At 44.5% G+C, this 144,179-nt stretch overlaps 1 protein-coding gene and 1 non-coding gene across 4 annotated transcripts; both read left to right on the top strand.

Annotated features, from left to right (window-relative positions):
• The first annotated feature begins 29,748 nt into the window (after positions 1-29,748).
• Positions 29,749-29,820, top strand: TRNAQ-UUG (transfer RNA glutamine (anticodon UUG)). The gene has a single exon. It is a non-coding gene; the product is annotated as a tRNA-Gln (tRNA).
• Positions 29,821-34,309: 4,489 nt separating this feature from the next.
• On the top strand, positions 34,310-135,984 carry CFAP95 (cilia and flagella associated protein 95). Of its 3 annotated transcripts, XM_077249069.1 has the most exons (6): positions 34,314-34,652; positions 48,423-48,534; positions 53,541-53,662; positions 72,565-72,633; positions 80,248-80,308; positions 135,632-135,984. In XM_077249069.1, exons 1-6 carry the CDS (start codon positions 34,534-34,536, stop codon positions 135,809-135,811), a joined length of 663 nt encoding a protein of 220 aa, XP_077105184.1. In that variant the 5' UTR covers positions 34,314-34,533; the 3' UTR covers positions 135,812-135,984. The 3 variants fall into 3 exon arrangements, with proteins under 3 accessions (XP_077105186.1, XP_077105185.1, XP_077105184.1); XM_077249071.1 differs by lacking the exons at positions 80,248-80,308; positions 135,632-135,984 and adding an exon at positions 120,947-121,244 and having other exon boundaries at positions 34,310-34,652; XM_077249070.1 differs by lacking the exon at positions 80,248-80,308 and having other exon boundaries at positions 34,311-34,652.
• Positions 135,985-144,179: the final 8,195 nt, after the last annotated feature.

The following is a 144,179-nucleotide window of genomic DNA, read 5'->3' as shown; positions in this document are numbered from 1 at the left end:
GTTAAGCTGGTACCCTATGGTCATGTGATGACCCCAGGGTATGGTGGCCTGTGAGATTAAGCTATAAGCTGAGTCTCAGAGGTTGGGTCAGTGACTCACTGACAGTCTTATGCAGCACAGTACGCAAGTGAAAATGAAAAAGGTCAAAATGCTTATATGTATACATTATACATATAAAGCTGCCACATGAATCAAGATCTTATGAAAACTTACATCAGTGTCATTTCTAACAGCAGACACACCACAGCTACGGCCCTGACAGCGCCGTTTCGCCTATCTGCCTTCTTCCAATGGGGGCGTGCCAACAGCAGACACACCACTGCTACGGCCCCGACAGCGCCGTTTCACCTATCTGCCTTCTTCCAATGACATGCCCCCATTGGAAGAAGGCAGATAGGCAAAACGGCACTGTCGGGGCCATAGCAGTGGTGTGTCTGCTGTTGGAAAGTACACTGATATAAGTTTACATAAGATCTTGATTCATGTTGCAGCTTTGTACAGTATGTATAATGTACACATAAGCACTTTAACCTTTTTGATTTTCACATATATATGCTTTTATCCTGCTTTTGGAAGACCGTTTTTCTTGACATTTATGCACTTTGCACTTTATTATTTATAAGGAATACTTCCTCCATTTGTGCACTTTTTGTGAAGTTTTTCAAATTATAACTTGCTGCTTCATATATCCTTTCCTATTAACAGCCCCACACTCTGCTACCCATGAGAAAATCCCTTTGTTTTAAATTCTTTTAAAAACATGCGAACTCAGCTTCAGGAAAATGGCCGCCGCGATCCCCATCTGCGCACACGTGGCATCCCGTGGCCATTTTCCTGAAGCCCCGGGCAGCAGAGCGCTCCATCTGCGCACGCGCGGCCTCAGGAAGATGGCCGCAGCCAGCAAAAAAGCGGAGAATAGCGCAGATCGCGCTCTTTTTCTTCAGCTGCGCAGTGCAGTCCCCTGTTGGGCATGCGCAAACCACTACGCCACCAACGGAAAGATAAGCAAGATCTGGGGGAGAAGAAGCGATTTCACCACGCCCATTTGACCAGACCACCTTGATTGACAGGCGAAAACGGCGACTTTGGTAAGGTATTTCGGCAGCATAGGTGGGGAATCAGGGTACACAAAATACACTATTGTCCAGCACAGCTCAGGCCCTATTTAATGGTATTTTTATCACATACTGAAAAAACGGGGTGACAGGTTCCCTTTAATGTGAACTTGTTCTGGACTTACCCGTGTTTATGCCACAACTGAGATAAACTTGAGAACTTGTTTCTGGACTTACCCGTGTTCATGCCACACCTGGGATTAACCTGAGGGCTGGTTTCTGGACTTCCCTGTGTTTACTACATACCCGGATTTGACTCTTTCTGCACCAACTGTGTTTTGGATCTGCACGTCACCCGTCACACTCACCTTGCCAAGGACTTTGGCCTAAGAACTCTTCTGTTTTGCTGTATATGGTTAAGGGACTTGTTTCATTGCGGGTTATCAGTATATTGTTTTGTGTGTTATTGCTGTGTTACAAATACACTATTTGCACTAAAGAAACCCATCTGTCTGTTCATTGCCCCACGCTACCAGAATGCTAGAGTTCCTACAATAGTATTACAGAGTCTTGTTGTCCACATTGATCGCCGTTTGCGTCAGGGGGCGCTAGAGATGCCGCCTATGGGGGAGGTCGTAGGTGCACGTGAGGTTGCTACAGGTGAGCCCACAGAGCCTATGCAAATCGCAGGGGTGTCACGTCAGCAAGCCCCCTCGCTCAGGAAGCAGGGAGCCTGTTTTTGCTGTGGTAAAAAGGGGCATTATGTAAATGCTTGTCCTCTGTTATCTAAGAAAAGCGCAACGGCGGAAAACTACTAAGCTCAGAGGGTGTGGAGGAGGCCAATCTGAGCTTATGCATATCCTCCATGGTGGTCTCTCAATGTATTCTCCCTGCCAGAGTTATGGTCGCTGGCAGAGAGCTGCCAATCACTGTTTTTGTGGATAGTGGTTCGGCCACTAATCTCATTGATGAGGAATTTGCGCGCACGGCCGGGTTCACGGTCGAAAAATTGCCTCATCCTATCCGGGTGGTCACCATCAATGCTACCCCTCTCCCACAGGGGGAGATTACTGAGTTTGTGGCTGAGGTGAAACTCCACATTGGGGTCCTACATTCTGAGCAGGTTACATGTAGGGTGCTCAGTAATCTTCCTGCACAAATGATTCTGGGTTTTCCATGGTTATCTATGCACAACCCGGTTACTGACTGGAAAACTCAGGACATAATTCAGTGGAGCGGATTTTGCCAGGAGAATTGCCTGGCCACGTGTGTCCGCTGTGACTCCAAGCATTCCTGAGTCACTGCTGGATTTTGCGGTTGTGTTCTCAGAGAAGGGTTGCTCAGAATTGCCACCACATCGCCCCTATGACTGTACTATTAGGTTTAAACCAGGGGCCAAATTGCCGAAAGCTAGGATGTTTAACATCTCTGGTCCTGAGAGGCAAGCGTTAAAAGACTACATTGCTGAGAGTCTGAGCAAAGGGCACATCAGGCCTTCGTCCTCGCCGGTAGCAGCGGGGTTCTTCATTAAAAGGAAAGATGGCGGACTACGCCCGTGTCTGGATTTCAGGGAGTTAAACCAGATTACGGTTTGTCATCCATACCCTATGCCACTGATACCTGATTTGTTCAACCAGGTGGCTGGTGCTAAGTGGTTTTCCAAGCTTGACCTCAGGGGGGCGTACAACCTCATAAGAGTCCGTCAAGGTGATGAGTGGAAGACGGCTTTTAATACTCCTGAGGGTCATTTTGAAAATTTGGTGATGCCATTTGGGTTGACAAAAGCGCCTGCAGTTTTTCAACATTTCATAAATGATGTATTCTCGCATGTTCTGGGGAAATTCGTTATTGTGTACCTAGATGACATTCTCATTTATTCATGCGACCGTGATACTCATTTAGAACATGTGAGGCAGGTGTTACAGCTACTCAGGGAAAATAAGCTCTATGCTAAACTTGAGAAATATGTATTTTCGGTTCAGGAGTTGCCTTTCTTGGGTTATATTGTGTCTGCTTCTGGGTTTAAAATGGACGCCGCTAAGGTGCAAGCGGTGCTGCATTGGGAACGGCCTGATAACCTAAAAGCACTCCAGCGGTTCCTTGGGTTTTCCAACTATTATAGAAAGTTTATCAAGGATTTTTCTACCATTGCTAAACCGCTTACTGACATGACGAAAAAGGGTACCAATTTCTCCGCCTGGCCTCAGGCTGCTGTGCGCGCATTTGAATTTCTGAAGAACAGTTTTGCTTCGGCCCCCATTCTGGTGCAACCGGACGTATCAAAACCATTTACCGTGGAAGTCGATGCGTCTGAGGTTGGAGTGGGGGCGGTACTGTCACAAGGCTCATCCTTGGGCGAGTTGCGTCCTTGCGCCTTCTTTTCCAAGAAGCTGTCGCCCGCCGAATGTAACTAAGATATCGGCAACAGGGAGTTGTTGGCTTTTGAGGAATGGCGACACTTTTTGGAGGGGTCGGTCCACCAGGTTACAGTTATCACCGACCATAAAAATCTGCTGTATTTGGAGTCAGCCAAGCGTCTGTCCCCCAGGCAGGCTCGCTGGGCATTGTTTTTCACGCGGTTCAACTTTTTTCTTACGTACCGACCTGGGTCTCAGAACACTAAGGCGGATGCTTTGTCCAGGTGTTTTCCGGGGGGAGAACCTTGGGAAAATCAGGTACCCATCCTCCAAAAGGGTGTAGTGGTCTCAGCTCTCACGACCGAAGTTGAGGCTGAGATTGCCGAGGCTCAGGAGGAGGTACCACCAGAGCTTCCCATTAATAAATCGTTTGTACCGCTCCATCTTCGCCTAAAGGTTTTGGGTGAGCATCATGATGCTGTCCTGGCTGGCCATCCAGGGGTTAGGGGTACCTTGGAGTTGGTGTCGCGTCCGTTTTGGTGGCCCAAAATCCGACAGGACGTGGTCTCATACGTATCAGCATGTACCACGTGCGCTAGGGCTAAGACGTCCCGCTCTCGTCCTACTGGCACACTACATCCTCTCGGGGTACCCAATAGGCCATGGACGGAGATTTCCATGGATTTTATCACAGATTTGCCCTCCTCTGCTGGGAACACGGTCATTCTGGTGGTTGTTGATCGGTTCTCAAAGATTTCGCACTTTGTGTCTTTGCCTAACGCTAAGACTCTGGCTCAGGTTTTTGTGCAGGAGGTGGTCAGACTTCATGGGGTCCCGTCTGACATTGTGTCTGATAGGGGTACTCAGTTTGTGGCAAAATTTTGGAAAGCTTTTTGCTCACGGCTGGGGATCAAGTTGTCGCATTCTTCTGCGTTTCATCCTCAGTCAAATGGTCAGACCGAGCGTATGAACCAAAATTTGGAGCAGTACTCACGCTGTTTTGTTTCTGACAATCAGGAGGAGTGGTCGACGTTCCTTCCTTTGGCTGAGTTTTCTATAAATAATCACCGTCAGGAATCGTCTGGGGAGTCCCTGTTCTTTTGTGTTTACGGGCTCCATCCTCAGTTTTGTATTCTGCGTCAGGGGGGTTCTACTGGCGTCTCGGAGGAGGACCAGTTAGGAGCACAACTGGCATCCATGTGGAGGAGAGTGAAACAGCGCTTGCTAAGCATAGGTGCAAGGTACAAACGAGTGGCTGACAGTAAACGTGTGACAGGTCCGGACCTGAGTGTGGGTGACTGGGTGTGGTTGTCCACAAAAAACATAAAACTCAAGATTCCATCCTTGAAATTGGGTCCAAGGTTTATTGGTCCATTTAGGGTTGCCGCCATCATTAACCCGGTAGCCTACCATTTGGCACTCCCTACGGTATATAAAATACACAACGTGTTCCACAGATCTTTATTCAAAAAGGTGGTGGGTTCTGTGGACACGGCGCCTATGCCACCTACAGTCTTGGTGGATGGCAATTTGGAGTTTGAAGTCTCCAAGGTGGTTGACTCTCGAGTAGTGCGCCGCACATTACAGTACCTGGTACATTGGCGTGGTTATGGGCCGGAAGAGAGGTCCTGGGTACCAGCCTCTGACATACATGCGGACCGGCTGGTCAGTATGTTTCACCGCCGCCATCTGGACAAGTCGGGTCCTATAAGTCGTGAGGGCCCTGGGGTCCCTCGTAGAAGGCGGGGTACTGTCATGTCGGACGCTGTTCACACTAGGGCGTCCGACAGACAGCGGTAATTCCACATAGTCCACTACACGCTCAGTGGCGTCGGCTAGACTTTTGTTGTGGATTCTGTTTGCGGGCTCCCTCTGGTGGTTACTGCTGGTACTGGGTGACTTTGGTGGGTTGCGGCCTTTGGTTTCCATCTGTCCATCAGAGGCTGGGTGTTTCCTATTTTACCTGGCCTCTCTGTCATTTCCCTTGCCGGCTATCAATGTGTTCAGATGTGCTCTGTTTGGTTCCTGCCTACCTGCTCCCAGATCTTTCAAGATAAGCTAAGTGCTGATTTTCAGTTGTTTGGTTTTTTGTCCAGCTTGCTTAGAATGTCTCTTTGTTAGCTGGTTGCTCTAGTGGACTGAGGTTCTCCCCATGTGCCATGAGTTGGCACATGGGTTCTTGTAATCTCAGGATGGTTTTTTTGATTAGGGTTTTTTGCTGACCGCTCAGTCCCCTTTTGTGTCATTCTGCTTTCTAGTTTTCAGCGGGCCTCTATTTGCTAAAGCTATATACATCATCTCTATGTGTGTGCCTTCCTCTCATTTCACCGTCAATACATGTGGGGGGCAACTATATCTTTGGGGTTAATTCCTCTGGAGGCAAGTGAGGTCTTTGTTTTCTCTGCAGTACTAGTTAGCTCTTAGGCTGGTGCGTGGCGTCTAGAACCAACGTAGGCACGCTCCCTGGCTATCTCTAGTTGCGTTTGTCAGGCGTAGGGCAGCGGTCAGCCCAGGTTCCATCACCCTAGAGCTCGTCCGATATTTATTATACTTTGCTCATCCTGTGCTATCCCTAGCCATTGGGGATTCATGACAGTATAGCCGGCCCACAAAGTGTTAATTGTTTGGGCTGAAGCAGGAGAAAAAGAAGTGTTCAAGGAAAAATTTTATTTTTTTTTCCTTCAGAGTTTTGCTGCCTAGCCCTTAATTGCTGTCTAGCTGCTTCTTACCTCCTCTTAACCCTTGAATGGCTCTGATCTTAGCTGTTTATCATGGATGTCCAGAGTTTGGCTTCCAGCCTGAGTAATCTCGCGGCAAAGGTTCAAAACATACAGGATTTCGTTGTTCACACTCCCATGTCTGAACCTAGAATTCCTATTCCAGAGTTTTTTTCTGGAGATAGATCTACCTTCCTGAATTTCAGGAACAATTGTAAATTGTTTCTCTCTTTGAAATCTCGCTCCTCTGGAGACCCTGCTCAACAGGTCAAGATTGTTATATCGTTCCTACGGGGCGACCCTCAGAATTGGGCATTTGCATTGGCACCAGGGGATCCTGCATTGCTCAGTGTGGATGCGTTTTTTCTGGCATTGGGATTGCTCTATGAGGAACCTAACCTAGAGATTCAGGCTGAAAAGGCTTTATTAGCCCTCTCTCAGGGGCATGATGAAGCGGAAATATATTGTCAGAAATTTCGGAAATGGTCGGTGCTTACTCAGTGGAATGAGTGCGCCCTGGCTGCAAACTTCAGAAATGGTCTTTCTGAGGCCATTAAGGATATTATGGTGGGGTTCCCTGCGCCTACAGGTCTGAATGAGTCTATGGCTATGGCCATTCAGATTGATCGGCGTTTACGGGAGCGCAAACCCGTGCACCAGTTGGCGGTGTCTTCTGAACAGGCACCTGAGACTATGCAATGTGATAGAATTCAGTCCAGAAGTGAACGGCAAAATTATAGGCGGAAAAATGGTTTGTGTTTTTATTGTGGTGATTCAGCTCATGTTATATCAGCATGCTCTAAACGCACAAAAAGGGTTGATAAATCTTTTGCCATTGATACTCTGCAGTCTAAGTTCATTTTGTCTGTGACTCTGATTTTTTCACTGTCTTCCATTTCCGTCGATGCCTATGTGGATTCAGGCGCTGCCCTGAGTCTTATGGATTGGTCATTTGCTAAACGCTGCGGTTTTAGTCTAGAGCCTCTGGAAGTTCCTATTCCTCTGAAAGGAATTGATTCTACACCATTGGCTATGAATAAACCGCAGTATTGGACACAAGTGACCATGCGCATGACTCCCGTTCATCAGGAGGTGATTCGCTTCCTTGTACTGTATAATTTACATGATGTACTAGTGCTTGGTCTGCCATGGTAACAAACTCATAATCCTGTCCTGGACTGGAAAACAATGTCTGTGCTAAGCTGGGGATGTCACGGGGTTCATGATGATGCACCTCCGATTTCTATAGCTTCATCTACTCCTTCGGAGATCCCTGCGTTTTTGTCGGATTATAGGGATGTTTTTGAGGAGCCTAAGCTCAATTCGCTCCCTCCCCATAGAGAGTGTGACTGTGCTATAGAATTGATTCCTGGCAGTAAGTTCCCTAAGGGTCGTTTATTTAATCTGTCACTGCCAGAGCATACTGCTATGCGGAATTATATTAAGGAGTCCTTGGAAAAGGGACATATTCGTCCATCTTCGTCCCCTCTGGGAGCAGGTTTTTTTTTCGTGGCAAAAAAAGATGGTTCCCTGAGGCCTTGTATAGATTATCGCCTTCTGAATAAGATTACAGTCAAATACCAGTATCCATTGCCATTATTTACTGATTTGTTTGCTCGCATTAAGGGGGCTAGGTGGTTCACTAAAATAGATCTTGGTGGTGCGTATAATCTGGTGCGGATAAAACAGGGTGATGAGTGGAAAACCGCATTTAATACGCCTGAGGGCCATTTTGAGTATTTGGTAATGCCTTTTGGACTCTCCAATGCTCCGTCAGTCTTTCAGTCCTTTATGCACAATATTTTCCGTGAATATCTGGATAAGTTTATGATTGTGTATTTGGATGATATTTTGGTGTTTTCTGATGACTGGGAGTCTCATGTTCTACAGGTCAGGAAGGTGTTTCAAGTTTTGCGGGCCAATTCTCTGTTTGTGAAGGGCTCAAAGTGTCTCTTCGGAGTCCAGAAGATTTCTTTTTTGGGGTACATTTTTTCTCCTTCTACTATTGAGATGGATCCCGTTAAGGTTCAGGCTATTTGTGACTGGACACAGCCTACATCTGTTAAGAGCCTTCAGAAGTTCTTGGGGTTTGCTAATTTTTATCGTCGGTTCATTGCTAATTTTTCCAGTATTGTTAAACCTTTGACTGATTTGACTAAAAAGGGTGCTGATGTTGCTGATTGGTCTCCTGCGGCCGTGGAGGCCTTTCGGGAACTTAAGCGCCGGTTTTCTTCTGCTCCTGTGTTGTGTCAACCAGATGTTTCACTTCCTTTCCAGGTGGAGGTTGATGCTTCCGAGATTGGAGCGGGGGCGGTTTTGTCACAGAGAAGTTCTAATGGCTCGGTGATGAAGCCATGTGCTTTCTTCTCTAGAAAATTCTCGCCCGCCGTGCGCAATTATGATGTGGGTAATCGGGAGCTTTTGGCCATGAAGTGGGCATTTGAGGAGTGGCGTCATTGGCTTGAGGGTGCTAAACATCGCGTGGTGGTCTTGACTGATCACAAGAATCTCATTTACCTTGAGTCTGCCAGGCGTTTGAATCCTAGACAGGCCCGTTGGTCGTTATTTTTTTCTCGTTTCAATTTCGTGGTTTCATACCTGCCAGGTTCAAAGAATGTGAAGGCAGATGCTCTTTCCAGGAGTTTTGTGCCTGACTCTCCTGGAGACACTGGGCCTGCTGGTATCCTTAGGGATGGGGTAATATTGTCCGCCGTATCCCCAGACTTGCGACGCGCATTGCAGGAGTTTCAGGTGGATAAACCGGATCGATGTCCACCAGAAAGACTGTTTGTTCCGGATGATTGGACCAGTAGAGTCATCTCCGAGGTCCATTCTTCTGTGTTGGCTGGTCATCCTGGAATATTTGGTACAAGAGACTTGGTGGCCAGGTCTTTTTGGTGGCCTTCCTTGTCTAGGGATGTGCGTACCTTTGTGCAGTCTTGTGAAGTATGTGCTCGAGCTAAGCCTTGCTGTTCACGGGCTAGTGGGTTGTTGTTATCCTTGCCCATCCCGAAGAGGCCTTGGACGCACATTTCCATGGATTTTATTTCTGATCTCCCGGTTTCACAGAAAATGTCCGTTATATGGGTTGTGTGTGACCGCTTTTCTAAGATGGTTCATTTGGTGCCCTTGCCTAAGTTGCCCTCCTCCTCTGAGTTGGTTCCTTTGTTTTTTCAGAACGTGGTTCGTTTGCATGGGATTCCGGAGAATATCGTTTCTGACAGGGGATCCCAGTTTGTGTCTAGATTTTGGCGGACGTTTTGTGCCAAGATGGGCATTGATTTGTCTTTCTCGTCTGCATTCCATCCTCAGACGAATGGCCAGACGGAGCGAACTAATCAGACCTTGGAAACTTATTTGAGGTGTTTTGTTTCTGCTGATCAGGATGACTGGGTTGCTTTTTTGCCACTGGCCGAATTTGCTCTTAATAATCGGGCTAGTTCGGCCACGTTGGTCTCTCCTTTTTTTTGTAATTCGGGGTTTCATCCTCGTTTTTCCTCTGGTCAGGTGGAGTCTTCGGATTGTCCTGGAGTGGACGTGGTGGTGGACAGGCTACATCACATTTGGAATCAGGTGGTGGACAATTTGAAGTTATCTCAGGAGAAGACTCAGCAGTTTGCTAATCGCTGTCGCCGCGTGGGTCCCCGACTTCTTGTTGGGGACTTGGTGTGGTTGTCTTCTCGTTTTGTCCCTATGAAGGTCTCTTCTCCTAAGTTCAAGCCTCGGTTCATCGGTCCTTATAGGATCTCGGAGATTCTTAACCCTGTATCTTTCCGTTTGGATCTCCCAGCATCGTTCGCTATTCATAATGTGTTCCATCGGTCGTTGTTGCGGAGGTATGAGGTGCCTGTTGTTCCTTCGGTCGAGCCTCCTGCTCCGGTGCTGGTGGAGGGAGAATTGGAGTATGTTGTTGAAAAGATCTTGGATTCTCGTGTTTCCAGACGCAAACTCCAGTATTTGGTTAAGTGGAAGGGTTATGGTCAGGAGGACAATTCCTGGGTGGTCGCCTCCGATGTTCATGCGACTGATTTGGTCCGCGCCTTCCATAGAACTCGCCCTGATCGCCCTGGGGGTTCTCGTGAGGGTTCGGTGACCCCTCCTCAAGGGGGGGGTACTGTTGTGGATTCTGTTTGCGGGCTCCCTCTGGTGGTTACTGCTGGTACTGGGTGACTTTGGTGGGTTGCGGCCTTTGGTTTCCATCTGTCCATCAGAGGCTGGGTGTTTCCTATTTTACCTGGCCTCTCTGTCATTTCCCTTGCCGGCTATCAATGTGTTCAGATGTGCTCTGTTTGGTTCCTGCCTACCTGCTCCCAGATCTTTCAGGATAAGCTAAGTGCTGATTTTCAGTTGTTTGGTTTTTTGTCCAGCTTGCTTAGAATGTCTCTTTGTTAGCTGGTTGCTCTAGTGGACTGAGGTTCTCCCCATGTGCCATGAGTTGGCACATGGGTTCTTGTAATCTCAGGATGGTTTTTTTGATTAGGGTTTTTTGCTGACCGCTCAGTCCCCTTTTGTGTCATTCTGCTTTCTAGTTTTCAGCGGGCCTCTATTTGCTAAAGCTATATACATCATCTCTATGTGTGTGCCTTCCTCTCATTTCACCGTCAATACATGTGGGGGGCAACTATATCTTTGGGGTTAATTCCTCTGGAGGCAAGTGAGGTCTTTGTTTTCTCTGCAGTACTAGTTAGCTCTTAGGCTGGTGCGTGGCGTCTAGAACCAACGTAGGCACGCTCCCTGGCTATCTCTAGTTGCGTTTGTCAGGCGTAGGGCAGCGGTCAGCCCAGGTTCCATCACCCTAGAGCTCGTCCGATATTTATTATACTTTGCTCATCCTGTGCTATCCCTAGCCATTGGGGATTCATGACAGACTTTATCCAGCTTGCTCGGGGTTAATCTAGCTGGTAATTTGGTTGGAGGCTGGGTCACGCCCACGGCCTTTAAATAGTTGTGCTGGACTTTGGGCGTCGCCGATTATAGCTTGTGCTTTGTGCCTAGTGATTAAGGTCTGGAGTGGTGGTCTTGTTGTAGGAATATTGTATCTGGTTGTGTGTTATCCTTTGTCATATTCCTCCTTCATATATTTGTATTTGTTTTGCCCTGTGCACATTATAGTGTATTCCTGTGTGTCTGCGGCGTGGTGCATTTTTCAGTTTTCCCTGTCTGTGCTTTCTGTGGGGATTGGTGTGTGGTCTCTCCACTGGGTGGCGGTTTCAGCTTAGGGCTGAAACAGGAGACAGGGTCAGGCCTGGCGGCCCAGACATGCACACCTTCAGTGTAACTTCTGGGAAAGGGACAGACACGGTTTCCCTAGCCTGAGGGATATCGCAGGGGCCCGGGTAACCAGCCTTTGTCTACCCAGTACTCCCGTGACACCTCCATTATGTAGGCTGTAACCACACTCACAGGTGAGGTATGTGGGTAGCCAGACCTGCCCATCTCTCATAGCTACCCGCAACCCGGACCCAGGTGCACTAAGCAAAATTTTAGTGCTCACGTGCACTAAAGCAAAATACTTTGGGTTGCATAGCAGGGAACAGCCTAATATGGCTTATTTGGCAGAAAAATAAAAAAGTTACATCTCTTAGAACATCACGATTCAATAACAGATTTTTGTAAAATATTGTTTTTAGTCGGTAAAAATAGCAAAGTATAAAAAAATCTAAGTCTGGTATCGCTGTAATCGTACTGACCTGACAAACATATCTGTTTTATCACTTTTATAGCACGTTGAACGACACAAAAAATAAAAAATAAAAACAATAACTGAATTCATGGTATTTGTTCATTCTGTGTTAGAAAAAGCTGAATAAAAGGCAAATCAAAAATTATTAGGTGCCCCAAAATGGTCTAACAAAAATTCTGCAACTCGTCCCCCCAAACATAAGCCCTCATTCAGCTCTATTTGTCAAAAAACAAAAAAGTTACAGCTCTCAGAATGTGGCCACGAAAAAAACTTACTTTTTTGAAAAAAGCTTTTTTACTGTGCGATAGCAGCAAAACCTAAAAAAAATATAAATCTGATATCGCTGTAGTTGCACCAACCTGAAGAATAAATCCGCCTTATCGCCTATACCGCAGAGAACTATGCAAGGAAAAAAAAACTATTCTTGTACTGCTGTCTATTTGTTCATTCTATCTCCCAAAAATCAGAATAAGGCTTGGCTCACATTTATCCTGCGCTCTCCGCTGAGCGCTTACGTCAGGGTTTCTGTGTAAATTTCCCAGAAAAAAACCCAAAGGAACCACTAACTTATGAGACAGTCACTTTGGACTCGTCGATGTCCAATGATTTTAGGCTTCTTTTTAGCGCACAAACGTGCACAATCACATATCTGTGCACGCCTAAAAAGATGGATACCACTGGAGCAGACTCCAAATGGATTCCCAAATGTCTCCATCTGCATCATTATGGCGGGTGGTTCTGTTGGGAGTTTCGTCTGAATTATATTTTTGAGGGATTTACTTGGAAACCCTGACGTAAGTGCTCAGTGTAGAACACAAGAATGTGATCCCAGTCTTATTCTGGAAGCAATCAAAAAATATTATGCACCCCAAAATGTTACCAATAAAAACCCTAATTTTTCCTGCACAAAACAAGCCCCCACTCAGGTCCGACATCTGTCACTGGAACTATAGCTGGTTCCGAGTATAGTGGTAGAACAAAGACTCAGGAAAAGCGACATGGCTCCCACCCCCTCAAATAAAATCCAGTGAATTCTGCGCTTCCAAATCCAAATTCCCCTCCTGTGCCCAAACCACAGTAAGTGGCCACATGTTTAGCATTATTGTAGTAGAGAGAAAGCACTTAATTTATGGGGTGCTTATTGCCAGAAGCACAAGCTGGGCACAATGTATGAGGGAGCTACAAAATATGATGGTTCTACACTGAATGGTGGTCCAATGTATGTGTCACGATTGGACTGGCAAGTAAACTGGCATCTTTCCTGGCCCTAGCACTAGGGGGCTGTTCTGGATTCTGTTTTTGGGCTCCCTCTGGTGGTTACAACTGGTACTGGGTGACTTTGGTGGGTTGCGGTCTCTGGTTTCCACCTGTCCATCAGAGGCTGGGTGTTTCCTATTTAACCTGGCTTTCCTGTCATTCCCTTGCCGGCTATCAATGTATCAGTGTGTCTCTGTTACCTTTGCTACCTGCTCCTAAAGCCTTCAGGACAAGCTAAGTCTGCATTTCCCTGTTTCATGTTTGCTTTCATGTTTTTAGTACAGCTTGCAGATATGTAATTCTCTGCGGCTGGTTGCTCTAGTGGGCTGAAATTACCACTCATGTACCATGAGTTGGCACATGAGTTCAAGTAATTTCAGGATGGTATTTTGAAGGGTTTTTAAGCTGACCGCGCAGTGCACCTTTTGTATCCTCTGCTATCTGGCTTAAAGCGGGCCTCATTTTGCTGAATCTGTTTTCATAACTACGTTTGTGCCTTCCTCTCATTTCACCGTCATTATATGTGGGGGGCTGCTATTTCTGTGGGAATATTTCTCTGGAGGCAAGATAGGTCTGTGATTCTTCTGATAGGGGAAGCTAGATCTCCGGCTGGCGCGAGGCGTCTAGAGTCCCCTCAGGAACGCTCCCCGGCTGCTGTTAGTTGAGTGTTGAGGTTCAGGATCGCGGTCAGCACAGGTTCCATCACCCTAGAGCTCGTCCTGTTTTTGCCCATGTTATGTGTTAAATTCCCTGCCATTGGGAACATGACAGAATAGCCGGCCTACAAAGTGTTAATTGTTTGGGCTGAAGCAGGAGGAAAAGAAGTGTTGAAGGGTAATTTTTTTTTTTTTTTCCCCTCAGAGTTTTGCTGCCTAGCCCTTAATTGCTGTCTAGCTGCTTCTTACCTCCTCTTAACCCTTGAATGGCTCTGACCTTAGCTGTTTAACATGGATGTCCAGAGTTTGGCTTCCAGCCTGAATAATCTTGCTGCAAGAGTTCAAAACATACAGGATTTTGTTGTTCACACTCCTATGTCTGAACCTAGAATTCCTATTCCAGAGTTTTTTTCTGGAGATAGATCTACCTTCCTGAATTTCAGGAACAATTGCAAATTGTTTCTTTCTTTGAAATCTCGCTCCTCTGGAGACCCTGCTCAGCAGGTCAAGATTGTAATATCTTTCCTGCGGGGCGACCCTCAGAATTGGGCATTTGCATTGGCACCAGGGGATCCTGCATTGCTCAGTGTGGATGCGTTTTTTCTGGCACTGGGATTGCTCTATGAGGAACCTAATCTGGAGATTCAGGCTGAAAAGGCTTTATTAGCCCTCTCTCAGGGGCAAGATGAAGCGGAAGTATATTGTCAAAAATTTCGGAAATGGTCGGTGCTTACTCAGTGGAATGAGTGCGCCCTGGCTGCAAACTTCAGAGATGGTCTTTCTGAGGCCATTAAGGATATTATGGTGGGGTTCCCTGCGCCTACAGGTCTGAATGAGTCTATGGCTATGGCCATTCAGATTGATCGGCGTTTACGGGAGCGCAAACCTGTGCACCAGTTGGCGGTGTCTTCTGAACAGGCACCTGAGACTATGCAATGTGATAGAATTCAGTCCAGAAGTGAACGGCAAAACTATAGGCGGAAAAATGGATTGTGTTTTTATTGTGGTGATTCAGCTCATGTTATATCAGCATGCTCTAAACGCACAAAAAAGGTTGATAAATCTTTTGCCATTAGTACTCTGCAGTCTAAGTTCATTTTGTCTGTAACTCTGATTTGTTCACTGTCATCCATTTCCGTCGATGCCTATGTGGATTCGGGCGCTGCCCTGAGTCTTATGGATTGGTCATTTGCCAAACGCTGCGGTTTTAGTCTGGAGCCTCTGGAAGTTCCTATTCCTTTGAAGGGAATTGACTCTACACCATTGGCTATGAATAAACCGCAGTACTGGACACAAGTGACCATGCGCATGACTCCCGTTCATCAGGAGGTGATTCGCTTCCTTGTACTGTATAATTTACATGATGTACTAGTGCTTGGTCTGCCATGGTTACAAACTCATAATCCAGTCCTGGATTGGAAAACAATGTCTGTGTTTAGCTGGGGATGTCAGGGGGTTCATGATGATGCTTCTCTGATTTCAATCGCTTTATCTACTCCTTCTGAGGTCCCTGCGTTTTTGTCTGACTATCGGGATGTTTTTGAGGAGCCTAAGCTCAATTCGCTCCCTCCTCATAGGGATTGTGACTGTGCTATAGAATTAATTCCTGGCAGTAAGTTCCCTAAGGGTCGTTTATTTATTCTGTCAGTGCCAGAGCATATTGCTATGCGGAATTATATTAAGGAGTCCTTGGAAAAGGGACATATTCGTCCATCTTCGTCCCCTCTGGGAGCAGGTTTTTTTTTCGTGGCTAAAAAAGATGGTTCCCTGAGGCCTTGTATAGATTATCGCCTTCTGAATAAGATTACAGTCAAATATCAGTATCCATTGCCATTATTGACTGATTTGTTTGCTCGCATTAAGGGGGCTAGGTGGTTCACTAAGATAGATCTTCGCGGTGCGTATAATCTTGTGCGGATGAAGCAGGGTGATGAGTGGAAAACCGCATTTAATACGCCTGAGGGCCATTTTGAGTTATTTGGTAATGCCTTTTGGACTTTCTAATGCTCCTTCAGTCTTTCAGTCCTTTATGCACAATATTTTCCGTGAATATCTGGATAAGTTTATGATTGTGTATTTGGATGATATTTTGGTGTTTTCTGATGACTGGGAGTCTCATGTTCTACAGGTCAGGAAGGTGTTTCAAGTCCTGCGGGCCAATTCTCTGTTTGTGAAGGGCTCAAAATGTCTCTTCGGAGTCCAGAAGATTTCTTTTTTGGGGTACATTTTTTCTCCTTCTACTATTGAGATGGATCCCGTCAAGGTGCAGGCGATTTGTGACTGGACACAACCTACATCTGTTAAGAGTCTTCAGAAGTTTTTGGGTTTTGCTAATTTTTATCGTCGGTTCATTACTAATTTTTCCAGTGTTGTTAAACCTTTGACTGATTTGACTAAAAAGGGTGCTGATGTTGCTAATTGGTCTCCTACGGCTGTGGAGGCCTTTCAGGAACTTAAGCGCCGGTTTTCTTCTGCTCCTGTGTTATGTCAACCAGATGTTTCACTTCCCTTTAAGGTTGAGGTTGATGCTTCCGAGATTGGAGCGGGGGCGGTTTTGTCACAGAGAAGTTCCGATGGCTCGGTGATGAAGCCATGTGCGTTCTTTTCTAGAAAATTCTCGCCCGCCGAGCGCAATTATGATGTGGGTAATCGGGAGCTTTTGGCCATGAAGTGGGCATTTGAGGAGTGGCGTCATTGGCTTGAGGGTGCTAGACATCGTGTGGTGGTCTTGACTGACCACAAAAATCTGATTTACCTTGAGTCTGCCAGGCGTCTGAATCCTAGACAGGCTCGTTGGTCGTTATTCTTTTCTCGTTTCAATTTTGTGGTTTCATACCTGCCAGGTTCAAAGAATTTGAAGGCGGATGCTCTTTCCAGGAGTTTTGTGCCTGACTCTCCTGGAGACTCTGGGCCTACTGGTATCCTTAGGGATGGGGTAATATTGTCCGCCGTCTCCCCAGACTTGCGACGTGCATTGCAGGAGTTTCAGGTGGATAAACCTGATCGTTGTCCACCAGAAAGACTGTTTGTTCCGGATGATTGGACCAGTAGAGTCATCTCCGAGGTCCATTCTTCTGTGTTGGCTGGTCATCCTGGAATATTTGGTACTAGAGATTTGGTGGCCAGGTCTTTTTGGTGGCCTTCCTTGTCAAGGGATGTGCGCACCTTTGTGCAGTCTTGTGAAGTGTGTGCTCGGGCTAAGCCTTGCTGTTCTTGGGCCAGTGGGTTGTTGTTACCCTTGCCTATCCCGAAGAGGCCTTGGACGCACATTTCCATGGATTTTATTTCAGATCTCCCTGTCTCACAGAAAATGTCCGTTATCTGGGTTGTGTGTGACCGCTTTTCTAAGATGGTTCATTTGGTACCCTTGCCTAAGTTGCCTTCCTCCTCTGAGTTGGTTCCTTTGTTTTTTCAGAACGTGGTTCGTTTGCATGGGATTCCGGAGAATATCGTTTCTGACAGGGGATCCCAGTTTGTGTCTAGATTTTGGCGGACGTTTTGTGCTAAGATGGGCATTAATTTGTCTTTCTCGTCTGCATTCCATCCTCAGACGAATGGCCAGACGGAGCGAACTAATCAGACCTTGGAAACTTATTTAAGGTGTTTTGTTTCTGCTGATCAAGATGACTGGGTTGCCTTTTTGCCACTGGCCGAATTTGCCCTTAATAATCGGGCTAGTTCTGCTACTTTGGTTTCTCCTTTCTTTTGTAATTCGGGGTTTCATCCTCGTTTTTCCTCTGGTCAGGTGGAGCCTTCAGATTGTCCTGGAGTGGACGTGGTGGTGGACAGGCTACATCAGATTTGGAATCAGGTGGTGGACAATTTGAAGTTGTCTCAGGAGAAGGCTCAGCAGTTTGCTAATCGCCGTCGCCGCGTGGGTCCCCGACTTCGTGTTGGGGACTTGGTGTGGTTGTCTTCTCGTTTTGTCCCTATGAAGGTCTCTTCTCCTAAGTTCAAGCCTCGGTTCATCGGTCCTTATAAGATCTTGGAGATTCTTAACCCTGTATCTTTTCGTTTGGATCTCCCAGCATCGTTTGCTATTCATAATGTGTTCCATCGGTCGTTATTGCGGAGGTATGAGGTGCCCGTTGTTCCTTCGGTTGAGCCTCCTGCTCCGGTGCTGGTGGAGGGAGAATTGGAGTATGTTGTTGAGAAGATCTTGGATTCTCGTGTTTCCAGACGTAAACTCCAGTATTTGGTTAAGTGGAAGGGTTATGGTCAGGAGGATAATTCCTGGGTGGTCGCCTCTGATGTTCATGCGACTGATTTGGTCCGTGCCTTCCATAGAGCTCATCCTGATTGCCCTGGGGGTTCTCGTGAGGGTTCGGTGACCCCTCCTCAAGGGGGGGTACTGTTGTGGATTCTGTTTTTGGGCTCCCTCTGGTGGTTACAACTGGTACTGGGTGACTTTGGTGGGTTGCGGTCTCTGGTTTCCACCTGTCCATCAGAGGCTGGGTGTTTCCTATTTAACCTGGCTTTCCTGTCATTCCCTTGCCGGCTATCAATGTATCAGTGTGTCTCTGTTACCTTTGCTACCTGCTCCTAAAGCCTTCAGGACAAGCTAAGTCTGCATTTCCCTGTTTCATGTTTGCTTTCATGTTTTTAGTCCAGCTTGCAGATATGTAATTCTCTGCGGCTGGTTGCTCTAGTGGGCTGAAATTACCACTCATGTACCATGAGTTGGCACATGAGTTCAAGTAATTTCAGGATGGTATTTTGAAGGGTTTTTAAGCTGACCGCGCAGTGCACCTTTTGTATCCTCTGCTATCTGGCTTAAAGCGGGCCTCATTTTGCTGAATCTGTTTTCATAACTACGTTTGTGCCTTCCTCTCATTTCACCGTCATTATATGTGGGGGGCTGCTATTTCTGTGGGAATATTTCTCTGGAGGCAAGATAGGTCTGTGATTCTTCTGATAGGGGAAGCTAGATCTCCGGCTGGCGCGAGGCGTCTAGAGTCCCCCCAGGAACGCTCCCCGGCTGCTGTTAGTTGAGTGTTGAGGTTCAGGATCGCAGCCAGCTCAGGTTCCATCACCCTAGAGCTCGTCCTGTTTTTGCCCGTGTTATGTGTTAAATTCCCTGCCATTGGGAACATGACAGGGGGCGCCCTAGCTCGCCCTGTTTCACGGGATAGCTCAGATGGTGAGGATGCCGGGGCCTCCCTGTCTCCTAGCTGCAGACCTTCATTTGTCCCCCTCCCCCACCCGGGGAAGAGAGGCGCTACCGTATACCGCAGTACACCAACCCAACAGACAGGGGAACAAAGACAAGGGTAAAAGAAAATTCCACTCACACAAAATATACTCTCACAAATAACAGAGGTATCCACCAGGGTGTGAAGGATGGGGGAAGAAAATAAGACAGGTAAGGATGGGGAATTTCCAAGCGTACAAACCAAGCAAGCAACTGTCGCACAATAAACTCCTCCAGCTCTCCAAACACCAGCTCCTCACTCTCCAGGTCTATATAGCAAGTGCTAACTCAGACAAGGATCTGGCCAGAAGGCCTAGCTTTTAGAGGAGAGAGGAGTGGCAAACCGAGCACAGCTGAATGCAGGGATTTACACATGGCCGCTTAACCCCTGTCCCGCTGAAAGAAAAACAAACACATTTAATACGCCGGAGAAGTGCTTCTTCTCAGCTGCGAAGCAAGAGCCATCAGACCCTGCGGTCTTCTGGCACTGCTCTCTCGCAGTAACTCTGTGACAGTATGGGCACTAAACTTGCAAATTTGCAATTCTCCAGAAAAAAAGCATGGCATGGATGTCACAAAATAGTCACTGCAGCCATAGATAAATTCATTATGATGCATGCAGCAAAAAGATCCATAAGAAGGGGGCATGATAGTAAGGAACAGGGATAGGAAACCTTAAGGATGGAAGTAAAAATAATAAGTACTGTACCTTTAAATGCACACTCCCTTGGAAAAAGCTTAAACGCGAAACGCGCGTCAGGGGTGCCACAGTCATTTAAAGGTACAGTACTTATTATTTTTACTTCCATCCTTAAGGTTTCCTATCCCTGTTCCTTACTATCATGCCCCCTTCTTATGGATCTTTTTGCTGCATACATCATAATTAGGCACTAATTGAAAACTTTTTCATAGTTTTTTGTGGCTAAATAACTTGAAGGCAGTTACTATTATATGGATTGACAATGGAATATATATAAGGATATTGCAAACACTGTTATGGGGCTTGTTATATTTTGACTACTTTACTATGTATGATATATAAAAAAGATTTTTGGAAGCTTCATTGCTCCACAAATTTATAAATAGTTAATCTTCACTTTAAAGGGAACCTGTCACCCCCCTCAGGCGTTTGTAACTAAAAGAGCCACTTGTGCAGCACTAATGCTGCATTCTGACAAGGTGGCTTTTTAGTTACAAACACCTGCACACGCTGAAATAAACACTTATAAAATGTGCCCCCATATACCCTGAAATCGTCCCGGGGCGGGACTTTCCTTCCTAATTAGATGCAGCACAGCCATCACTCTGGAGCTGTGTGCGCCGCCTCCTCTTGCTGTATTATCGTCCCGGCGCCTGAGCTGTAAGTATGAAGGGCAGCGCAACTGCGCATGCCCGGAAAAAAAAACTTACAGCGCAGGCGCCGGGGACGATTATGCAGCAAGAGGAGGCGGCGCCCGGCATGCACAGGCCCGGAGTGACGACTGTGCTGTGTCTAATTAGGAAGGAAAGTCCCCGGGACGATTTCAGGGTATTTGGGGGCCCATTTTATAAGTGTTTATTTCAGCGTGTGCAGGTGTTTGTAACTAAAAAGCCACCTTGTCAGAATGCAGCATTAGTGCTGCACAAGATGGCTCTTTTAGTTACAAACACCTGAGGGGGGTGACAGGTTCCCTTTAATTCTAATAACAGCTCCATTCTTAAAGGTGATGATTCACCTGTAATTTGTGTACCTTTTTTTGGCTGTTTTTTTTTGCATATTGCTGTCCCAATACTATCTGGTTTTATGTTTAATCTTTTAATATTGTTTCAATAAAAAGTTTTGTGTAATTTTATGGCATATAGCTTCTCATCTATTTTTTTTTATTTATGTAATGTTTGGAAGTGCCATGGATCTAGGCATGGTATATACTCTTTGAGGTCCCTTAGGGAACTTATCTAGATGTGTATTGTGCACCTTGAACCCACAGGTGCTTCACAGAAGTTTATAACGTAGAGCCGTGGAAATAAAAAAAATAACATTTTTCCCAAATAAATCTTTTTAGCTCCATATTTTGCATTTTCATAAGTGTAACAGGAGAAAATACTTGATACAATTTATTGTACAATTTCTCCTGAGCATGCCGATACCACTACTGTTTGGGCGCACGGCCGGGCTTGGAAGGGAAGGAGCGCCATTTGACTTTTGGAATGCAAAATTGTCTGGAATCAATAGCGAATGCCATGTTGTGTTTGGAGAGTCCGTGACATGCCTAAACAGTAGAAACCCCCAAGAAGTGACCCCATTTTGGAAACTAGACCCCTCAAGGAATTTGTCTAGATGTCTGGTGAGCACCTTGATCTTCCAGGGGCTTCACAGAATTTTATAATATTGAGCCATCAAAATAAAGAAAAACATTTTTATCACAAAAATATTATTTTAGCCCCCACTTTTTTTACTTTCAAAAGGGTAACAAGAAAAAATGGACCCCAAAGTTTGTTGTGCAATTTCTCCTGAGTATGCTAATATCTAATATGTGGTGGAAAACTACTGTCTGGGAGCACGGCACGGCATGAAAGGGAAGGAGCGCCATATTACAGTGCAGGGTTTGCTGCATTGGTTTGAGGGTGGCCATGTCACATTGGCAGAGCCCTGGAGGTGCCAGAGCAGCAGAACCCCCCGTAAGTGACCCCATTTTAAAATCTACACCTCTCATTGAGTTCATCTAGGGGTGCAGTGATCATATTGACACCACAAGTGTGTCACAGAATTTCATACCATTGAGCAGTGAAGAAAAGATAATTACATTTTAAAGCTAAAAAATTGTTTTAGCCCCAGATTTTACATTTTCACACTGGGAAATGGGTAAAAATGGTGCCAAAATGTGTTACACAATTTCTCTGAACTTGGTAATACCCTATATGTGGCTGTACAGTACTGCTTAGCCACACAGCAAGACTCTGGAGGGACAGAGCGCTATTTGACTCTTGGAGAACAAATTATTATAAAATAGTTTCCAGACTCTATGTAAAGACCCCCTAAATACCAGAAAAGCATAGTCCCCCCTCAAGTGACCCCAGTTTGGAAATTACACCCCTATATTTCCATTAACAGATGACAGACCTGAGTGAGGACTTGCTTTTTTTGTAGATTGAGTTGAAGGTTTTATTGGGAACATTATACATAACGTTTGGGATAACATTTATCTGGCGATCTACGCTGAGCACTTACTTTGGGGTGGCTATCTAAATCTCTGAATGACGTGACAGATGAAACCCTTGATCCATTCACTATAATGAGGCAGCAGAGTTCCTCTGTACTCCATCTGGCCTCTGTTCAGTGGTGTCCTTCTTTTTAGAGGTGCACAAAACTGGCTGACTGCGCTTTTATGTATGACTGAAAAGACGGGCACCGCCGGATCACAGGTCTTATGGCTTCCAGTGTCTCCATCTGCCTCATTATAGAGAATCGTCCGCCGGGGGTTCTGTCTGAATCACCTATTTCAGAGATTTAGACGGTGTAAGCGCTCAGCGCAGTGCAAGGGATAAATGTGTGCCGAGCCTTACTGTGATCATTGTGAGGCAGAATGAAAAAATCAACAGCATGTGAAGAATTGGTTTTATTTATTTTTTACACCGTTCCTCATGCGGTATAAGCGATTAGGTGACTTTATTCTTCGGGTTGGTGCAATTACAGCGATACCAGGTTTATATCAGGTTTTTATGTTTGGCAGCTGTCACACACTAAAAGATTCTTTTTATTGCAAAAACAAGTTTTTGCATCACTATATTTTGAGAGCTATAATTTTTCCATATTTCAGCTGACAGTCATTTGACGGCTTGTTTTTTGCAGGTCGAGCTGGCGTTTTTATTGGTACCATTTTTGGGCACATAACATTTTTTGATTGCTTTCTATTCTGATTTTTGGAAGACAGAATGATCAAACACCAGGAATTCAGGAATTTTTTTTTTTTTTTAATGACTTTTCGTGTGTAATAAAATTAATAAGCCAGCTTTATTCCTTGGGTCAGTACGATTACAGTGATGCCACATTTATGGGTTTTTTTTACGTTTTGCCGCTTTTTCACAATAAAACGATTTTATAGAAAAAATATTCTATACGCTAGTGTGACCCTGGCCTTAGGGCTCATTCTCACATGTGAAAAACTTGGATGAGTCTCGCACATCAATACCCGGCACTGCACCAGCCACTCGGATTGGAGCATGCGGCCGTGTAGCAATACATGCAGCCGCACGCTCTGCTCCTGAGTGCCAGGTGCAGTGCCGGGTATTGACGTGCGAGACTCATTCGAGTTTCTCGCATGTGAGAATGAGCCCTTACCCTTGTGAAAATTAAAAATTTGATGCTAAGGTAACATTTTTGTGGGAAAAAGTTAAATGTTGATTTTTTTTTCCTTCAACGTTCTATTAATTCTTGTGAAGCACCTTGTCAGTATTCCGGGTTTTCTAAGTCACCTTGTGAATGATTTTGCCCTTTGTTAAGATGGAGTTTGCTGTTTTTGTCTGCCCTACTTTCTGTTCGTTTGTTTAAGACCCGGATCAGGTGTCAGCCTCTTTGCTGGAGTATTCTGATTCTGTTCTTCTTCAGCTCAGCTGCTGGTTCTGAATGTGTCTCTACCTCTACCTCTACCTCTACCTCTGCCTCTACCTCTGGACATTTCCTGCATATGTAAGCTACACTCTCTATGTTATCATTAGTCTGCTGACTTGGAACTTAACCCTCGGTTCACTCCTTCTGGTAAGAACTGTGTTTTGGAACTTTGTTTCTGGACTGTGTGTTGCTACTTAATCCTTCATTTACTCCCCCCGGTGGGAGCTATTGGAAACAACACCAGTATAATACTTTAAGGCTACGTTCACACGATCCGGATTTTGATCCGGATCCGTAGCGGATTTTCAGCTGCGGATCCGGATCAGTTTTCCATGTTGGTTACAGTACAATGTAACCCAATGGAAAACCAAAACCGCTGTGCTAACGATCCGTTTTTCCGCTGGAAAATCCACGCGGATTTTCCAGCGGAAAAAAGAAGTAGCATGTCAATTCTTTCAGCGGATTCCGCACTGGTTTTCCAGCAGCTCCAATAGGAAACTGCTATTGGAAACCCGCAGTGGAAAACGCTGAAGAAAAAGGATCAGAAAACGCAGCTCAAATTCACTGCGGAATTTAGCTGCCGTTTTCCAAAAACGGGCAGGAAAAAAAAAGGATGTAAATCCTGATCGTGTGAACGTAGCCTAAGGTGAACCTGTTTCTGAACTTACCTGTGTTTATGCCACATCTGGGATCAACTTGTGAACTAGTTTCTGGACTTACCCGTGTTCATGTCACACCTGGGATGAACTTGTGGACTTGTTCTGGACTTCCCTGTGTTTACTTCATACCTGGATTTGACTCTTTCTGTGCCAAGAGTGTTTGGATCTGCACCACGTCACCTATCACACTCACCTTGCTGAGGACTCTGCCTTAAAGGTACCTTCACACTAAACGATATCGCTAGCGATCCGTGATGTTGCAGCGTCCTGGCTAGCGATATCGTTGTGTTTGACATGCAGCAGCGATCAGGATCCCGCTGTGAGATCGCTGGTCGTTGCTGAAAGTCCAGAACTTTATTTAGTTGCTGGATCTCCCGCTGACATCGCTGAATCGGTGTGTGTGACACCGATCCAGCAATGTCTTCACTGGTAACCAGGGTAAGCATCGGGTTACTATTGTAAAAGTTAAAAAAAAACCCCACATACTCACATTCCGGTGCCCGGCATCCGCTTCCCTGCACTCCTCCTGCATCCTGTGTAAGTGCCGGCCGTAAAGCAGAGCGGTGACGTCACCGCTGTGCTCTGTGGGAGATGCCGGAGATGTTCGGCGCTGACACAGGATGCAGGAGGAGTGCAGGGAAGCGGACGCCGGGCACCGGAATGTGAGTATGTGTTTTTTTTTTTTACTTTTACAATGGTAACCAGGGTAAACATCGGGTTACTAAGCGCGGCCCTGCGCTTAGTAACCCGATGTTTACCCTGGTTACCAGGGGACTTCAGCATCGTTGGTCGCTGGAGAGCCGTCTGTGTGACAGCTCTCCAGCGACCACACAACGACTAAACAGCGACGCTGCAGCGATTGGCATCGTTGTCTGTATCGCTGCAGCGTCGCTTAGTGTGAAGGTACCTTAAGAACTCCGCCAATTTGCTGTATATATTTCAAGGACTCGTTTCATTTCAGGACACTGTGGGTTATCAGTATATTGTTTTGGGTGTTATTGCTGTTGTACAAATACACTATTTGCACTTAAGAAACCCGTCTCTGTCTGTTCATTGCCCCATGCTATCAGAATCCTTGAGTTCCTACAATAGTATTGCACACCTGAAGGGTGAATAAACTTCTTGAATGTGGTTTTGAGCACCTCGAGGGGAGCAGTTTTTAGAATGGTGTCACTATTGGGTATTTTCTGTCATATAGGCCCCCAAAATCCCTTCAAATGTCAGGCGGTCCCTAAAAAAAAAAAAAAAAAAAGGTTTTGTAAATTATGTTGGAAAAATGAGAGATCGCTGGTCAAATTTAACACTTATAACTTCCTAGAAGAAAAAATTATGTTTCCAAAATTGTGCTGATGTAAAGTAGACACGTGGGAAATGTTATTTATTAACTATTTTATCTGACATAACATAAAAATTAACAACTATGTAGTATTTTAGCAAAAAAGGGTGCACTCCGGTTAATTAGAAATCATTGAAGGGTGCAGAGCCAAGTCCATATCTATACAAAACCACAGAAGAAAGACTGGACTAGAAAAGCCTGCACAACCACATAAGTAATATACAAAAACCTTTATTATAATCACCTTAAACATTTAAAAACATGCAATATACAGAAACCGCACCCCCACTTCTGAAAATACATGTGCCATATCAACTTATATGTATTCCCAAGGGGAACGTCACCATATATAATAACAACACTAAATAGTGATACAAATCACAACAGCACTTTCCTCCCCTTGTATTTACATGACCAGCCTATATCAGGATAATTTAGATAAACCTCTTGTGTAATAAGTAGTTTGGGATCCCATAGAGTTGGTCCCATACAAATATACAACCTGATAGTCGATTCCAAGGTGATGCACTATACTATAGTCCTAAGTAGTCAAGGCAGCTAAATGAGTCACAGAGCCCCAAAGGCATGCATAGTATCACCATATGGCCGGTTCACGGAGGAAGGAGACCAAAAAGGGCTTCTGGAGAAAAATGATGTAATTGGCATAATCGCTATGAGTAACCAGAGGAAGCCAGAGTGGGGGGGTGGGAAAAGAGCCCCACGCGTATCGCTGCCGCAGCAGCTTCGTCAGGGGGAAGTGTGCTTTAGGGCTGTCCCACACGTCCAGATAATTCCGGTACCGGAATAAATCGGTACCGGAGTTATCCGTGTCCGTGTGCCTGGGAACTCACGTAGGCCATACGTGCGGCACACGTGTGCCGCCCGTATGGCGAGTGGGTACCACACGGAGCGTGTGGTACCCACGCGTGTGGTACCCTGCATCGTGCTGAATCCGCGATTCATATGTTCCCTGCAGCAGCAGAGAAAATATGAATAATAGTGTTTAAAATAAAGATCTATGTGCCCCCCGCCCTCCCACCCCCTGTGCGCCCCCCCCCCCCCCCCCCCGCTGTTCTGAAAATACTCACCCGCTCCCACGTTGGCTGTCGCGGCTTCCTGGTCTGGCCCCATCTTCTCCTGTATGCGGTCACGTGGGGCCGATCATTTACAGTCATGAATATGTGGCTCCACCTCCCATAGGGGTGGAGCCGACTATTCATGATTGTAAATGAGCGGCCCCACGTGACCGCATACAGTAGGAAGCGCGGGGCAGAGAGGAAGGAGTGACAGCCAACGTGGGAGCGGGTGAGTATTTTCAGAACAGCGGGGGGGCGCACAGGGGGTGGGGAGGCGGCGGACACATAGATCTTTATTTTAAACACTATTATTCATATTTTCTCTGCAGCAAACGCTGCTGCAGGGAACATATGAATCGCGGCTTCAGCACCATGTGGGGGGGACAGCGCTTACTGTAGCGCTGTCTCCTGCACGCACACGGACCCCAGACGGAGAACGTCCGTGTGAGGTCCGTGTTTTACACGGACCCATTGACTCTATTGGGTCCGTGTAATCCGTGTGCTCCCACGAACACTGACATGTCTCCGTGTTTGGCACACGGAGACACGGTCCGCAAAAAATCAATGACATCTGAACAGATGCATTGATTTTTATGGGTCTACGTGTGTCAGTGTCTCCAGTACGTGAGGAAACTGTCACCTCACGTACCGGAGCCACTGACGTGTGAAACCGGCCTTAGGTGAGTATGGCCGGTTTAAATCTGTACAACAATCAAGTTTAAAGACATACCGCTGTGTGGCAGCTGGATCCGGAAGTGTGAGTCAGGGAGCACGCCGGCTGCGTGGAGGAGTCTGGAAGGTAAAGCGTAAGTGTATGCAATCTCCATGGAGATGACTGCGCATGCGCAATTGCGATTTACAACTAAGTCGCATGCGTCAGTAAAATGATAGGGAAAAGACAGAGAGCTGCGGGAGATGGAGGGAGGAAAGAACGCAAGCGCCTGTTTGAATAGGGATAAATGGGCAAGATGTGAAGTAAAGGCAATGGAAAGTAGTCCTGCAAGCAACCGCATATTAGGGGAAAAAAATAATCACTGGGACCAATGGTATATTACCTAGTGAAGGAAAAATCCACATGGTTAAGGAAATCATGCATATAAATTCTATAGAAAAATGAATTAGATCTCTTATGAATATGCATAAATTATTGCACTTAAATAATATACGGTACATAATACCAAAGCGATTCAGAAGTTAATTAATTAAGCATATAGGCAATTAATAGTATGAAAAGAAATTATACAAATAATAAACATAAATGAATATGCTGCCAAATGAATTTATTCCAATATAGAGGGCACAACTCTGGAGGGACATATAGGGGAATACAAGATGAATACAGAAACAGATGTATGTTAAAAAACTTTGTGGGCCCATGTTTATGATACAAGTCCATATATCAAAATCCATGAATATCCTGTATGTAATAACCACCGATGTCCTCCATTATTATGGTCCACGTAGATCTTGCATCCCCTTGATTGGTGCACTGGTCCATCAAGCTTCCAAGTGCTTTGAATTTTTTGGCACTAATAGCCCTCCTATATTCTTCATGGGTGTCCAGAATTATATCCAAGTCCAAAGATATTATATTAATACAATGGGACGTGTTCCACCACAAGCCTAATAGATGTATAAATGCAAGGAAAAATATATATGAGAGAACATATATATGTTAACAAAAAATTCCCATGTTCCCTCGTCTTCTAATTCAACCTAAGAAGCCCGTGAATAAGAGCTCCTCATTCAACCCTAGAGGTGTCACCGACTGAAGCTCAAAAATCCATCTGGATTCAATTTGTAGAAGATGTTTACGCCTATTGCCACCCCTCTCATTAGGGGCTATCTTCTGTAAGCCCACAAACCTCAGATTTGAGGGGGAGCCTCCATGTGCCGTTAAAAAATGAGCGGCCACTGGGGTGAGTGTTTTTCCTTTTCTTAGGTCCGTGGTGGACAGATGTATAGTCGATACATGTTTCAGAGCCCTCTTTCTCAGTTCTTGGGACGTTTGTCCCACATATATCATGTCACAAGGACAGATAAGGGCATAAATGACGTCCCTGGACTTGCAATTAATGTAAGCCTTCAGTGAATGCCTACTATGCCTGGTTGGATGCTCAAATACATCACGAGTCGGGGCCACGTAGGGACAGATGTTGCAATCCCCACATGGGAATGACCCCTTTAAAATGATCCCTCTATTTAACCTCACTGTGGGTCTAGAAAAGTGACTCCTGGTTAATAGATCCCTTAAGTTTGGTGCTCTCCTCGCTGTTAATAGCGGCCTGTCACTAGTAACCTCCATCGTTTGAGCGTCTGCTCGAAGTATCTGCCAGTGTCTGGATAAGATGTCTCTCACCTGCCTCCAATTGCTGTTGTAGTCCGTGATGAATCTTGTTTGTGCCTCTTGGCCGCATCCCTTCGGTGACAGGAGTGATGTCTGGTCATGTTGTCTTGCACGCTGGAAGGCTGTGGAGATCACACGTTTAGGATACCCCCTTTGTATAAAGTGGTCCATAAGGTCCCGGGCCTGTAGTGAAAAATCACGGTCAAGGGTACAATTGCGTCAAACACGTAAAAATTGTCCCGTGGGTATGCCCACCTTGGTGTGCCAGGAGTGAAAGCTAGTGAAATCCAGAAGTGCAATCATAACATAAAAATTAAGTTTGAAAATTGCAAAATTTTAAACATTTTTGCCAAATTTCCATTTTTTTTCACAAATAAACACAAGTCATATTAAATAAATTTTACCACTATTATTAAGTACAATATGTGATGGAAAAACAGTCTCGGACTCAGTGGGATCCATTGAAGCGTCCTCATAAAGTGACAGTGGTCAGAATTGTAAAATTTGGCTTGGTCATTAAGGTCAACATTGGCTCAATCACTAAGGGGTTAATATTGTAGGCATTTGATCCTAATATTATGTAAGTTTTCAGTACTATATTTGCATTTGGTGAGCAGTTCATTACTTATATGGATATTTGGGAAAGCTTTAATAAAACAGTACATAAGGAAGATTTGACATCACAGGTGACTAGAAATAGCCTGCTCAGATCTATAATAATTTGCGACTTCTGCTGCCCCACCCAACACCAAACCTGTTGTACAAATATATAATTAGAGAAGATTAGTCAATGTTGTAAATAATGTTTTATAGGGTTAATATAATGGGTTCCATGGTGTAATGGTTAACACTCTGGACTTTGAATCCAGCGATCCGAGTTCAAATCTCGGTGGGACCTTTCTTTTTGACCAAGTTGTCAAATACTATTTTAAGTAACAATTTTTTAAATTAAATAACTAACTCTAACCATAATCAGGAAGACAAAATTTATTTTGCTTCACTTTGTCCCTGCTGCAGCTCCCATTTAGTACACAAAGTATAACGACCTCCCCATTGTCCTTGATAGAGTATAATGCAGCCCCCATATATCATACTACAGCCCCCATACAGTATAATGCAGCCTCCATATAGTATAATGCAGCTTCCATATAGCCTCCATAAGTATAATGCACTCCCAATGGTTCTCCAGAGAGTATAATGCAGCCCTCATAAAGTATAATGCAGCCCCCATAAAGTATGATGCAGCCCTATAGAGTACATAGAATATAATACAGCCCCATAGTCTAATGGCCACCACATGTTCACTGATTTTGAGACCAAAATATCATCCAAATATACGATCATGAATCTATCCAGATACTTTCGGAAGATGTCATGCATAAAGGACTGAAACACAGAGGGAGCATTAGAAAGGCCGAATGGCATCACCAGGTACTCAAAATGGCCCTCGGGCGTATTAAATGCTGTTTTCCATTCATCGCCCTGTTTAATACGCACGAGATTATACGCCCCTCGAAGGTCTATCTTGGTGAACCAACTAGCCCCCTTAATCCGAGCAAATAAATCAGACAGTAGAGGCAAAGGGTACTGAAATTTGACCGTGATTTTATTAAGAAGGCGGTAATCTATACAAGGTCTCAGAGAACCATCCTTCTTGGCCACAAAAAAGAACCCTGCTCCCAATGGTGACGACGACGGGCGGATATGCCCTTTCTCCAAGGACTCCTTTATATAACTCCGCATAGCGGCGTGTTCTGGCACAGACAAATTGAAAAGTCGTCCCTTAGGGAACTTGCTACCAGGAATCAAATTAATAGCACAATCACAATCCCTATGAGGAGGTAGGGTACTAGACTTGGGCTCATCAAATACATCCCGGTAATCCGACAAAAACTCAGGGACTTCAGAAGGAGTGGAGGAAGAAATTGACAACAATGAAACATCCCCATGTACCCCTTGACAACCCCAACTGGACACCGACATTGATTTCCAATCCAATACTGGATTATGGACCTGTAGCCATGGCAAACCCAACACGACCACATCATGCAGATTATGCAACACCAAAAAGCGAATATCCTCCTGATGCACAGGAGCCATGCACATGGTCAACTGGGTCCAGTACTGAGGCTTATTCTTGGCCAAAGGCGTAGCATCAATTCCCCTCAAAGGAATGGGATGCTGCAAGGACTCCAAGAAAAAACCACAGCGCCTGGCAAACTCTAAGTCCATCAAATTCAGGGCAGCGCCTGAATCCACAAATGCCATAACAGAATAGGATGACAAAGAGCAAATCAGAGTAACGGACAAAATAAATTTAGGCTGTACAGTACCAATGGTGACAGACCTAGCGAACCGCTTAGTGCGCTTAGGACAATCAGAGATAGCATGAGTGGAGTCACCACAGTAAAAACACAGCCCATTCTGACGTCTATGTTCTTGCCGTTCAGCTCTGGTCAAAGTCCTATCACATTGCATAGGCTCAGGCCTCTGCTCAGAAGATACCGCCAAATGGTGCACAGTTTTGCGCTCACGTAAGCGCCGATCAATCTGTATGGCCAAGGACATTGATTCATTCAGACCAGCAGGCGTGGGGAACCCCACCATAACATCCTTAAGGGCTTCAGAAAGACCCTTTCTGAAAATTGCTGCCAGGGCACACTCATTCCACTGAGTAAGCACAGACCACTTTCTGAACTTCTGGCAATATACCTCCGCTTCATCCTGACCCTGACACAAAGCCAGCAAAATTTTCTCTGCCTGATCCACACCTGAGTTCTGAACCACCCAGAGTTTAAGGGGAAAAGAAAGGCAAAACACACAAAAAAAAAAAAAAAAAATGGTCTCAGAACTTCTCTCTTCCCTCTATTGAGATGCATTAACACTTTGTGGGCCAGCTGTACTGTTATGGACCTGGTGGTTAGGTGCACCAGGAATGACCTGATAGTTAAACACGGAATCGGGACGAGCTCTGGGGAAATGGGAACTCTGCTGACCGGAAACCCTACTCCTATCAACACAACTAGAAATAGCCGTGGAGCGTGCCTGACTCTGCCTAGACGCCTCTTCACAGCCTAAGAGCTAACTACCCCTAAAGAAAGGAAACAAAGCCTCACTTGCCTCAGAGAAATTTCCCCAAAGGTAAAAGCAGCCCCCCACAAGTATTGACTGTGAGTTAAGAGGAAATCACAAACACAGGATGAAATAGGCTTTAGCAAAGAGAGGCCAGTCTAACTAAACAGATTGAGGATAGAAAAGGGATCTTTGAGGTCAACACAACAAACTACAAAAACCACGCAGAGTGTGCAAAAAATACCCCCGCACCGACTCACGGTGCGGTGGTGCCACTCTGCACCCCCAGAGCTTCCAGCTAGCCAGGCAGTTTCATGATAGCAAGCTGGACTAGAACTTAGCAAGAAAAACCATAAGTAACAAATGAACAAGCTGGAACTTAGCTGTTGCTGGAGTAGACAGGTCCTCAGAAAGATCCAGGAGAGATCTGAACCAGTACTAGAACATTGACAGCTGGCATGGAGTAACGATCTGAGTGGAGTTAAATAGAGAATCCTAGCCTAGCCCTAAACGAGGGCAGCCGGGGAAGGAATCTCAGAACCAGCAGCTCCACTCACAGCCACCAGAGGGAGTCCAAGGACAGAACTCACTGAAGTACCATTCATGACCACAGGAGGGAGTTCGAGAACGGAATTCACAACAGGCGCGTCATGTGTGGCCATTATACAGTATGGCGCGTCATGTGTGGCCATTATACAGTATGGCGCGTCATGTGTGGCCATTATACAGTATGGCGCGTCGTGTGGCCATTATACAGTATGGCGGCGTCATGTGTGGCCATTATACAGTATGGCGCGTCATGTGTGGCCATTATACAGTATGGCGCGCCATGTGTGGCCATTATACAGTATGGCGCGTCATGTGTGGCCATTATACAGTATGGCGCGTCATGTGTGACCATTATACAGTATGGCGCGTCATGTGTGGCCATTATACAGTATGGAGCATCATGTGTGGCCATTATACAGTATGGCGCGCCATGTGTGGCCATTATACAGTATGGCGCGTCATGTGTGGCCATTATACAGTATGGCGCGTCATGTGTGACCATTATACAGTATGGCGCGTCATGTGTGGCCATTATACAGTATGGAGCATCATGTGTGGTCATTATACAGTATGGAGCATCATGTGTGGCCATTATACAGTATGGCGCGTCATGTGTGGCCATTATACAGTATGGAGCATCATGTGTGGCCATTATACAGTATGGAGCATCATGTGTGGCCATTATACAGTATTGAGCATCATGTGTGGTCATTATACAGTATGGAGCATCATGTGTGGCCATTATACAGTATGGCGCGTCATGTGTGGCCATTATACAGTATGGAGCGTCATGTGTGGCCATTATGCAGTATGGAGCGTCATGTGTGGCCATTTTTTTTTGTTTATAATTATTGTTTACGAAACATTGTGATCAGAAGTGCTAAATGGGTGTGGTTGGGGCGTGACTAGTTGTGAAATGGGTGTGGTCAGAAGTGTGGCCTAAAATTTGCCGCGACGCGCTGTGCGCTCCGCTGACTTTGTCCCTCTTTCCCTTCCTCGAAAGTTGGGAGGTATGCAAATATTTAATAGGTTACAGTAGAGTAGGGCCCGGCCATTTTTCTGGAATAATCTGGTTCAGGTATCACATGACCCCCCGTCACATGACCGGGGGTCCTACAGTGTCTGAACAGCCCGGGGCCCTGGCTACCCTTAATCCACCCCTGCATACGCCGGCGACGTACGCGCTGACGTCAGCTGCCTGCCTCCGATTGGCTGGCGGCTTTTAACTATTGCCATACGGGCCCGCACGGCAATAGAGTTTAACTGAACCTGCATCTTGGTTTAGTTACTGCACCAGCAGAGCTCTGCCGCTGGGGCTCCGTGAGCAGAAGAGACGGGGCCCATTGTCATTCACACACCCTGTATGTATTTGGAGTGTGGGAGGAAACCCACCAGACATGGCGCCACCTTTATTATTCATACAAGGTCATTTACATATTGTACAAGCAGCGATCGCACTTCTTATATTACATAATGCAGCTGCTAATATTTCATTTCTGGAAAGGGGAAGAAACTACAGGAAAATAGAGTGATGACAATAATCCAATAAATCCTATGTATTGTGTTGCTTTGTTACAGTGGATGTCGCAGGTATTTAGCCACCAGGTGGCAGTATTAATCAAGGACACATCTGATAGCAATGTTACCATATAATCCCATATAACATCAGATCGGTCCCTGACTAGTACTGCCACCCAGTGGCTAAACGTGTCCTAGCCTCAGCTGTTGTGCTGCCATCTCAGTGCTGCACGCCAGTAATGGAGTGTCTCGCTCACAAAGGCACGGGGGGCCCTCGTCACTGTCCCCCTCCGTACTGATCTACTTCCTAGTAGGAAAAATGCGGGACTGTGCCGTCGCGGACTGATCACACAGCACAGCGGCCCCAGGCGTTGGTGTTACTATGGCAGCGAGAACGCTCTACTCATTCACTGAGAGAAAATAGTTCCAGCGCGGAAGAACACGAGAGAGCAGCTCTGTGGCCCTGACACATATGGCGATGTATGTAATGGACGACTTCATCCCCAGCAGCAGTGCCATGGAAAGGAAGGGCTCCTTGTACCTGCGCTCCGGTCACATGCACTATGACAAGCCCACCAAGGTGTCTGGCTGGTAAGAGACAGCAGGGCTTCTGTAGGGTGGGATTCATATTGGGGGCTATGTAGGAAGTAAGGTCTCCAGCCTCTGCTTGTCAGATACAAGGACTTGTGTATTGTAGAGCTCCAGAAGGGACAATTGCAGAAATGCCAATATATTGCTCCACTGTGGGCACTATTTTGCTTTTTTCTAGATAGGTGGCGCAAGCGAGCAGTCTCCATATACAGCCATAGGCGGGCGTTCCACACAACGTATCAAAATACGGCTCGTTATTTACTTACAGGATTCACAGGAATGTTCCCTGAACAGTGATCCGTATGTCATCCGTGTGCAGTGCGAGGACGCGATTTTCTCTCATGTAAGAATCCGTGTGACATCCGTGTGGCGAGATTTTCTCACCGGCTTGCAAAATGGACATATAATGGATCCATGGGCTCAAATATTCGTGAAAACGTGTATACAGTCTATGTATATATTTATATTTCATACAGAGCTAGATAGCAGAATAGTCGATAATTCAGTCGATAATTGTAATAGTTTACAACCGCGAGCGGTGCTAATGCTACCGGCCGAGCTGTAAACCAGGGAGGAATGAATGAAAAGCTGCCTGCGCAGCCTCCCCGCCTGACCGGACGTGAACTGTGTAGTGTTGGAAAGTTTCTGAACATTTTCCCACGCTGTCAGTTCACTGCGGTAATTATTTCATTAAAAGACTTTATTCTTAATGTGTGTGTGTATTTTTAACCCTTTCGTACTATTGGATTAATAATGGATAGGTGTCAGAATTGACGCCTCTCCATTATTAACCAGGCTTAATGTCACCTTACAATAGCAAGGTGACATTAACCCTTCATTACCCCATATCCCACCGCTACAGGGGAGTGGGAAGAGAGAGGCTAAGTGCCAGAATAGGCGCATCTTCCAGATGTGCCTTTTCTGGGGTGGCTGGGGGCAGATATTTGTAGCCAAGGGGGCCAATAACCATGGACCCTCTCCTGGCTATTAATATCTGCCCTCAGTCACTGGCTTTACCACTCTGGCGGAGAAAATTGCGCGGGAACCCACGCCAGTTTTTTTCGTGACCCTTTAATTTAACACCTAGAGCTCCCAAATTTTACACACACACTACTAACATTATTAGTGAAGGATATCTAACGGATATGCAATGGTTTGCTGTAAGTAAACCATGTGTCATATCCTGTCGGTTTCTGCAACGATTTTACAGAACCCGACAATTGAATTATTGGCTATTTTGCTATCTAACTCTCTATGAAATATAAAGATTTATATATATATGTGTGGTGTGCGAGTTTCTCTCGCACCCATAGACTTGCATTGGCATATTTCGGGCGTAATACGGTGACAATCGCAGCATGCTGCGATTTCTCTCACACGTATAATACGCCCAAGAAAACAACAGAAGATAGGAGCTGCCCCATAGATTAACATTGGTCCGAGTGCTATGTGATTTTTTTTTTTATCGCATAGCACTCGTCCGTATTACGCTCTAGTGTGACTCCGGCCGTATACCGTGTATTCTCCGATTACACCAGCTCAGGGCCCCTACTGCAAGTACAAGTCACTATAACCCCTTCCCAATGAAGAAACAACTCTCAAAAGAACAAACCTACCCCTAAAAACATTAATCTTTATTAATATTCAATTTTGATACAAAAACAAATCCCTATAAAAACATCCCAGTTAGGGAACCACAGGTTTCTAGGGTTAGGGACTCCACTGATCTATCTCCAATATCAGTATCAGGAAAATAACTCAATAGAAAAAATCAGCAAAAATGTGAAAAAAATCCAAAAAAATCAAAAGACATGAAAAAAACATAAAAAATCAAAATACAGTATGCCTATATTGGCCCTCATGTGCCCTAAGGTCTAATGCCCTTCCTTACAGCGGAGGTTGGCACCCTAAATAGTCGACATGGCGCCCCCGCTCACCGACGGCTGTCCCTTCTTTCCCTAAATGGCCCCTAATGATCTACAAAACCACAGACAAATACAACATAAAATATGGATCAATACAGATCCATAAACACACCCTAATAGTGATGCACCTGATATCCTGCACCCTCTAAGATAAATCTATAGTGAGCTTAACAATAAACCACAAAATTTGCTATATACCAGATGTGTGGTTTATATAGACATAGAGCTGTACCTAGATTGTTACAGATGGCTTATGTTCAGTCAAAACCTAGTAATGTGGTGGATATGTAATGTAATCCATATAGACAAAATGCCCGTGATTTGTATGAATACTCAATATGCCTCTATCCTATCAGCACCCCTATACCATAAAGATTTATTCAAGGTGCAGGCTTAAATTATTCAAAAGCTCATACATTATTTAGAAAAAATGTTTTAGATGAAAAAAATGTCCATCATATATCACATAGGGAATAATCACCCACTATACCAAATATATATTAGTTATTTTGGGCACTTCACCTCCACATACCCCCTCTTTATGTCTCTCATGGGTCATCCATATGTTATATGCATCACTCTCATTTGTCAGATAAAGTGCTCCATATGCCAATAGTTCTATCATCAGACAATGCCAATAATATTTATCAACTTAGCTCCTTCTTCATCAGATATTCCCTCATGGCCGCCACCGTAATCTGTCGGCTCCTGTACACGCTGTCCCGACGCGTTTCTCCCCCGTTTAGTTCATCCAGGGGTTCATCAGGGGACTTTAAATCACTGCACCGCAATAGGTTATCGAGCAACACGGAGGCATCAAGGTACTGAGTTCCGTAGTCTGTGCTGTCTTTAACTCTCTCCCCTCATTTATATAACAAACCCTTTGACGCTCCACCCACCTATATCAGGCAGCGGCGTCTTCCCAGAATCGGCGCCATGGTACATGTGTTCTACATTCCAGCAGGAGGTATGGTGGCCTACAGCGTTCAACCGCCTCTGCTGATGACGTGCCTTGGACCGCAGCGGCGCGTATTCATGACACGACTGCAGTGCTGCAACGCACAGCCATATCTGAACCTACTGCGCAGCCGCAGAGTAATAACGGCCAACTGCTATGTTTAATACTTATATCTATTATAAAACTTCTAGATGACATTTGCGGCTATACCTACCCGCATAGTGGATCTATTATTTACCCAAATCAGATATCTACTCCACACCTCATAGTTATGTAAACCACCCTCTAATTTATGTACACATACATTCATGCATGCTCTGTCCATGTAACCGGGTTAACCCATAACCTATCAACACGGGGATATGAGTTACCAGTATAGTTTTAGGATAAGATTCTACCCTTTTTACCTTACATTATCTCTAAAGGATGTTCCTAACAGGGGTAACTACCACCACCTGCCTTTACCTAGATACCTCACCAGTAATATGTACATATAGGCTATATTGTTTCCTGTAATGGGAGATGTGCTCACCATTATGTCCTAAATGAAGCTCGAGAAGGTCAACTGTTCATTCAGACCATTTGGATGGATACTATCCATCCAGAATATCCATCTCGTTTCTCTCTGCAGAATTTTCTTGTCCCAATCTCCTAGGCGGACCGACGGTTCCACCACCTCTATCACCCTGAACCCAATAGACCCCAGATCCCCCCCATGTTGCAGGTTCACATGACGCGCCAAAGGTGTCTCTCTTTTGTTGCGTATATCTCCCAGATGCTCTCCAATCCGAATCTTAAACTGTCTCTTTGTTTTACCAATATAATTTAGTGGACAAGAGCATGTGCACAGATATACAACACCTACTGTTTTACAATTTGCAAATTGCTTATTGTTATACGTCCTCTTAGTCGTTACACTTGTGAACGTATTGGAAGGTGTAACATACCGACAGAAGCTACAATGCCCACATTTAAAGGTCCCTATGGCTCTATTCTCGAGCCATGTCCCTTGTTTTTTGGGGAGGGCAAAGTGACTGTTAACTAGTTGGTCCTTAATTGATTTACCACGTCTGAATGTCACTGACGGTCTTGGTGTAATCCATTTAGCAATATCAGAATCAGTTCTCAATATGTTCCAGTGTTTTCTGAGGATGTGCATAACTGTAGGGTTTTGGTCATCAAAGGTGCCTATCAGTCTAGTAAGTGACTCTGGATCCTGTTCCTTCTTAGTGGTCAGTAGAGATGTCCTCTCGGTCCTAAGTGCATTCTCATATGCTCTCTTTATCACTGGTCCTGGGTACCCTCGATCTCTAAATCTTTTTGTAAGGTCACATGCCCTATTGCGGAAATCTGCTGTTCCCGAGCAGTTTCTCCTAAGACGAAGAAACTGCCCTTTAGGGATGCCCTGCTTTTGAGGGACAGAATGGTGACTTTCCCATCTCAATAAACTGTTTGTAGCCGTAGGCTTTCTAAAGATCGAGGTTCTTAAAGAGCCATCTGATTGTATGGTGATGGCCACATCCAGAAAAGCAATCCTATCGCCACCCACCTCATACGTGAATTTTAGGCCCAAGTCATTAATATTGAGCTGCTGGACAAAAGAGGCAAATTGTTGCACATTTCCTGACCAAAGGACGAGGATGTCATCTATATATCGGCCCCAGAATTGTATCTTGGGGCCCCAGATGACATCCCCGTCCTTGAACACCACCGTATCCTCCCGTGTTGATAGGTTATGGGTTAACCCGGTTACATGGACAGAGCATGCATGAATGTATGTGTACATAAATTAGAGGGTGGTTTACATAACTATGAGGTGTGGAGTAGATATCTGATTTGGGTAAATAATAGATCCACTATGCGGGTAGGTATAGCCGCAAATGTCATCTAGAAGTTTTATAATAGATATAAGTATTAAACATAGCAGTTGGCCGTTATTACTCTGCGGCTGCGCAGTAGGTTCAGATATGGCTGTGCGTTGCAGCACTGCAGTCGTGTCATGAATACGCGCCGCTGCGGTCCAAGGCACGTCATCAGCAGAGGCGGTTGAACGCTGTAGGCCACCATACCTCCTGCTGGAATGTAGAACACATGTACCATGGCGCCGATTCTGGGAAGACGCCGCTGCCTGATATAGGTGGGTGGAGCGTCAAAGGGTTTGTTATATAAATGAGGGGAGAGAGTTAAAGACAGCACAGACTACGGAACTCAGTACCTTGATGCCTCCGTGTTGCTCGATAACCTATTGCGGTGCAGTGATTTAAAGTCCCCTGATGAACCCCTGGATGAACTAAACGGGGGAGAAACGCGTCGGGACAGCGTGTACAGGAGCCGACAGATTACGGTGGCGGCCATGAGGGAATATCTGATGAAGAAGGAGCTAAGTTGATAAATATTATTGGCATTGTCTGATGATAGAACTATTGGCATATGGAGCACTTTATCTGACAAATGAGAGTGATGCATATAACATATGGATGACCCATGAGAGACATAAAGAGGGGGTATGTGGAGGTGAAGTGCCCAAAATAACTAATATATATTTGGTATAGTGGGTGATTATTCCCTATGTGATATATGATGGACATTTTTTCATCTATAACATTTTTTCTAAATAATGTATGAGCTTTTGAATAATTTAAGCCTGCACCTTGAATAAATCTTTATGGTATAGGGGTGCTGATAGGATAGAGGCATATTGAGTATTCATACAAATCACGGGCATTTTGTCTATATGGATTACATTACATATCCACCACATTACTAGGTTTTGACTGAACATAAGCCATCTGTAACAATCTAGGTACAGCTCTATGTCTATATAAACCACACATCTGGTATATAGCAAATTTTGTGGTTTATTGTTAAGCTCACTATAGATTTATCTTAGAGGGTGCAGGATATCAGGTGCATCACTATTAGGGTGTGTTTATGGATCTGTATTGATCCATATTTTATGTTGTATTTGTCTGTGGTTTTGTAGATCATTAGGGGCCATTTAGGGAAAGAAGGGACAGCCGTCGGTGAGCGGGGGCGCCATGTCGACTATTTAGGGTGCCAACCTCCGCTGTAAGGAAGGGCATTAGACCTTAGGGCACATGAGGGCCAATATAGGCATACTGTATTTTGATTTTTTATGTTTTTTTCATGTCTTTTGATTTTTTTGGATTTTTTTCACATTTTTGCTGATTTTTTCTATTGAGTTATTTTCCTGATACTGATATTGGAGATAGATCAGTGGAGTCCCTAACCCTAGAAACCTGTGGTTCCCTAACTGGGATGTTTTTATAGGGATTTGTTTTTGTATCAAAATTGAATATTAATAAAGATTAATGTTTTTAGGGGTAGGTTTGTTCTTTTGAGAGTTGTTTCTTGGTATACTCCCCTACCTTGACTAGTTGGATAGTTGTCCCTTCCCAATGAAGACATTTTTTACTTTTTTATTTTTCGATTGCCATTGCCACGAGTTGTAATTGTTTTTTGTATCTTTGAACGCCATTTAATTTAACCAAATGCTGTGCAGAAAAAAACAGCTTTTTATATTAAATGATAAGTAACATAATATTTTAATAGCTTAAAATTGTAAGGTCGTGACTACGACTATTATGTTTATTTTTTTATAGGAAATTGAGAATTTCGATTTGTGTATTTTGTGGTCTAAATGATTACTCTTTGATTTATATTTGTTATGTGTCATAATTGATTTTGAAATAAGAATGTATTTTTTATGATACCTTTTTTTTGGTGGTTATATGCTCCATTTTTTGGTAGATACATGTTGTTTGGGAGCTCCATTGGATACTGCCCATTTTAGTCCTGGCTGATGACCTCGGGACTGTCTCTTCTAATATAATATGGTATCTGTATTTGAACTTTTGTGTTCGCTTTAAAAGGGAGTCTGTTGGCTCTGAAAACAAAGCATCGGTCCTTCTAGGGGACTTTGCTCTAATAGTAGCCATAGCTTTAGTATAAAAATAGCTTTAGTATAAAAATTAACTGGATGACTTTCAAGAAAACATTTTTTGTGTTATGTGCAGATGAGATCCTTATAGCACTGTGGGCGCGCAGTGCAGACCAGGGCATCCTTCTTCACACAGTGTTGCTGCTTTGCATGACGGCCCTAACTAGCCAGAGAACCTGTGAGTAGAAGGGTGGCCCCAACCAGAGTACTCGAGAAGATTCTGTAAACCTAGCAGAAATTAGCAGAAAACTAAAGAGATGGCTCTTCCGAGCACAAGGTTCCTTATGCCACCATACGCATTAGATTAACATCCCACAAAACTGCCGATATCAATGGTTTCAGCCAATCGTCTACTGTGTATTACGCAAAATGGTGGCACATATGGATTTCAGGACCCACTGTACCACAGGGCTGGGCCTGCCCAGGAATGGGCATAGCTAAGCGGCTACCTGGTGTTCACTGGAGCTCCTGATGGTGGAGACAGACTGGGCTGCAGGTAGCTATCAAGTACGACTCTTGGGCAGAGCCTGATATTGCAGATGCTGACCCCCAGGGGTCAGGTACACTGACACTGGTTTGGGCTAGGGCAATGTTCAGACTAGTAAGTTCTGGCACCTCTACAGAATGATTACTGACATGGATTCGGGCTCGGTTTAGACACGCCAGTTTGGAATACTGATATGGGTTTGGCACACACGGACCAGGGAACAATATTCAGGCACTGGCAGTACGTGGACCAGGGGACGAGATTTAGGCATGGTAGCTCCTGGACCAGGGGACGAGGTTTCAAGGACTGACCGCTCCAGGACCAGGTGACTTTGGATACAGGACTGGCCACCCTGGGACCAGGGGACTACGGATACAGGACTGGGAACAGGGATACAGTTTCAGGACACTGGCCACAGGGGACCAGGGGAAAATGTTCAGAACACTGGCCGCAGCAGGCACAAGGAACATAATTCACTAGTAGCACACCTTACTGATTAATGATTCTACTTGTTGCACAGCGATTCCCTAAGGCCGGTTTCACACGTCAGTGGCTCCGGTACGTGAGGTGACAGTTTCCTCACATACCGGAGCCACTGACACACGTAGACACATTAAAATCATTGCATCTGTGCAGATGTCATTGATTTTTTGCGGACCGTGTCTCCGTGTGCCAAACACGGAGACATGTCAGTGTTCGTGGGAGCGCACGTATTACACTGATCCATATTAAAGTCAATGGGTCCGTGTAAAACACGTACCGCACACGGACGTTCTCTCCGTGTGCCGTGCAGGAGACAGCGCTCCAGTAAGCGCTGTCCCCCCCACATGGTGCTGAAGCCGCCATTCATATCTTCTGTGCAGCAGCCTTTCCTGTAAAGAAGATATGAATAATCCATTTTTTTAGTGGTATTTCGTGTTTAAAATAAAGCTCCATGTCCCCACCCCCTGTGCGCCCCCCCCCCCCGCTGTTCTGAAAATACTCACCCGGCTCCCTCGTTGGCTGTCGCTGCTTCCTGTCCTGGCCGCACCTTCTACTGTATGCGGTCACGTGGGGCCGCCGATTACAGTCATGAATATGCGGCTCCACCTCCCATAGGGGTGGAGCCGCATATTCATTACTGTAAATGAGCGGCCCCACGTGACCGCATACAGGAGAAGCTGCGGCCAGGACAGGACGCTGCGAGGGAGGCGGGTGAGTATTTTCCGAACAGCGGGGGGGCGCACAGGGGGTGGGGACATGGAGCTTTATTTTAAACAGGAAATACCACTAAAAAAATGGATTATTCATATCTTCTTTACAGCAAACGCTGCTGCACAGAAGATATGAATCGCGGCTTCAGCACGATGCAGGGGACAGCGCTAAACTTTAGCGCTGTCTCTCCTGCACGGTGCGTGTGGTACCCAGTGGGCACACGGGAGGCACACGTGTGCCACACTGATGTGCCACAGAAACGCACGGGCACACGGACACGGATAATTCCGGTACCGTTTTTTTCCGGTACCGGAATTATCTGGACGTGTGAGACTGGCCTAAGGGAGAGGGAGTCTATTACACAGGATGACTTCCAACGGTTGGCTGGAAGCCATCTTGCAGCTGAACACATGCTAATTTGACCTTTGACCACAATTTTATTGCATGCGTTATTGACGCTGTGTTTTTTGTCTCTTTTTGGGGGGGGGCATGTCATGCTTTTAAATAAAGCTACGGTACTTTGTTTTATATACTTCCTGTCATTTGACTGAGAAAACTTTACTGATAGGCATGTGCATATTACATGTATTTTTCATGCATTTGTTCCTTGTAAACACATTTAAAACACGTATCTTTTTTATCTGCTGATTTTCCAAATATACAATACAAGTCGATGGCAAAAATCCACACATAAAACTCAGGATACCTCCAAGAGACATTGACATGTTGAAGATTTGAAACACGCAATGCGGGTCAGTTTGCACAAAGATTAAAAAAACACAGTGGTCAGGAGATTTCTATAAATCCCATCCACTTTTCGGGAACTGCAAGATGATGCATTTTTGTTGTAGCAAAAATATGCAGCGTAAAAAGATCACCAGAAACTCATTGTGGACACACAGCCTTAGGCCTCCTTCATATGTCCTGATATTTCTGGTACTGGGAAAACCAGTATTGGTGCTATCCACATCCATGTGTGCCACCCGTGTGACCATATGTAACATACTTGTGACATCTGTGTGCAACATCAGCGGGACACATACTGGAATAGAAATGACCATTGTTTAGGTGTTAGATGTGCAAAGATAGAGAAAAAATGATAAATAGGTAGATAGAAAGGTGTTCCTGAGGTACACAATCACGGAACTAATTATATATTTAACCGTACATGTATTTAGCAATAAATAATTGAATACAATGGTGTGGGGTCCCCCCTATATTTAATAACCAGCTAAGTGAAAGCAGACAACTAAGCTGGTCTTATTATGCTGGGAAGGGCCTAATAACCATGGACCTTCCCAGACTATTAATATCAGCTAACAGCTGTCTGCTTAGCCTTTACTGCTTAGCCTTTACTAGTTATAAAAAGAGAGGACCTCAATTCACAGCCGTCGGCTCTCATGAGCGCAGTGCGAGAGCCAGAATGATGAGCGCTGACGTCTCTGCTCATCAATCCAGCTCTCGCGTTGCCCTCCCTGTTACTCGTCAGATGTGAACTGTGGTAACCTTACTAACGTCACCACTCGTCACAGCAGCCGGGTTCTTGAAGGGTGCAGCGTGAGAACTGGCAGTGGCTGTTGCTCTAGTCTTTGGAGCTTCGTTTGGTGAACAGTACTCCATACACTGGACTAAAAAGGCGGGAATCATTGTAGGAGCTCAATGTGGATTACAGCAGACTGGTGTGGACTTATTTTTTTTTTTTAGTAAATGGATGAAGGAGGAATATTTTGGGGAACTGATTTTTACAAATGAAGGACTTTTGCGTATATGTTTCTTTCTTTTGACTACAGGGTTAGTAATGGGGGGTGTCTCACAGACACCTCTCCATTACTAACCACAGGGCTTGATGTAAGCACCAGCTGCTGACATCAACGCCACATTCCCATTATCCTGATTGCCACTGATCCAGGGCAATCGGGAATAGCCGAGGCTAAGTGCCAGAATTGGCGCATCTAATGGATGCACCATTTCTGGGGCTGTCGAGGGCTGGTCTTAGGCTGGGAAGGGCCCAATAACCATGGACCTTCCCAGCCTATTAATATCAGCCTGCAACTGTCTCCTTAACCTTTGCTGGTTATTAAAATAGGGGGGCCCCATGTCATTTTATTTAGAGTCCCTCCATTTTTAATAACCAGTAAAGACTAAGCAGACAGCTGTGAGCTGGTATTAATGGGCTGGGAAGCTCCATGGTTATTGGGCCCTTCCCAGCACAATGAGACAAGCTGACAGCTGTCTACTTTCCCTTAGCTGATTATTAAAAATAAGGGGATTAAAAACAATTTTTTCAATTTATTTTTTATTAGCTAAATACATGTACAGTAAAATACACAGGCATGGCACTAATTATGCAAACGGATGCCACACGTATGGTACATACGGATACATGGATAGCACATGGATCGTACACATGGACATTGATATCACTGGTACTGTTTTTTCCATTATCGGAAATATCAGGACGTGTTAAGGAGGACTTAGGCCGGCGTCACACTGGCGAGTTTTACGGACGTATGAGCGCAGAAAATACACCCGTAAAATACGCATAACACACGGCCCAACGATTCTCTATGGCCCAGCTCCTATCAGCCGTATTTTACTGATCCGTATTATACGGTCTTCTATGGCAGTACAAAATCGCAGCATGCTGCGTTTGTCACCGTAATGCGCAAAAAAATCGCCAGTGAAAGTCTATGGGGGCGAGGAAAATACGGGTTACACACGGACCAGCAGTGTGACTTGCGAGAAATACGCAGCAGTGTTCTATAGAAAAGCCGGAAATTCATTTGCCGGCTTTTCATTTCTCCTTCACAAACCCGACATGATATGAGACATGGTTTACATACAGTAAATCATCTCATATCCCTTTATTTTTTTGCATATTCCACACTACTAATGTTAGTAGTGTGTATGTGCAAAATTTGGGCGCTGTAGCTTGTAACATAAAGGGTTAAATCGCGGAAAAAAATGGCGTAGGCTCCCGCGCAATTTTCTCCGCCAGAGTGGTAAAGCCAGTGATTGAGGGCAGATATTAATAGCCTAGAGAGGGTCCATGGTTATTGGCCCCCCCCTGGCTAAAAATATCTGCCCCCAGCCACCCCAGAAAAGGCACATCTGGAAGATGCGCCTATTCTGGCACTTGGCCACTCTCTTCCCACTCCCGTGTAGCGGTGGGATATGGGGTAATGAAGGGTTAATGTCACCTTGCTATTGTAAGGTGACATTAAGCCAGGTTAATAATGGAGAAACGTCAGTTATGACACCTATCCATTATTAATCCAATAGTACGAAATGGTTAATAAAACACACACATTATTTACAACTATTTTAATGAAATAAAGACACAGGTTGTTGTAATATTTTATTATACTGGTAATCCACCTGAAGACCCTCGTTCTGTAACAAAGTTAAACAAAACAAACAACAATATCTCATACCTTCCGTCGTTCCGTCAGTCCCACGATGTAAATCCATCTGAAGGGGTTAAATCATTTTACAGCCAGGAGCTGTGCTAAAGCAGTGCTCGTGCCTGTAAAACCCCCAGGAATGAATGGATTGCAGGGGAATGACCTGTAGTTACCTTGAGTCGCGGTGATGCGCCCTCTGCTGGATATCCTCATATGAACTCGAGCGTGGGAACTTTTACCAGGCTCCAGTTCATGAGGACATCCAGCAGAGGGCGCATCACCGCAGCTCAAGGTAACTACAGGTCATTCCCCTGCAATCCATTCATTCCCGGGGGGTTTACAGGCACAAGCACTGCTTTAGCACAGCTCCTGGCTGTAAAATGATTTAAACCCTTCAGATGGATTTACTTCGTGGGACTTGACCTGAACGACGGAAGGTATGAGATATTGTTGTTTTTTTAGTTTTCCTTTGTTACAGAACCCGAGGGTCTTCAGGTGGATTACCAGTATAATAAAATATTACAACAACCTGTGTCTTTATTTCATTAAAATACTTTTTAAAAATGTGTGTGTGTTTTATTAACCATTTCGTACTATTGGATTAATAATGGATAGGTGTCATAATTGACGCCTCTCCATTATTAATCTGGCTTAATGTCACCTTACAATAGCAAGGTGACATTAACCCTTCATTACCCCATATCCCACCGCTACAGGGGAGTGGGAAGAGAGTGGCCAAGTGCCAGAATAGGCGCATCTTCCAGATGTGCCTTTTCTGGGGTGACTGGGGGCAGATGTTTGTAGCCAGGGGGGGGGCCAATAACCATGGACCCTCTCTAGGCTATTAATATCTGCCCTCAGTCACTGGCTTTACCACTCTGGTGGAGAAAATTGCGCGGGAGCCCACGCCAATTTTTTCCGCCATTTAACCCTTTATTTTACAAGCTAGAGTGCCCACATTTTGCACATACACACTACTTACATTAGTAGTGTGGAATATGCAAAAAAAAAAAAGGCATATGAGATGGTTTACTGTATGTAAACCATGTCTCATACCCTGTCGAGTTTGGGAAGGAGAAATGAAAAGCCGGCAATTGAATTACTGGCTTTTCACATATCTCGCACTGAATTAAATATAAATACAGAATATATATATATGTGTCTCAATGACATATATATATATGTTTTAATGAACATTTGAGCACATAAATCCATTAGATGTCGGTTTTGCAAACCTGCGAGAAAATATCGCAGTACGGATGCCATACGGATTACATGCGGAGAATGCCATGCGCAAAATACGCTGCCACACCCTGCCTACGGATGACATACGGATCACTATTTTGGGGACTTTTCTGCGTATTACGGCCGTAAAAAACGGACCGTATTGTCTTACGCCTAGTGTGACGCCGGCCTTAGTCACACCTCAGTACTTGGTCAGTATTCTGCATCATTGTACGAATGCCAAAACCAGGAGTGGAAACTATACAGTAATTGAAAGACTGACACCTGTTCTGTGTTTTGGAGACACTGCTGGTTTTGGCTTACAAATACCGATCAAAAATACTTGCTCCCCGGGCTTTTATGAAAGGTTGCTTTTTTCACTTGGTGAGCTGCTTTGCTCTGTAAATGCTTGTGATTCTTGTAGACTACAGACCTAGACCCATGAGGTGCTCACCATATTTATATCCAGTGCTTTATTCAGACAAAACTATACTATTTTACAGTATATGTATGATGTTTCATGACAGTAACTGTAAATCTTTAAAACTGCTCAGTATTTTACAAAGAAATAAGTAATGTTTGTCAATTTTTTTTTATTTTTTTTTATTGTTGCTTAGGCATCAGAGTCGTGAAGCTGAACCTAAAGATTATGATGTCACTGAAGCTCCGCTAGGTAAGAAGAGTTTGTCTCAATCTACCTATAGACGATTAGGAAACAACACCAGTGAAGTGAGTATAATTTATTACTATAAGTAGATTAAGGTGTTTTTTTTTCTTGGTTTATGTAAATAAAGCTATATTTGACCCTGCCCAGATGTCAGTACTAGGACTGATACCAGTAACATGCCCCTTTTAATGGGTTTTCACAAATTTTGGATTGTATTTACAAAAGATAAGAATTGTAGCCTGCATTATCAGTTCTATTAGTGTGTGTGTGTGGGGGGGGGGGAGTTAGTGTTGCACATAGTGCTATTCCTGCCGTCTAACAATGCTCACCATGATGGAACTACAGCAACTATATTGTAAGCAGTGGCATACTGCTAAGGCATTTAGGACTTCTTCTGTGGGGCCCAATGATTTCAATGTATGCCTCTGATTGTAAGAGGTCTGTTGGGGGCACCGTTGGCATCAGCTGATCATATAACATTTAGTAATTGTTGGTCGTTTAACAGCCTGTTTGTACTGGCAGAGCGCGGTAAACAATGCACAAGAAGCGATCAGGAATAGATCACTCGGTGCACATGGGCTGCCATAGTTCTTGGCAGTGTGAGTCCTGTTTTCACAGATGAGGCTCCACTGAGAGGTATGACTTTTTTTTTTTGCACTAGACAAAAGATCAATTGACCCAATGAACGAGCGTTTTGCTGGCTCGTCAGGTGATTGGCAGCCTGTTTACACTGAAAGGTTATAGTGAAATGAGTCATATTAACCCCTTTACGACCTACTCAGTACGTCCTGGTTGGGAAGTGCTTCACGACCTTTGATGTACTGAGTATGTCCAGTAGCTGTATGCGCACTCGATCGCCGCAGGGTGATCAGCTGACACCCAACACTCACTGCCATGAGTGGTTCCCACATTGCTGTGGTGTTCACAGTCCTCTTGAAATAGGACAAGTTGGATGGTAAAACAACTGCTAGTAATATCCCAAAAGTAATAGGAATGAAAAAATAACTATACATGCCAAATAAGTTGAAAAGAAAAGTCTTGAGTGAGGAAAAGAAGGGCTCAGTTCTGGCTTTACAAGCAGAGGGACACAGTGAGCGTCATGTTGCCTCTATCCTTAAAATTTCTAAGATGGCTTCCATTACAACAAGGCCAAGCAGCAGACATTGGGGACAACAAAGCTACAGACTGGCAGAAGGCAAAAAAGACTCTCCATTGTCCGGGATGAATGCCATCTTATTCAAATGTCACTCAGCAACTGCAGGATAACATCAAGAGATCTACAAAAGGAATGGCAAATGGCAGCTGGGGTGAAGTTTGCGGCAAGAACAGTTCGTAACAGGCTCCTAGAGGCAGGGCTCAAGTCATGTAAAGCTAGAAAAAAGCCTTTCATCAATGAGAAGCAAAGGAGAGCCAGACTGAAGCTTGCCAAAGACCATAAGGATTGGACCATAGAGGACTGGAGTAAGGTAATCTTCTCTGATGAGTCTAATTTTCAGCTTTGCCCAACACCTGGTCGTCTAATGGTTAGATGGAGACCTGGAGAGGCGTACAAGCCACAGTGTCTTGCACCCACTGTGACATTTGGTGGAGGATCGGTGATGATCTGGGGATGCTTCAGCAAGGCTGGAATTGGGCAGGTTAATCCTTGCGAAGGACATATAAATCAAGCCGCATACAAGGTTATCCTGGAAAAACAGTTGATTCCTTCTGCTAAGGCATGATCCCCCAACTCTAAGGACTGATTTTTTTTCCAGCAGGACAATGCCCCATTCCACACAGCTAGGTCAATCAAGGTGTGAATGAAGGACCACCACATCAAATCCCTGTCATGGGTAGCCCAATCTCCAGACCTGAACCCCATTGAAAACCTCTGGAATATAATCAAGAGGAAGATGGATAGTCACAAGCCATCAAACAAAGAAGAACTGCTTAAATGTTTGTACCAGGAGTGGCATAAGATCACCCAAAGGCAGTGTGAAAGACTGGTGGAAAGTATGCTAAGACTTCCTGAGTTAAAACATTAGTGTTGTTGTTTCTAAATGATTATGAACTTTTTTTTTTTTTTTGCATTATTTGAGGTCTGCAAGCAATGCATTTTTTTGCTATTTTGACCATTTCTCATTTTCAGAAAATAAATACAAAATTTATTGCTTGGAACTTTGGAGACATGTTGTCAGTAGTTTATAGAATAAAAGAACAAGTTACATTTTACTCAAAAATCAGACAAACTGAAAAATATTGCAGTGGTCCCTTATCTTTTACCAGAGCTGTGTGTGTGTGTGTGTGTGTGTGTGTGTGTGTGTGTGTGTGTGTATATATATATATATATCCTCCCTTTTCCCAATTCAGAAATAAAAATAAATATATTTGGTGTCGCTGCATAAGACCCTGAGCTATGAAAAATATTAAAGTAATTAACTCGTGTGTTTAATTCTGCAAAATTTGAAATAAAAAATCGAAACCTCAGAAATTCAATTTTTTTGGTCACGACATCTCCCTCAAAAAATGCAGTAATAAATTATCAAAACATTGTATATACCCCAAAATGGTACCAATAAAAAAATACAGTTCTCCATTTTAAAAAAAAGCCTTCACCCAGCTCCATCAACTGAAAAATAAGAAGTCATAGATCTTAGAAAATGCCAACACAAATCGAAACACGTCAGCATTTTTTTTAAATATGTTTGGCATTGCAAACATTACTGCCTTGAAGAATTATATTTCCAACTAATGTTTACTACACAATGAATGCTGTGAAAATGAAACCCAATAAACAAAGTTAAAATTTTTGCAATTTTTTTTTACCCTATTTGACATTTTTCAGCTTTTCACTGAATTGCTTATTGATGGCGTCAATAGAAAATGCAACTTGTCCTGCCAAAAGCAAGCCCTCATACAGTTGTGCTGATGGGGGTATAGAAAAGTTAAAGCTCTTGGAGCAGGGAAAAAACAAAAACATGTCTAGCATGAAGGAGTTAAAGGGCGCAAAAGGAGTGAATTATGCTGGTAAACCATATATATGTAGCCATAGAAAAAACTTCTGCGAAAGCTCCTACAGAACTGAGCCTCATTAACTACAGGGCACATCACCTCACAGTTTGAGAAGCACTCCTCTATATTAAATATGCAAATGGTCTCTTCAGAGAGGACGAGGACTTGAAGTCTAGTGGACCTATTGGAAGTAGCAATCCTCCAAGTTGATATCGACTCTTTAACGAGCCTTGCCATATGACTTAGGATAAAAGCCAAACCAGAATCTCAATTTGCAGACATGGTGTTTTGGTGTACTGCCCCTCGGCAGTGTAGAGTATGAGATCTGATTCGGCTAGGTTAAAGGCTAAAGGCCCCGTCTCACTTAGCGACGCTAAAGCGATCCCGACAACGATACAACCTGTCAGGGATCGTTGCTGCGTCGCTATGTGGTCGCTGGTGAGATGTCAAACAGTGAGATCTCCAACGATCGCAGCTGTGATCTCACTGTTTGACATCTCACCAGCGACCTGTAGCGACCTGTACAACGATGTCACATGGGAGCTATTATGACGATTCAGTGTCTGAGTCGTCAACGAGGTCGTTGGTAAGGTGTCAAACACAGCGATGTGTGCTACCCAGCGGGACCTCAACGATCAAAAAAAGGTCCAGGCCATTCCGACACGACCAGCGATCTCACAGCAGGGGCCTGGTCGCTGCTACGTGTCACACATAGCGAGATCGCTACTGAGGTCGCTGTTGCGTCACAAAACTTGTGACTCAGCAGCGATCTCGCTAGCGATCTCGCTTAGTGAGACGGGGGCTTAAGGCTGGGAACTAAGGGATAAGGTTACTCCTTGTGGAGATTGACAAGCCAGGTCAAGTGGAAGAGGACTTGAACTCTAGTGCCTGCAAATTGGGATTCTGATTTGGCTTTTATCCTAACTAATATTGCAAGGCTTGTTAAAGTGTCGATATTGACTTGTATAAAATATTCTTCACATGACATTTCCATGGTGCACCCAGTTCTATAAAATAAACTTCAGGTCATGTAATAGTTCCTATGCATCAGTGGCCATTACACAAAAAAAGAAGATAATTTAAAGGGTTTAGTTGCAGAGATCTGTCAGATGAGGTATGGTCTGTACACTGCAACTGGGAGGAAAAGAAGAATCATGGAAAGTGTCGTTTTGTAGGCTTATTTTCCATGTAGACTTGCCAATCCAAACTGTTAAACAACCCCCAGTCGGCTATATGCAAGCTGATATGTCGTTGTTTACTGCATTAAACAGGCCAAAGGAACAGTGATGGACACAGGATGATTACTAATATGATTGTTCAAGTCCCTTACGCTATTATGTTGTGTACAATTCTTCACCTGTTTACATTGGTCAATGTGCTGCCAATAACCATGAATTTTGTGCATATATAAAAATTATTTTTCCTGATAAATGAACATTTTGCTCATTGGTTGGATGATTGCTGGCATGTTTGTATGGGCGAATGGGTAACAAGTGTTCATACTATAGTAGTTTGGCTTCAAACAATAAAATTCTATATTAAAATGGCCTCCAACATGTATTTCAAATGGCAGCCCTATCTAATCACTTATCCGGTTGCAGTCAAAAGATCATTATTGTAAGCTCACATCTCAGTGAACTTCGGAGAAGGGCTCAGATGCGAGAGAAAATAAATCTTCCCACATGACTGAGCATGAAAGATTTATTTTTTTCTCGTCACAGCCCTTCTCCTCGGCTCTCTGAGGTATATGTGCTTACGATACTGGTTTTATGACTGCTGCACGTCCTGACATGTGACCAGAACTGGCTGCCATTTGAATTCTGTGATTATGGGTATTTAATTACATTTTTGGAGAACCCCGCTAAAGTGACTGCCTTCCTGTCATTATCAGCACTATAAACGTTTTGGTCTTGAGTTATGACTTTCCAATGAAGTTAGATAAATCTTTTAAAAATTTTGGATTTTACAAATTACTATGTGGCAAATTTGAACATGGACAAAATACAAGTTGAAAAAACAAGTCTATTAAAATATAAAAAATGTGACCAATTGTCATAATTTGTATTATTTTATTCAGGACTGGAATACCACAACTGAACATCAGCTGTCTCAAGTTTATCTGAAAGGTGACTATGAAGTCCGAGATGTTGGCAAACAAATGGTCAATGAGGACAACTTTGATACTCTCAATCTTAAAAGGTAACTTGCTCTATAGTTTACAGGTAAATTGAGATTTTCAACCCCAAGGTTTGAGTTTTAGCCTATCTGCAATTTATTACACTGTGTACCTAGAAACATTAATGAGGTTGTCCACTTCATTCAATTCTTTGACTCCTAATCTAGATTGTTAAAATAAACTCAGTTGAAAAAAACCAGTTCATTACCTTTTATAAATACAATTTGTTCCTCCTCTGTCCCTTCCTATCACGACACCCTCCTTTCATGTTTCCTTGTCTCCGTCTGAAGCTTTCTCCTTACTTCTCCCCATCTTGGAAAGAACATCAACCTAACAGGAGTGAAAGGCTTTCCTCATAGGGCAGTTTAGGCACATTAGGAATACAGTAGGTAGTTTAATAGAGGAACATTAAATGTAATAGACAACCCCTTTAAATGCATGTCTGTGTGTTTTACTTTATTATATAATGTCTCGGGCTTTGGAAGGGGTTACGTCTATTTCTTCATCTTCTTCTAAGTCTTTGGTTTCATCTACATTAAAGCCCCTGTTGTAGATTCCATCATATTTGGAAGAAAAAACAATTGTACAGCTCAGTGGATTATTGTCATGATCTCTGCAGGCAGAGATCATAGCAAGCCTATAGAGGGACAAGCTCTCGGAAGATGGAACTATACTGACCATGAACTAAGCCTGCCGCGCAACTAGAAATAGCCAGGTAGCATTTCCTATTTAACGCTAGATGCCCAGCTCTGGCCTAAGACCTAAATAGCTAGCAGAGGGAAATATAAGACCTGGCTCACCTCTAGAGAAATATTCCAAAGAAGACAGTAGCCCCCCACATATAATGACGGTGAGTTCAGATGAAACAACAAACGCAGCAGGAAAATAGTCTTAGCAAATTTGAGGTCCGCTTACTAGATAGCAGAAGACAGATAGTATACTTTCATGGTCAGCAGAAAAACACTAACAAAACACCATCCAGAGATTACCTTAAACTCTGGCATTAACTCATAACGCCAGAGTAGCAATCCCTGATCAACGAGAGCTTTCCAGACACAGTAACAAAACTTCAGCTGTGAACTGGAACAAATAGGCAAAACAAAACATGGACAAAAGTCCAACTTATCTAGTAGTAGTCTAGAAGCAGGAACAAGCACTGAGAGGCATCAGATAACATTGTTGACCGGCAAGAAACCACCAGAGAAATGAGCTTAAATAGCGACACCCACTACTGATGGAATCAGGTGAAACAGGAAAGAGGATGACAAGTCCAATTCCACAAGCGGCCACCGGGGGAGCCCAGAATCCAAATTCACAACAGTACCCCCCCCTCAAGGAGGGGGCACCGAACCCTCACCAGATCCACCAGGGCGACCAGGATGAGCCCTATGGAAGGCACGAACAAGATCAGAAGCATGAACATCAGATGCATTGACCCAAGAATTATCCTCCTGGCCGTAACCCTTCCAGTTGACCAGATACTGGAGTTTCCGTCTGGAAACACGAGAGTCCAAAATTTTCTCCACAACGTACTCCAACTCACCCTCAACCAACACCGGAGCAGGAGGCTCAACTGAAGGTACAACAGGTACCTCATACCTGCGCAATAACGACCGATGAAAAACGTTATGAATGGAAAAGGACGCAGGGAGGTCCAAACGGAAAGAAACAGGATTAAGAATCTCCAATATTCTATAAGGGCCGATGAACCGAGGTTTAAACTTAGGAGAAGAGACCCTCATAGGGACAAAACGAGAAGACAACCACACTAAATCTCCAACACAAAGCCGAGAACCAACACGACGATGACGGTTGGCAAAACGCTGAGTCTTCTCCTGGGACAACTTCAAATTGTCCATAACCTGCCCCCAAATGTGATGCAATCTCTCTACCACCGCATCCACTCCAGGACAATCCGAGGATTCCACCTGACCGGAGGAAAATCGAGGGTGAAACCCCGAATTACAGAAAAACGGGGACACCAAGGTGGAAGAACTGGCCCGATTATTGAGGGCGAACTCTGCCAATGGCAAAAAAGCAACCCAATCATCCTGGTCAGCAGAGACAAAACACCTCAGATATGTCTCAAGGGTCTGATTAGTCCGCTCGGTCTGGCCATTAGTCTGAGGGTGAAAAGCAGACGAAAAAGACAAATCTATGCCCATCCTAGCACAGAATGCCCGCCAAAATCTAGACACAAATTGGGTACCTCTGTCAGAAACAATATTCTCAGGAATACCGTGCAATCGGACAACATTCTGAAAAAACAGAGGAACCAACTCAGAAGAAGAAGGCAACTTGGGCAGAGGAACCAAATGGACCATTTTAGAGAAACGGTCACAGACCACCCAGATGACAGACATCTTCTGGGAAACAGGCAGATCTGAAATAAAATCCATCGAGATGTGTGTCCAAGGCCTCTTAGGAATAGGCAAGGGCAACAGCAGTCCGCTAGCCCGAGAACTACAAGACTTGGCCCGAGCACAAACGTCACATGACTGCACAAAGACTCGCACATCTCGTGACAGAGAAGGCCACCAGAAGGATCTTGCCACCAAATCCCTGGTACCAAAAATTCCGGGATGACCTGCCAATGCAGAAGAATGTACCTCAGAGATGACTCTGCTGGTCCAATCATCCGGAACAAACAGTCTATCAGGCGGACAACGATCCGGTCTATCCGCCTGAAACTCTTGCAAGGACCGCCGCAGATCAGGAGAAACGGCCGACAAAATTACTCCCTCCCTAAGGATACCTGTGGGTTCAGAATTACCAGGAGAGTCCGGGTCAAAACTCCTAGAAAGGGCATCTGCCTTAACATTCTTAGAACCCGGTAGGTATGACACCACAAAATTAAAGCGAGAAAAAAATAAAGACCAGCGCGCCTGTCTAGGATTCAGGCGTCTGGCAGTCTCAAGATAAATCAAATTTTTGTGGTCAGTCAATACCACCACCTGATGTCTAGCCCCCTCGAGCCAATGGCGCCACTCCTCAAACGCCCACTTCATGGCCAAAAGCTCCCGATTCCCAACATCATAATTCCGCTCTGCGGGCGAAAATTTGCGAGAAAAGAAGGCACAAGGCCTAATGACGGAGCAGTCGGAACCTTTCTGCGACAACACTGCCCCAGCTCCGATCTCCGAAGCGTCAACCTCAACCTGAAAAGGCAGATTCACATCAGGCTGACGCAACACAGGGGCAGAGGCAAAACGGCGCTTAAGCTCCTGAAAGGCCTCTACAGCATGAGGGGACCAATTAGCAACATCAGCGCCTTGTCTGGTCAAATCAGTCAGTGGTTTAACGACATCCGAAAAACCAGCAATAAATCGGCGGTAAAAGTTGGCAAAGCCCAAAAATCTCTGAAGACCCTTAAGAGAGGAGGGCTGAGTCCAGTCACAAATAGCTTGCACCTTGACGGGATCCATCTCAATGGAAGAGGGAGAAAAAATATACCCCAAAAAGGAAATTTTCTGGACCCCAAAAACGCACTTAGACCCCTTCACACATAAAGAATTAGACCGCAGAACCTGAAAAACTCTCCTGACCTGCTGGACATGAGAGTCCCAGTCATCAGAAAAAATCAGAATATCATCCAGATATATTATCATAAATTTATCCAGAAAATCGCGGAAAATATCATGCATAAAAGACTGGAAAACTGAAGGGGCATTAGAAAGACCAAAAGGCATGACCAAATACTCAAAGTGGCCCTCGGGCGTATTAAATGCGGTCTTCCACTCATCCCCCTGCCTGATCCGCACCAAATTATACGCCCCACGAAGATCAATTTTAGAGAACCACTTAGCACCCTCTATACGAGCAAACAAATCAGTAAGCAATGGCAATGGGTATTGATACTTAACAGTGATCTTATTCAGAAGCCGATAATCAATACATGGTCTCAAAGAGCCGTCTTTTTTTGAGACAAAGAAAAACCCAGCTCCCAAGGGAGAAGAAGATGGACGAATATGTCCCTTTTCCAAAGACTCCTTTATATATTCCCGCATAGCAGCATGTTCCGGCACAGACAAATTAAACAAACGACCCTTTGGATATTTACAACCCGGTATCAAATCTATGGCACAATCGCACTCACGGTGCGGAGGTAACGACCCAAGCTTGGGTTCGTCAAAGACGTCTTGATAATCAGAGAGGAACTCAGGGACTTCAGAGGGAATGGACGACGAAATAGAAACCAAAGGTACGTCCCCATGAATACCCTTACATCCCCAGCTCAACACAGACATTGCTCTCCAGTCCAAGACTGGGTTGTGAGACTGCAACCATGGCAATCCCAGTACCAAATCGTCATGTAAATTATACAGCACCAGGAAACGAATAATCTCCTGGTGATCCGGATTGATACGCATGGTTACTTGTGTCCAGTATTGTGGTTTATTATTAGCCAATGGGGTGGAGTCAATCCCCTTCAGAGGAATAAGAGTCTCCAAAGGCTCTAAATCAAAACCACAACGATTGGCAAAGGACCAATCCATAAGACTCAGAGCGGCGCCAGAGTCAACATAGGCGTCCGTGGCAATGGATGACAAAGAGCAAATCAGGGTTACAGACAAAATAAACTTAGACTGAATGGTGCTAATGGAAACAGACTTATCAAGCTTCTTTGTACGCCTAGAGCATGCTGAAATAACATGAGTAGAATCCCCACAATAGAAACACAATCCATTCTTCCGTCTAAAATTCTGTCGCTCGCTCCTGGACAGAATTCTATCACACTGCATACTTTCTGGCGTCTTTTCCATAGACACCGCCAGATGGTGCACCGGTTTGCGCTCCCGCAGACGCCTATCAATCTGAATAGCCATTGTCATGGACTCATTCAGACCTGCAGGCAAAGGGAACCCCACCATAACATCCTAAACCGGTGCAATTATTCAAACCCGCAGTTACACTCTGGAGATCCATTATTGTCAGGTGCACACAGAGCATACAGAGATTAGGAGGAGAGAGAGAGAAAAGACTGCAGCAAGGCAGACTGGAGGAAAAAAAAAAAAAAAAAAATTTCAGCAGACTTCTTATAACTCTCCTTTCTCAACCTGGGTCTTTAACACTTTATGGCCGGTCAAACTGTCATGATCTCTGCAGGCAGAGATCATAGCAAGCCTATAGAGGGACAAGCTCTCGGAAGATGGAACTATACTGACCATGAACTAAGCCTGCCGCGCAACTAGAAATAGCCAGGTAGCATTTCCTATTTAACGCTAGATGCCCAGCTCTGGCCTAAGACCTAAATAGCTAGCAGAGGGAAATATAAGACCTGGCTCACCTCTAGAGAAATATTCCAAAGAAGACAGTAGCCCCCCACATATAATGACGGTGAGTTCAGATGAAACAACAAACGCAGCAGGAAAATAGTCTTAGCAAATTTGAGGTCCGCTTACTAGATAGCAGAAGACAGATAGTATACTTTCATGGTCAGCAGAAAAACACTAACAAAACACCATCCAGAGATTACCTTAAACTCTGGCATTAACTCATAACGCCAGAGTAGCAATCCCTGATCAACGAGAGCTTTCCAGACACAGTAACAAAACTTCAGCTGTGAACTGGAACAAATAGGCAAAACAAAACATGGACAAAAGTCCAACTTATCTAGTAGTAGTCTAGAAGCAGGAACAAGCACTGAGAGGCATCAGATAACATTGTTGACCGGCAAGAAACCACCAGAGAAATGAGCTTAAATAGCGACACCCACTACTGATGGAATCAGGTGAAACAGGAAAGAGGATGACAAGTCCAATTCCACAAGCGGCCACCGGGGGAGCCCAGAATCCAAATTCACAACAGATTATATTATAAAATAGTGGGGTCTGTTAGGTGTCAGTGCGGTCTGATGGGTGAGGAGTGTGGCACTGCATATTGGTTTCTGTTCATAACAAACTATAACACAGATGTGACAGCCTAATGACCCCTATACACGGGCAAATCGAAGCTCTTAAACATCTTCCAGTTGGCTATATACGAGATGATCGGCTATCATTTACTGGCCTGATTAGATCGGCCGATTAAATTCATGCGCTCATAGAAAGCCATGTTATCGGCAGCACATGTTCCGTTTACATGGGGCAATGTGCAGCTTAAAAATAATTGCACCTCATGAATGAGCATTTTACTTTTTTGTCGGGTGATTGCTGGCCTGTTTAGATTGGCTGATAGTCTGGAACAATCATTTCTAACAACTCTTGAGGCCTTATTAGCTTGTCTAAAAGCGCCATTAGATTGAGACCCCCCTGGGGATCAGCGAATCACTATGAGTTCAGCTCTGTGCTCATATGTCCTGCATTTTAATAAGGGGCAAGCGTGTAATTCATCTGCTATAGTGGGGGCTGCTTTCTCTCTGTATGTCCTTATGCCCTTGAAATAAGACAGTGTGATGAATTTAATGAGAATATTCAGACATAAGCTGTTTCTGGTTGTACTTCATTTATATTTTGTATAGATTGTGTTTGCAGTGAGAAGTATTTGACATCATCTTTAAGTAATAAAATAAGTTGATGCCAGGTTACACGCTATATTCCCCTTTATATTGTAGCACGCTACTTAAAGGCTGGTCAGAAGAAATTAAGTTTGACTTTCATGAATTAACTGCTGTGCATTTTAGCCAAAACTTTGCTTAGTTGTCAGGTTGGTTCAGGTCAATACCTCCTTCTTCCCATGCTGGAATTTCATTGTTTTGTTTGTTGTTATGTTTTTTTTTGTTTGTTTGTTTTTTTGCTTTCTGCTTGAACAACCAAAACGATACTCTAAAAATAACTTTTATTGATATATATTAAAACAAAGTGGATGTATATCTAAAAAGAGCTGCTTCTGTCAGAATACAGTAATTTACACTAGTCTCATGTTGATCTCTTCACTAAAGGTGATAAGTTGTTAAAGAGATACAATTAGAATTCATTAATACCTGAACATTAGTGATAGGACTAGAACAACAGATACATACGGTATATGCCCTTGTGCAAAAAAGTGCAAAGAAAGATAGAAAAGGTGTGGATCTCATCTAATTCACTTGCAGACTGGCATCCGGGTTACATCCTCAGTCGAGAAACATTCCTCAAGCTACCCTGTTGTGCCCTCTGCATCGACTCCTGCCCTAGCAAGGGCAGTATCCAAGTATACCTTATTCTGATTGAAAAATCCCTCCTGACACATTTCTTTCTCATCAGGGGAGTGTACTTGTTTTTGGGAAAGGCACCAGCTAGGAGAGGACCAGATTGCTCCAAAAGGAGATAGTAACAATCTGGTCCTCTCCTAGCTGGTGCCTTTCCCAGTAGCTTGCAGGAGGCCCTCCAGAAGCGAGAAGTAAACAGGACTCCTCTATCCGAGACAGTATGGAGTGGGAAACCATGGAGGCGGAAAATGTGTAGAATAAATTTCTCTGCAAGCACTGGAGCAGATTGAACACCCGGAGAGTGTAGTGACACGAGCCAACTTGGAAAATCGATTCACAACCACCCAGATGATGGCACACTCGATAGTGGAAGATCAGTGATGAAATCCATTGCAATATGCTGCCAGGGAGCAGATGGTACGGGCAAAAGGAAGTAGCCGAGCGGTCGGAAATTGTTTTGGTGTCTTGTTGTGGGCACAAGACAGACAGGCAGAGACGAAATCCGCGATATCCTTGCGCAGGGTCGGCCACCACTAATGTTGAGAAATGAGGAGAAGTGTTTTCTTCTGTCTGGCATGACCAGCCAACTTAGACGAGTGACCCCATAGAAGGACCCACTTCCTTTCTGCTCCAGAAACGTAAGTGTCTCCGGAGGGAGCCGAGACAAATCCAACGGAGTGACCATAATCATTTTGGAGGGCTCAATGATGTATTGAAGCTCCTATTCCTGGTCGGAAGATGTAGAGAGAGCGTCCGTCTTGACTTTCTTATCAGCTGTCTGGAAATGGAGAGTAAAGTTGAAGCGGGTGAAGAACAGAGACCACCTGAATTGTGGATTAAGCCACTGTGAAGAGTGCAGATAGGTTAGATTCTTGTGGGCAGTATAGATGACCACTGGATGCAGCGCTCCTTTGAGCAATTATCGCCACTCCTCCAGAACCAGTTTAATTGCTAACAGTTCTCAATCGCCTACCGAGTAGTTGCATTTTGGAGCTGAGAAGGTTATGGAAAAGATGCAGCCGGAAGGAGACTTCTGGATAAGAATGGCTCCGGCTCCTGAGGAAGAAGCATCTACTTCCAGGAAGGACTATTTATTATTGTCCACTCAATGCAGCATCGGAGCAGAGGAGAAGGCTGGTTTCAAAGACACAAAGGTGTTCTCTGCCATAGGAATCCATATCTTAGGGTTGGCCCACTTGTGGGTCAAGGCAGAAAGAAGGGCGGTCTGAGAGGAAAAAATGCAGGATGAACTAGCTTTAGTAGTGAAACCGCTGGATAGCTTGGAGTCCATCAGGACGAGGCCACTTCAAGACGGCAGCCACCTTCTCAGGATCCATTTTCAGGCCAGCCTCAGAGAAGATGTACTCAAGAAACGGAAGAGAAGTCTTCTCAATGATGCACTTTTCATTCTTGGCATACAGATGGTTCTTCCTTAATCTATGCAGAACCTTGCAAACATCCCTCCGCTGTGTGCACAGATCGGGAGAAAACGGCAAGATGTCATCTAGGTAAACTATCACACACGTGTAAAGGAGGTCCCAAAAGATGTTGTTCACCAGTTCTTGAAAGACTGCAGGGGCATTACAGAGTCCAAAGGGCATTACACGATACTCATAGTGGCCATCACTGGTATTAAAGGCCGTCTTCCATTCATCCCTCTAGCGTATTCGGATCAGATTGTATGCTCCCCGCAGGTCAAGTTTCATGAGGACTCTGGAACCTTTAAGACGATCAAACAGCTCTGAGATGAGGGGCAGAGGATACTTATTTTTTATCACTATTTGTTTGACACCCCTATAATCGATACAGGGTCAAAGTGACCTGTCATTTTTCTTAACAAAGACATCTGGATAAATCCTCTGGCTAGATTCTCTTTACTGTACTCAAAAGTGGTTCAAGTCTCAGCCTGAGACAGGGGGTAGATACAGCGTCGTGGAGGAGAGGAGCCAGGGAGGTCAATGGGATAGTCATATGTCCTATGAGGTGGTAATGTCTCAGCCTCCTTCCTGTCGAAGACGTCATCGTATGTCCAATAAGCAGCAGGCAAGCCAGATAACTTAGATGGAGACGCCGGGTGTCGAGCAGGACGAATGGGAACAAGGAAGTTTTTGTGGCATTCCTGTCCCCAACAGAGTACTTCTCCAAATTTCTAGTCCAAGACAGGCTCGTGTCTCAGCAACCATGGCAGACCTAGAAGCAGAGGGTGAGACAGACCTGACAGCACATAGAGAGGGATCTTCTCTGAGTATAGCCTACCCAAATTTCCACAGGCTTAGTAACGAAAAGAATGGTCTCGGAAAGAGGTTTACCATCCATCAATGAAACCAACAATGGATCCTGTAGACGTTGAATCGGGATTTTATACCGCTCTACAATAGCCTGTTGGATGAGATTACCTGCGGAACCGGAGTCCAGGTAGGCCGACTCAGCAAAATGAATGTTGCGACAGGAGACTGATGCCATCATAGTCAATGATAGAGCGGAGTGATTCTCACCCAGGGTAGCCTCTCAAACAGATCTAAGCTCTGGAGTTTCCGATTTCTCTGGGCAGGAAAGGTTACATGTTCAGGACTGCCACAATAAAAGAATTTTCCCTCTGCACAACGAGCTTCCTGACGATGCTTAGCCATCTTCATCTGGTGAAACTGCATAGACTCAAGGGGAGGTACTGAAGCTGAAGCTTGCTGAGTAATCGGCCTTTGGAAGGTTGGAGCTGGGTGCACAGATCTTCTTTCACGGGTCAACTCTTTGGAACACTACATAAACATGATGTCTGTCTGGGCTGCCAGGGACACCAGGTCATCCAAAGAGGTGGGTATATCAAAACCGGTCAGCTCGTCCTTGAATCACCCAGATAGGCCCTCCCAGAAGGTAGCTACCAGAGCCTCATTATTGTAGGGGAGTTGGGATGGCAGGGTACAAAAATGAACAGCGTACTGGCTCACTGTGAGGTTACCGTAGCGCAGCTCGATTAGGAAAGATGCTGTAGAAAAAGGACAGCCGGACTCATCGAAGACCTTACGGAAGGCTTCTAGAGAGGATTGGAGGTTTGACACAAGAGGGTCCCCTCTCTTCCATAGGGGATTTAGCAATGCTAGAGCTTCGCCAGGGAGATGGGACATGATGAAAGCAACTTTGGCCTGGTCGGAAACTAACTGATGAGCCAAGAGTTCAAAGTGCAGCATGCGCTGATTAATAAACCCCTGACCTAGGGCAGGGTCACCGCCATAGTGTGGAGGAGCTGACAGATGGGATCCAGAGCCGGGCAGATAGTTGGCAGGCTGTTCGGTAACGGCTGGGGTTGTCACAGCTTGCGTAGGTGCGAGCACGGCCAGAGTTGACATCTTATCAAGACGGCTGGTTACTGTCCACAAGTAGGAGAGAATTTTATCCTGCTGTTCTTTCTGGAGGGGGACCTCCTGGTATAGGTCAAAAATAGAGGACACCTGAGAGCCAGTGTATTCCATGGCATGTGCAAACTGTAACGGGAGTGATGGAACCACTATGTTGAGGAGAACCTGAAGGGGAGTGACTAGATCAGTACCTGACTTTTCCCTAAAGCCCCTGATGGTGGGGTTAGGCTTGGCTCCTAATGAATCCCAGGTGCTACTCCAGGACAGACCAAGAACGCATGACAGCTGCGTGAGACTGGCAGCTGGAACAGCCCAGAGGGTAAGAACAACTGATGCCAGCAGGCATACGAAGATGTGGACTGGTACGCCTGGCATGGCAAGTGCTGGGGGTCTGGCTGATACACAGGTTGGCACGGCAATTGCAGGCTGGTCCAGCTGATATACAGACTGGCACAGCTGGTGCAGGTGGGTCCTGCTGATACACAGGTTAGCACGGCAAGTGCAGGCAGGTCTGGCTGACATACACACTGGCACGGCAGGTGCTCTCAGACAGACACTAGCAAGAACTAGCAGACTGGGACTTGAGAGCTAGCAAGCATGTTTAGGAACAGACAAACAATGTTTCACAGGGACCACTATGCATGTGAAGGTGCCTTAAACAATAAGTGTCTCTCAGCCATTGGCTTGGGACACTTTAGGACTGTGCACACGGCCCCTTTAAGAAGTAGAGAGTGCGCACGCGCCCTAACACAGTGCCAGGGGATCTGAGCGCCATGCAAGCACTCCAGGCAGCAGACAAGGAAGGAGGAGGTCAGGGGGCACGGTGGTGAATGAGTTGGCATACCTGCCGAAGGGAGAGGGACAGTGTGCAGGGAAGCCGGCTGTCAGGACTCTGAACATTTTTTACCTTTTGTGCATTACTGCCCTTTTTCAAGATGGCGTCTTTGGTCTCATGTGCACTGTGTCTCCTGCTATAAAACTCCACCCCAGCCTTCAGTCTGTGCTAGAGTATTCTGCCTTGCATCCAGCTCCTGACCTCTGATTACTCTCTGGCTATACACCTGCTCCTGTGAACCTGTGTGGTGATCCTGCTACTCTGCTCTGAGTTCCTGCTGCATATGTAGCGCCCCCACCGCCGCAGGGCCGAGGGGTACCCGGTACCGGGCCTCTGAGTCTCTGTTCTGGGGTTGTCACGGTGGCTAGGCCCGATCCGTGACCCTGCCGAGGGGCGCACAGTCAGTGGTAGATATGATGGATAATGGTGGTGGTGCGGTGCAGTAAATAACGAGAACACCAGGTTGCAGTCTCTTTACCTCTTTACTGAAGATCTCTGGGTCCTCAGTCCAGAATACGGTTCAACAGGCTGCGCAAGTCCGGCCGGTCCGATGGCACCTCCAGAGTTCTCTTAACAGGTGGAAATCTGTGCCTTCCTTCTTGCGCTATGTGTTGCGGTCCTTCCCTGCTGTGCTTACGGAAAGTCCCCACAACTGTTGTGTCTGTTTCTTAAGTTCCCTCACAACTCGATTAGATGATGTTCTGCTAATCCTCCGTCCCTCCCTGATGTTACGGTTAGGACGGCACCCGTTTGACGGGTGGGCTCGGAGCTCTTCCGGGACCCTAGAGTCGCCCCTCTCCACAAGTTGCCCCCCAAAGACTGCATAGGTGATTTAAGTGAGACAGCCGGCCTGAGACTGACTGTCCTGCCGTAGGTTCGAAGTATTGCCTGAAGCTGTATATAGAAATACTTCCTTCGGCGTTCCGGCCACCGGTTGTTTGCGCCTCAGTAGGATGTTGCCTCGATCTTACAGCATGACCCCTACTGGTATTCTCCTTGTTGCTTTGATCTCGTTTCTCACTCAGCACAATCTATCTCGCTTCTAGTCCTTCCTTGGGCACCGCCGCTATACTGAGCAGGCACGGTCCCGTGACGTTCTCTCTGTTTGCCAAGCCTCTGTCAGGATCCCACCCCTGACAGAGACCCTACCGAATCTTCCCCTGCAACACCCTCTGCCACAAGGTGTTGCCTGGCTCCAACCCAGTCAGCTTTCTGTCTAACTTCCTGCCTGACCCCCAGTTTTACCAGTGTGTGGAGAGTGGCCTAGTAAATAGAACCCTTAGCTCCCCCTGGAGGCCCGGCGGTGAAATGTATTGGTGTCTGTGATACCTGCTCAGATGAACTCCTTCAGTGCCATCCGACGTACCATAGCTCCCCTTAGTGGCGGAGCCACAGTACTGCAACGACCAGGACTCTGGGGCGCTGCACTCCCCCCCCGGTTAAATCCAGTACTCCGGGACTGGGAAGAAAACAACAATACAGATTAGCAAAAAGACATACAATTTGTTGAGTGCAAATAACAATAAGTATACTTGAACAGAGCTTCCCTTTATGGGAGGTGAGGACACTTGAACGTTACAAACATGGTTAAATATCATAGCAACATGCTATAAGTAACTTTTCTTACCCAACCGGGTATTCTACTTAGTACAAATTCTTGAACAATAATTTAACATCGCCTTTAAGGACGTACACTCAATATCTGCAAAAGACCCTCTTATAATCACATTATAAGGCAATTTAACTTTTTCATTCTCCTTCTTTAAATCTGCAGGACCGCCTGTCCTAACGGCACCAGACCTACTGCCTCTCCTTTCTTACAGGACCGCTCCTTTCAGCCCGAGCCTTCTGTCTTTTCAACTACTATACACAGTATAGAACATAACATTACTTTCAATTTTAAGAGCACTGAGCCATCTCTATATGGCTCCTAGGAGGACTCAGGGTTTACCTTCTATCCTCATTTTCTATCAACGTTATCAACATTTTCTTAAAGCATTAACTTCCATCATTACTTTCTTACTAGCAACTATGCAGGACACTACGTCTACCCCTACGGGCCCACTGCATCTTTCTTCTAACTTTCACTTTCTTTCGGAAAACATTATCAGCATTCTTTTACAATTAACTAGTTCAATACATATAACTTTTACATGTAAACATTATCATTTTCTTTCAAGGCATCGTTATCACTTTACTGTTTTAAGGCAATATTACTCATAAGTACACAGATGGACATCCCCTTTAAGAGGGGACCAAGTCTTTATGAGGTAGCATATCTTCTCAGGCTACCGGTCCATACTCATCAAAGGCTCCGGTGCGGTATCTTCGCAAAGAGTCTCTCTTTAAGTAAAAGTAGGGAGCACCTTTAAGAAGGTGCAAACTATTTACAAAAAGTTTGTATCATGCACTGTTCATGATTGCGGCATTTCTTGATAACGTAGAAATAAAATAGGAAATAACCAAAAAGCAATAGGGATCCCGGGTCAACAAAGGGATCCCTTTAAGAGTTAACCCAGGACGGGTTTAGCAGCAAACAGTAGACAAACAGTTAAGCAAGGAACTATTTACATTCTCATGGTATCGAGGTTTATCTTCATAGTAAATCACAAGACATCAGCCGAAAGTGGGCACCTTTCGACTGTGCAGGCTTTGATCCTAGGTCAGCAGCTGATGCCGCACCAGTATCACTGGTGGATTTCCCTGGTGCAGTCAGGCCACCTGATGTCTGAACCCGAAGGCGGACTCTAGCCGCCAGCTCAGTCGCTGCAAGGAGACGTATGGCGGCTATATTGGTAAGATCTGTCACGTCCGGTTCCATCATGGTTGACGTAGCAGATGACGCTCTCCCAAGCTCACAGCGGTGCACGTTCCGGGCATACCACCCGTATGCATTCTGATGACGGGTGTAAGTCACCTGATCCCCCTTTTGCAATGGGTCACCACTTCGGCCACAGCAGGGAGTCTTCACGTTGCAACTGGCAACGAAGACGTCAGTTGGTAGCCCCGGTTCCTGTATGGAGCCCCATCCCCTCTTCGGGTGGAAGGCCAACACAGTGCCCCGCTTTACCATGTCCCTGTCATCACATGCAAGAGGCGATTGTTGTACCCTCGGTGGGTCGGTCAGCTCTGCCTCTTTTTGCCTTTTCCAATGTAGGATCAAGCATTGTTTGTATTGTTCCCAAGTAAGCACAGCAAGGGTGAATCCTTCCTCCCGAACTCCATCTGGCCCAGCCCGGGGGGTGTCCCACTGGAGGATCACCCCATCCGGGCCCACGTCGATGGGTTCTCCCATCCTAGTCGGCAGCGGTGGTACCAGCTTCCCCATCGCATCGGGGGGTAACACTACTAGCTCTGCCGAGAGGAGACGGCTTTTACTGGAGTGAGGGCCGGTCGCGGGAGCGGGACCGAGCGGGGGAGCAGGGGCGTCTTCCATACCTGCGCCTGATGTGATTCCACCGATGTCGATCCGGTCCATTAACGAGGATGCTGGAGTCGGCTGCAGCCCGGACCGCGGCTCCTCCAATGTGGTCCCCGGATGCGGCTCCGCCCACCATGGTTCCTCCTCCGCTGGCTCTGAGGACGGGATGGGTAGACTCAGTTCCGCAGCCGGTTCCGAGGAATTCAGATCCGTCCGCTGCGGTGGACGTAGGTCCGCCTCTGGTGGATGAGGGCAAGCCGGGATTGCTCCCCCCTCGTTCAGGCACCTGCTGCTCATCATCGCTGTCTGATAGTCGGTGGCAGTGCATGCACCTGGCTCCGCCATTTCTCCGGGGTCGAGCTTCTCCGTCACCCGCTTCCCGCCGTTGCAAATCAAGGGGTGGTCCTCTGCTTTGAGGCAGGTCCTCGCTTTGCAGTAAGAGGCGCAGGGGGCGGTCGCCGCTTCTGGCGCCACTTTGGTAGTCTCCTCCCATGGCACGCCCTCCTTCTTCTTTGGTGTAGCAATGGCGGCGATTTTGGCGGGAACTTCTGGCGGCAAACGGCAATACACAGTCTCTCAATAAAGCACAGTCCAAGCACAATAAATCACAGTCCCAAGGCACACATGACCTGATTCATCAGGCTTAAGTAGATCCTGTTCGTGACGCCAAGTTGTAGCGCCCCCACCGCCGCAGGGCCGAGGGGTACCCGGTACCGGGCCTCTGAGTCTCTGTTCTGGGGTTGTCACGGTGGCTAGGCCCGATCCGTGACCCTGCCGAGGGGCGCACAGTCAGTGGTAGATATGATGGATAATGGTGGTGGTGCGGTGCAGTAAATAACGAGGACACCAGGTTGCAGTCTCTTTACCTCTTTACTGAAGATCTCTGGGTCCTCAGTCCAGAATACGGTTCAACAGGCTGCGCAAGTCCGGCCGGTCCGATGGCACCTCCAGAGTTCTCTTAACAGGTGGAAATCTGTGCCTTCCTTCTTGCGCTATGTGTTGCGGTCCTTCCCTGCTGTGCTTACGGAAAGTCCCCACAACTGTTGTGTCTGTTTCTTAAGTTCCCTCACAACTCGATTAGATGATGTTCTGCTAATCCTCCGTCCCTCCCTGATGTTACGGTTAGGATGGCACCCGTTTGACGGGTAGGCTCGGAGCTCTTCCGGGACCCTAGAGTCGCCCCTCTCCACAAGTTGCCCCCCAAAGACTGCATAGGTGATTTAAGTGAGACAGCCCGCCTGAGACTGACTGTCCTGCCGTAGGTTCGAAGTATTGCCTGAAGCTGTATATAGAAATACTTCCTTCGGCGTTCCGGCCACCGGTTGTTTGCGCCTCAGTAGGATGTTGCCTCGATCTTACAGCACGACCCCTACTGGTATTCTCCTTGTTTCTTTGATCTCGTTTCTCACTCAGCACAATCTATCTCGCTTCTAGTCCTTCCTTGGGCACCGCCGCTATACTGAGCAGGCACGGTCCCGTGACGTTCTCTCTGTTTGCCAAGCCTCTGTCAGGATCCCACCCCTGACAGAGACCCTACCGAATCTTCCCCTGCAACACCCTCTGCCCCAAGGTGTTGCCTGGCTCCAACCCAGTCAGCTTTCTGTCTAACTTCCTGCCTGACCCCCAGTTTTACCAGTGTGTGGAGAGTGGCCTAGTAAATAGAACCCTTAGCTCCCCCTGGAGGCCCGGCGGTGAAATGTATTGGTGTCTGTGATACTTGCTCAGATGAACTCCTTCAGTGCCATCCGACGTACCATAGCTCCCCTTAGTGGCGGAGCCACAGTACTGCAACGACCAGGACTCTGGGGCGCTGCACATACACAAGTTTCCAGTAATCCTCCTTCATCTGCTGTTTGTGTTTACTTCCATCTGCATTTGCTGGTTATGTAAGCTGTTGCTGCTTTGCAATAGCCGGAGACTATTAACCAGGCCTCCCTGGTTGAGCTAAGATATGATTTGAACTGCCTAATAACCATATCTATCTGTGCCTGGACTAAGACAAGGATTTATTCGTGTCAAGTATCCTCAAGAATAACTGTGCTTCATAGACTTTCTGCTTGATTGCATTTTCCTCTGAAGTTTCTATAGACTGATAAAGCTGCGTTTATTATTTGCACCAAGTGTTGTGGACTTGAGTTTCTCTCTGCACCTGTTTGAATCACCGTGTGATAATATAGACTTTACCACTTATAAAACTGTGTCCTGTAGTTGTCTTGTTCCACGCAAAAAGTCTCCTGAGTTATTCCCTATAATTATTACACCGGCACTACAGTTAAGCTAAGATGGCAGCTGCTCATAAGAAGCATGAAAAAGCTGTGCTGATCCATTTGTGTGAGGAGTGAGGTCTTGATGGGACAGAGAAAGAGAAAGATATATTGATCTGTAACCTTGGTTGAGGACAATGCCAGACACCGACACAATGTGGCCCCAGGGCCCAGGACCAGTGTAGCACCAGGATACCCAGTTGGGGAACTGGTTCAGAACTGTCTGACAAGAGGGGGCCGTCAGCAAAGTTAGCTCCCAGAGTGGAATGAACACTTGCTTGCCACAGAATCTACAGCAAATGGAAGGATGTGACCCTCAATTCAGCTTGTGCTACAAGAATGCCAAGCAGAGCGGAAATTTGCAGAGCGCCAAGCCAAGAGAGATGCTGCAGAATGAAAATGAGAAGCTGCCGAGCGACAAGTCAAGCAAGAGGCTGCAGAGAAACAAGCCTAGAGAAACACTGCATAACAATAGCGAGAGGTTGCAGAGCGACAAGCTGAGCTAGAGGCGCGGGATCATCTGGAGTTAGTCTGATTTCAGATGCAGCGATCTGCTCCACTGAGCAGTGATACTGTCAACACCTATAAACCTGATCCCGAGCATTCTCTTGTCATGGAAAAGGACCGGGATCTGGACACAATTTTTAGGGCATTCGAAAAGGCCTGTAGACAGTACCAGTTGCCGAATGACCAGTGGGCTTGATACTTAACCCCAGGTCTATGAGGCAAATCACTGGAGGTGTTCTCTGCTTTCCCTCGAAACTAAGATGGAGACTATGAGGCCATGAAACAGGCCCTGATAAGGATATATCAACTGACCCCTGAAGTGTACCAAAAAGAGTTCAGGTCCCTCCAACGTAGACTTAACGACAGCTACGGTGAGCTAGTGGATGGGCTTAGTCCCTAAACCCACTGCTCGAAAAGGGTTCCATCTATTGCCACCTTTGTGAAATGGAAGGACCTGATGGTGAAGGGTTAATTTCTGCATCCTTGCCTTGCGGAGGTGCGGCAGTTCGTGATGGACCGGGAGCCAAAAGAGGCAGCCACGGCAGCACAGATCGATCGTCGATACCTATGCGGCTAATCATACACCTGAGCCAACTGGAAAGTGGGTAAGCCTAGGCGTGTCCACGGTGATAGTTTTATTATAAAGCCAGGAAAATGTCAAATAGGCATGACGGAGCTGCAGTATCTTGGTCACCGAGTGGGTGGTGGAACTCTGAAGTCTGAGCCTGGGAAGGTCGATGCTACAGCTTCTTGACCTACCACGATCCAGAAGCAGGTGATGTCCTTCTTGTCAGGGGCATAACGACCTCGGTCACAGACGTCGTGACCAGGCCAGTGCGGGTGGGGGTCCATGCAGGTAAGCTGTCCACCGACGCCAGCATCCCATTGACCAGCTGAATCTGAGATCTACTTTTATCAGATAATCATTGTTCAGTGCTGGAAGATACAGCTTGCTGTAGGATTGTTCCATTTTCCTAATTGGAGTTCTTCCCTCTAAAGAAGATTTGCGCTATTCAGAGTCTGAATAATTATGGCCATGTGATATTTCAGTTTTTCTTTTTTAATAAATTTGTAATAATTACTACATTTCTGGTTTTTTTCATTCAAGATGTGGTGCAGAGTGTACATTAATGAGAAAAAAATGAACCTTTTTGAATTTACCAAATGTCTGCAATGAAACAGAGTGAAAAATTTAAAGGGGTTTGGATACTTTCCGTACCCACTGTGTAAATACGGTATGCTCATGGGCGAGAGAGGACCATAGCGAAAGCGATCATGGCCACATCCATCAATGGTCAATAAATTTTGTGATTGTCCTTACGATTAGAGGTAGCGGAGTGCTGGTACCTGACAAACGTTTATCCAGAAATTGACACTAAGTAAAATGTGTAATGTTTTCTGTTTATTTCCTTGTAGGCGGACTGGACTTCCAGATAGTGGATTTGGAGCTGTTTTGCCACATCATAATAAACATCACAACAAAATGTAAGTGATTAAAATGTAAGAAAAATAATTAAATGGATTTACCATCTATGCCTTTTTTAACTCCATTAGCTTGCTGTTTATAAGAATAATGAAATCGGCTATACTCCCCAGCCCCAGCTCTCCACTGCTGCTCTATGTTTTCTTAACAGGCTGCAGGGGTAACATCACAACTACAGCACACTTGACCACTGCAGCCAATTACTAAACTTAAAGGCGTGTGCCGTCTATATCAGGTGAGTGATTGGCTGTAGATATCACATGTACTGTAATTATGACATCACATGGGTGAATAGTAGCTGATTTTGTTACTTTTATTATTTTAAATGGAAAAATAAAAAAATTGACACTTAAAAAAAAAAAATTGGAAAAATGAAAGCGCAAAAACAAAATAGTGGCAGCATTATTCCTTTTACCTTATAATAGTAAAAGTAATCAAGCAATTAAGTAATGTGTATGATCATAACCTCAACTACACATTCACTAGGTTAATGTCTGCTAACTTAGTGAAAATGTAGAGAAAAGTAGAAAAGATCCAGCATCCAAATTTTTCATAAAGTAGAAAACTTTATTAAAATATTTTAAGATCCATAAGAAATAAAAATTGCAGCCATGTGCATAGGGTTAGATGTATGAGCAAACGCATTTCAGATTGAAATCCTTAATCATTGCATGCATATACTTAAACTTTACTGGTAATTAAAATGGGAGAACCCCCAAAGAAATTACATAAGGTCCCCCTATATTTAATCACCAGCAAAGGCTAGGCAGACAGCTGTGGGCTGATATTAATAGCCTAGGAAGGGGCCATGGATATTGCCCCTCGTCTTGGCTAAAAACATCTGCTCTCAGCCACCCCAGCAAAAGGCGCATATATAAGATACTCAAATTCTTGCACTTAGCTTCACTCTTCCCACTTGCCCTGTAGCGGTAGCAAGTGTTGTGATAGTTGGGGGGGCATGGATGTTACCTTTCTTTTGTCAGGTGACATCAAGCCCACAGGATGCGCCATTTCTGGGGTGGCTGAGAGCTGATGTTTTTAGTCTCGGAGGGGGCCACTATCCTTGGCCCCTCCTATGCTATTAGTATCACCTTGCAGCTGTCTGCTTAGCCTTTGTTGGTTATTACATATAGGGGGACCCTATGTCATTTTTTTTGGGGGGTCCCCCATTTTAATAACCGGTAAAGGCTAAGTATACAGCTGTGAGCTAATATTAATAGCCTTGGAAGCCCCCTTCCACAGCTGTCCGCTTTCCCTCTGTTATGAAAATTAAGCAGGAGCCCATGCCATTTTTTTCAGAAAATAGTATATTTAGTAATAAAATACATGTACAGTAAGCTACACAAGCACTGTACTAATTATATTTGTGACTGATATCTTTATATCTATCTATTCTATGTGTATAGATCTATTCTATCTTTTCTATTCTGTCAGGTCTTGCTGTGATTTTACTGTATGCGGCATATGAATTGCCGGCTTTTCAAAGGACGTCGGTGTGTAAAAATCGAACAGCACTCTAATGGTCCGAGTGCTGTGGGATTTTTTTTCTCTCTCACCCATTGACTTCTATTGCGAGATGCGATCCAATTTCTGATTACAATCACAGCATGCTGCAATTTTTTTCCAGTCCGATCTTGATCTGGGCTGGAAAAAAAAATCGCAGATGAACACACAATGATAGAATAACATTGGTCCAAATGCAATAAGATTTATAATCTGATTGCATTAGTCAGATTTGATCGCAAGTGGGAATGAGCCCATATGCTGAAGTTCAAAGGAGACTGAGATTTAAACTATATAGTGTGGTACTGTGCTATTGCAGTATGTACTGTAACTGATAGGACGATAGCAGTTTAACCCCTTTCCGACATCAGGCTTAATAGTACGCCGATGTTGGACTCCTCCTGTTGGGTGTGGGCTCCGGTGCTGTGCCTGCAACAACCACGGGTGGAATCGCGATCCACCCGCGGCTGTTAACTAGTTAAATGCCGCTGTCAATTTCTGACAGCGGCATTTACAGTGGGGCAAAAAAGTATTTAGTCAGTCAGCAATAGTGCAAGTTCCACCACTTAAAAAGATGAGAGGCGTCTGTAATTTACATCATAGGTAGACCTCAACTATGGGAGACAAACTGAGAAAAAAAAATTATTTATTTATAAATTTATTTGCATATTATGGTGGAAAATAAGTATTTGGTCAGAAACAAAATTTCATCTCAATACTTTGTAATATATCCTTTGTTGGCAATGACAGAGGTCAAACGTTTTCTGTAAGTCTTCACAAGGTTGCCACACACTGTTGTTGGTATGTTGGCCCATTCCTCCATGCAGATCTCCTCTAGAGCAGTGATGTTTTTGGCTTTTCGCATGGCAACACGGACTTTCAACTCCCTCCAAAGGTTTTCTATAGGGTTGAGATCTGGAGACTGGCTAGGCCACTCCAGGACCTTGAAATGCTTCTTACGAAGCCACTCCTTCGTTGCCCTGGCGGTGTGCTTTGGATCATTGTCATGTTGAAAGACCCAGCCACGTTTCATCTTCAATGCCCTTGCTGATGGAAGGAGGTTTGCACTCAAAATCTCACGATACATGGCCCCATTCATTCTTTCATGTACCCGGATCAGTCGTCCTGGCCCCTTTGCAGAGAAACAGCCCCAAAGCATGATGTTTCCACCACCATGCTTTACAGTAGGTATGGTGTTTGATGGATGCAACTCAGTATTCTTTTTCCTACAAACACGACAAGTTGTGTTTCTACCAAACAGTTCCAGTTTGGTTTCATCAGACCATAGGACATTCTCCCAAAACTCCTCTGGATCATCCAAATGCTCTCTAGCAAACTTCAGACGGGCCCGGACATGTACTGGCTTAAGCAGTGGGACACGTCTGGCACTGCAGGATCTGAGTCCATGGTGGCGTAGTGTGTTACTTATGGTAGGCCTTGTTACATTGGTCCCAGCTCTCTGCAGTTCATTCACTAGGTCCCCCCACGTGGTTCTGGGATTTTTGCTCACCGTTCTTGTGATCATTCTGACCCCACAGGGTGGGATTTTGCGTGGAGCCCCAGATCGAGGGAGATTATCAGTGGTCTTGTATGTCTTCCATTTTCTAATTATTGCTCCCACTGTTGATTTCTTCACTCCAAGCTGGTTGGCTATTGCAGATTCAGTCTTCCCAGCCTGGTGCAGGGCTACAATTTTGTTTCTGGTGTCCTTTGACAGCTCTTTGGTCTTCACCATTGTGGAGTTTGGAGTCAGACTGTTTGAGGGTGTGCACAGGTGTCTTTTTATACTGATAACAAGTTTAAACAGGTGCCATTACTACAGGTAATGAGTGGAGGAAAGACGAGACTCTTAAAGAAGAAGTTACAGGTCTATGAGAGCCAGAAATCTTGATTGTTTGTTTCTGACCAAATACTTATTTTCCACCATAATATGCAAATAAAATGATAAAAAAACAGACAATGTAATTTTCTGGATTTTTTTTTCTCAGTTTGTCTCCCATAGTTGAGGTCTACCTATGATGTAAATTACAGACGCCTCTCATCTTTTTAAGTGGTGGAACTTGCACTATTGCTGACTGACTAAATACTTTTTTGCCCCACTGTAACTTGCACTTCTGACAAGCGCGTCAGAAATTCTGCCCATCGGTGACCCCGTCATGTGATTGCAGGTCACCGATGGGTTGGCATGACAACCAGAGGTCTCCTGCAGACCTCTATGGTTGTCATAGCCAGATTGCTATGAGTGCCTCCCGGTGGTCGGCGCTCATAGCAAGTGAGCATTTCTGCTACATACAGGCGATCTGATCCTGTATGCTACATACCCGATCGGACAACTGCAGCTTCTAGTCTCCCATAGAGACTATTGAAGCATGCAAAAAGTAAAAAAAAATATATAAAATTTCAAATCACCCCCCTTTCGCCCCATTCAAAATAAAACAATAAAAAAATAAAATATACACATATTTGGTATCGCTGCATTCAGAATTGCCCGATCTATCAGTATAAAAAAAGAATTAACCCGATCGTTAAACATCGTAACGAGAAAAAAGTAAAAACGCCAGAATTACTTTATTTGATCGCCGCAACAATGCATTAAAATGCAATAACGGGCGATTGAAAGATCGTATCTGCACTAAAATGGTATGATTAAAAACGTCAGCTCGGCACGCAAAAAATAAGCCCTCATCCAACCCGAGATCACGAAAAATGGAGACGCTACGGGTATCGGAAAATGGTGCAATTTTTTTTTCCGATACAAACTTTGAAATTTTTTTTTCACCACTTAAATAAAAAAGAACCTAGACATGTTTGGGGTCTATGAACTTATAATGACCTGGAAAATCATAATGGCATGTCAATTTTAGCATTTAGTGAACCTAGTAAAAAAAAAACAACTGTGGGATTGCACTTTTTTGCATTTTCACCGTACACGATATGTTAAAATCAACTTGTCCTGCAAAAAACAAGCCCTCACATGGCCATTTGACCAAAAAATAAAAAAGTTATGGCTCTGGGAGGAAGGGGAGCAAAAAATGGCCCGGGGGTTAAAGTCCCCTAAGAAGACTAAAAAAATAAAGTATAAAAAAATAAAAGTTCAAATCACCTCCATTTTCCCCACTGAAAATAAAAAGATAAGAAAAAAATAAACATATTTGGTAATGCTACATTCAGAAGAGTCCAATTTATCAAAATATAAAATTAAATAACCTAATCAGTAAATGCCTTAACGAGAAAGAAAATCAAAACGCCAGAAATGTGTTTTTTTGGCCACTACTCCACCCGAAAAAAAATGCAGTAACAACAGATTAAAATATTGTATTTAATCAAAAATCGTGTCAATAAAACCCCTCATCATGCCAAAAACAAGCCGTTACTCAGCTCAATCGATATAAAAAGAAAAAGTTTACATGTCTCGAAATATGGCAATATAAACCAAAAATTAATTTTTATTTCACAAATTTCTGATTTTCTTTTTTCTCTACTTAAATAAAAAAAATCTTACAAGTTTCATATCGTTGTAGTCATGCTGAGAATGTTTCACAGTAACACTTACAACAGAATGTGTGCCATAAAAACAAAATGCAAAAAAAGTCAAAATTGCATTTTTAATCCCAATTTCAACACTTTTGACATTTTTACCTGTTTTACAGTACATTAAATGGTAAAATGAATGGTGTTATTCAAAACTACAGCTCATCCTGCAAAAAACAAGCAGTTTTTAGTTGTATGTTTATGTGGACAGGAAAATAAAAAAGGAAGAAGTGGAGGGAAAAAAACATAAAAATGAAAATTGGTTGTGGAGTGAAGGAGTTAATGTATTAAATCTGATTTTTTTTGTATTGTGTAGGTACATGCTATCAAAATATTTTATTACCTTAATATTTTGGCATAAAACAACAGCATCGAACTTTCCTGAAGTAATTATTCACAAAGTTCTGCTGAATCATTTATTTCCAATTATTGCTGAAGTGCTGATATTAAAAAAAAAAATCATTGTATGTATCAAAATTAATTAGTGCCAAACCTCCTATAATGAAAATTATGTGCAATACAGATTAATTGAAGACAATATAAATGTACAGTTTTCATCCTCAGTTACAAGTCATACAGATAGTTTTAATATCTGAAAATAAATTTTTTTTTATAGATGTGTACATCATATGAGACTGAGGATAAGTATCAAAGGACAGTAGTTATGTTTTTAACATTTCTTACAACACAGCAGCATATCAAAATAATAAAACCAATATCGACTGACGAATCATTATGTTCTAAATTCTGGAAATTGCCAATCTTTATTAAACAAGTCACTCCCATGCATGTGAGCAGATTATCAAAATGAAGAGGAAATGTACTGTTCAGAGAAGAACAAATTAAAAGTGCCAATGCCTTTATTAATATTACTCCCTAAAAATACTACCTAATTCGCTTTAAAATGTGGACAAGAAAAGGAATATACCTTAGATCCTTATTCCTCTCAAAAAAATAAAAATATGGTCTAGAGAACCTGCCACCTGGATTTAGACCACTAACTCATTGCATGTCTTGCAGCTACCTTCGTGTTCAAGACATGTGATTACTCCCTATAAGAGATTTTTTTACTGGTTAATAGCCTGTATACATTACCCAAGATGAGACCACGACCATCCTTCATCCATCAGACAAATGGAGCTTTACAGCTCATACTCTGCTCATCTTAATGTGGATGCCTATGGAGGACTCTGGCAAACCAGCGGTCATTTTAGTGTACAGTCAGAGATATGTACTGTAGGTACTTTTTTTAGCCAACTACTGTGTTAGGATTCGAACCTAGCAGCTCCTGCACACCAGTCGGCAGCTTTTCCTTCTGGGCTATTCAGCTCGCTGGACAGTTCTGTGCTTATCCAAATACTTGAACCTATGTTGTTGCTGATGTCTCCTCCCTGAGTTTCCTGTTGGATACCACCCTGAGTTCCTGATTGGCTCATTCTGATTGCACATCCTATTTAAACCTGGCCTTGGTCTCAGTTCCTTGCATGATTATTGAGCTACCTGCCTTTAGTCAAGCTTCTTTCCACCTGCGATTCCTTCTGCTCCTGGTAAATGACCTCTGGCTTCCTTGGCTACGATTCCTGCTTATTCCTTCAAACGACACTACTGCTCCTGGTAAATGACCTCTGGCTTCTTTGGCTACGATTCCTGCTTATTCCTTCAAATGACACTACTGCTCCTGGTAAATGACCTCTGGCTTCCTTGGCTACGATTCCTGCTTATTCCTTCAAACGACACTACTGCTCCTAGTAAATGACCTCTGGCTTCTTTGGCTACGATTCCTGCTTATTCCTTCAAACGACGCTACTGCTCCAGGTAAATGACCTCTGGCTTCCTTGACTGCGATTCCTGCTTATTCCTTCAAACTACATTGCTGTTCCTGTGTATCGACTCCTTGGCTGTTCCAGACTACGCTACATGCCCGGTGCTGCCCCTAGTTGCATTATCACTACTCCAACCAGATAAGTCCGTAACATACTGTATGCATCCAGTGCTTTTGCATAGCAAAGATACTGTGTCATATCTACAGAGCCACTTATTTCAACTTTATTACAGCTGTTTCTGACTTTTTAGCCATCACCAGTGTAATGTATGCAAATCATAATGGTGTATTTCCACTTTGATAAAAAAATAAATGGAAAATAGTTTACATAACTTGTAATTGAACATGAAATTGTCCTCCATTCATCGGACAAATGGAGCTTTACAGCTCATAGTCTACTCATCTTAATGTGGATGCCCATGGAGGAGTCGGGCAAACCAGTGGTCATTTCAGTGTACAGAGATATGTACTGTAGGTACTTTTTTAGCCAACTACTGTATGCATCAGTGCTTGTGCATAAAAAGATGCTGCATCATATCTACAGAGCCACTTATTTCAACTTTATTACAGCTGTTTCTGACTTTTTAGCCATCATCAGTGCAATGTATGCAAACTATAATTGTGTATTTCCATTTTGATAAAAAATAATTTGAAAATAGTTTACATAACTTGTAATTGAACATGAAAGTGTACATTTATATCTAGATTCATATTTATAATCCACTCTTACTGGGTTACCTCACTTATCACCATCTTTTAGGCATCTGATAACAACTTATGGTATTGACTATATGGTCCCTTTTCAGTATACAACATTTCATGTAAGTACCATTATTTTTTATTAATCTTCTCTATATATTTATATTCAGAGATGACTGACAAGAACAAAGCAATGTTGGACATCATATTGCAGCGCGAGATCTGACTTGTTGCACATTTCTATGTAATGAACCGATCTCCGCTTTAAGTGTTGATAATGTTTCAGGCCTAACAAAGCCTAAGAGAAAGAGACAGACCAGTTTTATTATTATTGCATACCGTGTTGCACACTTTTCTCCTTGTATGACAAGTATAGTACACAAGTTGCTTCTCTTACGATACAAAATGTCCATCACCATCAGACTCAGAAATTTATAGTAATTACCGTATATACAGGAGGTCTGCTATCTGGACTGCCATCATGTCCTTTGTCACAGTGGTGGTTTTCAATTTTTTTTTTTCTGATCTGTATATTAGCCTAATCAAACCTTTGAACCCTTTATTAGGTCTCGATCCCATGCGAAAATCTGCATTGTCCACAAGATAAATGACTGTTTTGCTACCTGAAATCACAGTGATATTTCTAATGTACTTTATCTCCTTTTACACTATAACACATATTTGTATTGTCCCCTAAGAAGACTAAAAAATAAAGTATAATAAAATAAAAGTTCAAATCACCTCCATTTTCCCCTCTGAAAATAAAAAGCTAAGAAAAAAATAAACAAACATATTTGGTAATGCTTAGTGTTGAGCGATACCGTCCGATACTTGAAAGTATCAGTATCGGATAGTATCGGCCGATACCCGAAAAGTATCGGATCTCACCGATACCCGATACCAATACAAGTCAATGGGACACCAAGTATCGGAAGGTATCCTGTATGGTTCCCAGGGTCTGAAGGAGAGGAAACTCTCCTTCAGGCCCTGGGATCCATATTAATGTGTAAAATAAAGAATAAAAAAAAAAAAATATTGATATACTCACCTCTCCGACGCAGCCTGGACCTTACCGATGTAAGGTCCAGGCTGCGTCGGAGAGGTGAGTATATCAATATTTTTTATTTTTATTCTTATTTTACAAATTAATATCGATCCCGATACCGATTCCCGATATCACAAAAGTATCGGATCTCGGTATCGGAATTCCGATACAGCAAATATCGGCCGATACCCGATACTTGCGGTATCGGAATGCTCAACACTAGTAATGCTACATTCAGAAAAGTCCGATCTATCAAAATATAAAATTAAATAACCCAACCAATAAATGCCTTAACGAGAAAGAAAATTAAAACGCCAGAAATGTGTTTTTTTTTGGCCACTACTCCACCCTAAAAAAATGCAGTAACAGCAGATTAAAACATTGTATTTAATCAAAAATCGTGTCAATAAACCACCTCATCATGCCAAAAACAAGCCGTTACTCGGCTCAATCTATATAAAAAGAAAAATTTTACATGTCTCGAAATATGGCAATACAAACCAAAAATTAATTTTTATTTTACAAATTTCTGATTTTCTTTTTTCTCTATTTAAATAAAAAAATCTCCTTTTACACTATAACACATATTTGTATTCTTTTTATTTGCATTTTTTTCTCAAATATTTTGAAATCGAATAATCTGTTGCACCAATTTTAGATTAGGATTACTGTCACATGACAGTATTTATCCAAGTATTTAGGTGACCTACACCTGCCTATTAATAATAAACATTTCTGAAGAAATTCATAGTTTATTCAATGAGGAAATAAGTATTTGATACACTGTTGATTTTGTAAGTTTTTACACCTTCAAAGAATGGAGAGGTCTGTAATTTTTATCGTAGGTACACTACCACTGTGAGAGACAGAATCTTAGAAAAAAAAATCCAGAAAATTACATTGTATGATTTTTACATAATTCATTTGCATTTTATTGCATGAAATAAGTTTGCACACACTGCAGCAGATATTCTGGCCCACTCCTCCATACAGATCTTCTCCAGAACTTTCAGATGTCGGCACTGTCACTCGGCATTCAGTATCAGCTTTTATATTGGGTTTAGGTCTGGAGACTGGCTAGGCCACTCCAGGACCCTAAAATGCTTCCTAAGGAGCCACGCCTTAGTTTCCCTGGCTGTATGTTTCGGGTCATTGTCATGCTGGAAGACCCAGCCACGACCCATTTTCAATGCTCTAACTGAGGAAAGGAGGTTATTGGCAAAAATCTTGTGATACATGAGCCTATCCATCCTCCCTTCAATACAGTGCAGTCATCCAGTCCCCTTTGCAGAAAAGCACCCCCCAAAGTATGATGTTTCCCTCACCATGCTTCATGGATGGGACGGTGTTCTTAGGGTTGTACTCGTCATTCTTCTTCCACCAAACACAAGTGGAGTTGATACCAAAAAGTTCTATTTTAGTCTCATCTGACCACATGACCTTCTCCCATGCCTCCTCTGGATCATCCAGATGGTTATTGGCGAACTTCAAACGGGACTGGATGTGTACTGGCGTGAACAGGGGGACCTTGCGTGCCCTGCATGATTTTAATCCATGACAGCGTAGTGTGTAACTAACAGTAATGTTTGAGACTGTGGTCCCAACTCTCTTCGGGTCATTGACCAGATCCTCCCTTGTAGTTCTGGGCTGATTCCTGACCTTTTTCAGAATTATCCTTACCTCACGAGGCAAGATCTTGCATGGAGACCCAGACTGAGGAAGATTGACAGTCATCTTGTGTTTCTTCCATTTTCTAATAATTGTGCCAAGAGTTGTTGCCTTCTCATCAAGCTGCTTGCCTGTTGTCCTGTAGCCAATCCTAGCCTTGTGCAGGTCTACAATTTTGTTCCTGGTGTCCTTTGACATCTGTTTGGTCTTGGCCATGGTGGAGAGGTTGGAGTGTGATTGATTATGTGGATAGGTCTCTTTTATACAGTTCGAGTTCAAACAGGTGTAATTTATACAGGTAATGAGTGCAGAGTAGGAGGGCTTCTTAAAGAAAACCTAACAGGTCTGTGAGTGCCAGAATTCTTGCTGGTTGGTAGGTGATCAAATACTTATTTCATGCAATAAAATGCAATGTAATTATTTAAAAATCATGCAATGTGATTTTCTGTTTTTTATTTTTAGATTCTGTCTTTCACAGTTGGAGAGTACCTACGATAAAAATTACAGATCTATCCATCATTTGTAGGTGGGAAAACTTGCAAAATTGGCATTGTATCAAATACTTATTTTCCCCACTGTAAATCTGGTTCCCTCCTTTTTGGCACGGTTCATCTAATTCTCAGTTACCTCTAAATTTCTGTAAACAAGGTAACAGCTTCCCACACTATATGTGCTTTGAGATACTTCTGCTTACTTTTACCCAGTCCAAGCAAGAGAAGTGGGCTAAATCCAGACTACTAAAACTCAGCATACTGTACGTAGTGTAGTCAAGGATGCTGCAGCCTGCGTTGCCACGCTGTCTGGGGGCAATGCTGGAGACACTGGGGCAGATTGCTGGTGGACACGCTGTCTGGGGGCAATGCTGGAGACACTGGGGCAGATTGCTGGACACATTGTCTGGGGGCAATGCTGGACACACTGGGGCAGATTGCTGGTGGACACGCTGTCTGGGGCAATGCTGTACACACTGTCTGGGGGCACTGCTGGACACACTGGGGGTAATATGCTGGACACACTGGGGCAGATTGCTGGACACACTGTCTAGGGGCAATGCTGGACACACTGGGGCAGATTGCTGGACACTGGGGCAATATGCTGGACATACTGGGGCAGATTGCTGGACACACTGGGGGTAATATGCTGGACACACTGGGGCAGATTGCTGGACACACTGGGGGCAGGACTGGAGGCATGGGCAGAATGTAGATAGGGGGCATGATTGGAGACACGGGGCAGAATGAAAGACATGGGGCAGGATTGGATCATGGGGCAGGATGGATACGATGGAGACAGATGGGGCTGGATGGGGAGATCATATGGGGTAGAATGGATACTCATGAGGGCAGGATGCGAGAACATATGGCTGGAGCCAGGAATGAGATAAACGGGGCCAGGATGGGGAATATTATTACCATAGGGGCTAATTAAGGGATATTATTACTGCAGTGATGTATTTTTTTATTTTTTGAGTATACTGTTTTAAATGGGGGGGCGGTCCTGTTACTGTGCAGAGTGACACTATGTCGCCATTAAGTAATGTGTTCTGCAAGCGGAGCTTGAGATAACTGTGTTATTTCCTGCAGAGATGAGCCCTGGCTGGAAGAAATGATGGCGGTCTGTGCTGGATGAAAGATGAAGAACTTCACCTAGAGACGTCACTGGTGAGTCAGTGTTACCTATACACTGACACTATACACTGTATACTATATACAGAGCTCCTGTGTATAATGTCACCGGTGATCACTGTATTACCTGTACACAGACACTGCGTACTAAGTACAGATCTCCTGTGAATACTGGCACTGATGGTGATAGTATTGTGGGGTGTTTTTTTTATCACTGATCAGTGTTGTAGTATTCAGTCACTATGTGGTGGTAATATGTGGTCTGGACATGGTGTTGCGGTATTTGTTCCTTGTATGTGATATTATTCGATCACTGTGGTTGTAATTTGTGGTCTGGTCATGGTGCGGTGGTATTTGTTCCTTGTATGTGATATTGGTCATTTTAAAAATTGAAAAATAAATCAAAATATACCTAAATTGTATTGCATATTTTAACAAATACATACCTCCCAACCATCCGGGATCCAGCGGGACTGTCCCGATTTTGACAGTCAGCCCCGCGATCCTGGGCGGGACATTAGTTGTCCTGCATTGGTTGGGAGGTGTGTATATCACCCGGTCAGCTCCCTGAGCCCCTGCACCCGCAGAGCAGCATATTGGCTGCTCTGTGCGCACAGGACCTGTGATGAAGTCACAGGATGGGAGTAGAGTAGGGCCCGGCCATTTTTCTGGAATAATCTGGTTCAGGTATCACATGACCCCCGTCACATGACCCCCGTCACATGACCCCCGTCACATGACCGGGGGGGGGGGGCGCCACAGTGTCTGAACAGCCCGGGGCCCTGGCTACCCTTAATCCACCCCTGCCTGCGCCAGCAGTGACCCTGCCACCTGGGGCCTCGCTCCACCACTTCTGCCCCCAGGTAAGCTACCACAAAAGCGGATTTTAACATGCAACAGTTTATTAAATACATTTTTTCCCTATTTTCCTCCTCAATATTTGCGGTGCGTCTTATTAATCGGTGTGTCTTATAATCCGCAAAATATTCACGCAATTTAATTATTTAAAAATCATATTATGTTAATACCAAAAAACAGCTAACATAGAAAAAACTCAGAAAAAATACATACAATAAGATACGGCCTTCCCAAAACCCTGTCTGATGACAAATGCACACTTAGCAGGATGCAGCAGGCCTCCACTGATAAAGGCTAGGAGCGGCACATGTGCAAACTACTTGATAAAAACTTCTGAGTTTTTTCTATGTTAGCTGTTTTTTGATATTAGTGGTAGGACCCGCAATATAATGAGGACCCTTGACGTTGGGTTGCGGGCTTACTTTATTTTGGCCAAAATATTAAACCAATACCTCATATAGTGTATGTGTTCATCATATGCATGCATTTTTTTGCACTATATCATATCCTTTTTTACAGGATGTGGCCAGGCCTCTATGTTGGTTAGGTTTTTCTGGGGCATCTGTCACTGTGTGCTGCATATTATAGTGCTGGGCAGCCCGCCTGTTAATACAAGTGGCGTCATTAATAGGTTGCATACCAGACACTGTGCACCACACTTATCAGTGTGACTGGCGTCCTATGTGAGTTATATCAATGTGCATTTTTTCTGCTAGGCAGCCAACCCCTGCAATGTTTGGAGGGTGGGGGTGGTTGTTTTTATCAAGTAGTTTGCACATGTGCCGCTCCTAGCCTTTATCAGTGGAGGCCTGCTGCATCCTGCTAAGTGTGCATTTGTCATCAGACAGGGTTTTGGGAAGGCCGTATCTTATTGTATGTATTTTTTCTGAGTTTTTTTCTATGTTAGCTATATGTAGCAGTGCAACGGGGATGGTGCAGTGTGACAAATAGGCAGGGACCACAGGAAAGTTCACAGCAAGTGTGTTTAATGTCCAAACAACTCACACATTGCACAGCATACGGTATCCCCCGGATCACAGCCAGGGCGTCACAACAGTCCATACACGAGACCGGTTGCCGAGGGCAACTGCACCACCATATAACGCTGCGGGGTGCCAGGCGTTCGCTGCTCTTGGCTCTGTGTTGCCTCACACAGGCTGAACGCTGCAGAGCCACCTGCTCTGCCACTTGCAAACAAAGGCTACGTTCACATTTGCGTTGTTGTGTGCTGCGTCGGCGACGCAACGCACAACGCACGCATAATGCATGCATAACGCATGCATAACGCAGCATTTTGTGACGCATGCGTTCACTTTTTTAACGCAAAAAATTGCTACAGGCAGCGTTCTCTGCGCCCTGACAGTTACGCCCAAAATGACGCATGCGTCACAAAACGCGAGACAACGCATGTTAAATATAGGGGCGCATGACGCATGCGTCACCGCGGCTGCACCCGACGCAACGCAAATGTGAACGTAGCCAAACACTGACACACCCAAACCCTTTACTGCAGGGTTTTTAAACTGGAATCTGTGGAAAAAACACAACAAAATTCACCCTAGCGAATTCATGTCCACAAATAATCATATAACCAATGTCAAAAGTGAACATATATCAAATAATCACATGAAAGATATATATATGTTAAAAAATGATTTTATTACCAAAATTTATTACAAAAAAGAAAAAACGACAACAAATAATACTACAGTATTTTACAAAATGTATAATTAATGAGGAGACCAGATCCATATAATAAAAAAGATACTAGAAAAATATATAATTCATATACATATATGTGACCTTCCAGAGTGCAAAAACAAAAAACAATAGATGGCGCTATAATAGGCCTTCTATCCCAATAAAGTGCATATGCATCAATAATAATAGTCTAACCCAGACAATAAAGTGCATAAATCTCTGAAAAAATACTAGTACCAGTGTGAAGATGATCTGTGGCCCTCCAGGACTCCGACCCCAACGTACGTTTCACCTGAGTGGCTTTTTCAAGGAGTCAAGGAGCCATGAGCCACTTGTAAGACTTGACTTGGAGAGAGTGAACTGCCCCACTACCATCCTGTAGTTCACTCCAAAAATAAAAGCCCTTAACGGATTTTCCTAAACACTGTCTAGGCCAGTGTTTCCTAAACTCCAGTCCTCAGGGACCCCACGGGTCATGTTTTCAGGATTTCCTTAGTATTGCGCAAGTAGTATAATTATCATCAAGGCATCAGGAATTGTCTCACCTGTGCAACACTATGGAAATCCTGAAAACATGACCTGTGGGGTCCGTGAGGACTGGAGTTTGGGAAATACTGGTCTAGGCCAAATAGCTTGTCCAGGTCCACACTGGACTGGAGTTCAGCTATACTATAGCTAACCTATACAGCAAATTCTACAGAGAATATTATACCTGAATCACTATAATGCAGGGTGTGGAAACAATGGCTTGTTTTATTTGTGTATTGTTGTAGGGAATAAACAGATATTAGAACTCATCTATAGTGGAGGGAAAATCCCAGTTAATGAAAAGTATACAATCCCAATTAGTAGAAAGTATAGTCTAATTAAACGTTAGATTATCCGTTCGTCTGCGTCTACTGGTAATGTTGGTGCATCCAGCAATGTTGCAGTGTGTATAGAGCTTGGAGGTGGGACGGTTTTTACCATGTGTCCAGCAAGTGTTTCCGGAGGTAAAGGTCGGAGTCCCGGTCAAGTGACGTGTCACAGGGGGTGTGTCAAAATCAGGCGTAGGGTAGTGTTTGTTACATCACGGTGGGCGTTTCCACTGGGAGTTAAATTTGGTATGCAGGCAACATGAATAACATCATGCGATGGGCATGTTTATCGGGGGTTGTATTGAACTAGGCACCATTGTGATAGTAGTGGTGGGCGTTACTTTATGTAAATGCAAGTGGTGTCATAGGTAAAGTAACACTTAAAAGAGCAATATAACATATTGTAAACATAAGGTTTGTTTACTGCAATGGTGTTCAAACAATTGCTGGGGGTGTCCAGGGGGCAGTGACGCCCATAAGGACAATGAAGATCCATTATGAGGAAAAATGAGTCCTTCCAAGTTACTGGTAGCACAAAAAGGCTCTGGAAAAGTAAAATGGCTCTCGCCCCTTAAAAGAAATTAAGCAAATTCTGTACTGTCAAATCCAAATGCCCCCCTCCCTTCTGAGCCCCACAGTGTGTCTAATCCACATTTAGCGTCCCCATGTTTGTCATTTCTGTAGTGATGAGAGGCCACCTAATTTACAGGTGCATGAGCTGGGAACAATGTATGCGCACTACAAAGTACTGGTCACTACAGCAGCAGCTTGCAAGTTTCACTCAGCAACATCGACTGCTGCTTGTTTCTGGAAAACTCCCATGGAGTCAAAATCATCACGACACCTGTAGATAAATTCCCAAAGGATTATATTTTCCAAAATGGAGTCACTTGAGGGGGGATTCTGCTTTTCTAGCACTTAGGGACTCTGTACATGGAATCCGCAAACTATTATAGAAAATTCTGCATTCCAGGTTACCTCCTGTATAACCATACTGCTTAGCCATATGGCTAGCCTCGAGAGGGACGGAGCAATATTTGCAAAATGGAGGGGTCAAGTTTCCAAAATAGTGTCACTTGTGAGTGGGGTTTTCACTGTTAACGCAAATCAGGAGCTCTCCAAACGCAACCGCATCCGCTAATTATTCCAGCAAATTTTGCCTTCAAAAAGTCAAATGGCCCCCCTTTCCATCCAAGCCTTGCAGTGCACCCAAACAGTAGTTTTCCCTCACATATGGGTATCGGTGTACTGAGGAAAAATTGCAGGACAAATTGTATGGTGCAATTTCTCCTGTTACCCTTGTGAAAATGCAAAATTTGGACGCAAAAAAACATTTTTGTGGGGAAAATGTGTTTTTTTTGTTTTTTTTTTTCATTTTCACAGCTCAATATTATAAACTTCTGTAAAGCTCCTTGGGGTTCAAGGTGCTCACCTCACATCTAGATAAGTTACTTGAGGGAACTGTGTTTCAAAAATTGTGCTGCTGTAAAGTAGATACAATATGTGTGAAATTTTATTTATTAAGTGTTTTGTGTGACATATCTCTCTTATTTAAGGGCATAAGAGTTCAAAGTTTGAAAATTGCTAAATTTTCAAAATTTTCGCCAAATTTCCATTTTTTCACAAATAAATGCATGTCGTATCAAATACATTTTACCACTATCCTGAAGTTCAATATGTCACGAAAAAAACTGCTCAGAATCAGTGGGATCCGTTGAAGTATTCCAGGGTTATTACCTCATAAAGTGAAACTGGTCAGAATTGTAAAAATTGCACTAACTTACAAACCAACTTGGGGGATAAAGGAGTTAATTTTTAGTGCAGCCCCTGGATTGGTTCAGAATAACAATGTTGTCCTTGGACCAAAAAAGGTTATGCACCTGTCTTGGAGAAATCAGGTGAGCTTTTCATTCCTTATGGAGAAGATGTGGATTTCCAGAGAACTGGGAAAATATGCCAAGAGATCTGGGTGATCTCAGAAAATATGCAACTGGCAGCTTGCTAATGATTGGCATTTTCAAGCAGGGGCAAAGAATTCATTCTGTTCAGTTCAAAAGGGGTACCAGATGTTTTGAAGATACGATCCTGACAAAATATATATCCTCTAAACTTTTATATATATATATATATATATATATATATATATATATATATATATATATATATATATATATATATACACTCACCGGCCACTTTATTAGGTACACCTGTCCAACTTCTTGTTAACACTTAATTTCTATTCAGCCAATCACATGGCGGCAACTCAGTGCATTTAGGCATGTAGACATGGTCAAGACAATCTCCTGCAGTTCAAACCGAGCATCAGTATGGGGAAGAAAGGTGATTTGAGTGCCTTTGAACGTGGCATGGTTGTTGGTGCCAGAAGGGCTGGTCTGAGTATTTCAGAAACTGCTGATCTACTGGGATTTTCACGCACAACCATCTCTAGGGTTTACAGAGAATGGTCCGAAAAAGAAAAAAAATCCAGTGAGCGGCAGTTCTGTGGGCGGAAATGCCTTGTTGATGCCAGAGGTCAGAGGAGAATGGGCAGACTGGTTCGAGCTGATAGAAAGGCAACAGTGACTCAAATCGCCACCCGTTACAACCAAGGTAGGCCTAAGAGCATCTCTGAACGCACAGTGCGTCGAACTTTGAGGCAGATGGGCTACAGCAGCAGAAGACCACACCGGGTACCACTCCTTTCAGCTAAGAACAGGAAACTGAGGCTACAATTTGTACAAGCTCATCGAAATTGGACAGTAGAAGATTGGAAAAACGTTGCTTGGTCTGATGAGTCTCGATTTCTGCTGCGACATTCGGATGGTAGGGTCAGAATTTGGCGTAAACAACATGAAAGCATGGATCCATCCTGCCTTGTATGGAGCATCTTTGGGATGTGCAGCCGACAAATCTGCGGCAACTGTGTGATGCCATCATGTCAATATGGACCAAAATCTCTGAGGAATGCTTCCAGCACCTTGTTGAATCTATGCCACGAAGAATTGAGGCAGTTCTGAAGGCAAAAGGGGGTCCAACCCGTTACTAGCATGGTGTACCTAATAAAGTGGCCGGTGAGTGTGTATATATATATATATATACACTAGATGGTGGCCCGATTCTAAGTATGGGGTATTCTAGAATATGCATGTCCACGTAGTATATTGCCCAGCCAACGTAGTATATTGCCCAGCCCACGTAGTATATTGCCCAGCCCACGTAGTATATTGCCCAGCCCACGTAGTATATTGCCCAGCCCACGTAGTATATTGCCCAGCCCACGTAATATATTGCCCAGCTACGTAGTATATTGCCCAGTAACGTAGTATATTGCCCAGTGACGTAGTATATTGCCCAGCCACGTAGTATATTGCCCAGCTACGTAGTATATTGCCCAGTAACGTAGTATATTGCCCAGTGACGTAGTATACAGCACAGAGCCACGTAGTATATTGGCCAGCCACGTAGCATATTGGCCAGCCACGTAGCATATTGGCCAGTCACGTAGTATATTGGCCAGTCACGTAGTATATTGCCCAGCCTCGTAGTATATTGCCCAACCACGTAGTATATTGCACAGAGCCATGTAGTATATTGCCCAGTGACGTAGTATACAGCACAGAGCCACGTAGTATATTGCACAGCGACGTAGTATACAGCACAGAGCCACGTAGTATATTGGCCAGTCATGTAGTATATTGCCCAGCTACGCAGTATATTGCCCAGCCATGTATGTCACAGGTTAAAAAATGAAAAATAAACATATACTCACCTTCCAGGGACCCTTGTAGTCCTGTCGCCTCCTTCTCGCGCAGGCGCGCAGGACCTGTGATGACGTCGCGGTCACATGACCGTGTCGCGGTCACATAACCGTGACGTCATGGCAGGTCTTTCTCGCGCAGGCGCGCAGGACCTGTGATTACGTCGCGGTCACATGACTGTGATGTCATGGCAGGTCCTTGTCGCAGACCATCCTTAGCACCGGAACCTGACGCTTGCATGGAGCGGTTACCGGAGCGTCGCGAGGAGCGGGAAAGGTGAGTATATAATGATTTTTTATTTTTTTTATTATTTTTAAACATTAGATGTTTTTACTATTGACGCTGCATAGGCAGCATCAATAGTAAAAACTTGGTCACACAGGGTTAATAGCGGCGGTAACGGAGTGAGTTACCCGCGGCATAACGCGGTCCGTTACCGCTGGCATTAACCCTGTGTGAGCGATGACTGCGGGGAGTATGGAGCGGGCGCCGGGCACTGACTGCAGGGGAGTAGGGAGGGACTAATCGGACTGTGGCCATCGCTGATTGGTTGCGGCAGCCATGACGGGCAGCTGGCGAGACCAATCAGCGACTTGGATTCCATGACAGACAGAGACCGCAACCAATGAATATCCATGACAGACAGACAGAAGGACAAACACACGGAAGTGACCCTTAGACAATTATATAGTAGATATATCTCATGTAGCGTATTTGTATTAAAATACTTTCCAATAGCGATCTTTGCCAGTTTCCTGCGTCGCTCAGGTCCTCACATGACTTAAAATCATACTCACCAGATCAAACGGGTTCCACTTCCACTTATACTGTAAGTCTATGAAGTCTCATTCTGAGTCACAATAGGCTTAAGTTCCACACTAGACTGTCAGCCTATCATGTTGGTCGTTTGTGAATACATTGCGCCACTGGCCGGGCTCACCCTGGAGGGGCATGGCTCAGCAACTACCTGGTTTTAAACTACAGCTCATGCTGGTGGAGTTAGGCTTGAGCTGCAAGTAGCCACCAGGTACTACTCCAGGGCAGTCTCGGTACTGCAGCAGCTGACCCGAAGGGTCAAGAGCGCAGGCACACACTCTGAGTCAGTGGCACGACAGAATTTGGTATCATAGGTACTGATTCTGGTTCAGACATTGTGGATTTTGGTACACTTGACAGAACAGAACCTGGTGCTGGTTCAGACAGGGCAAACTCTGGAGCACTCTACAAGACACATTAGTGCGGGTTCTGGAACACTTGACAGAACAAACACTGGTGCTGGTTCTGGTGCCCTTGAACATTTGATAGGACTTCCACTGGTTCTGGTTCAGAATGTGCGGGTTCTAGAACACGTGACCAGATGGACACTGGTGCTATTTCAGAAAGTGTATGTTCTAGGACATTTGACAGGATGGACACTAGTGTTGGTTTAGACTGTGCCTGTTCTGGAACGCTTGACAGGAGGGACACTGATGTTGGTTCAGACTGTGCGAGTTCTGGAACACTTGTCAAAATGGATAACAGGTTCAGGTGCTGGTTCAGACTAAACGGGTTCAGGTACCGACAAGGCAGTTTCAGATTCAGGTACCTACAGGGCGGTTTCAGATTCAGGTAACGACAGGGCGGTTTCAGATTCAGGTAACGACAGGGCAGTTTCAGGTTCAGGTACCGACAGGGCGATTTCAGGTTCAAGTACCAACAAGGCAGTTAAATGTAAGGTACTGACAAGGCGGTTTCGTATTCAGGTTCAGAATTCAGGCTTAGGTACCAACAAGTCAGTTTCATACTCTGGAACAGGGACCTGACAACGGACTTTGTCCAAAAGCTGCTAACTAAACACGAATGTTGCACAGTCAACTCACTACAGGAGAAGGTGCCTTAAATACTTTGAAACCTCCCAACCATTGATTGGGGACACCTCAGGGGTGTTCGCTCTACCCCTGTAAGATGAGGAGCATGTGCTGCACCCTAAGTGCGCTGCCAGGAGACCTGCACAGCTTGTCCAGGCCCTGGGAAATGGAAACCAGAGCAGAGGGCTCAGTGGTCAGTGAGTGTGTCGATGTCCCTGCTGGGAGTAGGGGGAGGAACCATGTAGGAACTCCGGCGTTAGTCACCCCTGCCAATATTGACATGGTCATCCAACACTCTTATGATGGCTCAGTGGTTGGCACTGTTGCTTTGTGTTGCTGTGTCCTGTGTTCAAATTCCAAGTACAACTTCTGCAATTAGTTTGCTCTCACCGTGTTTCCGTGGGCTTCCTCCGGGTTCTCCGGTTTCCTCCCACACCCCCAAAGCACACTGATAGAGAATTTAGATTGTGAGCCCCTAATGAGGACAGCGATACTGATGTCTGTAAAGACTGTGGAATTAATTGCGCCATATAAGTGAGTAATGTAAATAAATAATAATAAATGAGTATGAGAGTGCTGGGTAACTGATCAGAAGGGTAGATGTCGATTGGGCATGTCCAAGATTAGAACTGCCACTTGCTTTGTTCTAGAGATAACCCCCCCACTAGGGATGTTGGTTGTTGGCCTTCTCGTAGAGAACACAGGTGCACTTGACTGAGCCAGTACTCATATCTCTGGGAGAGATGGCTGTTGGCCAAATCATCGGCCCAGCATCGTTTGGCTCAACATCCATCTAACGTGTATGACTGGCTTTACTTTGATGGAAGAAGCACGGCCTCACACAATGGTCATTGTATAAGCCGGCAAAGGATAGGAACAACTCACATGACCCAGATGATGACCGGGAATGACACCGATCAGTAACTATTTTAATACAACTACACTAGATGACATACATATTTTGAAAGGTTTAGGAGATAACATTTTTGTTAGGAATGCTTCTTTAGTGACGCATAAAGCAATAATGTTTTTATTGTCACTTTAAATCCGTATTTGTAATCTAAAACTATGAATGGATCCTGCACAAAGAAAACAAATGATGGGAAGATTTATATACCTTCCATCTTTGAAAACTATTCTTGGCTTTTGCTTAAAGGGAACCTGTCACCCCCAAAATCGAAGGTGAGCTAAGCCCACCAGCATCAGGGGCTTTTCTATAGCATTCTGGAATGCTGTAGCTAAGCCCCCGATGTATCCTGAAAGATGAGAAAAAGAGGTTAGATTATACTCGCCAAGAGGCGGTCCCGGTACAATGGGCGTCGTGGTCCGGTCCGCGGCCTCCCATCTTCTTACGATGACATCCTCTTCTTGTATTCACACTCCGGTGCAGGCGTACTTTGTCTGCCCTGTTGAGGGCAGAGCAAAGTACTGCAGAGCGCAGGCGCCGGGACTCTCTGACCTTTCCCGGCACCTGCGCACTGCAGTACTTTGCTCTGCCCTCAACAGGGAAGACAAAGTACGCCTGTGCCGGAGCCGCACCTTGATTACAAGAAGAGGACGTCATCGTAAGAAGATGGGAGGCCCTGGAAACGGACCGCGACGCCTATCGGCCCGGACCGCAGCGGGAACACACCTGGGTGAGTATAATCTAAACTCTTTTTCTCATCTTTCAGGATACATCGGGGGCTTATCTACAGCATTCCAGAATGCTGTAGATAAGCCCCTGATCTTGGTGGGCTTAGCTCACCTTCGATTTTTGGGGTGACAGGTTCCCTTTAATAATACTGATAACCAAAATATTGCTGTGTAAAAGTGACCTTATATAACAACAGAGATGTTGCAGTAGTACACATAGTTTACGGTAAGTATTAATGCGCGAACCCCTGGATGTTTGGGTCCTGCAGGTTCCACTGAACAGTTGTAAAATGATCTGTTTGGGTACCATTACAGTACCAGAACCCGGACCCCATTCACTTGAATGAGGGGCCAGAACATCTAAGACTCGCTGCTGGTCAGAGAGCTGCGGTTCCCATGCTGTCAAATGACAGCATGCGCTCGCAGCTGTGAGCAGAGGTAAAAGGTGCATCTCCGGTCACAGGCTGTGGCTGATGGAACTACTACACTCATCAGCCTATTTTATCAAAAGTCCCAAAAAATAGGGGGCATATGCCCCCTATTTGAGGAAGCCAGTCAGGCGAAACGGCGCTGTCTTGGTCGCTGTGGAACGTTCTCCACCAGGAAAGGTAGATATGTAAGTTTACAGATTGCAGTTTATACTTTAGATGTCAGCTTATGGTCATGCACTATGCACCTTATAATATTTAGCAGGCTAGGAGAATGTTATAACTAAGACTCAATTAGATTTAGCACCTTAGGAACTTAGGTTCCATGACAACTGGTATTGTGCAATATATTTTACTAAGTTTTGATGAGGTTATAGAGAACATCATTCTGTTGCTTGCTTGCTGCCGATATATAATATTACCATTTATTACATCACCTGGTGCAGATACTGTTTCCAGCTATATGTACTTTGAGTTTCTTCCTGTTTGACATACTTTGCTGTATTTTAAAGTTGATCTATTAAAAATATGTTTTTTATGAATTTAAAATTGACAGCCTATGCCTTTTCTTTCCCCTAAAATATGCACTGGGGATTTTTGGTTTAAAACTCATCAGCCTATGCCTGCTGCCGCTAATAACAGCGAAAGCAGGTGGCTGAATGGGAGTATTCATCAGCCGGTGCCTGCGCTTTAAATACATTTTATTTAAAATGGTGTAGGTTCCCCTGTATTTTTGATAACCAGCCAGGCAAAACTGACAGCTGTCAGATTTAGCAAGTCTGGTTATCAAGAATAGAGGGGTCCCCACAACGTTTTTTAACTCCTTCACATCCCAGCCCATTTTTGTTTTTGCATTTGTTTTTTGCTCCCCTGCTTTCCAGAGCCATAACTTTTTATTTTTCCGTCAATATAGCCATGTGAGGGCTTATTTTTTGTGGGACGAGTTGTACTTTTGAACGACACCATTATTTTACCATATCATGTACTGTAAAATGGTAAAAAAAATTCCAAGTGCAGTGAAATTGCAAAAAAAAGTGCAATTCCACAACTGTGTTTAGTTGTTTTTTTTTACCATATTCACCAAATGCTAAAATTAACCTGCCATTATGATTGTCCAGGTCATTAAGAGTTCATAGATACCAAACATGTATAGGTTGTTTTTTATTTAAGTGGTGAAAAAAGAATCAAAAGGTGGTTAAAAAAACCAAAAACAAATTGCGTCATTTTCCGAGACCCGTAGCGTCTCGATTAGTGATGAGCGAGTATTCTCGTTACTCGAGTTTCTCTGAGCATGCTCGGGTGATCTCCGAGTATTTCGGTGTGCTCGGAGATTTAGTTTATGTCGACACAGCTGCATGATTTGCGGCTGCTAGACAGCCTGAATAAATGTGGGGATTACTCTATGTAGCAGAAATGCTCGCTTGGTATGAGCGCCAACGGCTGGGTGGTGCTCATAGCAATCTGGCAATGATAACTACAGGGGTGTTGCAGACTCCGGGTTGTCATGCCAACCCATCGGCAACCTGCGGTCATGTGACACAGGCGTCGGGCAGGATTAGTGACGCACTCCCGGCGTGATCACATTAAATGCCGCTTTTAGAGATTGACAGCGGCATTTAGCAGGTTAACAGCCGCTGGTGGATCACAATTTCACCGGTGGCTGTTAGGGGCACATGTCAGCTGTTCAAATGAGCTGACATGTGGTGGGAAAGATGTGGGCTCAGCGTCGGACATGGCCCACATCAAATGGAGAGACACGACATGTGCCGTACTTGTAAGGCGCATGTCGTGAAGGGGTTAAAATTACTTAAATAAAAAAATGTAAAAAATGGTGTAGGGTCCCCCCATTTTTTACAACCAGCTAAGCTAAAGCAAACAACTTGGGACTGGAATTCTCAGGCTGGTAAGGAGCCATGGATATTGCCCTACCCCCCCAGCTTAAAAATAGCATCCCACAGCCACCACACAAAAGGCACATCTATTAGACACCCCAATTCTCACACTTTCCCCTGCTCTTCCCACTTTTCCTGTGGCGGTGGCAAGTGGAGTTCGTATTTGTGGAGTTGATGTCACCTTTGTATTGTCCGGTAATATAAAGCCGAAGTAATGGAGAGGCGTCTATAAGTGATTTCTCACTATGAACTCTCTGAGCTCAGCACTGCACCATGAGACTTTTTCTCACAGTGCTAGCTGTGATCTCATGGAGGTCACCGCATTCCAGGGGCCCGGCTGAGAATGCCGCCTTATTGACCTTCGGTAACCTCGATGACGTTACCGCTAGTCACTGAGGCTAAGCTCACAGCACCTCATTCTCCAGTGGTTTTTAGCCTGGATGATCGTATCTTTGCACTGTCCAGGTTGAAAACTATTTATCCCAGACAAGGGCATGGAACAGAGTGCTGGACTGGTGAGCTATATGGTTGTTTTTTTACACCATGTTCCAAATTATTATGCAAAGGATATTTTTCTCAGATTTTCCTAAATGGTGGGTGCAAATTACAGTCAGTCTAATGAAAGTCATCACCCGTTAGAATATACATCGAATTTTATTGAAGAAACCTCCCAATGATAACAGTGTAGTCTCCAAAATTAATAAAAACTCTAAATGCACTGTTCCAAATTATTAGGCACAGTAGAATTTCTAAACATTTCATATGTTTTAAAGAAATGAAAATGCTCATTTGTTGAATTTGCAGCATTAGGAGGTCACATTCAGTGAACAAAAAAGCTATTTAACTCCAAAACATAATAACAGGCCAAGTTACATGTTAACATAGGAACCCTTCTTTGATATCACCTTCACAATTCTTGCATCCATTGAACTTGAGAGTTTTTGGAGAGTTTCTGCTTGCATTTCTTTGCATGAAGTCAGAATAGCCTCCCAGAGCTGCTGTTTTGATGTGAACTGCCTCCCACCCTCATAGATCTTTTCCTTGATGATACTCCAAATGTTCTCTATAGGGTTGAGGTCAGGGGAAGATGGTGGCCATAACATGACTTTATCTCCATTTATGTTCATAGCAGCCAATGACTCAGAGGCATTCTTTGAAGCATGAGATGGTGCATTGTCATGCATGAAGATTTTGCTCCTGAAGGCACGTTTCTGCTGTTTAAACCATGGAAGAAAGTTGTCAGTCAGAAACTCTATATACAGTGTCTTGCGAAAGTTTTCGGCCCCCTGGAATTTTTCAACCTTTTCCCACATATCATGCTTCAAACATAAAGATACCAAATGTAAATTGTTGGTGAAGAATCAACAACAAGTTGTGAAGTTGAATGAAATTTATTGGCTATTTTAAATTTTTGTGGAAATTCAAAAACTGAAAAGTGGGCGTGCAATATTATTCGGCCCCTTTACTTTCAGTGCAGCAAACTCACTCCAGAAGTTCATTGTGGATCTCTGAATGATCCAATGTTGTCCTAAATGCCTAATGATGATAAATATAATCCATCTTGTGTGTAATCAAGTCTCCGTATAAATGCACTTGCTGTGTGATAGTCTCAGGGTTCTGTTTGAAGCACAGAGAGCATCATGAAGACCAAGGAACACAACAGGCAGGTCCGTGATACTGTTGTGGAGAAGTTTAAAGCCGGATATGGATACAAAATGATTTCCAAAACTTTAAACATCCCAAGGAGCACTGTGCAAGCGATCATATTGAAATGGAAGGAGTATCATACCACTGCAAATCTTCCAACACCCGGCCATCCCTCTAAACTTTCATCTCAAACAAGGAGAAGACTGATCAGAGATGCAGCCAAGAGGCCCATGATCACTCTGGATGAACTGCAGAGATCTACAGCTGAGGTGGGACAGTCTGTCCATAGGACAACAATCAATCGTACACTGCACAAATCTGGCCTTTATGGAAGAGTGGCAAGAAGAAAGCCATTTCTCAAAGATATCCATAAAAAGTGTCTTTTAAAGTTTGCAACAAGCCACCTGGGAGACACACCAAACATGTGGAAGAAGGTGCTCTGATCAGATGAAACCAAACTCGAACATTTTGTCAGCAATGCCAAACGATATGTTTGGCGTAAAGGCAACACAGCTCATCACCCTGAACACACCATCCCCACTGTCAAACGTGGTGGCAGCATCATGGTTTGGGCCTGCTTTTCTTCAGTAGGGACAGGGAAGATGGTTAAAATTGATGGGAAGATGGATGCAACCAAATACAGGACCATTCTTGAAGAAAACCTGTTGGGGTCTGCAAAAGACCTGAGACTGGGACAGAGATTTCTCTTCCAACAACAGGATGATCCGAAACATAAAGCAAAATCTACAATGGAATGGTTCACAAATAAACGTATCCAGGTGTTAGAATGGCCAAGTCAAAGTCCAGACCTCAATCCAATCGAGAATCTGTGGAAAGAGCTGAAAACAGCTGTTCACAAACGATCTCCATCAAACCTCATTGAGCTCGAGCTGTTTGCCAAGGAAGAATGGGAAAGAATTTCAGTCTCTCGATGTACAAAACTGATAGAGACATACCCCAAGCGACTTGCAGCTGTAATCGTAGCAAAAGGTGGTGCAACAAAGTATTAAGTTAAAGGGGCCGAATAATATTGCACGCCCCACTTTTCAGTTTTTGAATTTCCTCAAAAATTTAAAATAACCAATACATTTCGTTCAACTTCACAATTGTGTTCCACTTGTTGTGGATTCTTCACCAAAAATTTACATTTGGTATCTTTATGTTTTAAGCAGGATATGTGGGAAAAGGCTGAAATGTTCCAGGGGGCCGGATACTTTCGCAAGGCACTATACTTTGAAGAGGTCATTTTCACACCTTCAGGAACCTTAAAGGGCCCTACCAGCTGTTTCCTCGTGATTCCGGCCCAAAACGTGACTCCTCCACCTCCTTGCTGACATCGCATGGTGGCCATCCACCAACCATCCATCCACTATTCTATCCATCTGGACCATGCAGGGTTGCTCGACACTCATCAGTAAACAAGACTGTTTGAAAATTAGTCTTCAAGTATGTCTGGGCCCACTGCAACCGCTTCTGCTTGTGAACACTGTTTAGTGGTAGCCGAATAGTAGGTTTATGAACCACAGCAAGCCTTTGAAGGATCCTACACCTTGAGGTTCACGGGACTCCAGAGGCACAAGCAGCTTCAAATATCTGCTGGTTTGTAATGGCTTTTAGCAGCTGCTCTCTTAATCCGATGAACTTGCCTGGCAGAAACCTTCCTCATTCTGCCTTTATCAGCACGAACACGTCTGTGCTCAGAATCAGCCACCAATCTCTTAACAGTACGATGATCACGCTTAAGTTTTCGGAAAATATCTAATGTTTTCATCACTTGACCAAGGCATTGCACTATTTGATGCTTTTCGGCAGCAGAGAGATCCTTTTTCTTTCCCATGTTACTTGAAAACTATGGCCTGCTTAATAATGTGGAACATAATTTTTAAGTACTTTTCCTTTAATTAGAATCACCTGGAAAACTAATTATCACATGTGTTTAAGATTGATTTCAGTGATCCAGCCTTGAGACACAATACCATCCATGAGTTTATTTGAAAAACAAAACAATTAAATATTTATGACACTTAAATCTAATTTGCATAATAATTTGGAACACGGTGTATTTTTTTTTTTTTACCATGGCTTCAATGCAATGGGTGTTAGGTGAGTATTTTTGTTGTTTATGTTCTGTTTATTTTTACGGGAGATGAGGGATTCAATGGAATGGGCGTTATGTGAGTATAACTGTTTATTATTTTTAAATAAAAAAGTAAAAGTGTGTTTGTTTTTTTTTCCAGTAAAGGACTTTATTCTTGCTGTGTATTTATTTACAATATAACCATAGGATTAGTAATGGAGAGGCATCTTGTAGACCCCTCTCCATTACTAAGCAGTGTGCGTGATGTCCCCAGGCAATACAAAGGTGACCTTAACCCCACAAATCTGAACCCCACTTGCCACCATCACAGGGCAAGTGAGTAGAGCTGGGCAAAGCGCCAGAATTGGTGCATCTAATGCACCTTTTCTGGGGTGGCTGTGGGCTCCTATTTTTAGTCTGGGGAGACCAATATTCATGGCCCCTTTCCAGACTGAGAATACCAGCCCCTAGCTGTCTGCTTTAGCTTGGCTGGTTGTTAAAAATGGGAGGGGGGGGGAAACTGTGTGGGGCCCCCTTTATTCTTGATACAGCGCAAGAAACACCTGGTGTTCGGGATGCCAAACCGGAACAGTAACATGGATTTCCTGGTACACTCTGTGTTCGGGTTCAGTGCCCAAACAGTAGGTGTTTGGTACAGATCCCGAACTTTACTGTTCGGGTTCGCCCATTTCTACACTTAAGCATTCCAGATAACAACATGCTGGAAAAATAAACGATTATTTGCAACACAACTGAAAAAGTCTGTGCTTCACTCAAAATATTGCAAGGAGTTATATAGCTATTAATCTTACTTCTAAGCAACTTCCAGACAATTATCTTCTTACTCAGAAGACTTCACAATTTCTATCTGCATATTGTTTGCACACAAGGACTGATTGTGCACACAGTCTGGACCACACATACTGTTGGATCAGGTTTCGTATTTTTGCTCATTAGACAAGGCTCTATAAATAATCTCTAATGAAATATTCTTCAGAGAAGTCCATGCTCTCAGGATAAGTATTCTGTGTTTAAAGCGCCACTCTGGCATTTTGTTTTGTTTTTATTTTACCGCTGGAATGGTCCTTTTCCCCCCAATTAAAATACAATGAGCAAAAATATAAACACAACACTTTTTTGTTTTGTCTCCCAGTTTTCATAAGCTGAACTCAAAGATCTAAAACTTTTAATATGTACACATAAGGCCTTTTTTCTCTCAAATATTGTTCACAAATTTGTCTATATCTGTGTTAGTGAGCACTTCTCCTTTGCCGAGGTAATCCATCCACATAACAGGTGTGGCATATCAAGATGCTGACTAGACAGCAGGATTATTGCACCGGTGTGCCTTAGGCTGGCCACAATAAAAGGCTACACTAAAATGCGCAGTTTTACAGGACTGGGGAGTTCTGGAGAGGGTTGGGAGTCAGAAATCCAGTCAGTATCTGGTGTGACCAACATTTGCCTCACGCAGTGCAACAACTCTCCATCACATAGAGTTGACCAGGTTGATGATTGTGGCCTGTGAAGTATTAGTCCATTCCTATTCAGTGGCTGTGCGAAGTTGCTGGATATTGGCATGAACGTGAACATGCTGTCGTATATTCCGATCCAGAGCATCCCAAACATGCTCAATGGGTGACATGTCTAGTGAGTATGCTGGTATTAAAACCACAAAAAGAGGACTTTGAAAGTCCTCCAAAAATCTATAAAAAAAACACCAGGAAAAAGGCAGAGATGCTTACCTGCCCAGGCCTAAAAAACAAATGCACTATCAGGGTGCAGTGGACCCAATTAAAGATGGCAGCTACACAGGTGCAGTAATACCGATGAGACAGCCAGCCTACAATCGTGTTGGCTGTTTGGTACACCAGTGCACAAAAACATACAGTCTGTATGCGGCAATGTTCACACACAAAAGAGATGCAGAGCATCTGGTTCACAGCTTATTAATGACACCCATACTCTTAGATCAGGCTGGCTGCCCAGTGCTAGCACTAAAATGCATCCTGTATGGGTTGCGAGCTTCCGTATTTGTCCATAATATCAACTAATACCTCACATATATTTCTATGTGTTTTTTGCACTTTATATATTTTTTCAGGGTGCAGTTGGGTTTTCAGGGTGCAGTTGGGCCCAGATGGCTCTGTAAACTGTGGCCTCTGTTCACACAGGATGCACTTTATTTAGCACTGGGCAGCCCGCCTGATCTAAGAATATGGGCGTCATTAATAGGCTGTGAGCCAGATGCTCTGCATCTGTTGTGTGTGTGTGTGTGTGTGTGTGTGTGTGTGAACATTCCTGCATACAGACTGTATCTTTTTGTGCACTGGTGTACCAAACGGCCACTCCCTGATTGTAGGCTGGCTGTCTCATTGGTATTACTGCACCTGTGTAGCTACCATCTTTAATTGGGTCCACTGCACCCTGATAGTGCATTTGTTTTGAGGCCTGGGCAGGTAAGCATCTCTGCCTTTTTCCTGGTGTTTTTTTATAGTGAGTATGCTGGCCATGCAAGAACTGGGATGTTTTCCACTTCCAAGAATTATGTAAAGATCCTTGCAACATGGGGCTGTGCATTATCATCCTGCCACATTAAGTGATGGTCGTAGATGAATGGCACGACAGTGGGCTTCACTATCTTGTCACGGTATCTCTGTACATTCAAAATGGCATCAATAAAATGCACCTATTTTCGTTGTGCATACAGTAATGTATGACTGCCCATAACATAATCCCAATGTCACCATGGGCCACTCGACTCACATTGTTGATATCCGCAAACCGCTCACCCACACAACGCCATACATGCAGTGTGTCATCTGCCCTGTGCAGTGAAAACCGGGATTCATCCGTGAAGAAAACACCTCTTCAACATGCCAGATGCCATCAAATTTGAGCATTTGCCCACTTATGTCTGTTACGATGATAAACTGCAGTCAGATGGTGACTCCAAAGAGGACGATGAGCATGCAGATGGGATTTCCTGAGACAGTTTCTGATGGTTTGTGCAGAAATTATTTGGTTATGCAAACTGATCGTTGCAGCACCTGTCTGGGTGGCTAGCCTCAGATGATTTTGGAGGTGAAGATGCTGGATGTTGAAGTCCTGGGCTGTTATGTTTACACGTGGTCTGCAGTTGTGAGGCCGGTTGGATGTTCTGCCAAGTTCTCTGAAATTCTTGGAGATGGCTTATGGTAGCTAAATTAACATTCAATTCATGGGCAACAGCTTTCATAGAAAATTCTGCAGTCAGTATGCCAAATATCTCCCTGAAAACTTGGGACATCTGTGCCAATTGTGCTGTGTGATAAAACTTTGTATTTTAGAGTGTCCTTTTATTGTGGTCGCCTTAAGGCTACTTTCACACATCCGTCGGTACGGGGCCGTCGCAAACCGTCAGCCTGACGTACCGACGGACGTTGTGCTAAATTTAGCACAACGTGGGCGGCGGATGCAGTTTTTAGACGCATCCGCTGCCCATTATAAGTTCCGGGGAGGAGGGGACGCAGTTTCGGCCGCACATGCGCGGTCGAAAATGGCGGACGCGTCGCACAAAAAAACGTTACATTGAACGTTTTTTGTGACGACGGTCCGCCAATTACCGATGCATCCAGTGCACGATGTATGGAATGTGTGTCCATACGTCGCGATGCGTCAGTAATACAAGTCTATGTGCAAAAAACGCATCCTGCGGGCAACTTTGCAGGATGCGTTTTTTGCACAGAACGACGCATTGCGACGTCTTTATAAAGACGGAAGTGTGAAAGTAGCCTAAGGCACACCTGTGCAATAATCATGCTGTCTAGTCAGCATCTTGATATGCCACACCTGTGAGGTGAATGGATTATTTCTGCAAAGGAGAAGCGTTCACTAACACAGACTGAGACAATATGTGAACAATATTTGAGAGAAAAAATGCCTTTTACCTACATAGAAAAAGTCTTAGATCTTTGAGTTCATGAAAAATGGGAGCAAAAATAAAAGTGCTATGTTTATATTTTTATTCAGTGTACTTACCTGCCGCCATCTTCTTCTGTTATGAGTGCCGCTCCAGTCGTCTTCTAAAGTTTGTGACCTGCCACATCATTTCAGTGTTTGCTGGATGAGCCGGAGGTCACCTTTCAATTTAAGTCTATGAGAGCCAGAACTGAAAATCAACTAATAAAAACCAGAGATTTCTTTTGAATTGTTGTTTTACAAAAAATGTAAGCAAAACAACAAACAAATTAAAATGGCCTGAAAAAATGTTGGTACCTCTATAAAAGATTGAAAATAATTTGACCATAGAGGCATGATAAACTAAAGTGTGTCCTGTAACTAGCATCACAGATGAAATGTAGTCACTGTGCTGTTTGGTATCATGGTGTTTACTACACTCAACATGGACCAAAGAAAGCTAAGGGGAGAGTTGCCTCAGGAGATAGAAAGAAAATTAGGTAAAGGCCATAATACCATCTCCAAACAGCCTTATGTTCCTGGTACTGCAGTTGCAGATATTCAAAAGTAAGTCCTGTGGACAGATGGCACAAAACTGGAGCATTATGGCAAGTTATGTCAGCTCTAAATTCACAGACGCAAAAATGAAGAAAGAACATTGTACCTACTGTGAAATATGGAGGAGGCTTGGTTATGTTTTGTGGCTGATTTGCTACATCTGGCACAGGGTATCCTGAATCTTTGCAGGGTCCAAGACTATCAAGGCATTCCAGAGTAAAATGTGCAACAGTGCCAAAAAGCTTGGTCAGAGTAGCAGGTCTTGGGTTAGCCGTTCATCATCCAAGAATGGCTAAGAGCAAAGCATTGGACTATTCTGAGGTAGCCATCTAGGAGCCCAGATGTAAATCCTATTGAACATCTGTGGAAGGAGCTATAAAGTGCAGTCTGGAAAAGGCACCCTTCAAACCTAACACTACTGGAGCACTAAACATCTAAAAAGAGCTCACCGACACAAAAATAGGACTTAGAAATCCTCCAAAAAATTTTCAAACAACACCAGAAAAAAGGCAGGGATTCTTACCTGCCCAGGCCTTCAAACAAATGCACTATCAGGGTGCAGTGGACCCGATTTAAAGTTGGCAGCAACACAGGTGCAGCAATACCGATGAAACAGCCACTCTCAACCTACCAATCTATGGAGGGGGTGGCTGTTTGGTATATTAGTGCACAAAACATACTAATCTGTATGCGGCGTTATTCACATACAGGTGATGCAGAGCATCCGGCTTACAGCCTATTAGTGATGCCCATACTCTTAAACTGTGGCCTCTGTTCACACAGGATACTTTTGGTTAGCACTGGGCAGCCTGCCTGATCTAAGAGTATGGGTGTCACTAATAGGCTGTAAGCCGGATGCTCTGCATCACCTGTATGTGAATAACGCCGCATACAGATTAGTATCTTTAGTGCAGTAATATACCAAACAGCCACCCCCTCCATGGATTTGTAGGTTGAGAGTGCCTGTTTCATCGATATTGCTGCACCTGTGTTGCTTCCAACTTTAAATCGGGTCCATTGCACCCTGAAAGTGCAGTTGTTTGGAGGCCTGGGCAGGTAAGCATCTCTGCCTTTTTAATGGTGCACTACATAAAATAGATGGCATCATGAGAAAAGAAGATTATGTGGCAATAATGAAGCAATATCTCCAGACACCTGCCAGGAAGTTAAAGTTTGAAAATGGGTCTTCCAAATGGACAGTGACCCCAAGCATACTGCCAAAATGGTAACAAAGTGGCTTAAGGATAACAAAGTGAATGTTTTGGAGTGGCCATCACAAAGCCCTGATCTCATTCCTATTGAAAAGCTGAAAAGGCAGGTGCTATCAAAGCGACCTACAAACCTGGATCAGTTACACCAGTTTTGTCAGGAGGAATGGGCCCAAATTCTGACCAACTGTTGTGAGACGATTTTGGAAGGATATCCCAAACGTTTGACCCAAGTCATTCAGTTTAAGGGTGATGGTACCAAATAATAATGAAATGTATGTAAACTTTTGACTTTGTAGTAATAAAAATGTCTTAAAGTATTATCTCTCGTTATTCTGGCATTTGGCAAATATTAATAATTATGGTAATCCTAATTGACTTAAAATGGGAAAGGTTTATTCTGATTTCATGTCAGATATTTGAGAAAAAACATGCATATGTGTCTTTTTATATAGTGTATGTAAACTTCTGGTTTCAACTGTATATAATATATTTATATACTATGCAAAACTTTTAGACGTGTGGAAAAATGTTCTAAAAGGATACTTTCGAAAGTAGAAGAGTTAATAGTTTATTTTTATCAATTAACAAAATGCAAAGTGAATGAACAAAATAAATATCTAAATCAAATCAACATTTGGTGTGACCAGTTGTTTCCTTTAAAACAGCATCAAAGCATCAATTTTACCAGGTACACTTGCAAACAGTTTTTGATGGAATTTGACAGGGACTTTGTTCCAAACATCCTGGAGGACCAACCACAGATTTTCTGTGGATATAGACTTGCACAAACCCTTCAGTCTCTTCCAGAAACCAGACTTGATGATTGTGAGATAGGTGCTCTATGCAGATCTGCTTAAACCTGTAACAATTATGAAGGTACTATGGGATCTGATTGCGTGGGATAAAACGAATCTGAGACCAAAGTTGATAAAAATAGACTTTATTTAAAAAAGCAAGGAGTATAACACAAACTAACAGAGACAATCTTTAAATTACAGCGAACTGCACAGTACAAAACAAAAATGTCCAGCAACTATGATTGCGTGGCGTGAGCGCTAAGACAAGCAAGTCCAGCAGTTTTATGAAGCAAGAGTGTGACAGGCACTTATACGTGGTAGTCTAGAAATATGCAGACAGTGGAGACGACACTTTTCACGGAAGTCCAGAAATATGCAGGTGCTGTCAGCAAGGATAAGGTTTATCAGTGTACTTCTTTTTGGGCTGAAAAAGTTCTGCTCAAGTCCAGCACCACAGCCCACTGTCATGTCGGATGCTGTTCAGACCAGGTCGTCCGACAGACAGCGGTAATTCCGCTTTTGACCACTGTTGACTCATTGGCGTCTGCTAGATTTTGTCTAGCTGTTCCGGGGTTAATTTACCTGATCCTCGGATTGGAAGCTGGGCCATTTCCATGGCCTTTAAATAGTTCTCCTGATCATTGGGCGTCGCCGATTATAGCTTCTGTCTTGCATTGTTATCTCGGTCTGGAGTGGAGAGCTGGTGGTTGGAGATTCGTTGCTGGTGGTGTATATTCCTTCGTCTTATTTACTCCTTCCTATATTTGTGTTTATTTTGCCCTGCACATTTATAGTGTATTCCTGAGTGTCTGCGGCGTGGTGTATATTTTCCTTTATCCTTGTCTGTGCTAACTGTGGGTATTTAAGTATTACATCTTCACTGGGTGGTGGGTGGAGGTTTCAGCCTAGGGCTGAGCTCAGGAGTTAGGGTGAGGTTCGAGGCCTGAACATGCACACCATCAGTGTAATCTTCAGGTAGAGGGTCAGTCAGGATTTCCCTAGTCTTAGGGAAATTTCAGGAGCCCGGGTTATTAGCTCTCGCTCACCAAGTCTCTCCCTGACATTATAATCGGCCCAACAACAACAAAGAAAAAAAAAAAAAAAGGGTTTCTTTTTTTTTGTTTTGTCATGGATCCCATGACTTCCATAACCCGCCAGTTGGAGGCGCTGTCCCTACAGGTCACTGAGTTGAGGGGGCAGTGCAGCAACAGGGACTAGCAGTGTCCAATGTGCAAGCTGGTGCGACAGGAAGAGTTACTGAGCCTAAATTTCGGTTGCCTGAAAAATTTGCTGGGGAACGCAGTAAATTTGTTTCTTTTCGTGAAGCTTGCAAACTTTATTTCCGTATGCGCCCGATATCTTCGGGTAATGAGGCTCAGTGTGTGGGCCTGGTGTTGTCATTGTTAAGTGGGGATCCCCAAGCATGGGCGTTTTCTTTGCCATCTGATTCTGCGGCATTTGTCTCTGTGTAGAGTTTTTTTTTCTTCTCTTGGGAAAATCTACGATGAACCTGACAGATTGGCTCTGGCAGAATCTAAGATACGCTCTATTCGCCAGGGGGAGCGAGTTGCAGAGGATTACTGTTCTGAATTTCGTTGCTGGGCGATCGATACACAATGGAATGATGCAGCACTGCGGAGTCAGTTTATACATGGGATTTCTGGAAGGGTTAAAAAAGCCCTTCTGATGTACGAGACTCCTACTTCTCTAGATTCCGCTATGAGTCTGGTTGTCCGCATTGATCGCCGTTTGCGTCAAGGGGAGCATGAGACACCGCCTATGGGAGAGGGTTTAGGTTCCCGTGAGGTTGCTGCAGGTGAGCCCACGGAGCCTATGCAAATCGCAGGGGTGTCACATGTCAAGCATCGAGCCCCTGAGCTCAGGAAGCAGGGAGCCTGTTTTTACTGTGGTAAAACTGGTCATTTTATTAACATCTGTCCTCTGCTGCCTAAGAAAAACGCAATGGCGGAAAACTTCTGAGCTCAGAGGGTGTGGAGGAGACCAGTCTGAGCTTATGTATATCCTCCATGGTGGTTTCTCAGTGCATGCTCCCTGCTAAGGTTTTTGTTTCTGGCAGTGAGCTGCCAATTACTGTTTTTGTGGATAGTGGTTCAGCCACAAATCTCATTGATGAGGGGTTTGTGCGCACAGCAGGTTTTAGGATTGAAAAACTTTCTCATCCTATCCGCGTGGTCACCATCAATGCTGCTCCACTCTCTCAGGGGGAGATTACTGAATTTGTGGCTGAGGTGAAACTCCACATTGGAGTTCTACATTCTGAGCGGGTTACATGTAAGGTGCTCAGGGATCTTCCTGCTCAGGTGGTTTTGGGTTTTCCTTGGTTGTCTATGCACAACCCGGTAATTGACTGGAAAACTCAGGACATAATTCGGTGGAGCGAGTTCTGCCAGGAGAATTGCCTGGCCACATGTGTGGCTGCGGTGACTTCAAGCGTTCCGGAGTCACTTCAGGATTTTGTGGATGTGTTCTCTGAGAAGGGTTGTTCAGAGTTGCCGCCACATCGTCCTTATGACTGTTCTATCAGGTTTAAACCAGGGGCCAAATTACCTAAAGCAAGGATGTTTAACATCTCCGGTCCGGAGAGACAAGCGTTAAAAGATTACATTGCTGAAAGCTTGAGCAAAGGGCACATCAGGCCGTCATCCTCGCCGGTGGCAGCAGGCGAGGATTTGTGAAGAAGAAAGATGGCGGATTACGCCCGTGTTTGGATTTCAGGGAGTTGAACCAGATTACGGTTCGTGATCCATACCCTATGCCTCTGATACCAGATTTGTTCAACCAGGTGGCAGGTGCTAAGTGGTTCACCAAGCTTGACCTCAGGGGGGCGTACAACCTCATAAGAGTCCGTCAAGGTGATGAGTGGAAGACGGCTTTTAATACCCCTGAGGGTCATTTTGAAAATTTGGTGATGCCGTTTGGGTTTACTAAGGCACCTGCAGTGTTACAACATTTCATCAATGATGTGTTCTCGCATGTTTTGGGGAAATTCGTTATTGTGTACCCAGATGACATTCTCATATATTCTTGTGACCGTGAGGCTCATTTAGATCATGTCAGGCAGGTGTTACAGCTTCTCAGAGAGAATAAGCTGTATGCTAAACTTGAGAAATCTGTATTTTCTGTTCAAGAGTTGCCTTTCTTGGGTTATATTGTGTCTGCTTCTGGTTTTAAAATGGACGCCGCTAAGGTGCAGGCGGTGCTGCATTGGGAGCATCCTGATAACCTGAAAGCACTTCAGCGGTTCCTTGGGTTTTCTATCTACTATAGGAAATTTATCAATGATTTTTCCATCATTGCTAAACCGCTAACTGACATGACTAAAAAGAGTACCAATTTCTCTGTTTGTCCTGAGGCTGCTGTGCGCGCATTTGAATTTCTTAAGAACAGTTTTGTTTCAGCCCCCATTCTTGTGCAGCCAGACGTATCTAAACCATTTGTTGTGGAATTCGATGCGTCTGAGGTTGGTGTGGGGGCGGTACTATCTCAAGGCTCATCTTTGAGTGGTTTACGTCCGTGCGCCTATTTCTCCAATAAACTGTCGTCCGCCGAACGTAACTACGATATCGGCATCAGGGAGTTGTTGGAAATTAAGTTGGCCTTTGAGGAATGGCGACACTTCTTGGAGGGGTCGGTCCATCAGGTAACTGTTATTACCGATCATAAGAATCTGCTGTATTTGGAGTCAGCCAAGCGTCTGTCCCCCAGGCAGGCTCGCTGGGCATTGTTTTTCACGCGGTTCAATTTTGTGGTCACTTACAGACCGGGGTCTAAAAACACTAAGGCGGATGCTCTGTCCAGGTGTTTTCCGGGGGGAGAACCTCGGGAGGATCCAGTACCTATCCTCCAAAAGGGTGTTGTGGTTTCGGCTCTCACTACCGAGGTTGAGGCTGAGATTGCCGAGGCTCAGGAGGAGGTACCATCTGAGCTTCCCGTCAACAAATCTTTTGTTCCGCTTCATCTCCACCTAAAGGTTTTGGCGGAGCATCATGACACCGTCCTGGCTGGTCACCCAGGGGTTAGAGGTACCTTGGAGTTGGTGTCACATCGGTTTTGGTGGCCCAAGATCCGACAGGACGTGGTCTCATACATGTCAGCTTGTACCACGTGCGCTAGGGCTAAGACACCCCGCTCCCGTCCTGTTGGCACACTACTTCCTCTTGAGGTAACTAGTAAGCCATGGACGGAAATCTCCATGGATTTCATCACTGATTTGCCCTCATCAGCTGGAAACACAGTCATCTTGGTGATTGTTGATCGTTTTTCTAAAATGTCGCACTTTGTGTCTTTTCCTGCGTTGCCTAACGCTAAGACTCTGGCTCAGGTATTTGTGCAGGAGGTGGTCAGACTTCATGGGGTTCCGTCTGACATCGTGTCTGATAGGGGGTCTCAGTTTGTGGCAAAATTTTGGAGAGCGTTTTGCTCACGGCTGGGAATCAAGTTATCTCATTCTTCGGCGTTTCATCCTCAGTAAAATGGTCAGACTGAGCGTATGAACCAAAATTTGGAACAGTACTTACGCTGCTTTGTCTCTGATAACCAGGAGGAGTGGTCTACCTTTCTTCCTTTGGCTGAGTTTGCCATCAATAATCACCGCCAGGAGTCGTCTGGGGAGTCTCCGTTTTTTTTGTGTTTACGGGCTACATCCTCAATTTTGTACCTTGAGTCAGAGGGGCTCTTCCGGCGTTCCGGAGGAGGACCAGTTAGGAACACAATTGTCATCAGTCTGGAGGAGAGTTAAATAGCGCCTGTTGTGTGTGGGTGCTAGGTACAAACGTGTGGCTGACAGTAGGCGTGTGCCAGGTCCGGACCTGAGTGTGGATGACTGGGTGTGGTTATCCACAAAAAACATAAAACTCAAGATACCGTCCCTTAAATTGGGTCCACGGTTTATTGGTCCATTTAGGGTCACCGCCGTCATTAACCCAGTTGCGTACTGATTGAAGCTCCCTACGGTGTATAAGATACACAACGTGTTCTGTTGTGAATTCTGTTGTGGGTTCTGCTCTTAGGCTCCCTCCGGTGGTTATAAGTGATAGTGCTGCTGTTTGTCCTTCACAACAGTCATCAGCTGCTTCCACTTTGGACGGGGCTATTTAGTCTGGCTCCTTCCTTTATTGAGTGCCAGTTGTCCATTGTTTTCTAGGGATCCACATCTCTGCTTGGTTTCTCCTTCTGGATTGTCCAAATCATCAAAGATAAGTCCTGGCTCTGTTTTTGCAGTCCACATGCGGTGGACTTAATAGTTCTGTGAATTGCTATGTTTTTTCTTGTCCAGCTTTGTCTGTGTTAAGATTTACTCAGCCAAGTTGGAAGCTCTGGAGTCACAGAGTTACCCTCCATGCCTTTAGTTAGGTGTGGAGATTTTTGTATTCTCTGTGGTGGATTTTGTAGTATTTTTTATACTGACCGCATAGTACTCTTTCCTGTCTTTTCTTTCTAGGTAGCGTGGTGTTATGATTTTCCCAATGGCAGGGAAATCAAAATAACAACGGACTAGCTCTCGGGTGATGGGAACTAAAGTGACCGTGACCTGAACCTGACACGACACTGGAAGTAGCCGGGGAGTGTTTCCTACGATGCCCTAGACACCACGCGCCAGCCGGAGATCTAACTACCCCTATCAGAGGAATATACAGGCCTGCCTTACCTCCAGAGATGAACCCCAAAAGGAGATAGTAGCCCCCCACAGATATTGACGGTGAGTCAAGAGGAAAAGACATACGTAGGATGAACAGCAGATTTAGCACAGTGAGGTCCGCTTACTAGATAGCAGAAGTACAGGAAAGAGTCACTTCACGGTCAACTTCAAAACACTACTCAAAAACACCATCCTGAAATTACTTTAGAACTCCAGTGACAACTCATGCCACTGGAGTGGCAATTCCAGTCCACGAGAGCTTCCAGCTACAGAGAGTCACATTGCAAATAGCTGGACAAAAATAGAATAAACTAGAAACAAAATTCAACTTAGCTGAACAGGATCTTGAGGCAGGAGAATGCAACAGAATGCTACTGATACATTGTTGGCCGGCATCAGACCAGCAGCCAAGCAGCCTTAAATAGGAAACTCCCCTAATGGGTGTCAACAGGTGATCAAGGATAGAAGAAGGCAAATAAGTGGCACTACCATAAAACACTACCGGGGGAGCCCACAAACAGAATTCACAACAGCGTGGCCTCCTTTGCTAAATTCTGTTTTCAGTCTGCGTTTGTAATTTCCCTCTCCTCTCACAGTCAATATTTGTGGGGGGCTGCCTTTCCTTTGGGAATTTTCTCTGAGGCAAGATAGTATTCCTGTTTCTTTCTTTAGGTGTAATTAGTCCTCCGGCCGTGACGAGGTGTCTAGGGAGTGACAGGAACATCCCACGGCTACTTCTAGTTGATGTGTTAAGTTCAGGGTCTGCGGTCAGTATAGAGGCCACCTACTCCAGAGCTCGTCCATGCTGCTCCTAGGCCACCAGTTCATAACAGTACAACTGGCCAACAATGAGTTAACCGCATCTCAAAAGAAGGGAAAGAAAGTGCTGAGCCATTTTTTTTTCTGTACTCTGTTGTGGTTTTTTTTCCCTCTTCACTTCTGTGTGGCTCAGGAGTTAGGCGTTGACATGGATGTTCAGGGACTTGCTTCTCGGGTGGATCAACTTGCTGCTAGAGTACAGGGTATTTCTGATTATATCATGCAGACTCCTGTTTTAGAGCCTCGAATTCCTACCCCCGATCTGTTCTTCGGGGACAGGTCCAAATTTTTGAGCTTTAAAAATAACTGTAAACGGTTTTTTGCTCTTAAGCCCCGTTCCTCTAGTGATCCCATCCAGCAGGTAAAAATTGTCATTTCTCTGTTGCGTGGTGACCCGCAGGATTGGGCATTTTCCCTGAAATCTGGGAATCCGGCCTTGCTTAATGTAGACACCTTTTTTCAGGCGCTTGGGTTATTGTATGATGAACCTAACTCTGTAGAGCATGCTGAGAAAACACTTTTGGCCCTGTGTCAGGGTCAGGAAGCGGCAGAATTATACTGCCAGAAATTTAGAAAATGGTCTGTGCTCACTAAATGGAATGAGGATGCTCTGGCAGCAATTTTCAGAAAGGGTCTTTCTGAAGCCCATAAGGATGTTATGGTGGGGTTCCCCACGCCTGTTGGTTTGAGCGAATCTATCTCTCAGGCCATTCAGATTGATCGGCACCTGCGCGAACGCAAAGTGGTGCACCGTATGGCAGCGTCCTCTGAGCAGAGACCTGAGCCTATGCAATGTGATAGGATTTTGTCTAGAGCGGAACGCCAAGGATTCAGACGTCAGAATAGGTTGTGCTTTTACTGCGGCGATTTTGCTCATGTTATTTCTGATTGCCCTAAACGTGCCAAGAGAATCGCTAATTCCATTACTATCAGTACTGTACAACCTAAATTTCTGTTATCTGTGACCCTGATCTGCTCATTATCGTCATTCTCTGTCATGGCATTTGTGGATTCAGGCGCCGCTTTAAATTTATTGGACTTAGAATTTGCCAGACGTTGTGGTTTTTCCTTACAGCCTTTGCGGAGCCCTATCCCTTTGAGGGGGATTGATGCTACACCATTGGCTAAAAATAAACCTCATTTTTGGACACAGTTAACCATGTGCATGGTGCCAGCCCATCAGGAAGATTGTCGCTTCCTGGTGTTACATAATTTGCATGATGCTGTTGTGCTGGGGTTTCCATGGTTACAGGTACATAATCCGGTGTTGGATTGGAAATCTATGTCTGTGACTAGTTGGGGTTGTCAGGGGGTTCACGATGACGTTCCTCTGATGTCAATTTCCTCCTCCCCCTCTTCTGAAATTCCTGAGTTTCTGTCAGATTTCCAGGATGTTTTCGATGAGCCCAAGTCCAGTTCCCTTCCACCGCATAGGGACTGTGATTGTGCTATTGATTTGATTCCAGGCTGTAAGTTTCCTAAGGGCCGACTTTTCAACCTGTCTGTGCCTGAACATGCCGCCATGCGGAGCTATGTAAGGGAGTCTTTGGAGAAGGGGCATATTCGGCCATCTTCTTCTCCATTGGGAGCACGTTTTTTTTTTGTTGCCAAGAAGGATGGCTCCTTGAGACCCTGTATTGATTATCGCCTCTTGAATAAGATCACGGTCAAATTCCAATACCCTTTGCCTTTGCTTTCTGATTTGTTTGCCAGAATTAAGGGGGCTAGTTGGTTTACTAAGATTGACCTTCGAGGGGCATATAATCTGGTTCGTATTAAGCAGGGTGACGAATGAAAAACTGCGTTTAATACGCCCGAGGGCCATTTTGAGTATCTTGTGATGCCATTCGGACTCTCTAATGCCCCATCTGTGTTTCAGTCCTTCATGCATGATATTTTTCGGAATTATCTTGATAAATTCATGATTGTATATTTGGATGATATTTTGATTTTTTCAGATGATTGGGAGTCTCATGTGAAACAAGTTAGGATGGTATTTCAGGTCCTTCGTGACAATGCCTTGTTTGTGAAGGGGTCTAAGTGCCTCTTTGGTGTACAGAAGGTTTCTTTTTTGGGCTTCATTTTTTCTCCATCATCTATAGAAATGGATCCGGCTAAGGTTCAGGCCATTCATGATTGGATCCAGCCCACATCCGTGAAGAGCCTTCAGAAATTTTTGAGCTTTGCTAATTTTTATCGCCAACTTCTCCAGTGTGGTTAAACCCCTGACCGATTTGACGAGGAAGGGCGCTGATGTAGCTAATTGGTCCTCTGAGGCCGTTTCTGCCTTTCAGGAGCTTAAGCGCCGATTTACTTCTGCCCCTGTGTTGCATCAGCCGGATGTTTCTCTTCCTTTTCAGGTTGAGGTTGATGCTTCTGAGATTGGGGCAGGGGCCGTTTTGTCTCGGAGGAATTCTGATGGTTCCTTGATGAAACCGTGTGCCTTCTTTTCTCGAAAGTTTTCGCCTGCGGAACGCAATTATGATGTCGGCAATCGTGAGTTGTTGGCTATGAAGTGGGCATTTGAGGAGTGGCGACATTGGCTTGAGGGGGCCGAGCACCGTATTGTGGTCTTGACCGATCATAAGAATCTGATTTACCTCGAGTCTGCCAAACGGCTGAATCCTAGACAGGCCCGATGGTCCATGTTTTTCTCCCGTTTTGATTTTGTTGTCTCGTATCTTCCAGGTTCTAAGAATGTTAAGGCTGATGCCCTCTCTAGGAGTTTCTTGCCTGATTCCCCAGGGATTCTTGAGCCGGTTGGTATTCTTAAGGAGGGGGTGATTCTTTCTGCCATCTCCCCTAATTTGCGACGGGCTCTTCAGGAGTTTCAGGCTGATAAACCTGATCGCTGTCCAGCGGGGAAACTGTTTGTTCCTGACAGATGGACTAGTAAAGTGATTTCTGAGGTTCACTGTTCTGTGTTGGCTGGCCATCCTGGGATTTTTGGTACCAGAGATTCGGTTAGTAGGTCCTTTTGGTGGCCTTCTTTGTCACGGGATGTGCGTTCTTTTGTGCAGTCCTGTGGGACTTGTGCGCGGGCCAAACCTTGCTGCTCCCGCGCCAGTGGGTTGCTTTTGCCTTTGCCGGTCCCTGAGAGGCCTTGGACGCATATTTCTATGGATTTTATTTCGGATCTTCCTGTTTCCCAGAGGATGTCTGTTATCTGGGTGGTCTGTGACCGGTTTTCTAAGATGGTTCATTTGGTACCTTTGCCTAAGTTGCCTTCCTCTTCTGAGTTTGTTCCGTTGTTTTTTCAGCATGTGGTTCGTTTGCATGGCATTCCAGAGAATATTGTGTCCGATAGAGGTTTCCAGTTTGTTTCTAGGTTTTGGCGGTCCTTTTGTGCTAAGCTGGGCATTGATTTGTCTTTTTCTTCCGCATTTCATCCTCAGACAAACGGCCAAACCGAGCGAACTAACCAGACTTTGGAAACTTATTTGAGATGCTTTGTGTCTGCCGATCAGGATGATTGGATGGCTTTTTTGCCATTGGCCGAGTTTGCCCTTAATAATCGGGCTAGTTCTGCTACCTTGGTGTCACCATTTTTTTGTAATTCTGGGTTTCATCCTCGTTTTTCTTCAGGGCAGGTTGAGTCTTCTGATTGTCCTGGGGTGGACTCTGTGGTTGACAGGTTGCAGCAGATTTGGGCTCATGTGGTGAACAATTTGGTGTTGTCTCAGGAGGAGGCTCAGCGTTTTGCCAACCGTCGTCGCCGTGTGGGTTCCCGGCTTCGGGTTGGGGATTTGGTCTGGTTGTCTTCTCGTCATGTTCCTATGAAGGTTTCTTCCCCGAAGTTCAAGCCTCGGTTTATTGGTCCTTATAGGATTTCTGAGATTATCAATCCAGTGTCTTTTCGTTTGGCCCTTCCAGCCTCTTTTTCCATCCATAATGTTTTTCATAGATCTTTGTTGCGGAAATATGTGGTGCCCGTGGTTCCCTCTGTTGATCCTCCTTCCCCGGTGTTGATTGATGGGGAGTTGGAGTATGTTGTGGAGAAGATCTTGGATTCTCGTTTTTCTAGACGGAGGCTTCAGTATCTTGTCAAGTGGAAGGGTTATGGCCAGGAGGATAATTCTTGGGTTGTTGCCTCCGATGTTCATGCTGACGATTTGGTTCGTGCCTTCCATTTGGCTCGTCCGGATCGGCCTGGGGGCTCTGGTGAGGGTTCGGTGACCCCTCCTCAAGGGGGGGGGTACTGTTGTGAATTCTGTTGTGGGTTCTGCTCTTAGGCTCCCTCCGGTGGTTATAAGTGGTAGTGCTGCTGTTTGTCCTTCACAACAGTCATCAGCTGCTTCCACTTTGGATGGGGCTATATAGTCTGGCTCCTTCCTTTATTGAGTGCCAGTTGTCCATTGTTTTCTAGGGAGCCACATCTCTGCTTGGTTTCTCCTTCTGGATTGTCCAAATCATCAAAGATAAGTCCTGGCTCTGTTTTTGCAGTCCACATGCGGTGGACTTAATAGTTCTGTGAATTGCTATGTTTTTTCTTGTCCAGCTTTGTCTGTGTTAAGATTTACTCAGCCAAGTTGGAAGCTCTGGAGTCAGAGTTACCCTCCATGCCTTTAGTTAGGTGTGGAGATTTTTGTATTCTCTGTGGTGGATTTTGTAGTATTTTTTTATACTGACCGCATAGTACTCTTTCCTGTCTTTTCTTTCTTGGTAGCGTGGCCTCCTTTACTAAATTCTGTTTTCAGTCTGCGTTTGTAATTTCCCTCTCCTCTCACAGTCAATATTTGTGGGGGGCTGTCTTTCCTTTGGGAATTTTCTGAGGCAAGATAGTATTCCTGTTTCTTTCTTTAGGTGTAATTAGTCCTCCGGCCGTGACGAGGTGTCTAGGGAGTGACAGGAACATCCCACGGCTACTTCTAGTTGATGTGTTAAGTTCAGGGTCTGCGGTCAGTATAGAGGCCACCTACTCCAGAGCTCGTCCATGCTGCTCCTAGGCCACCAGTTCATAACAGTGTTCCACAGGTCTCTTCTAAAGAAGGTGGTGGGTGTTGTGAATTTGCTTTTTGCTCCCTCTAGTGGTTACTAGTTTTTTGACTCTGGTTTTTCTGTCATTCCTTTTATCCGCACCTGGGTCGTTAGTTAGGGGTGTTGCTATATATGCTCCCTGGACCTTCAGTTCAATGCCTGGCAACGTAGTTATCAGAGCTAGTCTGCTGTGCTCTTGTCTACTGATCCTGGTTCCAGTTATATCAGCTAAGTCTGCCTTTTGCTTTTTGCTATTTGTTTTGGTTTTGTATTTTTGTCCAGCTTGTTCCAAATATATATCCTGACCTTTGCTGGAAGCTCTAGGGGGCTGGTGTTCTCCCCCCGGACCGTTAGACGGTTCGGGGGTTCTTGAATTTCCAGTGTGGATTTTGATAGGGTTTTTGTTGACCATATAAGTTACCTTTCTTTATTCTGCTATCAGTAAGCGGGCCTCTCTGTGCTAAACCTGGTTCATTTCTGTGTTTGTCATTTCCTCTTACCTCACCGTCATTATTTGTGGGGGGCTTCTATCCAGCTTTGGGGTCCCCTTCTCTGGAGGCAAGAAAGGTCTTTGTTTTCCTCTACTAGGGGTAGCTAGATTCTCCGGCTGGCGCGTGTCATCTAGAATCAACGTAGGAATGATCCCCGGCTACTTCTAGTGTTGGCGTTAGGAGTAGATATATGGTCAACCCAGTTACCACTGCCCTATGAGCTGGATTTTTGTATTCTGCAGACTTCCACGTTCCTCTGAGACCCTCGCCATTGGGGTCATAACAGGTGGGTTCTGTGGATGCGGCGCCTATGCCACCTCCAGTCTTGGTGGATGGTAATTTGGAGTTTGAAGTCTCCAAGGTGGTTGACTCTCGTGTAGTGCATCGCACTTTACAGTACTTGGTACACTAGCGTGGTTATGGGCCTGAGGAGAGGTCCTGGGTACCAGCCTCGGACGTTCATGCTGACCGGCTGGTCAGGTTGTTTCACCACCGTCATCCGGACAAGCCGGGTCCTATAAGCCGTGAGGGCCCTGGGGTCCCTCGTAGAAGGCGGGGCACTGTCATGTCGGACCCTGTTCAGACCAGGTCGTCCGACAGACAGCGGTAATTCCGCTTTTGACCACTATTGACTCATTGGCGTCTGCTAGATTTTGTCTAGCTGTTCCGGGGTTAATTTACCTGATCCTCGGATTGGAAGCTGGGCCATTTCCATGGCCTTTAAATAGTTCTCCTGATCATTGGGCGTCGCCGATTATAGCTTCTGTCTTGCGTTGTTATCTCGGTCTGGAGTGGAGAGCTGGTGGTTGGAGATTCGTTGCTGGTGGTGTATATTCCTTCGTCTTATTTACTCCTTCCTATATTTGTGTTTATTTTGCCCTGCACATTTATAGTGTATTCCTGAGTGTCTGCGGCATGGTGTATATTTTCCTTTATCCTTGTCTGTGCTAACTGTGGGTATTTAAGTATTACATCTTCACTGGGTGGTGGGTGGAGGTTTCAGCCTAGGGCTGAGCTCAGGAGTTAGGGTGAGGTTCGAGGCCTGAACATGCACACCATCAGTGTAAACTTCAGGTAGAGGGTCAGTCAGGATTTCCCTAGTCTTAGGGAAATTTCAGGAGCCCGGGTTATTAGCTCTCGCTCACCAAGTCTCTCGCTGACACCCACACAAACACTTTCCAAGAAGTAATACTCAGGTAAGAATAATGTCAGAAATTCTTACAGACCACAGTAGAACCAGAGATGTATAGCTCCTCTCTTTCTTTCTTTAGTTTGGACAAAAGGTAACCACCTCCAGGATCAGGAAGCAGCACAGAGGACTGAAGGCAGCTGGAAGTGATGAGGCAGAGCACCGAGTAAACGAGCAGCAGCAGGAACTCCAGAAGCAAGCCAGGAGGAAGCTCAGAAGCCAACAGCAAACAAAATACTCAGACAAGCAGTGTTTCCCGACCTGGACTTAAATAACAGAACTGACAGGAGGTTCAAGGACAAGGCGAAGTACCAGACTCCATCCTGGATGAGGGCAAAACAGGCTCCATGAAACATCCAGAAAACGTACAAAACCCTTGCACAGTACTATATAAGTGTGTATATATGCGTGTGTATTGTGACAGAGTCACTGATGAAGTGATGGAGGGGAGATACGTGTCTCTGCGCATGATGACGTCAGTGATGTAAAGTAGTTTCCTCCAGCACAATACGTGTTGAGAGGATTAAATGAGTTATGACATGGGCTGCTTTTAGTGGACCTCCATAGAGCGGGTGGGAGGGGGTCCACCATATCTCCACCTGCAGAGTCCTGACAGGACCTGTGTGATGTCAGGATCATGTGATCAGTCACATGATGGAGGAGTCACAAGGTCAAGGCTTAATGGTCGAAGACCAGAGCTTTCAGTGTTCAGTTTGGGCCTGGATAAGGAATGCTCCAGGAAAGTGTTGCTTGGACTGGTGAACCTGAACAGTGTGTGTTCTCCCAGCCATGAGCGGGAGGAACCCCGTTCACAGGACTGTTTGTTCTGCCACCATTTTGTTTTGTTTTCCTGTTTCACCCAGAGGGCTGTATTTTCTTTGCTACACCTTAGTTCATGCTGCCTGGAATACACAAATGGATGTTCTTAAATCCGGAGTGTACCCGTGTCTACCTCCGTGTGCAGCCGAGTGAGGTGCTCTACTACAGTCGCGTGTGGAACGCGGACAGGTGAATATGTAATACTTACCTGCTCCCGGCGTCCCGCTCCTTCCCCCGGACAGCTGGTCTTCGGTGCCGCAGCCTCTTCCTCTATCAGCGGTCACCATTACCGCTCATTAGAGAAATGAATATGCGGCTCCACCCCTATGGGAGTGGAGTCCTTATTCATTTCTCTAATGAGCGGTCCCACGTGACCGCTGAACAGGGGAAGAGCTGCGGCACCTGGAGACCGTGGGACTGCAGGGACAGCACCAGGAGCCCCGGAAGCAGGTAAGTATGCCTCAGCGCCCTCTCCCCCTCACCCGCCGACCCTGCCGCCGACCGTGACTCGAGTATAAGCCGAGAGGGGCACTTTCAGCCCAAAAATTTGGGCTGAAAATCTCGGCTTATACTCGAGTATATACGGTAAATACAAACTTTATTAAAGTATAAATACAAAACAGGTCAAAAGTGACAGTAAAGGGTTAAAATCGGCTACACAGCCGTGATTGCATGGTGAGGGAACGACACGGCACTTATAATCCAGCAGGTGGAGTAGATCATAGTGCAATGCTGAAACCTAGGTAATTAGCCCTCCCAAGTGAAGTATAACCCAGCCATGGGGGTCAAACCAGAGGGAGAACAACAGCAAAATCAAAGCATAAATACAGTTAACATACCATATAAAAATAGATGCTGGACAAAGGGCCCCGGCGTCCCCAGACCTCCCGAAGCACGTTTAGGATAAACCTTCCTCAAGGGAGGCATGTTTTTGGTGTGTCCTGCACATCCTATATATTTGGCTTCTTTCAAGTATGGTAAAATGAGGTTGTTTTATTATTTCCTCAGAAGCCATGTATGTTTTCCATGCTTCTATCTATCTATCTATCTATCTATCTATCTATCTATCTATATGTATATATATATATTTACTATATTCAGCATAAATGAGTACACCCATTTGAAAATTAAGATTTTACTCAATATCTCACTGAATACATGAATAATTTCCAAAACTTTGACAAGACTGAGTTTCATATAACATTTTTTTAACATATACTATGAAAGTAAGGTTAATAATATAGCTTTCAAAATTTTTCTCAATTGATTTTTCTAAATGTATGGTTCCTACATTGAAACATGATGGTAGTAGTTTCATTATGTGGAGCTGCATGAGTGCTGCTGGTGTCAGGGAGCTACACTTCATTGATGGCATCATGAATTCACAGATGTACTGCTTTATATCGAAAGAGAAGATGCTACCATCACTCCCTTGAAAGACGTTCACTTTTCCAACATGACATTGAACCAAAACACACATCTGTTGCATGTTTTAAGAACAGCATGGAAGTGATTCAGTGGCAAATTATGTCTCCTGAGTTGAACCCAATCGAACACCTATGGAGAATTCTGTGGAGACAAGTTGACCATCACTCTCCATCCAGGCTCTAAAAAGAAGTTATTGAAGAATGGAAAAAGATTGATTTTGCAATATGTCACCGACTCACCACCTTGTTCATTCTAGGCCTGGAAGACTGGAAGACTTGGTACTGTCCTTAAAAATCATGGAGGTCAAAATACTAGATGTAGTAGATTTTGATTTGGGGTATTCATTTTTACAACTTATTTGAATAAAACAGAAGATTTTGTAATGGAAGTTAGATTATTAACCTTACTTTTGTGTTATGGATTGCAAAAAAGTTCTCTGAAACTCACTATTTTGGAAACTGTTCTATTGTTCAGTGAGATATTGATTAAAATCTTACATTTCAAAGGGGATGTACTTATTTATGCCCAGCGTAACACCAGCTTAAAAAATTATTTTAAAATCCGAAATGTTTTCCTATTGAAATGTATGTTCAGTGAATGCACTCCAATACTTGGTCGGGGCTCCTTTTGCATCAATTACTGCATCAATGCTGCGTGGCATGGAGGCGATCAGCCTGTAGCACTGCTGAGGTGTTGTGGAAGCCCAGGTTGCTTTGATAGCACATTCAGTTCGTCTGCATTGTTGGGTCTCATGTCTCTCGTCTTCTTGATAATACCCCATAGATTCTCTATGGGGTTAAGGTCAGGCGAGTTTGCTGGCCAATCAAGCTCAGTGATATTGTTGTTTTTATACCAGATATTAGTACTTTTGGCAGTATGGACAGGTGCCAAGTCCTGCTGGAGAATGAAATTTCCATCTCCAAAAAGCTTGTCAGCAGAGGGAAGCAGGAAGTACTCTAAAATTTCCTGGTAGACGGCTGCGCTGACTTTGGCCTTGATAAAACACAGTAGACCTACACCAGCAGATGACATGGTTCCCCAAACCATTACTGATTATGAAATCTTCACACTAAACCTCATGCAGCTTGGAATGTGTGCCCCTCCACTCTTCCTATAGACTCTGGGAACTTGATTTCCAAATGAAGTGCAAAATTTACTTTCATCTGAAAACAACACCTTGGAACACCGAGCAACAGTCCAGTTCTTTTTCTCCTTGACCAAGGTAAGACGCTTCTGGCATTGTCTATTGGTCATGAGTGGCTTCACACAAAGAATGCGACAATTGTAGCCCATGTCCTGGATGCGTCTGTGTGTGGTGGCTCTTGAAGCAATGACTCCAGGAGCAGTCCACTCCTTGTGAATCTCCAGTTGCTTGTGCACCTTTTTTTCAACTTTCCATTAATACGCTTTGATACAGCACTTTGAACAGCCAGCTTCTTTAGCAATGACCTATTGTGGCTAGCCCTCCTTGTGGAGTGCGTCAATGACTGCCTTCTGGACATCTATCAATTCAGCAGTCTTTCCCATGATTGTGGAGCCTATTGAAACAGACTAAGGGACCTTTTTAAATGCTTAGGAAGCCTTTGCAGGTGTTTTTGTTAATTATTCTAATTTACTGAGATAATGACTTATGGCTTTTCAATGGCTGTAAGCCATAATCATCAACATTAACAAAAATAAACACTTGAAATAGACCACTCTGTGTCTCATAACTCTATATAATATACGAGTTTCACTTTTTGTATTGACAAACTAAAATAAATAAACTTTTTGATGATATTCTAATTTATTGAGAAGGACATGTGTGTGTGTGTGTGTATATGTGTATGTAAAATATAAGAGAGGGAAGGAAAAATCTTGTAATTATAAAAATCACAGAATCGATAGACATGCTAATAAAATGCAAATGATGAAAAAATGGAAACATCATTTTTAAAACATCGCGATAGCAAGTATCTATTATCAAGTATGAGCCATGCCGCATGTTGCTCATGCTGCTGTGAATAGTGTGTGTGGCCTAAACATCCTACCATGGCCTACAGCACCTCCAGACTTGTCTCCCATTGAGCACATGTAGGACATCATTGGTTGGCAATTGCAAAGGGAGCTGTCAGCAGAGGATCTTGATGATTTGCAAGCCAAAGTGCATTCAGTGTGGCAGAACATTCCTCAGAAAGCCCTTAATAACCTAATTAATACCATGCCAAGACATGTAAGTGCATGTATTTCTGCACATGGCACTTATTCTCAATACTATCTAAAATTAAATGATTTACAAATTTTGTTTCCATTTTTTCATCATCTGCTTACCATTAACATGTCTATCATGCCAGTAATTTCCATAAATTCCTGACTCTTCATTCTTGTGTTGCAATTTCAATACATACACTGCTCAAAAAAATAAAGGGAACACTAAAATCCCACATCCTAGATATCACTGAATGAAATATTCCAGTTATAAATCTTTATTCATTACGTAGTGGAATGTGTTGAATACAATAAAACCTAAAAATGATCAACGTAAATCAAAACTAATACTCACAGAGGTCTGCAGTTGGAATGATGCTCAAAATCAAAGTGGAAAATGAAGTTACAGGCTGATCCAACTTCAGTGGAAATGCCTCAAGATAAGGAAATTATGCTCAGTTGTGTGTGGCCTCCATGTGCCTGTATGATCTCTCTACAACGCCTGGGCATGCTCCTGATGAGGCGGCAGATGGTCTCCTGAGGGATCTCCTCCCAGACCTGGACTGAAGCATCCGCCAACTCCTGGAGAGTCTGTGGTGCAACGTGACGTTGGTGGATGGTGCGAGACATGATGTCCCAGATGTGTTCAATCGGATTCAGGTCTGGGGAACGAGCGGGCCAGTCTATAGCTTTAATGCCTTCATCTTGCAGGAACTGCTGACACACTCCAGCCACATGAGGTCTGGCATTGTCCTGCATTAGGAGGAAGCCAGGGACAACCGCACCAGCATATGGTCTCACAAGGAGTCTGAGGATCTCATCTCGGTACCTAATGGCAGTCAGGCTACCTCTGGCAAGCACCTGGAGTCCTTTGCGTCCCTCCAAAGAAATGCCACCCCACACCATTACTGACCCACTGCCAAACCGGTCACGCTGAAGGATGTTGCAGGCAGCAGATCACCCTCCACGGCATCTCCAGACTCTGTCATGTGCTCAGTGTGAACCTGCTTTCATCTGTGAAGAGCACAGGGCGCAAGTGGTGAATTTGCCAATCCTGGTGTTCTGTGGCAACTGCCAAATGTCCTGCACGGTGTTGGGCTGTGAGCACAACCCCATATGTGGACCTCGGGCACTCAGACCATCCTCATGGAGTCGGTTTTCTGTGGCCTACTGGAGGTCATTTTGCAGGGCTCTGGCAGTGCTCCTCCTGTTCATCCTTGCACAAAGGCTGAGGTAGCGATCCTGCTGCTGGGTTGTTGCCCTCCTACAGCCCCTCCACATCTCCTGGTATACTGGCCTGTCTCCTGGTAGCGCCTCCAGCCTCTGGACACTACGCTGACAGACACAGCAAACCTTCTTGCTACAGCTTGCATTGATGTGCCGTCCTGGATGAGCTGCACTACCTGTGCCACTTGTGGGGGTTGTAGACTTCATCTCATGCCACCACAAGTGTGAAAGCACAACCAACATTCAAAAGTGACCAAAACGTCAGCCAGAAAGCATTAGTAGTGAGATGTGGTATGTGGTCCCCACCTACAGAACCACTCCTTTATTGAGTGTGTCTTAATAATTGCCAATAATTTCCATCTGTTGTCTATTCTATTTGCACAACAGCAGTGTTGCTTTCTAAGTGGACAGTTTGATTTCACGCAAGTTTGGTTTACTTGGAGCTATATTCTGTTGTTTAAGTGTTCCCTTTATTTTTTTGAGTAATGAATATATGTACAGTGAAGAGCAAGAGGGTAACAAAGTTTTGAACTTTTGACTTTCAGGCTCCATGTCTCACCGTCCATTATTGCTTTGATTGATCGACGATTCGACCATCATTTTATAGACAATCATCTTGGTTATCTCATACATAAATGTGCTTTGCAACTATTTAGCATATGACTAGTGATGCAGATTCTTGTCATGCTACTGCATTGTTCCTGTTTTTCTCCGGGTGGTGGAGAAATATTTTTCTTCCTGAATACTGCAAAATACAACCTGTTCTCATGTTCCCTAATAGTTTAGTGTATTATAAGGTTGATTCCCAAGTGAATGGTCATTGGTTCTAATCAAGGAGAAGCCATGAAGACAATTTACCAAGAAAAGAGATACAGCATCATGCAGCTCTTCAATAGCGGTCTCTTGGCCAAGGAAATTGTCAAACTGCATCATGTGAGTGCCCTGACAGTTGGAAGAATACGAAATGATGTCCATCCATCATTCAGAAGCCAAAAGGTGGACATCCAGGCAAAATATCAGAGTCAAGTCGGCTCATCCCGAGGTCTATCAGTTCTCGTGTGACAAACATGGCAGTAGAGGTGGCTCGTATGCTTCATAATAGTGAGATCACAGACGTCGATGCAAGCACCCTGTGACGCACATTACTCAAGTCTGGAATGGTGGCCCGAAAAAAGGTGAAGAAGCCTCAACTTCAATATTGTCATAAGAAGCGTCGGTTCAAGTTTGCAAACCATTACGAAAAGTGGACATTTAAAGATTTGAAACAGGTTATTTGGAGCATCTGCAGCCCCATCTGTTCTTGTCCTAGTTACAGCAACCTCTTCTATAACACTTCAGTCCACTAGTTATTTTCCTGGTTCCCGACTCAGTCTGTCTGCTCTTCTGTTGTTTCACGGTGATCCTACACTATGCAGCGGATTCCTGAATCAGAGCAATCTACACTTTGAGCTATTGGTACATTAGTTCTCATCTAACTGGGCTAAAGTGGTATTTATCATGCACCATCTAGTTGGCTCTTGCATGGCACAACCCCTTATGGGAGAGAAGGGATCACCTAATCTCCAACCTCCAGACTTTCGTAGAGACCTTCCGCAAGGTCTTTATTGAGCCAGGCCGAGTTTCGTCTGCAGCATGCTTTCTCCTCAGACTTCGCCAAGGAAAAGAAATCTCATTGTATGCCCTTGGTTTTTGTACCCTCCGAGCATTCATCCTCCAATCTCGCTTGGAATAAGGAGGCCCTGATAGCCACCTTCTGGGAGGACCAACCTGGGAATATTAAGGATGAACTGTCTGTTCGAGATGTTCCTGCCTGTTTAGATGAACTAGTATCCCTGGCTCATCAATCAACCTCAGATTTCAGGAGCTCTCCAGGGAGGTGATCCAAGAGAAAAAAACCTATGGGCTTGGCTCCTACCTTCCAGAGGCTGATCATGCCATGGACCTCTGCTTTGAAACCCCCTCCAAATCTATGCAAGTTGACCATGGGAAGCTGGCTAAGCATTCAGTAGGTCCGTTGCTCTGAGGGGAGGTGCTTCTACTGCAGTAGTCCTGGACATTTAATTTGCTTCTGTCCTGGGAAGCTGGAAAACTCCAAAGCTTAGGGCCAATAGGTGAGGCTACAATGTATGAGAACTACACCTCACCCCCCCTGACTCTGTCAGTGTCCGTTTCCTGCAGCAACACCCATTTCATTGAGTCGGCCTATCTGGACTCTGATTCCGCAGGAAATTTCATACAACAGGCAATAGTGAACCAGTTTCAGATCCCCATCCAACGTTTTCAGAGTCGTAACATCCGTGGATGGGAGACCTCCATTCCAAGCCGTTCTTTTAGTTTCCAAGCCAGTAGAACTTCGGGTAGAAATATTTTGTATTTGGACAAGATCTCCTTTTATGTACTACCAGCTTTGTCACATTCTCTGCTCCTGAGCCTGCCATGGTTACGAGCGCATGAACCTTGGATTGAAGATATGGAGAGTTACTCCATTGGGGTCAGACCTGTTATGAGAAATTCCTTGTCCCCATCCATGCTGCCTGGCCTCTGGCTACTCCATCAAATTTACCTGGCTTGCCTCCCGCTTATTGGACTTATGCAGACATTTTGGATAAGAAGGAGGCAGAGACGTTACCACCTCACAGGACGTATAACTGCCCTATAGACCTTCTCTCTTGTTCTTCTCCCCATCAAGGCCATATCTACCCTCTGTCCCAGGCAGAGACTCAGCATGTCCAAATATATCAAGGAGAATCTAGCTAGGGGATTTATCCAGAAGTCATCTTTATTGAGATGGAAAGCTCACTCCGTCCCTGTATTGATTATAGGGGCTACCACCAGATTACGATCAAGAATAAGTATCCTCTGCCCATCATCTCAGAGTTTTTTTGATTGTCTCAGATGTTTCAGAGTCTTTACTAAACTTGATCTGCAGGGGTCATATAACCTGATCTGAATATGCTAGGGGACGAATGGAAGACTACCTTTAACACCCAGGACAGCCATTATAAGTATCGTTTAATGCCTTTCGGGCTCAGCAATGCAGCAGCCATCTTCCAAGAACTGGTGAATGATATTTCCCGGGATCTACCCTACTAGTGTGTGATGGTCTGCTTGGACGACATATTGGGGTTTTCTCCTGATCTGCCCACACACAGGAGGGATGTCCAAAATGACCTCAAAGATTGAGGCGGATTGAAAGTAATCCAGTGGTTTCTGGGATTCGCTAATTACTATCTCCAGTTCATACCATATTTTTGGACAGCTCCAATCTCTGCTCTTACCAGCAAGGCTGTTAATCCTAGGGTATGGACTCCAGAGGCTGAAAGCTCCTTTGTCTCCTTAAAATGGGCCTACTCATCAACTACAATGCAGCACAGACCTGACACTAATAAGCAGTTTCTCTTGGAAGTGGATGCCTCTTCCGCTGGGGCCGGTGCCATTCTTACTCAGAAGTCTTTTACCGGACATATGGTGACATGTGGTTTCTTTAACAAAGCCTTTTCAGGTCCTGAACACAATTCAATTACTTGATTAGTGATCAAGAACTGTTGGTAATTAAATTGGCTTTGGAAGAGTGGCGCTTTCTACTTGAAAGAACCGTTTATCCCGTAATTACTTACACTGACCTCAAGAACTTGGCCTACCTGCAGTCCACACAGAGGCTAAATCCTTGTCAAGCCAGGTGGTCATTGTTCTTCACCCTCTTTAATTTTTTTTCTCCATTTCCGGCCAGAAGACAATGTCAAGGCAGATACATTTTCTAGGTCCGTTCTGTCTTCTGACCAAGAGGAAGAGCCTCAATACATCATTGAGTCCTCCAAGATGCTTACGGTCACTCCTGTGAACTTGTCTCAAGTTCCACCCGGGAGGACCTTCGTCACGGAATCAGACAGGAAGCGGGTTCTTCAGTAGGGTCATTGATCTAAATTGGCTGGTCATGCCAGGTAGAAGAAAACAGCTCTTCTCATTTCACGGTATTATTGTTTGCCATCCCTGAGCAAAGGTATTGCGAATTTCATCTCAGCCTGCTCATCCTGTGCCCAGAATAAGAGTCCGAATCAGCTTCTGCCTGGCCTATTACTATCCCTGCTCATACCATCAGCTCCCTGGCAGCATATTGTGATGGACTTCATTACCGATCTTCCAGTATCTGAGGGTTGTACTGTCATCTGGGTAGCTGTCAATCGCTTCTCTAAGATGGCCCACTTTACTCCGTTGTCTGGCCTAACTTCTGCTCCTGTGCTTGCTGATAAGTTCATCCAGCATATCTTCCATCTTCACGGGTTACCTTTCCCTATAGTTTCTGATAGAGGCATCCAGTTCACATAATGGTTCAACCTACCATCTTCAATCCAACGGCCAGGTAGAGCGCGTCAACCAGATCTTAACTAGTTTCCAGCGGCATTTCGTCAATACTCACCACAGTGATTGGGCCCAGGGGCGGATTATAATTAGGTCAATCTGGGCGGTAGCCCAGGGCCCAGTGGTGTGGGGGGGCCCTGGGCTACCGCTCAGATTGCCCGCCGCCATCAGGGCATTACTGCCCTGACTGGCGTATGGGCCCGGTGGGCAGAGGGGGCCCGCATCGGGCCCCGTCTCGTCTGCTCACCGGGCCCCTACCGGCGCTGCGGCAGTTTCACCTACTGACATGCGGGCGCGCGCCCGCACGTCAATAGTTGACAGCCGCCAGCCAATTGGAGGCTGGCGGCTGAAGTCGGCCGCAGGCACAGCGCACACGTCGCCGGCGTCTGACGTCATTGTCAGTTGCTAGGAGGGAGCTCGCCGCTGGAGCGCACAGGTCAGGTGAGGAGAACTCGTTTTTTTTGTTTTTTTTGATAACGGCAATCCGGGGGGCCCGGATGGGCCAGAATGCTGGACACTGTCTGTGGGCAATATGCTGGACACACTGGGGCAGATTGCTGGTGGACACGCTGTCTGGGGGCAATGCTGGAGACACTGGGGCAGATTGCTGGTGGACACGCTGTCTGGGGGCAATGCTGGAGACACTGGGGCAGATTGCTGAACACACTGTCTGGGGGCAATGCTGGACACACTGGGGCAGATTGCTGGTGAACACGCTGTCTGGGGCAATGCTGGAGACAATGGGGCAGATTGCTGGACACACTGGGTGCACTGCTGGACACACTGGGGTAATATGCTGGACACACTGGGGCAGATTGCTGGACACACTGTCTAGGGGCAATGCTGGACACACTGGGGCAGATTGCTGGACACTGGGGCAATATGCTGGACATACTGGGGCAGATTGCTGGACACACAGGGGGTAATATGCTGGACACACTGGGGCAGATTGCTGGACACACTGGACTGGAGGCATGGGCAGAATGTAGATACGGGGTATGATTGGAGACACGGGGCAGAATGAAAGACATGGGGCAGGATTGGATCATGAGGCAGGATGGATACGATGGAGACAGATGGGGCTGGATGGGGAGATCATATGGGGTAGAATGGATACTCATGAGGGCAGGATGCGAGAACATATGGCTGGAGCCAGGAATGAGATAAACGGGGCCAGGATGGGGGATATAATTATTACCATAGGGGCTAATTAAGGGATATTATTACTGCAGTGATGTATTTTTTTTATTTTTTGAGTATACTGTTTTAAATGGGGGGGGGGCCTGTTACTGTGCAGAGTGACACTATGTCGCCATTAAGTAATGTGTTCTGCAAGCGGAGCTTGAGATAACTGTGTTATTTCCTGCAGAGATGAGTCCTGGCTGGAAGAAATGATGGCGGTCTGTGCTGGATGAAAGATGAAGCACTTCACCTAGAGACGTCACTGGTGAGTCAGTGTTACCTATACACTGACACTATACACTGTATACTATATACAGAGCTCCTGTGTATAATGTCACCGGTGTTCACTGTATAACCTCTACACAGACACTGCATACTAAGTACAGATCTCCTGTGAATACTGGCACTGATGGTGATAGTATTGTGGGGTGTTTTTTTTATCACTGATCAGTATTGTAGTATTCAGTCACTATGTGGTGGTAATATGTGGTCTGGTCATGGTGTTGTGGTATTTGTCCCTTGTATGTGCTATTTGGTCACCAAGTGGTGGTAATATGTGGTCTGGTCATGGTGTTGCGGTATTTGTTCCTTGTGTGTGATATTATTCGATTACTGTGGTTGTAATTTATGGCCTGGTCATGGTGCGGTGGTATTTGTTCCTTGTATGTGATATTGGTCATTTTAAAAATTGAAAAATAAATCAAAATATACCTAAATTGTATTGCATATTTTAACAAATATTTAATAGGTTACAGTAGAGTTGGGCCCGGCCATTTTTCTGGAATAATCTGGTTCAGGTATCACATGACCCCCGTCACATGACCCCCCGTCACATGACCGGGGGGGGGCCCACAGTGTCTGAACAGCCCGGGGCACTGGCTACCCTTAATCCACCCCTGATTGGGCCAAACTCCTACCTTGGGCTGAATTCTCTTACAATAACCATATAAGTGAGTCCTGTGCTAAGTCTCCATTTTTAATTGTGTATGGTCAACACCCCAATATTCTATTCCCTGTAGCTACTACCTCTGACATCCCTGTGGCCGAAGCTCTCACCAAGGGCTTCTTTAAAATTTGGTAGGACACCAAGGCCACATTGATGAAGTCTTCAGAATGGGTGAAGAGAGACACAGATGCAGACAAGAAGCGTTTAGACCCTCCTCTGTTTCATCCTGGGGACAAGATTTGGTTTTATTTGAAGTTTTTCCTTCTCAAGATACCTTCGTTCAAGTTGAGTCCTCACTTTATCAGTCCTTTCGAGGTTCTCAAATAGATAAATGCAGCATCCTACAAGCTCAAGCTCACGGCCTATTTATGTATCCCCAACTCATTCCATACAGTATGTCTCTCCTCAAGCCTGTTGTCTTAAACTCCTTCTTCAAGGACCCGGGGACCACTCCTGCTCCAGTTAGCTCTTCGAAGTCAGCTCTTTTAATAGTAGATTGGAAGGGGTTGGGTCCCAAGGAGAGGTTGTGGGAGCCCAAAGAGAATATCCATGCCCCATAAGGGGGGTACTGTTTCACTGGTGTCCCTACGTGATACCCATCCTCCTCTCGCAGTGTCCGTCCATGTGTATCACGGGATCAGTGTTGGTGGACACTGATCCCTTGATACACATGGACGGATACTGGTCCCCTTTTGTCTCCTAGACTCTCTGAATGACCGCTAATTAAGCTCATTCTAAATCTTTACATGTCTATATTTGCATGTTTCGTTCCGCTATGAAAAAGGCTAGTATGTTTTTCTGATGAACTGATCGGATGGGAAATGTGTTGAGAATATTCGGATTTACTGTGAATAAGTGCAATATTGGATCTTGACATGTATTTGATATTTTGTTATTCTGCATCTACCGTCTATTTTTATTACTGGTGTAAAGATTATACAGGACAGCAGTATGGGATATCTTTGGACATTGAGTATATATCTATCGAAGACACTCAGTGTTTTAATAGGGAATCTGAACTTAATGGTTCATGAGAAGTTTTTTTTTGTTATGAAGAATTATATTCTGTCCTTTACCTTGGTGATATCCCTAGGTGTATTGAATGTCCTAAAACATATTTTTTGGATACCATCTTGGTAAATCTACAGACTGTATTGTACTTTGCTGTCTCTGTAAATCTATACACCATATTGTATTTTGCGGCTGGTATTTCTATATTCTATTCTCTTTTCTATAGGGCCATATAGGGCCAGGGAGGGATAGCTGACTGAGCGGGGCACTATTGCACAGGTTAAAGGTGCCAACCTCTGCTGCAGGGTAGTGAGACAATAGTGGCCAATTATGGTAAACCTCTTCTCTTGTTGGAGTGCAGACAGATTAATCTATGGTTCGAGTAATTTTTTAAGTAAAACTCATTTGAATGATTATACTCATTTACATAATTGTAATAAAAGGTATGATTTAACTGCTGATATGGTACTTAGGTCAGTGATTTTTGTTGATTTATTTTGTACTTTCTACCTGATATACGGTCATTTCAATGGCTTGGACACACTTATTATTTAACGCACGTCCACCTTATGGAAGGTGCCTGAGCAACGTGTTCTGTCAGCCAGTCTGCATGCTTGCCAGTGCTCAGGTCCCAAGTGCTTGTATCCCAGTATACTTACACTGTCTACTCGCATTTGCCGTGCCTGCCTATAGTCCAGTTGTTTCTTCCAGTGTATCTGCCGTACCTGCTGTGCCTTCCTGTATACTAGCCATACCTGCCTGCAACTGCCGTGCTTTCCTGTATAGCAGCTGTGCCCGAAAGCACCTGCTGTGCCTTTCTGTATATCAGCCGTGCCTGCCTATACCTGTTGTGCCCACAGGCCGTTCCAGCTCCCTACCCCTTTGGGGGTCAGCGGCTGTGTGTCCGAGGTCTATCCTGGAGTAGCACCTAACGTCTAACCACACCATCAGCTGTTCTTGCGAAGAGTCAGGTGTTCACCTAGTCACACCCCTCCAGGTTCTCCTCGGTCCATGGCACAGTGGTTCCACTACCACGTGTGTTATATTGTATATCACGTCTGTATGAAGATGATGAAAAATGAGTTTAAAGCAGATCGATTTCAGTAAATTCATAAGCCATGTTCAATTTTCTATAAAATATGTACAATCTCCCAAAACTGTGGGAATAAACCTGTGGTCATATTTTGAAAAATTATTACTCTTTGCAACTTAGCAATAACTTTTTCTGTTACTGAGATCTTGTTTGTGGTATAAATAGTATTTTTCAATTGCAGAAATTTGGAATAATAGTGTAGAGGAGTAGATATACAGCAACTGCAAGAAAATATATATAAAAACCTAATTTATTCATTTGCTTTTAAAAATACAAGGTAAAGGATCTGTATGTGTAACATAGTAACTAAGTAGTACACATCAATACATAACTGAACAGTAGAGGAATAATGTCAGTGGATAGTCTTAGTCCGACAAGATAGTGTTTTTTTTCAACCAGCAACCTTCTGTAATCTTTTCTTCTGTTTGTTATAACAATACATTTACAAATCATTTATTATACAGCATCATGTCTAATTAAAATCATGTTTGTCTATATTCTGTTTTGATATTCAGAAAGTTCCAGAAGTTCCAAACTATTCTGCCTTCAAAAAGTGCCATTCCCAATTTACAGATACAGCGGACTACAGAAGGCATGGAAGAAACACTTGGCAAGATGAAAGTGGCATATATGGTAATAGAGAAGTGAAACGAAAGGCGTTTAAACCAACCTGCCCTATCACACCACATCTGTGAAGATAAAACATATTCATATATCGCTATAGAAATTCTATGGAAATTAAGAAAATTGTTACAGCTAATAAAGTGTCACCTTAAAACTTTATGAAACAATGAGCAAATACATTGAATGGGAAGTGTCAATGTCTTCAGAAAATCATTAAAAATGTCTCTATTTTGCTGCAACTCTAGCCCGTTTTCTCTAGTTTTTGCAGCAGTTTGTTTCCTAAATTTAAGAATGGCTGAAAATGTACCTGCCTTCTTTTAATCTTCGTAGGTGTAGGGTTTTCTTATATCTTTGAGAAGGGGAGAGAGATGGATGGTGAGACTACAGATGTCACTGATGGAATGCATTGGTTATGTGGATGTATAGCATGTGACTGCAGCATCCAAATGAAACCAAGACCAGCAAGACCAATGAAGCAACAGTGCAGGAGCAATGGGGAATTAAGTGGTGAGTTGTTATGTCTCACCTGGTGGGATGAATCCTTATTGTCCTTGGCCCAGGCATCTGCATTGGCAGATGATGCAGGTAAAGTGGTAAACGCTGATGGCTGATGAGGAGTAGGGTAGTAGGCCACAGGAGACTCTGGAAAGGTAAGCTGGAGATTCGGGTAATGTAAACCAAAGAAGCAGGGTCAAAATAGCCCTACAGTAGAGTAGATTTGTCAATGAAGCAGAGCCCAGTAAAACAATCCATCAAAGCCCAGCAGAACATCATAGTCAGAGCTAGGTATGTCAGGACCAATCTAGTAGATCCCTGTGAAACAGCATAGTTGGGTATGTCTGGAGGCTCACTAGTAGAGATTGTAGCAGAGCCCAGCTAAACCACTGAGCCCAGTATGTTTTTGGACACTGAATATAGCCTATATAGTGTGGTTGAAAAAAGACACATGTCCATCAAGTTTAACTGAGGGATGAGAAAAGATAAAGGGAATGGGTATAGGTATAGCCATAATGTATGATCTACAGTGGGTACGGAAAGTACTGGCCAAGGAGCTCAAAGACAGAATTGTGGCAAGGCACAGATCTGGCCAAGGTTACAACAGAATTTCTGTAGTGCTCAAGGTTCCTAAGAGCACAGTGGCCTCCATAATCCTTAAATGGAAGAAGTTTGGGACCACTTGAAGTCTTCCTAGACCTGGCCGTCCAGCCAAACTGAGCAATCGTGGAGAAGAGCTTTGATGAGAGAGGTAAAAAAGGACCCCAAGATCTCTTGCTGAGCTCCCGAGATGCAATAGGGAGATGGGAGATAGTTCCACAAAGTCAACTAGCACTGCAGTCTTCCACCAGTTCAGGCCTTTATGGCGGAGTGGCCCGACAGAAGCCTCTCCTCAGTGCAAGACATATGAAAAAAGCCCACATAGAGAAAACACATGAAGGACTCTTAGACTATGAGATTCTCTGGTCTGATGAGATGAAGATAGACCTTTTGGTGATAATTCTAAGTGGTATGTGTGGAGAAAACCAGGCACTGCTCATCACCTGCCCAATGCAATCCCAACAGTGAAACATGGTGGTGGCAGCATCATGCTATGCGGGTGCTTTTCAGCTACAGGGACAGTCCGACTACTTGTCACTGAAGGAAACATCAATGTGGCCAAGTACAGAGATATCCTGGAGGAAAACTTCTTCCAGAGTGCTCTGGACCTCAAAATTGGCCGAAGGTTCACCTAACAAGACAATGACACTAAGCACACAGATAAAATAACAAAGGAGTGGCTTCAGAACAACTCAAAGACTATTCTTGACTGGCCCAGCCAGAGCCCTGACCTAAACCCAATTGAGCATCTCTGGAGAGACCTGAAAATGGCTGTCCACCAACGTTCACCATCCGACCTGACGGAACTGGAGAGGATCTGCAAGGAAGAATGGCAGAGGATCCCCAAATCATTGTTGCATCATTCCCAAAAAGACTCATGCCTGTACTAGCTCAAAAGGGTGCTTCTACTCAATACTGAGCAAAGGGTCTGAATACTTATGACCATGTGGTTTTTCAGTTTTAATTTTTTCATAAATTTGCAAAAATTATTATATTTCTGTTTTTTCAGTCAAGATGGGGTGCAGAGTGTACATTAATGAGAAAAAAATGAACTTTTTTGAATTTACCAAATGGCTGCAGTGAAACAAAGAGTGAAAAATTTAAAGGTTCCTGAATACTTTCCGTACCCACTGTATATGTCCTAGAATAGAAAGTTTTTCCTTCCTGATCCCAAGTGTCTATTGACTGGAGCAACATTCAGAACAAAAGCTTCACACATGTACATAAGTATTTATTTTCTTCTAAAAAAAACCTTTTGAGCACTTCTGGAAGCAATCAACAGTTTCCACTTTGACTAGTTCCTGAAAAAGCCTGTTCCCCAGATTCATAGTTCTCATGGTAAAGAAGCCTTGTCTCATATGGGGATTGAATATTTTTTTTCCACATGAAGGGAGTGCACTCTTGTCTTCTGAAAGGGTTTACACAAAACAACTTTTCACCATACTTTTTGTATAGGCCGTTTATGTACTTGTACAAGCTAATCATGTCCCACCTTAAATGTCTCTTCTCCAAGCTAAATAAATTGAATTTATTTTAACCCCTTAATGACCGCCATTACATCTTTTAACTGACCTGAGATATCAGAGAATAGCATCCCCATACAGGTAACAATCCAGCAGCTGTTGCTGCATCAGCCATGATTAGTGTTAGCACCGTCCATATCTCTTTAACCTCTTAGATGCAGCTGTCAATAGTGACTACATATAAATGGTTAACAGAGTGTGGGGGCTTCCTCATTATCCCAATTGGTGCCCTCAGATCATGATTGTGTAGTCCTGATGCTTGCCACAGCAATTCATGACCAAATAACCGCCTTAGGCCGGCGTCACACTTGGCGTATGAAAATACGGTCCGTTTTTTACAGGCGTAATATGCATAAATGATCCCAAAACAGTGATTCGTATGTCATCCGTAGGCAAGGTGTGGCTGCGTATTGTGCGCATATAAACCTCCGTATGTAAGGTCCTTAAAGATGATTTTAGGGAATTAGGCTGCAAGCTGAAAGCAAGGACCCCCAACGTGGTATTTTCCGAAATACTGCTTGTACCACATGCCACGCCAGAGAGGCAACGGGAGATTATGGAGGTTAATAAGTGGCTCAAGAATTGGTGTAGGAAGGAGGGGTTTGGGTTCCTGCAGAACTGGGCCGACTTCTCAGTGGGCTACAGGCTCTACGCTAGGGACGGGCTGCACCTCAATGGGGAAGGTGCAGCTGTGCTGGGGGAGAAAATGGCTAGAAGGTTGGAGGAGTGTTTAAACTAGGGATTGGGGGGAGGGTATTCAATTTATAGGAGGGGAAGATAGGGCAGATAGAGACCTGGGCACAAATAAGGAAGTTGGGGATGGCGGTGGCATGGGGGGTGGGGTTAGAACAGTTAATAATTTAAGAAAGAATAGAGGTACAGAGAGGAACATGAAGTGCATGTATACTAATGCCAGAAGCCTCGCCAACAAAATGGACGAATTAGAATTAATGTTGTTGGAGCATAATTATGACATGGTGGGGATATCTGAAACATGGCTGGATGAGAGCCATGACTGGGCTGTTAACTTGCAGGGCTATAGCCTTTTCAGAAATGACCATACAGATAAGCGAGGGGGAGGGGTGTGTCTGTATGTAAAATCGTCCTTAAAACCCATCCGGCGTGATAATATAGGTGAATTTAATGAAAATGTAGAGTCCCTGTGGGTGGAGATAAGGGGAGGGGGAAAAAATAATAAATTACTGATAGGGGTTTGTTATAAATCTCCAAAAATAATGGAAGCAATGGAGAATATCCTCGTAAAGCAAATAGATGAAGCTGCGACTCAAGGAGAAGTCATTATTATAGGGGACTTCAACTACCCTGAAATAGATTGGGGAACAGAAACCTGCAGTTCCAGCAAAGGTAATCGGTTTTTGACAACTATGAGAGACAATTACCTTTCACAACTGGTTCAGGACCCAACAGGAAGGGGGGCACTGCTAGACCTAATATTAACAAACAGGCCAGACCGCATATCAAATATAAGGGTTGGGGGTCACTTGGGGAATAGTGATCACAAAATAATAAGTTTTCGTGTATCCTTTAATAAGATGTGTAGTAGAGGGGTGACAAGGACACTAAACTTCAGGAGGGCAAATTTCCAACGGATGAGAGATGATCTTTGTGCAATTAACTGCGACGATATCCTGAGACCTAAAAATACACAAAGAAAATGGGAGACGTTTATTAGCATCCTGGATAGGACCTGTGCACAGTATATACTGTATGGGAATAAACATACTAGAAATAGGAGGAAACCAATATGGCTAAATAGAGCTGTAAGGGGCGCAATAAGTGACAAAAAGAAAGCATTTAGAGAATGAAAGGAAGTACGGTAGGTAGTGATGAGGCATTAAATAAATACAGAAAATTAAATTCTGTAAAAAGCAAATCAAGGCAGCAAAAATTGAGACACAGAGACTCATTGCCAGAGAGAGTAAAAATAATCCCAAAATATTCTTTAACTACATAAATAGTAAGAAACTAAAAAATGAAAGTGTTGGCCCCCTTAAAAATAGTCTGGGGGAAATGGTGGATGAGGATGAGGAAAAAGCCAATATGCTAAATGACTTTTTTTCATCAGTATTTACACAAGAAAATCCCATGGCAGACAATATGATCAGTGATAGCAAAAATTCCCCATTAAGTGTCACCTGCTTAACCCAGCAGGAAGTACGGCGGCATCTAAAAATCACTAAAATTGACAAATTTCGAGCCCGGATGGGATACACCGCCGAGTACTGCAGGAATTACTGTAAGTACAGTCATTGATAGACCATTATTTTTAATCTTTAAAGACTCCATAATAACAGAGTCTGTACCACAGGACTGGCGTATAGCAAATGTGGTGCCAATATTCAAAAAGGGGACAAAAGCTGAACTCGGAAATTATAGGCCAGTAAGCTTAACCTCTACTGTGGGTAAAATCCTGGAGGGCATTCTAAGGGAGCTATACTGGAGTATCTGAAGAGGAATAACCTCATGACCCAGTATCAGCACGGGTTTACTAGGGACCGTTCATGTCAGACTACAGGTAGTCCTTGACTTACGACGTTGATCCGTTCTTACACGGCGTCGTAAACCGAATTTCGATGTAAGTCGGATCATACATTCATACAGTACTGTACCATAATAACAGTACAGTACTGCAAACACTTAGCCTATCCAAACACCTATCCTAACACAGTACCCTACATAATTAGGGTGTTATGGTGTGCAGGAGACTCGTTTTCCTCTTGTAACCAGGTACAGTGTACAGTACTGGACTCTATTCTTCCGCCGCTGCACGTAGTTGCAGTAGTTCGACTTAAGACGCAAAACCGTGTAAGTCGGAATGAGGCGTCGTATAAAGCGTTGTAACCACGAAACGATGTAACTCGAGACCGTTGTAACCCGAGGACTAACTGTAATTTGATCAGCTTCTATGAAGAGGTAAGTTCCGGACTGGACCAAGGGAACCCAGTAGATGTAGTGTATATGGACTTTTCAAAAGCTTTTGATACGGTGCCACACAAAAGGTTGATACATAAAATGAGAATAATGGGGATAGGGGAAAATATGTGTAAGTGGGTTAAGAGCTGGCTCAGGGATAGGAAACAAAGGGTGGTTATTAATGGTTCTCTTCCTATCTTTCTGAACGCTCCTTCAGTGTTCTGTTCTCTGGCTCCACTTCATCTCCTCTTCCTCTCACTGTCGGGGTACCTCAGGGCTCAGTCCTTGGCCCCCTTCTCTTCTCCCTCTACACGGCCCCAATTGGACAGACCATCAGTAGATTTGGCTTTCAGTACCATCTTTATGCTGATGACTAGTGTTGAGCGATACCGTCCGATACTTGAAAGTATCGGAAAGTATCGGCCGATACCGGCAAAGTATCGGATCTAATCCGATACCGATACCCGATACCAATACAAGTCAATGGGACACCAAGTATCGGACGGTATCCTGTATGGTTCCCAGGGTCTGAAGGAGAGGAAACTCTCCTTCAGGCCCTGGGATCCATATCAATGTGTAAAAGAAAGAATTAAAATAAAAAATAGGGATATACTCACCCTCCGACGCAGCCTGGACTTTACCGCCGTAACCGGGAGCCGTTGTACCTAAGAATGCGCGCTTGAAGGGCGTTAGATGACGTCACGGCGCTCTGATTGGTCCGTAGCGGTCGCGTGACCGCTATGCGACCAATCACAAAGCAGTGACGTCACCTAAGGTCTTTCAAGCGCTTGAAATACCTTAGAAGACGTCCGCAGCTTCTGATTGGTCGCGTAGCGGTTGCGTGACCGCTACGCGACCAATCACAAAGCAGTGACGTCACCTAAGGTCTTTCAAGCGCTTGAAAGACCTTAGGTGACGTCACTGCTTTGTGATTGGTCGCGTAGCGGTCACACGACCGCTCGGACCAATCAGAGCGCCGTGACGTCATCTAAGGCCCTTCAAGCGCGCATTTTTAGGTACAACGGCTCCCGGTTACGGCGGTAAAGTCCAGGCTGCGTCGGAGAGGTGAGTATATCCCTATTTTTTATTTTAATTCTTTCTTTTACACATTGATATTAATCCCGATACCGATTCCCGATACCACAAAAGTATCGGATCTCGGTATCGGAATTCCGATACCCGCAAGTATCGGCCGATACCCGATACTTGCGGTATCGGAATGCTCAACACTACTGATGACAGACAACTATACATGTCATCCCCTGACCTTACCCCCGCTGTACTACAGAACGCCACTGACTGTCTGTCCGCAGTCTCTGACATAATGTCCGCTCTCTACCTGAAACTCAACCTCTCCCAAACTGAACTTCTTCTGCTCCCGCCTTCTACTAACCTCCCTAAATCTGGCATTTCCCTCTCCGTGGGTGGCACCATAATAGGCACGCTGTCTGGGTGTTATGTTTGACTCCGATCTCTCCTTCACCTCCCACATACAATCTCTTGCCCGCTCGTGCCGCTTACACCTAAAGAACATCTCTAGAATCCGCCCTTTTCTCACCATGGAGACAACAAAAACTCTCACTGTCGCCCTAATCCACTCCCGTCTGGACTACTGCAACTCTCTATTAATTGGCCTCCCCTGACGCGACTTTCCCCTCTCCAGTCTATCCTTAATGCAGCAGCCAGGGTCGTCCATCTGGCTAATCATTACTCGGACGTGTCAGCTCTTCGCCAGTCATTACACTGGCTGCCCATTCATTACAGGATACAATTCAAAGTACTTGTTCTCACCCACAAAGCTCTCCACAGTGCGTCACCGCCTTACATCTCCTCCCTCATTTCTCTCTATCGGCCTAGCCGACCGCTGCGCTCTGCAAACGACTTTCGACTAACCTCTGCACTAATCTGTACCTCACACTCCCGACTCCAAGACTTCTCCCGTGCTGCACCAATCCTCTGGAATGCTCTACCCCAAGATATTAGAACCATCCACAATTTGCATAGTTTTAGGCGTTCCCTCAAAACACATTTGTTCAGAGCGGCCTATCACGTTCCCTAATCAAACTCATTTTATGTTTGTGTGTGTGTAGCCCATTCACTATCTCCATCTACCCCCCACTCCCTGAAGATGGCTGGACCATCATTGCAAATACATCATTGTAAATACACACCTGTACTTTGTATCTCCCCACCTTTACTGTAGATTGTAAGCTCTCACGAGCAGGGTCGTCGTATTTTGTTTTATTCTGCTTTATTACTGTATTGTTAACATTGTTACCTATGACTGTTGTGTTTGAAACTGTTAAACTGTAAAGCGCTGCGGAATATGTTGGCGCTATATAAATAAAGATTATTATTATTATTATTATTATTATGGAGCACACTCGGACTGGGTCGCGGTTAGCAGTGGGGTACCACAGGGGTCAGTATTGGGCCCTCTTCTTTTTAACATATTATCATTATCATTAACATACACTCACTGGCCACTTTATTAGGTACACCTGTCCAACTTCTTGTTAACACTTAATTTCTAATCAGCCAATCACATGGCGGCAACTCAGTGCATTTAGGCATGTAGACATGGTCAAGACAATCTCCTGCAGTTCAAACCGAGCATCAGTATGGGGAAGAAAGGTGATTTGAGTGCCTTTGAACGTGGCATGGTTGTTGGTGCCAGAAGGGCTGGTCTGAGTATTTCAGAAACTGCTGATCTACTGGGATTTTCACGCACAACCATCTCTAGGGTTTACAGAGAATGGTCCGAAAAAGAAAAAAAATCCAGTGAGCGGCAGTTCTGTGGGCAGAAATGCCTTGTTGATGCCAGAGGTCAGAGGAGAATGGGCAGACTGGTTCGAGCTGATAGAAAGGCAACAGTGACTCAAATCGC

This window comes from Ranitomeya variabilis, chromosome 1 (assembly GCF_051348905.1).
Source record: "Ranitomeya variabilis isolate aRanVar5 chromosome 1, aRanVar5.hap1, whole genome shotgun sequence".
Lineage (NCBI taxonomy): Eukaryota > Metazoa > Chordata > Amphibia > Anura > Dendrobatidae > Ranitomeya > Ranitomeya variabilis.
Note: the sequence above shows the minus strand (reverse complement) of the source record. Positions and strands in the feature narration are given on the sequence as shown.

What these genes read in the sequence shown, in the direction of transcription:
- CFAP95 (XM_077249069.1), top strand. Translation starts at nt 34,534, where the DNA reads ATGGCGATGTATGTAATGGACGACTTCATCCCCAGCAGCAGTGCCATG. An exon ending in AATAAACATCACAACAAAAT is followed by an intron (nt 72,634 to 80,247) that starts GTAAGTGATTAA and finishes ACCATCTTTTAG; the next exon opens with GCATCTGATAACAACTTATG. An exon ending in TTCAGTATACAACATTTCAT is followed by an intron (nt 80,309 to 135,631) that starts GTAAGTACCATT and finishes TTTGATATTCAG; the next exon opens with AAAGTTCCAGAAGTTCCAAA.